Source organism: Budorcas taxicolor, chromosome 9 (genome assembly GCF_023091745.1).
Source record: "Budorcas taxicolor isolate Tak-1 chromosome 9, Takin1.1, whole genome shotgun sequence".
Taxonomy (NCBI): domain Eukaryota; kingdom Metazoa; phylum Chordata; class Mammalia; order Artiodactyla; family Bovidae; genus Budorcas; species Budorcas taxicolor.
The window spans coordinates 13,640,259-13,784,437 of NC_068918.1; the positions used below are offsets into that span (position 1 = coordinate 13,640,259).

General features: G+C 38.6%; 1 protein-coding gene across 1 annotated transcript; it reads right to left on the minus strand.

The window, feature by feature from the left end:
* Positions 1-1,630: 1,630 nt before the first annotated feature.
* IBTK (inhibitor of Bruton tyrosine kinase) lies at positions 1,631-82,249 on the minus strand. Its single transcript, XM_052645753.1, has 28 exons — positions 81,929-82,249; positions 75,464-75,560; positions 72,172-72,296; positions 68,171-68,281; positions 66,391-66,561; positions 64,495-64,612; positions 64,225-64,405; positions 61,969-62,092; positions 59,862-60,039; positions 56,934-57,108; positions 55,071-55,670; positions 54,012-54,098; positions 53,109-53,191; positions 52,990-53,027; positions 52,471-52,567; positions 43,657-43,758; positions 41,047-41,164; positions 38,219-38,279; positions 30,601-30,722; positions 29,145-29,257; positions 27,105-27,253; positions 24,541-24,704; positions 23,374-23,466; positions 22,671-22,814; positions 12,977-13,126; positions 3,053-3,124; positions 2,531-2,660; positions 1,631-1,810 (listed from the first exon to the last, which is right to left on the minus strand). Exons 1-28 carry the CDS (start codon positions 82,247-82,249, stop codon positions 1,679-1,681), a joined length of 4,056 nt encoding a protein of 1,351 aa, XP_052501713.1. The 3' UTR covers positions 1,631-1,678.
* Positions 82,250-144,179: the final 61,930 nt, after the last annotated feature.

Below are 144,179 nucleotides of genomic sequence, written 5' to 3' on the forward strand. Positions count from 1 at the left end.
ACGAATCAGTTCATAGCAGTGCTTACCTTTCATTTCAACAGCAAAAGAACTCTTCCCACTCCCGCCAAATGAAGTTTTATAGAATACTCTACCATATAAAACAGGTCATAAAGTGCACTTACCCTCAATGAGGTTGGTAAAGACCTAAAACTCCACAGACTTGGTCAGCCCCTGCCCCTCCTTCATATCCCATCCACTAAAGGCTCTTAGGGTGCTTCCCAGGCAGCATGAAGCACGCCAGGAAAATCATCACTTTATGGAATCTTTAAAGAGGCCACAATGCATGGAAGAATCAGAGGTTCAAATGCGGTAAAATTATTTCAGAAAATCTCTTTACAGCAACATCAATAACACAAAAGTTGTTTTTTCTCAATTTACTCAAACGTATATAATATAAAACTTTTCACAGATGCATTTCAGGAAAACTGCCCTTTCGAGTAGTGGCTACAATACATGATACTAGGAAGAATCACTGGTAATTCCTCCTATAATAGATGTCAGTAGAGTACAAGATATCAAACACACATCAACAGTGAAATAGATCAAGATTATTTTTTATTGCACATTTGCTTACAAATTTGTTGCTTTGGGCGGAGCTAAAAAGCTCAAGTGTTGTTAATTTCAGCCATATTTCATCAACCTAATTACAGCAGTGATTTGCCTGTATGTTCCCCGAGGCTTATTATTTCCCAGAAACATTAACCTTTGCAATTTGTCTAGGCGCCGGAGCAGATTTAACATTTGTTGTTTTAAAATTTTAACCACTCAAAAACAACCCGAACAGCACACTGTAAAGAAAACAATGTTTCTGTCTGTTCATATAATCCAGGCTCAGAAAATCTGATTATGTAACATTGCAAAGGTAACTATAAGCCAAACTTCTTCCACACTATTCAATTCTTCTATGTATAATTAAGCATTTATTTTAGAAAATTTTAACACCTTTAGGAACTGATTCTTTCACAATTAGGCTTTTTATAAGGTCTCCTCTCCCTATCAAAAAACAATCCCCACAATGACTCCTAATTTTATCTTAGACTAACCTGCTCAGAATAGTTTTATTTCCTTTCCACACTACTCCACAGATTAATGTAAAATGGAGAATGTGGTGTTCAAACTGAAATAATATGGCATTCAAACAGCTCAAGCTTTAAAAATCAGGCTAGAACCCAAAGCCTGATGAAAAAAGACACAAGAAAGGAGACATAAAACTACCATAGCAAACAGAAAATTTTGACCATTAACAGATCAGAAGTAATGGCTGATGCTCCTACTTGAAGCTCATCAATGTCACACTAAAAAAAAAAAAAATTTGGCAAAACTCTTCTAAATTATTTATCCCAAATGAAAGTTATTTTTAATCCATCACTCTTATATTTTATACTTCAATCACTCATTTTTTCCTTTTAAGACTATTCAGAAGAAATAGTTCTACTTAAACTTAGGCTAATAAGTTTTTCCTCTCACACATTTTTACATAAAAGTTACTAAAATCACAATTCTGAAGAATTTCTTTTTTAATCATACAAACATTATATACTTAAAATTCAGTAAGGAAATTATATCCTTTCATATTCTATCCAGAATGATCAGTTACTAAATTTGTATGAACTCTTTTTCCACAGCATTTACTGAGCACAATCACAATTTATGAAGCTTGTCTCAACTCCATGGTGGACTAGCATCCATGCTTATTCCACATAGGCACTGCCAGTGGTCCCTGCGGTGTCCTTTCAACAATGACAAACTCATCAGGGTTGCCAAATGCCTCATAGAAAACCAGCAAATCCTGTATTGCGCGCTCCTCAATCTGAAAGGAGGAAGAGAAGGAACCTTGGCTTACTCTTTGAATTACCACTTTCTATGCCTGCAATACAGTGCAATAGGTATCCTGCAAGGAGAAGGGCTGAGGCCTGAGCTAGAATAATCTGATACCCACCTTTCCTTGATTTTAATCTTGAGCAGAAGGAAAAAGAAACTGAAGATAGCTGATGGAATCCATTCATTGCAATCTCTCATCCTGTGAGATACTTCCTGTTATTGTACGGGTTGCCTAGCTCTTTGAGCTCTTTGGGACAACGATGAGTCTTGTCAGTTTCCTAAACCTGGCTCTCTGGTTTTCAGCTAAGTCTATGGAATCTTAGTGTCTCTCAAATAAGTTCTATTCTCCTTAAGTTAGCCTGGCTGGGTGTCTGTGGCTTACAACCTACGAACTCTGACTGATACAGAAGCCAGGTGGAGAGCTAGGTAAGGCCAGTTCTCTACTGGTCAGTTTCAAAAACTAAAACAGTCCAAAGCATCACCAGTGCTAAAAATATTAGCTTTACATAATTTAATTCTAAATGTATTATCCTGAATACCTTCAATTAATACTTGCTGAATGCTTCAGTTTTGTTTTACATTGCATTTATATTTTAATGTGCTAAATAATGCACCTCTGCAAAGCAAATATAATTTTCTTAAGACCTAAGAATGAAATACAGTATCTAGTTCTTACCCTGAATTAAACCCAAAAAGGTATGTTACTTACTTGAATCAAAGCCAAGGGTTTCTCTCGGCTTCTGATAAGAGCTGCTTCCTGCTGTAACTCTTCTTCTACGATAGATGCAAAAGTGACTGGCGCTGCCACAGAAGGAGCGGTCAGTGAAGACAGCCAGGGACTGAGAGAACAGGAATAAAGAGCTTTCAGTCATCTTGCCAAATTTTTGCACATAAAATCTCCCCTGAAATACTCTTTACCAGTATGGCACTGTCTCCTTGTGACCTGTAACATAAGGGGACCTGGAAGCTTCTGCATTCAAACTTAACAGAATGACAAGGTGAGAAAGACAACAAGGAGAATTGATGTTTTATTTGAATAAGTGCTGTAAGGTTTGGAAGCACCAAAAAGTGGAATAGAGCAAAGCAATATAACTGAAAGATGACTCAGATTGTAGAGCAGAGTATTCAGATAATACATTTCTATTTGATACTGTTCTCAATTCTTAGTGTGCTCTCCCAGTGCCAAACCAAGCCTAGCTTTGAGGTCCCAAAGCTGATCGATTAACCTTACTTGGGACTGTCCGGAAGTGGTACATCTGAAACGTGGTTGCCTTCTCGTCCTGGGGAACCATGAGCAGAACACCTGCAAAACAAATGCCGAAACTGGAGGTTAACACTTTCAGTAACGTGAGTAAAGCTCCCTACTAACAGAAACACAGGGGAGGAATTGCAAGGCTCTGACTTGAGACAGATTAATTTATGAAGTCAGACTTACCTTTGAAATTGTAAATAAAACAACAAAAATCTCTAGATAATTATAAAATTCTGTGTATAAAATACCATGGGGGAAGATCTTACAAGGTCTGTTCTTCAGAAACAGTTGCAGATGTAGAAAACAAACTTCATGGTGAGCAGGGGAAATGGGTGGGCGAGGGACACCCTGGGAGACTGGGACTGATATCTACACTACTGTATATAAGAGAGATAACCAAGCAGGACTTACTGTGTAGCACAAGGAGCTTCACTCAATACTTTGTAATGACCTATATGGGAAAAGAATCTAAAAGAGTGGGTGTATGTGCAACTGCTTCACTTTGCTGTATACCTGAACTAACACAACACTGAGTCAACTACACTCCCCAAAAAAGGTCTGTTTCTAATAACATTCATATAGCCAATTTATTATAAAAAACCAAACATTAGGAAATAGACAACTCTATGAAGAATGTTTTACATTAATAACATTTTATGATAAAGTGACAGATTAGCACGAAGCTTCAAAACATATAAAAACATGATAGCAGCCAAAGTCTGTGAGTGACTATAATAGATAGTATAAATACTGTGAGCAACAAAAATACAGAAAATGCTTTGATACCCCAGAGATTATAGACAGGACAGAAATTTGTTTTATTCAAGTACAGATGACATGCAATGCTAATTACTGCTTACTGCTGTTCAGCAAACTGATTCAGTTATACATATCTATACATTTCGTTTTTTAAAAACATTGTTTTCCATTATGGTTTTTCATAGGACACTGAATAGTTTTCTGTACTATACAGCAGGCCCTTGTTATCCATTTTATACATAATAGCTTAGACCTGCTAACCCCAACCTCCCACACCATCCTTCCCCCACCCCCCTTCTCCTTGGGAACCACAAGTTTGTTCTCTATGTCTGAGAGTCTGTTTCTGTTTCGTGGATAGGTTTGTTTCTGCCACAGTTTGGATTCCACATATAAATGACACCATATGATATTTCTCCTCTGTCTGATTTACTTTATGATAGTCTCTGGGTGCATCCATGTTGCCACAAATGGCATTATTTCCTTCTTTTTTATGGCCGAGTAGAACTCGGTTGCATCAATGTACCTCATCTTCTTTACCCTTTCCCCTGTGATGGACATTTAGGTTGCTTCCATGTCTCGGCTCTTGTGAATAGTGCTGCTAGGAGCATAGGGGCGGCATGTATTTTTTTGAATTACAGTTTTGTTCAGATATATGCCCAGGAGTGGGGTTGCTGTGGTAATTCTACTTTTAGTTTACTGAGGAACCTCGATACAGTGGCCACACCAACTTACACTCCCACCAAAAGTGTAGGAGGATTTCCTTTATTCCACACCCTCTCCAGCATTTGTTGTTTGTAGGCCTTTTAACGACGCCCATTCTGGCTGGTATGAGGCGGCATCTCATTATAGTTTTTATTTGTAGTTCTCTAATGATCAGCAGTACTGAGCATCCTTCTGTGTGCCTACTGGCCATCTGTATGTCTTGCCCATTTTTATCTTGTTGAGTTTTATGAGTTGTTTACATATTTTGGAAATTAAGCCCTTGTCAGTTGCATAGTTTGCAAATATTTTCTCCCATTTCATAGGTGATCTTTTCATTTTGTTTATGGTTTCCTTTGCTGTGCACGAGGTTTATTTTTGTTTTTATTTCTACTGCTTTGGGAGACTGACCTAAGAAAACATTGGTATGTTTATGTCAGAGAATGTCTTGCCTAAGTTCTCTTCTAGGAGTTTTATGGTATAATATCTTATATTCAAGTCTTTAAGTCATTTTGAGTTTATTTTTGTGTATTTTTGTATATGGTGAGAGGGTGTGTTCTAACTTCACTGATTCACATGTGGCGGATAGAACAGAAATTTAAAACACACTAAGAACTCACAAACTAGATGAGGAACCAAGATATAAAATGACATAACAGAGAAGAATTTAAGAAAACAAACTTAAAGGTCTACTGACTGTAAAGACTAAAACAACCAAATAGATTTGGTCATCTGAGAAGGCCTCACAGAGAAGACAATAAAAAGAGTATAGAATGAGGGAGGTAAGAAGCATTCCTGTAAGGAGAAAAATGAACAAAGGAACTCTGAGAGAGCCCTAGTTGTGGAATTTTATGCTTAGAAAGATACCTAGAAATTACTTAGATTAATCGATTGCCCTCTTTCAGCAATAAGCACATTTAGGTCTAGATGGGCTTTACAACAGGAAGAGCAAGAATAAATGGGGCCTAAAATACTGACTTTCTGATTCATTTATGCACATTTATTGGGTATATGTCAGTACTATGGTACTGAAAATCAGGTTATAACCCAGTTCTCTTCACTCTGGTAAAACATTTTTTTAAAGGTATTTAAGTAATGATAAAGCAATGTGAGAGTAGATAATTGCTATTTATATCAATATGTACCAAGTACTATGGATTCACGGGAGAAATTACGTAATATGGAGAAGGGTATATACACTACTGGCTTCACTAAGGAAATGACGTTAAAGCTGAGAAGAGTGGCACCGAGATGGGGCTTGATTATACAAATACAGGGAACAGTTCAAGACTGTTGGCTTAAGTAAAGACAGGTTGTTCTCTTCAATGAACTGAATGACTGGGTTAAGAGATTAAGAGGGAAATAAAGTTAAAATGAAACAGGAGGGTCAGAGTACAAATGCACTAAAAATTAAAATGTTTAAACCTGATGTGTGTGTGGGCAAACAAATTTACTGAGTCTATTTTCATATACATTATCTCACTTAATCTTTCTAATACTCTGAAGAAATCACCTATTGTTCCTATTACATTGATTAGGAAACTATTAAAAATACTCAAAGAATATTTAATAATTTGCCTGATTAAGCAAGCTGGGTAAATGGTAAAGACAGAACTCAAATCCAGGATTTTTCACTCAAAATACAGAGTATTTTCCATACACTGTAGCACAGTCCATTACAAGGATCTTCTAATTCTTTAAGGACTGGTTCAAATATCACCTTTTCTCTCTGTGAACAGAACTGAATATAAGGACTAAAGTATCTTGTATAGGTCTTGTTAAAGCCAAGCAATCAGAACTTACTTAACATTATATAATTTATAAAGTACTATCATGTGAATTACCTGATATAATCCTTGTAACAAACCCATATGACAGGCATTACTGTTCTCATTTCAGAAAGGTTCACAGTGGACTGCTGTAAGAATTATACCCAACTCAAATCTGTTTTGTAAGATGTTAGAATTATTTTCATTAATGATTTTCCAATGGATAACGTCATTAGTTATAAATTTACTCAAACATCTTTATCAAAATTTCATCTTAGAATGAAGTAAAATTGCTAAATAGAGCTATGACTAAACAAATACAAAGAGAGTATAAGCTTTCCAATAATAAATAACCGCATTATTAAGCCTCAGGTATTTGTAGCATAGAAACAGACATCCCAACAGATAATCTTATAAAATTTAGCCTTCTGGAAATAAAAGCAACATAAAAGGGCTGGCTAAAATCTTTCAAAGATTTTTGTTCAAAGTGAAGAACATTAATCTTGCCAAATTTAGACTTCAAGAGAAAAACTTACTTTTTGCTCACATGGTTGACAATTATTAAAAATAACTTTGTATTATCACAATTACAAAGATTTTATATAAAATTAGAGCTGATATAATGATTTTATCTCACATGTAGTTTTCCTTACTAAGTAGAAATGCAAGATCACATTTTCTGCCTAGAAGCACATAAGGGGGTATTTAAGTGAAAGGAAAATGAAGAAAACACATTAAAATGAAAAAGAACACGGAAGTAACAATAAACAAACAAAAAGTGCATAAACCTCTCTTTTCACATCAGTAAGTAACTTTGCCATTCTTTTATTAGCTCCCTAGCCTGGGGGTGGGGGATGATCACATTTTCTACAATTAAGACAAGAATGTATTATTTGTGGAATGTCCTGAGATGAGCCCTCCACCCCTGCCACTGAGTCCCTAAAGTATTCCTGTCTTCTTGTGCTAATTCCCACTATTTCCTCTGTTTATACTGCCCTTTCTCCTCTCTTCTTTTGAAAATCCTATAGATATATGGCCGTTTGATCATTATGTTACGTTAATATAAATAATCATTTAAATATATAGCCATAAATATAATGATCAAAAGTTAATTGAGATCAAAAGTTCAATTTGAGATTGAACAGGAAAAGTGTTTATGAACTACTGTTCAAACTTTTCCTCTTCAACAAAGTTTTTCTGGACAGCTCTAGCCCATGGTGATTTTCCCTTCTCTGAACCACTCATACAGCATATAGTCATATATTGCTGTGTGACTTCTTTAACACTGTTATATCACACTGTATTTTTGTTCTGTCAGTTAACTTCCATGTATGCATATTTAGACTTACCAGCCAGATTTCAAACATATTTCAGGCTGGGTCTGTGTATGATATTTTTATATATACACCAAGAGACGCCAGCAGAATACGTATATCAAGTGTCCCATAATCTGGTGAATTAATAAATATTCTACTTTATCTGTTATATTTTATTATTTCCTTAAATACAGCTCTTTTATAGTAACATATTTTCTATGATGAAATTAAAAATGAAATCAAAGCTGTTTTCTTTCTCAGTGACCAGAAGACAAAATACTATTTAAAACATTAACTTCCACTTGCCAAACACCCAAGCTATGGATAGCAAGATACTATATCATACACTCCTCTAACTAAAATGTCTAAAGCACTATAACATCACACACCACTTTTCACAATTAATAGCCTGATGTTATAGCACACCCTAGTGATCAATTATGAAACCACACATCCTTAATATTTTAAAAGATAAACAGAGAAAATTAGAAAATGTTTAAAATACATTCAATACTTAAAATGTAAAAATGTTACAAAACAATCTTAACATTCACACCTTGACATTTATACATCCAAGGCAAACAATATAGCTCATTACATTAAAAACAAATACTACTTGAAATAAGAGCTACAGCTTTGTTTCATTGATTCTTCCCCTCATTCACCAGATGCTCACTGTAGGAAACATTCTAATCAGTGACAAGCAAAGGTCAGTCTTCCTTGCTCTCACTGAACATACAGCTGAACACAGACATTAAAAAAGACTAGTATTTGAAAACACTGGGCTTCCCTGGTAGCTCATAAAGAATTCGCCTGCCAATACAGGAAACATAAGAGACACAGTTCCATCCCTGGCTCAGGAAGATCCCCTAGAAGAGGAAATGGCAACCCACTCCAATATTCTCGCCTGGGAAATCCCATGGACACAGGAGCCTGGTGGGCTACAATCCATGGAGTCACAAGAGTCGGACACGACTTAGTGACTAAACAACAATTCAAAACCAGTTAACAAAGAATCACACCAACAGTAAGTTTACAGTAGTTCCCATGTTATCCACAGGAATACATTCCTAGTGCCCTAGTGGATGCCTGAAACTGCGGATGGTACTGAACCTTATGCACACGATTGTTTTTCCCTATACATACATACCTATGGTAAAGTTTAATTTCTGAATTAGGCAAAGTAAGAAACTTACAACAATAAAAAAACAATTATATAACAATATAGTGTAATAAAAATTATGTGAATGTGGTCTCTGGCTCTTTCAAAATATCTTATAGAAACATAATGCCTTTTATTTCTATGTTCTAAAGTATGATAGCAAAACTAGCATAAATTTTTCCTTCTTCATAATTTCATGGGTAGAAGATTCATTTATAACATAATCTTAGCATCCTAAAGATACAATTAGTTTTTTCCCCCTCTCATTAGCTTGAGAACTTTCCACTTTTTTTTTTTTTTTTCACTTGAAGCTTTCATTTAAATGGCTTCTCTTTGGCATATTTGCATTGTCAGCATCACTACTCCTGTGCTTTGGGGCTGTTATTAAGTAAAGATTACTTGAACATAAGCATCGTGAAACCCTAACAACTGATCTGATAACTGAGACAGCTACTGAATGACTAACGGGCAGGGTACACTGGACAAAGGGACAATTCATGTCCTAGGTAAAATGGTAAAATGGATCAGGTAAAACGGTCAGGATGGGGAGAGGTTTCATCACACTACTCAGAACAGTGCAGAATTTAAAACTAAAAATATTGTTTATTTCTGAAATTTTCCATTTAATATTTTCACACTACAGCTCACAGCAAGTAACCAAAACCATGTAAAGGAAAACCACAGACAAGGGGATACTACTCAAACTGTGGTAAGTGTGATAAGCGAGAAGAGCTATGAAGGTATGTAACAGGAAACTGACCCAGTAAGAGAAGTCAGGCTTCTTCAAAGAATTTGACTGAACAGAGACTGGAAGAAGCAAGTCAACAATTCAAAAGGCAGTAAAGTGGGAAGTAGTAACTGGCATTTGAGAAACTACAAGGTCAAGGCTAAAATACAGAGATCATGTTAAAAGCTAAAGAGGTTGACAGGAGCTAGACTGTATCAAGCCTTGAAGGCCATATAAGATTTCTAGCTTTTATCCTACGAGGTAAGATGTGCATTTAAAAATACATAAACACTAGCCAGATATGCTATAGAGAAGGATAAAAGGCTATGGCAAGACTTGTTAGCAGTTTTACTCCGACGGCCCGGGTAAAAGATTAAAGTAGTCTAAATGGGGGTGGCGGCAGTGGAGATAGTTTAATACACACATGGGTATAATACTGAAGAGACATAACTGACAGGCTGGATACTGCTGAGGAAGACGGTCATGTAAAGCTTGCGAATGACACTTGCTGAGGAAACCGAGAATAGACTGGGTTTGTGTTTTGCCTGTATTTTTGCTTTTACGAGAAGGCTATGAGGAAAATGTTCACCTTGGTTTGTGACGTAAGAGTTTAAGGTATTTCTGAACATTCAAATAGGATGGCAGCATCAGAGAAGGCAGATGGAGCCCTAAGTCTGAAGCGCAGATGACGGATGTGGACAGGCAATGTGAGTCTTTCATGTGTAGCTGATAACAGAGCAGTGAGACTCACGCAACAACACAGAACATGAGCGAAATGAGGAGACAACCTATACGTGAGCTTCAAGGATGATGAGTCGTATAAGAAGCCCACGGTGCTGGCAATATGGAGGCTACTTCTGAATTTAGCCTGAACGGTTTCAGTTTAGTTGTGGGATTGGAAGCCAAAATAAAAAGAAGGAAGTGGGCAATGACAGCTCTTTTGAGAAATCTGGCTGTGAAGGAAGCAGGGAATTGGGAACAACAGGACAATTCTAGAAGGAAGTGAGGAGGCTGAGTGAGGGATTGACTTCCCTCGCCGACCCCCACCCCCTGCCACTCCACATGTGAGACACCTGTGCATATTCAAAACCAAATGGGAAGAATCTACTTAAAAGGAAAACACTGAACATCCATAAGAAAAAGAGAGACAGTTAATAATTTAAGCCTTCATTAGTGGAACTGGGTTAAGATACAAGTACAGGTATAAATCAAACCCACGTCTCTAATGTCTCTCGCACTAGCAGGCAGATTCTTTACCGCTGAGCCACCAGGGAAGCCCATAATGGCTTATTTAGAAGATCCCGACTGAAATAAACGGGCTTCCCTGGTGGCTCAGCGGTGAAGAATCTGCCTGCCAATGCAAGAGACATGGACTCAATCCCTGGGTCGGGAAGATCCTCTGGAGGAGAGCATGGCAATCCATTCCAGTATTCTTGCCTGGAGAATCCCATGGACAGAGAAGCCTGGCAGACTACATACAGTCCATGGGGCTGCAAGAGTTGCGAGACAGCAAAAGAGACACAGATGTATAGAATAGTCTTTTGGACTCTGTGGGAAAGGGAGAGGGTGGGATGATTTGGGAGAATGGCATTGAAACATGTATAATATCATATAAGAAATGAATCGCCAGTCCAGGTTGGATGCGGGATACAGCATGCTCGGGGCTGGTGCACTGAGATGACCCAGAGGGATGGTACGGGGAGGGAGGTGGGAGGGGGGTTCAGGATGAGGAACACGTGTATACCTGTGGTGGATTCATGTTGATGTATGGCAAAACCAATACAATATTGTAAAGCAATTAACCTCCAATTAAAATAAATTTATATTAAAAAAAAATAAAAGCAGTTACTCAGCCATAAAAAAAAAAGTCAGACATGCTTTAGGAACCGAACAACAGTGAAAATAAATACTATACAATTAAAACATGAGAAATAAATTGAGTATCGAGGCTGATAAACTTCCTCTTCACAATGTGTTGTCACTTTGGTGTAAGGCTGGTCTTCTGTATGAGCAGGGGCCTGTTAATTTTGTTCACCATACTAATCTACTATAATGTCTAATACACATCAGCTAATATTTGTTAATATTAAGACATCTTACATCACACCCAATTTGTATTTATGAGCCTGTCACAATAGCTTTAATATTCTCCCCTAATCATAGGTAAACATTATATAAAAAGGTGTATCTATTTTACACATTAGAGTTCGATTTAAGATTTTTGTTTTAAAATAACATTACACTGCCAAAAATATTTGAAAAGTCAGAGACAGATCACGACTTCTTTAGATCCTTTCTAATCTGGTTTTCTGTACTATAAGTAAAAGGCTCAAAACTACAGTCATAAATATACATATCTGTAACAAGAAAGCTAGTTATAAAAACAACAAAACTATGTTTAAACAGTTCATCTAAACCTGCACTTTGCAGTGTTGTTAGAAGACTCTGACACTCCTCAGGAGCTGCTCACAGGACAGGGAAGGTGCCAGTAAAGTAGTATGGTTCTAGACTCCTCTCTTCGCTCCAGCAGAGTTATATTACCTGTTTGATATGTTATAAATGGATGAAAGATTTGATTTTTAAAAAGTAGAGGGGGTGGGGATCTGACAGTGAAAAACTGCTTAATCGTTATGAAAAACAAAATTATTAATCTGGTCACAACTAATATTTTTAATTACATTTTTATTTTGTCTAAAACATTCTAGGGAGTATAATATATAGGAGATGTCATATTAGCAGAAATACAGGAAAAAAGAAAACTCCATTTAGTCAACCTACTTGAAACCGTTTTTCCTTCCAACTTTGACCTATCTAATGCCCCAAGAATGTTTGTTCCCTTTAGAACAATAATTAGAAGAGAATTTAATCATGGTGGGGAAACTTTTTAAAAATACCACTTTTAATCTATGTTTAGGTTTTCATGTAGGCATTTATAATATGAAACATCTTTTCAAAATACATTGGACTTTGACAACCAGTATCACAAACAGCTAGAGAAAAAGATGGAAATACCTAAACAGGCTGAAAAAACCTTGGATGCATCTCAAAATGTATGCTAAGTGAAAGAGATTTTTTAAAAAGCATGTGCTGAATGATTCCACTAATATAATAAAACAACAGAATATAAAAGTTAATCCATAATGACAGAATCAGGTTAGAGCTGCAAGAAGACAGGGTGGGGAAGGACTGTAAAGGGGCACAGAGAAACTTCTGAGAATGGTGATTAATAGTCACCAACCCGAAGAGCTGGTGATAATGGTTTCACGAAGGTATATATATGGCAAACTTCAAATTGTATACTTTAAATATATATAGTTTACTGTAAGCCAACTATCAAAATATATCTTAAAAATAAACACGTTAATTTTGAATGTAAAAAGAATGTATAAAAACTTGCCTCATAAATTTTTAAAGATTATTTCAGAACATAGAACCACTATAAGAATATTTCAAGGTAGGAAAATTTATTACCTTACAACTTTTGGAGACTGGGAGCTTTCAATCCCTTTAAAACAAACTTTTTTGACATGATCTCCTGAGCTCTGGCCAATAACAGATTTCTTTTCTTCTACTGAGAAATCCCGGAATGACTTGGATGAAACTGAATATTGAGAAGATGCCCTGTAGAAAGACAACAAAGATCATGGAAAAATACTCATTTTTCTTAAAAGGCTGTTGCTGGAAGTGACAAAGGGACAATGAAGTGAATATATACCAAAAATTTTAGTGATATAATTACAGTTTTCAAAGTGATGTTGGATTTTTGCTGTCAATTACAGACTAATCAAAACTGTGATAAGAAAAAACAATCAATGGGGATCATGGGTGATAGCCCAGATACTGAAACTAGCAATGCTTTTAAAAACAGCATTATAACTATGCCTCAGGTAACAACAAAAAATATGGTTAGAATAAATAAGTAAGCTCAGCAGAGGAAAAGTGTCTATGAAAAAGAAGAAAACAGAAATTCAAAGACTTTAATATTCAACACCAAATTTACTGGAGGGGTGAAACAGCAAGATTGGAAAAGTCTAAAGTTGAAGATAAATGTTTTCAATCTTTTCTTCTGATTAAAACAGTTTTATTGATTTAAGTCAGCCATGGTGGCTTATGGTAATATTAAATGTAACCGGACACCCAGAAGGATAGGAGATAGGGCAGATAAAAATATCTAAAGAAACGATGGCCATCTCCAAATCCGGTAAAATCCATAACGTGAAAGACTCAAGAATTTTAGCCAACCCCAAAGAAGAAAAACGTAAAAAAGAACATACTTATACACATAGTAGGCAAACTGCTAAAAACCAGAGAGCAAAAAAGAAATCTTTAAAGCAGCCACAGAAACCCAACACAGTATGAACACACCTGACTCATTTACCAGAAATGAAAGTCAAAGAGAGATGTCTTTAATGTGATGGCGGGGAGGGGGCGGGGGAGGAAGGTCCCCCCACTTAATTACATTAAAAAAGCATTAACCAAGCTAAGCCATAATGGATACCTGACCCAAAGGACCATAAACACTGGTTGTTTTAAGCTACTGTTTAAGGTAACTGGTTACAAAGCAATAGATAATACAAGATAACAATTTCAAAGGACAATAAAGAAATATAACTATGCAAATAAATTTGACAATTTATAAGAAATGGACATACCTTACTCAAAGATAACAAAAAATAAAATAGAATATCTGTATAAACCTGTATCTAAAAAACTGAATTAATCCCACCAGCTTTTTATTGTAGAAACTAACAAATTGATTCTAAAATTTCTATGAGAATACAAAAACCTAGATTAGCCAACGCTATCTTAAGAAACAAATACAAAACCAGAAAAAGATAAAACAAGTTACTGTAATCAAGACAGTGTGGTATTGACATAATTATTAACAGATCAATGGAACAGATTAGAGAACTCAGTAACAGACCCTCATGTGATAGTTACTTTACTTTCAATAATGGAATTGCTAAAAAGCAAACAAGTGGGAAAAGTGTTTTTTATAGAAGAAAATAAAAAGACCTTTATTTCACACCATACCCCCCAAATTATTTCAAGATGAATTACACACCTAATGTAAAAGCTAAGTGTCCTGGAAGAAAATTGAATTACAGACTTAACGTAAAAGCTGAATGTCCCAAAAGAAAACAAATTATCTTCTTGACTTGGTGGCAAGCAAAGGTTTCTTTGGACATAACCAGAAATGACCATCAAATCAAGGAAAAATAAAAAATATCTGTAAAACATACATTTGACAAATAACTTTTTTTCTGGACAAGCCAAATCTAAGATTTATATAAATGTGGTCGAAATTAAAAATAGAAAAAATAAATCTGAATAAAAAACAAAATCAGAGAAACTGCACTATCTGATTTTAATATTTATAAAAAGTTATCATCAACAAGTCAGTCTATATGGGCATAAACACATGCATGTAAGTCATATGGAACTGAGTAGAGTCCAGAATTAGACCCACACATACATGGTCAACTAAGTTCTACCAAAACTGCCAAGTGATAAAATAGAGCAAGGGCAATCTTTTCAGTAAGTTCTGTTGGAACAACTAGATATCTGCATGAGGAAATAAACAAAAACCTTGCCCTGTACCTTACCCACATACAAAGAGACACTTAATCACAAAAGCTAAACTAAGGAAACATCTACATCAAAACAAAAAATGTTTGTAACCTTAGTCAAAGACATGGAGATACCAATACCATCTCCTTCCTTATAAAGGTTGCTATGTGGATTGAATGTTAACTTATGGTAAAATATTTAACAGTACCTGATACAAAGAAATGCTATGTAAGTCTGTTACTATCCACATTTTCATGGCATTTAACAAAATTTGCTTAAAGAAAAAAAGACAATGAGAACACAAATTCTGATATGAAGAAATATAGTCAATTAATAGGCATAATATCTTTCCTTCCTAAAGCCTGACTTAGAAAAAAATCCAGAAATGTAACTTTTTCACTATTAATCCTAAGCATCATTTTCAGAATCCTTAATAAGTCAATATTATAAATAACAATATAAAAAATTTCCTAGTCAGATATTAATTTCATCTATTTTATTTCCTCAGAAAACAAAGTGAATACAAATGCTAACCAGTTAATTGCTCCCAAAACTAAATTCATACTTTGAAGAAATCATAAAATCCACACCAGATTAAATTCATAAACTATTTGGGGTTCCCCATAAAAGATTAGGAAAGCCTTCTAAAATCCTATTATCTTATCTGAATTCAGGGACTCAGTTCAGTCACTCAGTCATGTCCGACTCTTTGCAACCCCATGGACTGTAGCACGCCAGGCTTCGCTGTCCATCACCAACTACCGGAGCTTACTCAAACTCATGTTTATTGAGTCAGTGATATCATCCAACCATCTCATCCTCTGTCGTTCCCTTCTCCTCCTACCTTCAGTCCTTCCCAGCATCAGGGTATTTTCAAATGAGTCAGTTCTTCACATCAGGTGGCCAAAGTACTGGAGTTTCAGCTTCAACATCAGTCTTTCCAATGACTATTCAAGACTGATTTCCTTTAGGATGGACTGGCTGGATCTCCTTGCTGTCCAAGGGACTCAAGAGTCTTCTCCAACACCACACTTCGAAAGCATCAATTCTTCAGCACTCAGCTTTCTTTATGAACTCCAACTCTCACATCCATACATGACCACTGGAAAAACCATAGCTCTGACTAGACAGATCTGAGTCGGCAAAGTAATGTCTCTGCTTTTTAATATGCTGTCTAGGTTGGTCATAGCTTTTCTTCCAAGGAGCAAGCATCTTTTAATTTCATGGCTGCAGTGACCACCTGCAGTGATTTTGGAGCCCAAGAAAATCAAGTCTCTGTTTCCATTGTTTCCCCATGAAGGGATGGGACCAGATGCCATGATTTAGTTTTCTAAATGTTGAGTTTTAAGCCAGCTTTTTCACTCTCCTCTTTCACTTTCAAGAGGCTCTTCCATTCCTCTTCACTTTCTGCCATAAGGGTGGTATCATCTGTGTATCTGAGGTTATTGATATTTCTCCCAGCAATCTTGATTCCAGCTTGTGATTCATCCAGCCTGGCATTTGGCATGATGTACTCTGCATAGAAGTTAAATAAGCAGGGTGACAATATATAGCCTTGACATACTCCTTTCCCAATTTGGAACCAGTCTGTTGTTCCATGTCCGGTTCTAAATGTTGCTTCTTGACCTGCGTACAGATTTCTCAGGAGGCACGTCAGGTGGTCTGGTATTCCCATCTCTTTCAGAATTTTCCACAGTTTGTTGTGATCTACACAAAGGCTTTGGCATAGTCAATAAAGCAGAAGTAGATGTTTTTCTGGAACTCTCTTGCTTTTTGATGATCCAACGGATATTGGCAATTTGATCTCTGGTTCCTCTGCCTTTTCTAAATCCATCTTGAACATCTGGAAGTTCATGGTTCACGTACTTTTGATGCCTGGCTTGGAGAATTTTGAGCATTACTTTGCTAGCAGGTGAAATGACTGCAATTATGTGGTAGTTTGAACATTCTTTGGCATTGCCTTTCTTTGGGATTGGAATGAAAACTGAACTTTTCCTGTACTGTAGCCACGGCTGAATTTTCCAAATTTCCTGGCATATTGAGTGCAACACTTTCACAGCATCATCTTTTAGGATTTGAAATAGCTGAACTGGAATTCCATCACCTCCACTAGCTTTGTTCATAGTGATGCTTCCTAAGGCCCACTTGACTTCGCATTCCAGGATGTCTGGCTCTAGGTGAGTGATCACACCATCGTGGTTATCTGGGTCATGAAGATCTTTTTTCTATAGTTCCTCTGTGTATTCTTGCCACCTCTTCTTGTATCTTCTGCTTCTCTTAGGCCCATACCATATCTGTCCTTTATTATGCTCATCTTTGCATGAAACATTCTTATCTGAATAACTGATATATATCTGATAACTAATATATATCTGATTCTGGCCTAACCACCAAAACACTTTTATATGCATCATTTTATGTAATCTTTACAACAATACTCCTTTACATATTTTCATCACATCTTAAATTTAAAAGAGCACAACCAAAGCTGAGGCATTTGAATGACCCTCAGATCACCAGAGATAAGCAGAACTGGGATCCAACCCCAGTTCTTAATGATCACAAAATTCATGCTTTGTCATCTTAGTCTAACACTGGCTTCAATAAGAATCAAAATAATACTCCTTATAAAGTGCCAAAGATGGAAGGAAAATGATGATTCACACTTTTGTTATTATGAGCTAATAAGCATCTATTCATAATAAAATCAGCTGAAACCTTCTATCAAATTTCTACCTGCTCAATAATTAAATACAACTGCCTCACATAAGGTTTTTCTAAGGAAAAAACTCACTAATAACTAACTCAATACATGCTAAAGAAATCAATCATGTGAACATATTACAAATAAAGTTACATTTTATTTATAAACTAATGGTTAATATTTATACTATACAATGCTTAAGGTGCTGTTCTAAATGTGTTTCATTAACTCTGTTTACTCTTCACAATATCCTTGTGAAATAGGTCCTGTTTTTAGCCTATTTATGAACAAGAAAACAGAGAAAGATTAAATAATTGATCTGACAGAGAAAGACTGAAAAGTCAGATTAAACACTTAATCTGAATTCACACTGCTACTAGGCAATAGATCCACATTTTAAAGTTTAGGCAAGGTTGACTCCTGATTTCCAGGCTTAATCACTATACTACTATGTTCACAGAAAGTCATTCACCCTATGCAAAATTCTTAAATCATATGAGAGAGATTTTCTTTACAGATTTATCAGAAATATGATCTACCAAGGCATTCACATTAAAGATATTTCTTCCAAAGGAACTTACCTGACTTTGACTTTATCAGAAAATTTTCTTCAAAGCACATACATCGGCAGAACATTAAAAAATTAAACACAAAGAACCACACCCCATTTCCTTACCAACTCTCTTTTCCTCCCCAAAATACACATACCTGAAAGTTTCTACTGGCAAACAACACAACTATGCTATAAAGTACTTTGTATTATTAGTCACTGGGAACACTGTTGGCAAACACTCTGCCAAAAAAATCTGATGAATGTCTTTTGTAAGTAATTTATGTCTCTAGATACAGAAACTTCACAATCATCTGTATAAAAACCACAAGATGTCAGATTCACCTTAGTGGTAATTTGCAAACTTCCAGATGTGGTAAATAGTGTACACCCTAAAAAAAATTATTTCTTTCATAGCTATTTTATGATAACATCTCCTTAAGAATAAATGTAGGTAACAATGCTTACTTACAAGATATCTTATATTCACGTTTATTAATCATGCATAGTGGTTACTTATAAAATGTCTTATGCAGACTTCTTTAAATGAATTCTATTATTCTTTCCACTGATCATGCCATAATTTGAAACAGTGTCTGATGTCTGATTTCCCACAATTTTACTTTCCTAACTCAAAGGCTCTGGCTCTTTTCCATTTTAGCAGCCAGAGAAACTTAAGAAGCATTTGCAGGCATTTGTAGCCACATAAAAAATTAATCCACATTTTTTTCTCAACTAAGGAAGCTCTAAAAATTGTGCTTTTAATGACCAAAATTTCTAGCTAAAAAGTTAAGCAACTGAACTTAGTTTATAGGTTAGCTCAAAATGGAATTTGGAAGAAGTTACATTCATACAGCCAGGCCACAAAGATCATGCATTCTTCCACTCAAGATGGCTGGTGAGAAATGTAGTTTTATTTCTCCAAGTAAAATAAAGGATAATGAAAAGTGATCAACTCCCATATGCACTTGGTGTTTTCACAACAGACTTAAAAGTCAACTGGTTAGAATTTCACTGTAACGCAAAAACCAGTTATTTTTCATATTTAACACTGTCACACCTAACTGCACGCAGCAGGAGTACTGTTACATACTGGAAGTCGTCACACAGACTAGGTGCATGAATGGGTGCACAAACTAAGTAAATTCCCTACCACAAGCAGTAGACTTAAGGGCTAATCTGTGATTTGCTAATGAACTGCACATTAAGCTTATTATTAAGAAGTTGTTGTTTAGTTGCTAACTTGTGTCTGACTCTTTTACAACCCCATGGACTGTATGTAGCCTGCCAAGCTCCTCTGTTCTTGGGATCTCCCAGGCAAGAATATGGGAGTGGGTTGCAATTTCCTCCTCCAGGGGATTTTCCCAACCCAAGGGTCAAAAACCACACCTCCTATATTGGAGGTGGATTCTTTACTGCTGAGTTACCAGAAAAGCCCGTTACTAAGATTAAAAAAAAGAATAAAAACATCCTTTAATAATTAAGAAAAATCACATTAGATGATTCATCAGGAGATGAAGACGTTCCTTTGAGAAGTAGTTGAAAAAATCACTATAGCAATGAATATATTCCATATATACAATCTGTAAATCAAATCAAATTAAAATGCTAATTTCATACTAATTTTCTACTTTTTTCAAAGCTGAGCAAATTTTAAATTCTACCAACTTTATTTAGATCAACATTTACAAGAGATATCCTCAGAAAAACAAAGACCAACATTTACAAGAGATACCCTCAGAAAAACAAATCTATTCCTTTTTTTTCTAATATGATTTCTAGAGAAAATAGTAAGGAAGAAAGTATCAAATAGTATACAAGTTGTTCCTAGACTTGGATTGGGGTTTTCACAATTAATAAAAGAGCCCACCAAGTAGCCCTTATAATGTATCAAAAAAGAACCCCACATCAAGGCACTTCACTATGGAATTTAAGAACACCAGAGATAAAAGGGGGGAAGGGGGGAAAGAAACTGGTAACATATTAAGAGTTAGGAATTGGAATGGCATTAGACTTCCCAACAGAAATAAAAAAAAGGAACTCTACGAATGATTTCCAACTCAGAATTCTGTTCCCATCTATCAGTCAAAGGTGGCGAGAATAAAAACATTTTCAAAGTTGTAAGAGCTCCAAAAATGTACATCCTATACACTCTTTATCAGAAAACTACTGGTTTTGATGTGGAGTTTGCTACCTCAAATCAAAGAGTAAGCCAAGAAATCAAACTACACAGCCTCTAAGAAACTGGGGATCAAACACTGGAAAGAAGCAAAGGAAATCCCCAGGATGACAATTAAGAGAAGTCTCAATTGAGATCATGGTATTATTAAACATACCTGAAAAAGGCCTAGTTCAGACCAGAGAACTCAAGAGTTCTAAATGAAACTGTTTCCAATAAAAAACAAAAGTCATAAGTAATCTGGGATGTTTTCCAGTAAGGGAATTAGTTATTCCAGGGAAAAATAAAAGCGTAAAAAGGAACTAAATCATACGATGGTTCTGTTGTGAACCTTAACCAGTCAAAAGAGAATTTCTTTATTGGGGTTGGAATAAACTCTGGTGTTTGAAATAGATTCTCAAATAAGAGTTGGATAAAGTCTATTAGTTGGATTTCCCAACTTGAGTGATCATTGTTTTGTTCCCCCTGTTCATTTACTTTTTGTTTTTTAATAAGGAAACTGGTTGATGACACGGCTAAAATTGTATTTACTAAGCCCAAAGCTTCCTCGGGCTTCCTAGGTGGCACTAGTTGTAAAGAACCTGCCTGCCAATGCAGGAAACATAAGAGACACAGGTTTGATCCCTGGGTTGGGAAGATCCCCTGCAAAGAGAATGGCAACCCACTCCAGTATTCTTGCCTGGAGAATCCCACGGCCAGAGGAGCCTGGTGGGCTTTGGTCCGTGGGGTGGCAGAATCAGATATGACTGACATGACAGCAGAAAGCTTCCTCATGTGCTTAGTTAACTGGCTCAAACTGCAATATGTTTAGTATCTTGAGAACTAATTTAAGAAGTTTTTTTTGGTCTTTTCCATACTTTTGTTTAGGAAAAACATTAACTCTATTTTAACAGCTACTCCATAAACCTAATAGAGGCAGTGATCAAATTACTTTTGTATATTGGCTTATCAGAAACTAGAACGTGCCTTGCATGTAGAAGCTACACAACAAATACCAATGAATTGAAACATTCTACTAAACCCATTCCCTCGAGTTTTACTCTTTTCTTTTTCACTTGGGTTTTCTCATGTCTTCTTTTTTCTGTGATCAAGTTTTAGATTTACTAGTGGTTCTGACATTTAGTCTTCCCGATGACAATCAAAATAAAATGACTTGCCACTCTCTTCAAAATAATTTGCATTTTAATTGGGAAAAAATATTCCTTCTTACAAATAGGAAAAAGGTGGCATTAGAAGCAATGAAAGGATCTCCCCACGCCCCCTCCTCCCCAATTAAGAATAATCTTTAGTACCCTCTTCTATGCTTGGGACAGCAACAGGGTTTTTTCCTGCCCTTCATATTTCCATGTATTTTTCCTCTAAAATTGGTTTCCACATATTCTATTAGTGGACTTCCCTGGTGGTATGGAGGCTATCAATCCAGGGGACATAGATTCAATCCCTGGTCCAGGAAGATTCCACATGCCACCGAGCAGCTGGGCCCAAGCACCACAACCACTGAGCCCACACGCCACAACCAGAGAACGCCCAAGCATACTGATGAGGACCCAGTGCAGCCAAAAATAAATAAAATTTTTTAAAGTCTATTATGACATTAGTTACCAAAAAAGGAGGATGCAAGGGAAGCAGGAAGTACAATCTATTTTACATATCTCAAAATTGCCATCTGAACTCTTTGGAAATGATTCCTATTAATGCTGCATTTATGGTTAAATTCTAATGGAGAAAACTATATAACATATTGTTAACTAAATAGCCCTGCTTAAAAGTGACAATGACAAGCTATGATAACATGATACATACAGGGAATGTGCAAAGAAATTAGGGTGCTAGAAGAGATTTATCAAACTTCTCCATGATATATATTATTTTTATAAAACAATGAAAAAATAATGCTCTCAAATTACTTTAGCAATAAACATTAAAATACCAAGAATAAATTTTATCTACACATATAAAAAAATTTGAAAATCATGATATACTTGTCAAAACAAACAAAAACATAAAGCATTTCCCAAGGTCTGATTCAAAACATAAAAGCAAAGGGGGAACAAAATATTTGAAAAAACAGGAGGGGAAAAAAAAAAACACAAAAACCAAAGCCAAGAACCACCTTAAAAGCTAATGTACAAAGCTTATTTTAATAAAAATTAGAGCATACCATGCATTCGCTGGCTTGGGGCTTTTTGAAGGAGCACTTAAAGCTGTTTCCATGTTATTCATTCCTGAATTATTATCTTTGGTAGTCATTGCAATCATTTTTCGTTGCTTCTGAGAAAGTTTAACTCCATGAGAAATCATTTTTCTAGAAATTAAATTAAACCAATCAGTTTTACTGCTTCTGAGAAAGTTTAATTCCATAAAAACTACTTTTGCTAGAAATTTCTGCTTAAGAATACAAGTAATTATATTGCTTTGTGTTTATTTGTTGACATTTTACTATTACTAGATCAACATGACCACAAGTTTCAACAGTGACCATATATATATGTGTGTGTGTGTGTGTATATATATATATAATCAGTTTATACTACCAAGGATAAAGTAATAGCTACAATGAGCCCTTGTAATAGTGTGCATCACACTTGTATCAGAAATAGCCTATACTGATTATTTTAGAGGCCAATTCCTGGCATATAATATTGTATTCCACAAGAGCTAGACTATCAACCCAACTCAATCTTTAGCACATACTTAAGAAATAATGTTATGGAGGCTAAATTACCTATTTAGGAAAGAGCTTAGAACTAACTTTAACATCAAATGCAGAAAAATAACAGGAAAGATCCAGTAGGTCTTTCTAATTCTTTAGGGCAAAACTATAATACAACATGTTCTTTCCTTTTTATGATTTTGTAACCAACCCCAAGCTTGTCTTTGGTGTAGTTCCACACTTTTGTCTGCTTTCTTCAATTTGCATGATGGTTCTGAGATCCATGACAGGAGGGCTGACAGGACTAAAAGACATATAAAAGTTACTTTACAACCCATTCGTTACTTTATACCCAAATATTACTGAAACTGTAAATTATATATAACATCATTAATGAGAGGACAATTTAGGTCCATTTTGTCAGCTGTAGTCAACTTCAAAAAGGAGAAATGAAAGCTACTTTTATATATACATACATAAGTAACAATTAAAATGTATCAAAGTCAAATGTTAAGTGATACATTTTAATAAAGCAGTCTAACATTAATGATTAGAAGATGCTTCCAAGTGTTCCCACAAGTATGTTTACTTAGGCAAAAAAATTTGTAACTACTTTCTGACTATCTTTAGATCATGAACCATCATAAACCAGGACATCATAATCTTTATTCCAACTGTGCAATAGAGCATATTTCAAAATATTTACACAAATGTTCCAGATGATAGTATAACTAGTAAGGCAATTAACAGTTTTAAGCCTATAATAAACCATACTAGGTAATAAAGATGAAGAACAACCTCAATAAGCATTTTGAAAGAATACTGTATTTTAATTATATTTACTCCTTCAGTTTTAAAAACTGGATTTTCTAAATAAAAGAAAATTATGGATAGAATATATAGGTAAGTTAAAACTACAGTATAACATTAAATGAGTATCTTCTGACAATAACTGTGAATAACAACGCATTTTATGAGATCTTAAATACCCTTTAATGTGCTAAAGAAAAGATAAAGTAAGCCTATAAAAGACAAAATGGTCTTCCTGAGTGGGTGTTTTTACTAATATACACTATTCATTAGAAAAAAAATGGTGGTATCAAGGCACTGTGTGCATATGTGTTTGCTATGGAGGATTTACTAGTATTCATTAATGACACCACAAAGGCAACTATATTTTGTCTGGAAAAAGAGCCTATTTTAGCTGATTAGTAATTTGTATGCACTTTAGCTGGTAATTTGTATGCAGTTAGATAATTTTCTCTATATTAGAAATTTATATTAATATTTTTAAATGTGCTCCATAAAATTTTCATTTGACTAAAAATGAATGATATTTTGCTGACAAGTACAGTACAGAACAAAATAAAAATCCTACCTGAAAGAGCCAGAAACCCAACTGGAAGAGCTTGTAGTATCAATTCTGTTACTGGGAATGGGCTGTGGAGCAGTTATTTTAAGTACTGGTGATTTTTCCCATGGTTTTAAATCTTCCCTAAAATATGCAGGAGGTGTACCATTAACATATGATTTAATTTTCCCCTGGAGGTAAAAAAAAAAAAAAATTTTTAAATTGAGTAATAGCAGGCACCCCTAGCATAGCAGTTTACACACAGTTGGTACTCAGTAAATACTGGTTAAACTATATTAAAGAATAAAATTTTATGACAGTAATCATCTAGCACTTTTAATTCACTTCTTCTATAGGTTAGTATCTTGATCAGTTTTCAAATCCTCAGTGGCTATAACCTAATTACTGGAAGCTTTGGGAATAATTTTTAGGGAAATAAATCTGCATATGAAATCCCTATTTACATGAGCATTAAAGAAAAATGTTAATAAATATAAGTGGTTCAAATAAGATATGAAGCAGTAACCAGAATTAATGTCCATGATTTGAAGATGAAAAAAAATTAAAGTTTTGTATAAATGTCACACAATTTACTCTGAATATACTTAAAGGACTCTGAATAAAATGAAAGCCAAACAATACTGTCACTTCAAAAGGGATGCTAAAACTATTGCTATTAAAAGAGGTCAAGGAAGTTACTGAAATAGTTATTTCCATTGCCAGGATAGATTCTTCTACTACTGCTAGAAAGGCACTTCAACCTTCATTTAAACCTCAACTGTCTTCCAGACCAACCTTAGCGTCATATGAATTGCCCCCAAACTTCTACTCTACATAAAAAAATTTAATAAAAATTTGTTTTGTATCAATGCTTGAGGCCTAGAAGACTCTTAATAAAGGGTACATTTTCTGAGGTCTCACAAATTTCTAGATATTCTAATATGTTTTGTGAATGCACAGAGGTTAAAAAAAAATATCTGGTAAGTTAGATGTTTTAATTCCCTACAGATTAACAACTATGGAGTAAAATGTTAAGAGATGTCTAAAATATGGCCTCCCAGAGTTGGCCAGACTAGGAGTTCAGCAGCGTGGTGTCAATTATGCTAGACTGGAAGAGCTCTAATCCTAGGGCTTCCCTGTGGCTCAGCTGGTAAAGAACATGCCTGCACTGTGGGAGACCTGGGTTCGAGGCCTGGGTTGGGAAAATCTCCTGAAGAAGGGAAAGGCTACCCACTCCAGTATTCTGGCCTGGAGAATTCCATGGACTCTGTAGTCCATGGGGTCGCAAAGAGTCGGACACAACTGAGTGACTCTATTTCAGATTGCATTGTTCTTAAATACCATGGAGAAAAGATACTAAACAGATATTGCAATTCAGCTCATTTTCAAAATCACTTTCCCTAGTTTTTACTACTACTGCTACTACTACTAAGTCGCTTCAGTCGTGTCCGACTCTGTGCGACCCCACAGACGGCAGCCCACCAGGCTCCCCTGTCCCTGGGATTCTCCAGACAAGAACACTGGAGTGGGTTGGCATTTCCTTCTCCAGTTTTCCTTTAAAATTGGAGGAAGTTACAGTTCAGTACACACAGGCAAAATCGTATCTGACTCTTTGTGACCCCATGGACTGTAGCCCACCAGGCTCCTCTGTCCATGGAATTCTCTAGGCAAGAATACTGGAGTAGGTTGCCATTGCCTTCTCCATCCTTAGTTTTTAGCTGGTGTTAACTGACATTCCACAAAATAAATTTTAAGTAATCCAGCCATGAATATAGGTGGTGCTACTGGTAAGGAATCTGCAGGAGACACAAGAGACATGGGTTCAATTCCTGCATCAGGAAGATGTCTGGAGTAGGAAATGGCAACCCACTCCAGTATTCTTACCTGGAAAATTCCATGAACAAAGGAGCCTGGTGGGCTACAGTCTATGGGGTTGCAAAGAGTCAGACACGACTGAGCAACTACACATACATGTATATTTCAACTGCCTATACAGTATTGTTATACTTTACATCAATATATTTAATGTAGAAAGATTAGAAATATAACATCATAAAGAGCTCAACACTGTCATTAAGAGGAAAACATTAGGCAAATTTGAGAAAATTAATACTATAGGTATTATGTCACTAATTATATATATATATATCTAATAAACCAGTTAGAGGAGTGTTTTAGAGTAAAACACTTGTTAAAAAAAGCCCAGTAAAAAAAGCTAGGTTCTTAGTAGCTCAGCTGGTAAAGAATCTGCCAGCAATGCAGGAGACCTCAGTTCAATTCCTGGGTCAGGAAGATCTCCTGGAGAAGGGATAGGTTACCCACTCCAGTATTCTTGGGCTTCCCTGGTGGCTCAGCTGGTAAAGAATATGCCTGCAATGTGGGAGATCTGGGTTCAATCCCTGGGTTGGAAGATCCTCTGGAGAAGGGAACAGTTACCCACTCCAATATTCTGGCCTGCAGAATTCCATGGACTATATAGTAGAGTCGGATACAACTGAGCGACTTTCACTTTAGAGCAAAAACAATGAAAGACTAAACTGTCTCTAGATTAGAACTTGAACAAAACAGTGCCTTAAAAAACAAAGACAAACCTCAGACTTATCTGAATGAAATCCTGTTGTGAAGTCAGGAGACTGCAAATCCCTAGGACTACCCACTCCTGCATAGCTTCCTTCAGAGTCCGATGTCAACAGTTCTGGAAGAGACTCCACAGAATTGGTCTTACCAGACTTTAACAATCCTAAAATGTAAAAAGTTTTTAAACATGTAAACACATATACATTAAACATACATGAATTACATTTAAAGAACCAAGTAATTTAATGAAGTAAAAAAACTGAAATGGAGGTTTTAAAACAAGTTTTATTCATTTCAATTACATATCAATTATAAGGAAGATTGTTATTTGGTATCTAATTTAAGAAGTGACTCAGAATATTTTCCCCCATAAAGATAAAAAAGGAAGACAAAAATAAGTAAACTCTATTCTTTTCATAAGAAAGAGTATATTTACTAGTGGAATGTTCCCAAAAGTCAAATATAAATTAATCTAATAAATAATGTCTTCTAACTTTAAGGATCAACACAAATATTAAGCGTTCACACAACTATCCTTGATGAAATTAGCCTCAAACTCAAAATTTCTTCAAGAATAGTTTCTTTTTTTTGGCCATTAAATTTAACCTTTCAATCATTATTTGCTTTGGCCACAGAAAGAGTAGTATAGCAGGAAGAATACCAAAGGGAAATCAAGAAAAAAATTCTACTTCTGTCTGTTACTACCTGAAATCACGTAAAAGTTTTCTGACCTTGCTTCAAGTTTAAAGGAAGGGGTATAAATTAGTTCATTACTAATGTCTCTTCCAACTCTGAAATGCTATGACTCTAACACATGTGCTAACAATAACATCGTTTAAAACAAACCAAATGTCTGCTTTGTCCATAAACCTTTAGGTATTTGGAAAATCACTAGTTCCATGATTGTCTATCCATTTAAATATCTTCCCATCAATGTACCTATGTTTCCTTCTAAGGATGTGAGGTAATTCATGTAACATAGAGAATGAAAAATCACAGAATTTTAAATTTGAAAAGGTCCTAAAATAGGAATCAAGATATGTAGTAAATGAGAAATACCTTTATATTAGCTATCTTTTAAAATATCTTTTATATTACCTAAAACAGTTATTCTTCGCATTACTTATTAAACATGTCAAATACCTCATTTGTACTTAAGTTGTTTATATAAAGCTGACTGACTATGAAAGAAAATACTGTGGATAGAAATTGCACCAGTTTGTCTTACTGCTATAGATACACCTACTATTCCTTGAAGCCATATTGTAGTGTCATTATTTGTTTACACTTCAAATTTTTATCTAAAGAAACTTAAAATTTAGGTAGCTTAATTTAGATCTAATCAGATGAATCTAGAATATAGGGTAGTCTATACCACCATTGGCCTCAACTTCTGAAAATAGAACAAAACGCTGTGAGGGGGTGCTACTCTAGTTTAAAAACACTATAAAAACATTAATAAGCAAAGGCAAGGTCAATCTTAGTAAGACATTAGATTTTCTTTTACATTAAAACAAAAAAGGCTACAAAAACATTTTTGGACAAGTAGGGAAAATTGAGTGTAGACTGTAACACTAGATAGTATTATTAATTAATGTCTTCCAAAGTCTGACCCTCTCCAACCTATCTCCTATCTGCAGAGATCTGATATGGCTGAGCCAAGCTGAATTGTATGCATAAGATATGTGCAACCTTTCTAGGCTTGAAACACTGCCCTATTCTCTTACCATGTCAACCTGCCTCTTCTTCTTAACTAACCTCTCGTTACTCTGCAAGAGCCAGCTCAGCTATCACTTTCCTCTAACAGACGTGTCCTCTAACAGATCTTCTCAGACTGCTCTGCATGCCTCTCTTGTGCTCACAGAGCAGGTATCAGAGTACTTAACCACAATACACACCATTTACTGTGGCCTCCCTGAGACAAGGATTATCTGTTTCTGTAGACCCAGCAGATGGCATGCAATAGTATTCAACACATGTTAAATGAATTAGATAAGGAATAGAGTCTTGAAAGATTAGATCAGAAAATACACCCTCAAATAGGTTCCACTCACCTGTAGATGGTGGACTCTGAATAATATCTGAAAGATTATAACCTCCAGAACTATCTGACCGTTTACGTGGCTTCTTTTTCGCTTTTGTTTTCGTCTTCTTGACCATACTTTCCCTAGGAAGGAAGCAAACATAAAAGTCATTTTTTAAAAGTTAAGTTAGAGGTAAAACAGAACAATGAAATTTTGAGCAATGGAATACAGCATCTTCATCAAACAGAAAACACAGAAGAATACACATGCTCTGGAGTCCCATTTATCTACGTGGCCCAGAGTTCCACTAAACTTCAATGTGATCCTATCACACTGTAACTCTAGTATTTCCGTGAAAGTCAGAAACAAGCTGGTATATACGAAAATACTTTGAGAAGTAAAATACTGTATATGTTCACATACAAACTATTATAATCTATGATCTGGAACTAGAAATATTTGGTGATAATAAGGCAGATATTTATAAATATCAAGTATCCCAACAGCTACCATCAAACTCCAGAAAAGAGGTTAAAAAAATTTCTTGGAACCAAGAAGAACTTTTCAGAGGGCAACATAGTTGATTATTATACACTTACAGATATATACACTCATATGTAGTAAATTACTTGAACATCCCAAAATTTTAACAGGTCATTTACCAAGTAAGGGGAAAGTAATTCTATAACCAGCTGATACACTAGCCTGAAACACAGACTGGAAATTCTAAACCTGACTTGTCAAACAGTCAACAGGGAGATTATGTAGAAGCTGGGATATTTTATTGGAGGACTCCCAAATGCCAGGCACTATAGGTCATGTCTCTTGAACTGGTAGGGTTCTCTATACTAACGGATCTAGAGGAATGGCTGATGAATCCCCTTGGTTCACCCTCCCCAGAAGGCACACCTTTTCTATCAAGGGAGGAGAGGCACTTATTTGGTTCAGGAATAGATCAATGCTTTTTGAATAATTCTCAAACAATGCTCTTTTTGAAATCCAACCACATACACTGCTCTTCATAAACACAGTGCCTCTACTTCTTAAGCCTGTCAAGAATTCTGTTCTAAGTCATTATTGCTCAACAACCACTTTCCAACTTCCAGAGCATTAACATCTCCTGACTGCCATTTACTCCGTTCCCGTTCTCTCTACTCTAGCACAATATGCCCTTTTCATTTCTTTACTATGCTCTCTACGGGGTTTGGAAAGGTACTGAAGATAATTGCACTTATTCAACCCAACATATTAAACTGGAAGGCTATATTCCTTTTATGCTTATGCTTAATTTTGTTATATCTGCAAATATTAATTATGCATTCATATCAAGGCTAAGAATGAACATAATACCTATTTTCTATGTTAATTTTGTAAAAATTAAAAAAATTTTCTTTCAGTGCCAATACAAAAGTGCCAACAGTGTCCAAGATTGGAAATGGGGGAAGGAGAAAAGAAACAGAAAAAAAAATCCAAATCTAAAGCTTACGAGTAATTCTGTTCCATATTTACTTCTTCTTTTAAAAAGATATCTCCATCTTCTACATCCAAATAGCTAATATCTGGTCCATCTTGATATGGTGTAATGACTCTTCTCTCCATTGCTGGAATCTATAAGAAAAAAGATGTTACTTTTTTCTTATAAATTCTACAAAATGTGTAGAGGAATGACATCACCTACCTTTCTCTCACCCCTTCAATCTACAACCAGTAAAACAGAGCTCAAGAAAGGTGCTTCTGTCCAACACACTAGGACATCAGAGATTTCCGCACATCTGTACATCTAAAGGTGTAGGTTTGAACACACAGAGGAAGGAGGCAGAACCCCTAAGAGTGGAGTCTATGCCTGTGATCCTGGGCCTCTAACCACGGCAGTTGAGTCCACAGCTTCAGGGAACCGAGAAGCAGCAGGCAAGGTGGTACACACATCTCTAGCCTCCTGAAAGGAGTGGTGGTGCTCACAACCACAGGTTACTGGGTAGCAGCGGCAGTGGGCCCCGGAAGCCAGCCCTCAACCCCCACCTCCCACTGTGGTGGAGCCCAGAAACCTTATACGACAGCAGACACGGTGGAGACGCCTGTGAAACTGTGCCTCCTGCCACTCTCATGCTCCTCCTCCCCCTGTGCAGAGGAGACCGTCACAAAGAACCCCAGACACTGGGGAGGGGCCTGACATCCCAATGATGACAGCAGCTCTGGCTGAAGAAAGGCAGTAAGGATCAGGGAGGCACAGAAGGAATAGTGATGGCACTGAGGCACCCTTCTCACAGAGCCAGTGGGAGCTGCAAAGTGCCAACTAGAAAATGTAATCGGACGCAACTCAAGGAAGAAACCAAAACCTAGTGTTATAATGCCACCTACTGGAAAACAAAAGTAAGGACTCTAACTTCCAACCTATCGTTAACTTCAAATGCACCTGCAGAGGAATAATTCATCAAGCACTATATACAACCACAATAAAACAATATCACAAAAAATAAAATAATTCACCAGAAACCAAACTGAATCACAGAGTGTTTCAATATAACTGAAAGATAATTCAAAATAGCTGCTAACTCAAAGAGCTACAAGAAAAGTCAGAAAGGTGGTTTAATGAGCTCAGGAATAAAATTAATGAACAGAAGAAATACTTTACCAAAAAGATAGAAACTCTAAAAAGAGAACCAAACAAACACTGGAACAGAAGAATCCAACAAATGACATAAAGAATGCATTAGAAAGAAATAGAAGTAGAGTTAATATATGGAAGAAAGAATAACCAGGCTCAAAGACAGAAATCTTGAAATGATACAAGTATAAGAAATAGGAGGAACAAAGTATTAAAAAATGAGGAAATTCCTCAAGACCTCTCTCTTTCAGAAGGGCGACACTAAGGTAATCAGTAACCCAGAAGGAGAAGAGAGGGAGAAGGCCGCAGAGCACCTAATTAAAGAAGTAACAGCTGAGAAAGTCCCACATCTGGGGAAGGAACTGGATAAACAAGCACATGAAATTAAGAGAACACCAAATTACCTCATACAAAATGACCTTCTCCAAGACAGCTAATAAATGATAAAGTTGTTAAGAGTAAATAGCAAAGTTTTTTAAAGGCAGGCAGTGTAAAAAGGATGGTGGCCTATAAAGGAACCTCCACTAGGCTATCAACAGATGTCTCAGCAGAAATTCTACAGGCAAGGAGGGAGTGAAATGACAGTCTCAAAATACTAGAAGATCAACAACTGTGAGCCAAGAATATTCTATCTGGGAAAGATATCATTTAAATATGACAGAGAGATAAGGTTTTCTCCAATGAACAAGCTGAGGGAGTTCATCATTAGACCTCCATAACAAGACATGTTGAAAGCAGTACTTTAATAGAGACAGAAGTAAATAAAACTTTGAGCAAGATGATAAATAGAACCAGGAAACTGTAGAGCATAAAGGTTAAATGGAGAAAAAAAGAAAAAAACTATAAGCCATTGCTGTTTGGTAGCAAACTCACAACATACAAAGGGATAATTTGAGAAAGCAAAAACAAAAAAGAGGATGAGAAAAACTGAACAGGTAAGCAAGGTAACATACTATCAGCAGAAAAAAGACTTTTTCTATGAGACGTTTTTTATAAAGCTCAGGACAACCACAAAACTTTACATTACAGAGCAGAGAGATGAAACATAAAAAAAGAAAACACTGAGAAAAAGACCAAAGAAACCTCCACACCAGAATGAAAATAACACAAGGAAAAAGAAACAACAGAGACGCCAAGCAACCAAAAAGCAAAACACAAAATTTCAGGACTAAGGCCTCATCTATCAATAATCACCCTAAATGTAATGGGTTTAGGGTGTCTTCATGAATCAGAGGACAGAGACTAGGTGAATGCACCAAAAAATAAGACTCAACTATATGCTACCTCCAGCAGACACACCTCAGCTGTAAGGACAAACACAAGCTCGAAGTGAAGAGATGGAATATTATACTCCAAGCAAATGGCAGCAAAAAGGAAGCAGGTATAGCCACCCTCATACCAGACAAAACAGACTTCACGCGGAAAAATGTAACAGACAAAAAATGGTCAGTATCCAGTCATAAAGAGGACAACTCATCAAGAAGACACTGAAGTTACTAACGCATGTGTACCTAAGAACTACAAAATATATAAAACAACTATTAACCAACCCAAAGGGAGAGAAATGACAGCAACAAATAATTGTAGGGAGTATTTACCACCCACTTACATCAAGAGATGGTCTCCCCTGTGGCTCAGCTGGTAAAGAATCTGGCTGCAATGTGGGAGACCTAGGTTCGATCCCTGGGTTGGGAAGATCTCCTGGAGAAAGGAAAGGCTACCAACTCTAGTTATTCTGGCGTGGAGAATTTCGTGGACTGTATAGTCCATGGGGTCACAAAGAGCCAGACACATCTGAGCAATCTTCACATACACATCAACAGATAGATCAATCTAGAAGGAGAGTCTACAAGGAAACAGTGGCCTCAACTGAAACATCAGACCCAATGTATTTGACAGATCAGATTTGAACAGAACATTCCATCCAAATGTAGCAGAATATACATTCTTTTCAAATGCGCATGAAACTTAATCAAGTATAAGCTGCATGTTGGGACACAAAAGTCTGAACAGATTTAAGAAACCCCAAATCCTATCAAATATCTTTTCTGATTACAATGGTATAAGAAATTAGAAATCAAGAAAAAGAACAATAGAAAAATTACAAATATGTAAAAAACAACATGCTGCAGAACAATTGGGTTACTGAAGAAATCAAAGGAGAAACAAAATTCTACCTGAAGACAAATGGAAATATGATATAGCAAAATCTATAAACAGCAAAAGCAGTACTAAGGGTTTGTAGCAATAAAGGCTAACCTCAAGAAACAAGAAAAACTTACACCCAGAGGTACTAGAAAAAGAACAAATGAAGACCAAAGGAAATGAAGACCTTCTAGAAAGAAGGAAATATAAATATAAGAAAGGACAATAAAAAAGATACAGTAAGAGTTGATTCTTTGAAAAGATAACAAAATTGACAAATCATTAGCTAGACAAAGAAAAAAGAGAAGGCCTGATAAATAAGAGAAAAAATGATACCAAGAAATGTAAAAGAATATAAGAGAATACAAAAATTGGAAAAGCAAGAAGAAATGGACAAATTCTTAGAATCATAAAACATTCCAAGACTGAATCATGAAGAGACAGAAAATCTGAATTGATAAATCGTGAGTACAGAGATTAAGACAGTAATCCAAAAGCACCTAAAAAACATAGACCCAGGACCAGACTGCTTCACAGGTGAATTCTACAAAATATTCAAAGATTTAATACCTATCCTAAAACTCTTTCAATGAGCTGAAACGGAGGGAATGCTTCCTAACTCCTTTTATAAGGCCAATATCACCCTGATACCAAAACCAGACAAAGACAACAAAGAGAAAGAAAATCACATGCCCTTATCTCTGCTGAACAGATACAAAAATCCTCAATAAAATATTAGCAACCTGAATTGAATTATACATCAAAAGAATTATACAGCATGATCAAGTAGGATTTATACCAGGGATATAAGAATGGTTAACATCCTCAAATCAGTCAATGTGATATACCACATTAACAAAATAATGCATAAAAATCATGAGCTCTTCTCAATAGATGCAGAAAAAGCATTTGACAAAATTCAACACCCATTTAGGATAAAAATTCTCAATAAAGTGAGTATAATATATGAAAAATCCACAACTAAAATACATAATGGCAAAGTATTAAAAGCTATCCTCTAACATCAGGAATAAGACAAGGATGCTGACTCTCACCACTCTTATTCAACACAGTATTAGAAGTGCTAGCCAGAGCAATTAGGCAAGAAAAAATAAGACATCCAAATTGGAAAGAAAGAAGTAAAACTGGCACTATTTGCAGATGACATGATTTTACACATACACAGATACTCTACACATTCCACCAAAAATCTGTTAGAAATAACAAATGAATACAGCAAAGCAAAGGATGCAAAATCAACATACAAAAATCTGTTGCATTTCTATACACTAAGAATAAGCTATCAGAAAAAGAAATTAAGAAAACAATCACATTTACAATCACAACAAAAAGAATAAAACACCTAAGAAAAGATTTAAACAGGAAGATGAAAGATCTGTACGTTGAAAACTCTAAGACACTGTCAGAAGAAATTCAAGAAAGTACAAATGAACGGAAAGATATTCCAGTCTCATGAAATGGAAAAATTACCATATTACCTAAAGCAGTCCAACTCAATAAAATCCCTATTAAAATCTCAAGAATATTTTTCACAAAAAATTCTAAAATTTATATGGAACCAAAATAGATGCTGAATAGTCAAAGCAACACTGATTAAAAAGAACAAAGCTGGAGGTATCATGTGCCCTGATTTCAAACTATATTACAAACCCATAGTAATCAAAACCACATGGTATTGGCAGAAAAATAATACAAAGATAAATAAACACTTGTATATATGGACTATTAATTTACAACAAAGGAACAAATATACAGTGGAGAAAGGACAATCTCCAATAAATAGTGCTAGGAAAACTGGACAGCCACATGCAAAACAAACTAGACCACTATCACACCATAGACAAAAATTAATTCGCAGTGGATTAAAGGCTTTAAGACCTGAAACAATAAGAGTCCTAAAAAAGAAAACATAGGTGGCATGCACTGTCATATGAGTCTCCCAGTATCTTTTTAGATATGTTTTCTCAGTCAAGGAAAACAAAAACATAAACAAAGTGGATTACATCAAACTAGTTTCTACAGAGCAAAGGAAACCATCAATAAAATGAAAGACAACCTACAAATTGGGAAGAGATATTTGCAGATGATATATCAAATAACAACTCATATATATGAATTCAATGATATATTTAACAACAACAAAACTATCTGATGAAAAAATAAACAGGAGTTGAATACATATTTTTTCAAAGAAGACATATAAATGGCCAACAAGCATATGGAAAGATGTTCAGCATCATTAATTATTAGGGAAATGCAAATCAAGACCACACTGAGATTTCACTGTATACCTATCAGAAAGCTAGGGTCAAAATGACAACACAATATCATATACTGGCAAGGATGTGGAGAAAAGGGAACCCTCACACACTGTTAATGAGACTCTAAATTGGTATAGTCACTAAAGAAGGATGGAGATTCCTAAAAAAATTAAGAACAGATGACCATAACTGGACATGAACAACAAACTGGTTCCAAATAGGAAAAGGAGTACGTCAAGGCTGTATATTGTCACCCTGCTTATTTAACTTATATGCAGAGTACATCATGAGAAATACTGGGCTGGAAGAAGCATAAGCTGGAATCAAGATTGCTGGGAGAAATATCAATAACCTCAGATATGCAAATGACACCACCCTTATGGCAGAAAGTGAAGAGGAACTGAAGAGCCTCTTGATGAAAGTGAAAGAGGAAAGTGAAAAAGTTGGCTTAAAGCTCAACATTCAGAAAACTAAGATCATGGTATCCAGTCCCATCACTTCATGGCAGATAGATGGGGAAACAATGGAAACAGTAGCTGACTTTATTTTTCTGGGCTCCAAAATCACTGCAGATGGTGACTGCAGCCATGAAATTAAAAGATACTTACTCCTTGGAAGGAAAGTTATGACCAACCTAGACAGCATATTCAAAAGCAGAGGCATTACTTTGCCAACAAAGGTCTGTCTAGTCAAGGCTATGGTTTTTCCAGTGGTCGTGTATGGAATCAAGAGTTGGACTATAAAGAAAGCTGAGCCCTGAACAATTGATGCTTTTGAATTGTGGTGTTGGAGAAGACTCTTGAGAGTCCCTTGGACTGCAAGGAGATCCAACCAGTCCATCCTAAAGATCAGTCCTGGGTGTTCACTGGAAGGACTGATGCTGAAGCTGAAACTCCAATACTTTGGCTACCTGATGTGAACAGCTGACTCATTTGGAAAGACCCTGATGCTGGGAAAGATTGAGAGTAGGAGGAAAAGGGGACGACAGAGGATGAGATGGCTGGATGGCATCACCAACTTGATGGACATGGGTTTGGGTGGACTCCGGGAGTTGATGATGGAAAGAGAGGCCTGGTGTGCTGTGGTTCATGGGGCTGCAGAGAGTCAGACCTGACTGACTGACTGAACTGAAGTGAACTGAATTGAACCACATTATAGCCAGGTACTCCACTTCTGGGTATGCATCCAAAGAATACAAAAACACTTATTAGTAAAGATACATGCTCTCCTATATTCACTGCAGCATTATTTACAATAGCCAAGATATAGAAGCAATGCATGTACCCATCAAGGGATGAATAGATAAAGAACCTGTGTTATATGCATTTGCATATATAAATACATACATACACACACAAACATACAATGGAATACTACTCAACCATGAAAAAAGATGAACTCTTGCCATCTGCAACAACATAGATAGACTCTGAGGGTATTATGCTAAGTGAAGTAAGTCAGATGGAGATAGACAAATATTGTATGATTTCACTCATAGATGGAATATGAAACACTAATAAACAAACAAAAACAAAACAAATGAACAAACTAAATCCCAAAATTCCCTTTGTACAGAGAACAGAACAGTGATTATGAGAGGGAAAAGCAGGTGGTGAAACAGGTAAAAGGGATCAACCATATGCTGATAGACAGAAGTTAAATTTTTGGTTGGAAGCAACCTGTAGGGTATACAGAAACAGAAATATAATGCTGTACACAGGAAACTTACACAGTTTTATAAATCAACGTCACCTCAATAAAAATAAATAAAACCATTTAAAGCCCATGTTTTTATAATTTCTGGATCTTTGCTAAATAAAAAATAGCAAAAGACTCTGAAGCTTTCCATAAATTCCATTTATAAAGGAATTTAAATAGAAATTAATTTTATCACTGAACATCTTTAATTTTGATTATCATGTTTACCTGTACAGTGGGTACCTAAGTCTTATGTCCTCATTTTTAAAAGATCATAATGAATCAGAATTCATTAGGAATTTGTTCTACTGAGAAGTTGGGCCAAATATACTGCTTTACTTGATACTGTAACTGAAAAAAAACATAAACCTTACCATTTTCCGGTAAAACACAGAAAGGTCCTTCAAAACACCATCACTTAAAACATCAAGAGATCTAAAAATAAATTATAAAATTCTATCTTAAGACTCAAGTAATTTAATACCTGGTAAGATTTTCAAATATATAGAGACATTTTACATTGTTGAATAAGTAACATTTATTTCTTTTAATATGTCAGCAGCAACAAACTCTTTTGGGAAGTATGTGATTATATATTTCAAATATACAGCAAACATATTAGACAAACACACTGAATAAAACTCAAGCAACTCTTACAAATAATAGAAAAATATTTTCTATCATAATAAAGTATAAATTTTCAACTTTCATTTTCTACAAATTAAAATCCTGAAAGAGTAACAATAATATATAATTATATATTACAATCATATGTAATATATAATTAATTATAGTTAGTATAATTAATTAATTATAATCCTACAAAAGAGTATTATATTGCTAGAACAATGGCCTATCAGGTAGCTGAATTCTATCTAGAATTATCACTGTTCCTAATCATCTAAATGATCTTGAGCAACTCACTTTATCTCTTTTAAGATCTTCATGTATAAAATGACATTTGGACTAGTTCAACTGAATTCAAAGAGACTGCAAGGAATTTTACTGATACTTTGAGGCATCAGTAAAATTTTAAATCAGTTTTCATTCTAAAGTATACTTCAAACATTTTTACAACTAATATGAAAACATGGAGAAGGAAATGGCAAACCCACTCCAGTATTCCTAACTAGAGAATCCATGGACAGAGGAGCCTGGTGGGCTGCAGTCCACGGGATCGCAGAGTCAGACATGACTTAGCAACTAAACAATAATATGGAACAAGCATATCCAAATCTGTACCATTCCAGTTTTTTTAGCATTTGAAGATAATTAACTTGTGATGCTACGTCAATTTGGATGCAGCTCTCCTTTCTTAACATCTATTTGCATATTTATTTACACTTCTGAAAAATACATATTTGACTAGAAATGTTTACATTTATACGAACAAATCTTTATTTTAATGAAACTCATGCGAGTCTACTTATGTAAAACTATTCAACACAGCACATGTGCCACCCTTAATACTTCAGCTGGCAAACTGGATACAACGTAGTAGCTGAAAACAGTGACAGATCGTTTTCCAGCATCGTATTTTAGATATGGTGTTCATTTCACACTGTGGTTGACTGTTATCTCACATATTACATGAGCTTAATTAGGCGATGATGAGAAAAAATTGCTATGATTAGAATTACTAATGTCAGCAAAAATAGATGAATTTATTCTGAAACCTTTGTTCTGCCACTAAAATACCAGAGGCATTTTAAATGACGTTGTCTAACATCCCATACTATTAATTTGTATTTAGAAAGCATTTTTCACCAAGTAACAAAGATTAAACAGCCATAAGAATTTCTTCTAAATAGAACCCTAAATGTCAATTATTAAGAATCTCTTAATGATTTATCTTTATAAAAATGTAGAAAACTTTTATTTCAAACATGTTTTGAAATTAGTTTTATTAAAAATCATCCTGACTTTGAAAAGTTACTTATCAAACAACTGTTACTACTTCTAATTATATAAATCAAGGTTTTTCTTGATTATTTGCAAAAGAAGTTTCATGGGTTTTTTTATCCTCATATGAGGAAATAAAAAATCTACTTTATAAGGTTTTCATGAAAATTATGAGAATCCATACAACACCTCTAGAATGCTGCCTGGCACGTGGTAGTATTATCACCAATATTATGTAACTACTATTATATTACTATTATTAGTTATTATTAATAACTATTGTTATGGCAATAAGTGTTGCCTACTATTACAATTAAAACAAAATACAGAATTATATTGGAGACTGACTTTAAAAATGCAACTGACACCAAAAACTCTAATGTGAAATTTCTGTATTCACCAAAAATTTCTGTATTCATCTTCTCATCACTGACTTTATAGTGAATAAATGTAATAAAATCTTGACCTTACACTAAAAAACAATCTGTAAATTTATTTCATTAAAAAATTCTACTGCTAAAATAGTTGAAAACAATGGGATTAAATTTCTTAAGATTCCTCTAATTCTAAAATGTTCATGACTCCTAAATCATTAGCATCTATCAAATTCTTTTCATCCAGGTAAACATCAATAATGTGAAATATTAGCTTATAACATAGGATATAATATTTAAATTATTTTTTCATGTAATGTGTCATTTTTCATAATAAATATTCCATTACCATCAAAACTTGAACACATGTACCACCTTGCAATAAACCAGACCAACTAAATTTTTCAGGCCATCTGCTGCACACTAAGTTTGACCAAAGAATCAATATGTATTATAGGGAACATCTTAAAAGAAAATAAATACAAAGAGAAAACAGAAATCAACCAGTAACAAATTGTATGCATAAATATATGTGAAGTAATTAAATGCTGACTTAATTAGTATTACTGATAGTTTCCAAAAGCCAGGTAACAACTACATAATTACAAATTAGCTTAAACAAACAAAGAGATATGAATATATATACAAATATACTTGTGATAATATTGTCCCATAACCTTCCAACCAGAATGTAAGCTCCTATAACACTGAGGGCAAGGATACTGCCCGTTTGTTCACTGTAGTACTGTAGCACTGGCTGGCATATATTATGCATCCAAATATTGATGAAATGATTAAATGTCTTACATTTTCACTTTTTCTACAAAGTTAGGATTTATTGTTATTTAGTTTCAAATTACGAACATATTTGCTATCATATATAAATAAGTGCTTTTGCGACAGTCTATATATAATACTCAGCCTACCTTGCTTCAAGTAAAGCTGCCATATTCAGTCCAATAAACTGTAAACAAGAGAGTTTCAACTGTTCAGCATTATACATTGCTGCAAATTCCAGTAGCATAGCAGCATTCTTAAGGGTAACTACAAAGGAAGAAAAGATCCATAAAACAAGATGAAAGGCATTTTAACTACAGCAAATGAAATAATGCTTATTTCTTAACTTGTCAGGTTTGAACATTTAGAAGAAGGAAAACTGAAAGTACTGTCCTGCCAAAAAAATGTTATACTAGGGCAAATATAGAATTTATTTTCCAACCTGATATGCCAAAGTAATTTTAAATGATTCGTTATGAGGAAAAATAAACACACAAAATTTTAAGCAAAAGAAAATAGAAAAGGTGCATTACAGTGTCATCTAAAAGCAAACACATAAAAATCAACAATCTTCCACCTAAATTTTTTGGAATATTTTTAACTTTCACTGATAAACAACAATCCTTTTCATTTACATATCACAGAATATTTATTTCCTCTTCTATAAAACTAAAATGATATACTTATGACTAAGAGAAAGTGAAGGAATCATTCTATAAAATATATTTATGTTAAATCAACTATCAGACTTTACGTGAGTATATATTTACATATATAAACACATACTATATATTTAGAAAATAAGTACATTTAAATATTACTATATTATCATTCATGCCAGTGCACAATCAGGCATATTGCACAAAAGATGCTAGATTTTGTTATAATTCTTGTAACTGCATATATGAAGTGTGTTTTACTGGAGACTGTCCAAGAAGATTCTGCTTACCTAACATTGGCTTCTGAAATCCCCTTTTCTTATTTACTCTGAGCCCCAGACAACAGAGAAACACAACTATTTTCTACACGTGGCTTCCTTCATTTCCTTTCTCTTTCTCTCTTGTAACTCAATCAAAAGTTATATGCAGACAATAATGATCTTTGCCTCACTCTGGACTGACCCATTGCCTCACTCTGGACTGACCCAAAGTCTCAACTAAAGATGAACCCAAAGTCTCCCATTTCACAGAAATAAAAATGCATCATATAAAAACTTTATAAAGAGTTGTTCAGCTGGTTTCAAGGACTGCCCAATAAACAGACACCAAAGTTCTGTTGAATCCTTCTCTTGCTAGATTCTAAGATGATCAAGAAATTCATTAATAGGACCAATTGTGCAGCAGGAGCCAAGAAAAAATATCCAAAGGACGACAGGCAAGTCGACTGAACAACTGAAAATACCCTCAATTTGTATATTTTATGCCTACTGCATGTTGTGTCCTTTAATACAGAGCTGGTCCTCCATACCAGCAAGTTCCACACACAGAGGACCAGCTGTATTCACTGTATTAATACTATACTATTTTACATGAGGGACCTGAGCATCCACAGATTTTGGTATCTGCAGAGGCTCCTAGAGTCAATCCCTTGTGACACTGAGGGACAATTGTATTTCCTTTTTCTGGCTTTTAAGATCATAGCTGTTGCTCTCTTTTTGATAACCAAGAAGAAGATACTCCGCAGAGCTCAAGTGAGTAAATAAGATACCTGAGCTAAGATAAACTATTAGCAAGTACAAATCAGAAAAATCTAACAGGAAATCTTTTCACACTTCCTTAAGAGGCAAAGAAGGAGAACAAGGATAAGATTAGAAAGCCAAGAAACTTTTGTATCAGGCTAAGGAAATTTAACCATTATCTCAGAGGAAGCAGTTAAAAATATATGAACAGGAGACGACACTAACCACATCCTATAGGAAGATTAAAGAAAGAGAAGTCAGAAGGGAGAAAGAGGACTTCAAAGACTACTGTGACACTACACAGAAGGGACGAGTAACAGTGACTCCAACTAGCATAGTGACAGTGAGAATAAAAAGGTGGGAGAATGTGATTAACATAGTTAAGAGACTGATCAGTTTTGACAGCTGCAATTTGGATGTAAGGCACAAAATAATAAAAAAATAACTTTGGCTTTCAAAATTCAGTGTTAGGATGACAGTCCTGCAAATAACTGAAATAATAAGCAGAGAGAGAATTAAGTGCTTCAGAAAAAGAGACACTTTTGATCAAATACATTGATGGGATAGTTACATAAAAATTCCAACAAATACAATTCTCTGGCAGTCCATGGGCTTGGATTCTGTACTTGCACAGCCAAGGACGCAAGTTCATCCCTGATGGGGAAATAAGATCCCATAAGCTGCACAACGTGGCCCCCCCCCCAAAAAAAAAATTCCAGCAAATAACAGGGTAGTTAAGTATAGACTTACAGACCAGGGCAAGTGCAAAGAATTTCCACTTTCAAACTCTCATCCTTCAGATTGCAAAATAATTTCATGCCATCTTTATTATTCAAGTTTTATGATATTTCAAAAAAAATTAACATATTTCAATTATAAGACTTACATGTATTCACATATTAACATCTCTGAAATAAGGATATGCTTACAAATGATGACAAGAAATAATTTTAACTGTCTTGACATTTTTCATGATATAAAAACAGGCCTTTTACTTAAACTGCATCATAAAGTCAATAAAATACCATAAATCCTGAATCAACCTGTGAAAACACTATGATTCTAATTCAAAATTACTCACGTTTTTCAGTTAATGCTACTTCACAAATTTCTTTCAATCGAGATATGAGCAGCTGATCAGCCACCACAAGAACACTACAAACAAAATCCACATTTTGAGATTCTGGAAAAAAAAAAAGTGTCACTCATACTATTCTGTAAACATTATACCTAGGGAAAAAGTCCAAGAAATTAAGATACTACAAAACACTTCAAAAGAGAGTTAAGATGATCAGTTTCTAAATGTTGAAATTGTAAGTGTGATAAACAGTAATAACATCAAAATATTTCTATCTCATAGGTAGAAAACTGTTAAAAAAAAACGAAAAACAAAACACCAAAATGCCCTGGTTTACATTACGATCATAAAATGGGCAACTTGAGTAGATCTCTTTTCGTCCTAAAGGGCTAGAATGCCTGCCTTATTTAAAATCTCCAGTTATTGTTACACAAACTAATAGGGGGGAAAGTCAATTCTCGTCATCAAAGATAATATACAGGTATATGTTAAAACATACACACACATACAGTGAGGGACGGCAGAGGTGAATAAAGCTCTTAGGTTTATTTAAAACGGATCTGGTTATCTAAGAGTACTTGTAAACTATAGAGAAGTTCCTTAATTTAACATAACCTTGGTCCAGTACACTATTAATGACCTTAAGCAATGCCGCTGAGTCACTGCCAGATTAGCAATATAAATAGGAAAAAAAAAAAAAAAAAAAAAAAACCACCACCATAGGAAGAAAAAAATGGTTAAAAAGAAAAAAAGTAGAAAAAATATTAAATGAGAGGTGAAGTCACTGTAAACGGTAGACTAAGGACTACATCAAAAATTCTCCTACCAAAGCAATGAGAATTATTACAAAAAAATGATCAAAAATCAACTCTTTCAGAATTCTAGAAATTAGCTGAAGGCTCACAATAATCAGGGAGCACTGACTCCAAAAACCTGGCTGAATCCTGCTAAGAACAGTGAGCTTTGGGACACCCTGGCTCTTCCTACTTAGATCTTCCTCTCCTGCATTCTCAATAGTAGTCCTGAAAGCCATCACTCCTGCAATCATGAGCTCAAATAAGCAGGTACAGACACTGGAGGTGACAGAACAGTTGTGGGGCAACATTATCAAATAACTGTTATTATTTAACCAATCTGGCAGTTTCCTGGAAACCCCACTAGTAGGGGTTTATTTGCCATGACTCAAAGCTTACCCAGTGTGAACAGCCTCAGAAAAGGGTATTTATTAAAAACAAATAGCAATTGTTTAACACTGAAGCTGTCCAAGACGATGATAAGGGGCAGAGCAAACAAGAGGCAGGTCAAAACTTAAAAAGAATAGCTCAGGGAAAAGATGCTATTAAAACTGAATGTTTGTGTCCCCTGAAAATTCACATGGTGCAGTCATAAGGGTAGGGCCCTGATCTGACAAGATTAGTCTCTTTCTATGAGATCTATCCATATTTCCCCAACAAGCTGTTCCATGTGCGTATGCTCTCTCACTCTTTCTCCATACACACTCACACACAAGTGCTGAGGAAAAGCCAAGTAAGGACATAACAAGAGGCTTGTTACACAACACAACAAGTAAGGACATAATAGCAAGGTTATACACATAACCTGTGTATAAGATAGGAAGAGAACCCTGCCAGACCTTGGTCTGAGACTTCTAACCTCCAGAACTATGAATAATAAATTTCAGTCTGTCATTTTGTTATAGCAGTCTAAGCTGACTAATACAAGTGTCCATAAGGGGCTTTGAAAAGTTTAAACATGTTCCTGTGAATCTAGAAGGCCACACAAACGTGGAGGACTGTGGACATGCCCAGAAAACACTTCGGAAGGCCCCAAACTCTTACCTCTGGCTGAACTTCAGATTCTGCAAAAGCAGGAAATAAAAGCTAAGGCAGAATTGTAGGCTGCCTGCCTAAGAGTTGAAGCCATGCCACAACACACACAAAGAACTCCTAGGCACAGGCTGGGAAATTTACTGGTTCAGACATTTAAGGAAAATTCTGTCTATTATCTGAATAAGCAGAGACCTCAGTGGTCACATATGACAAAGAATATCAATCTGACAGAATTAGCTTCAAAAAGTCACTAAATAGGAAAAAATAAATAAAATAAATAACCCCTGGAGAAGAAAGAGAATCTGATTTCAAGAGTTGCTACAGTATGGGAATTCCCTGATGGCTCGGTGGTTAGTGCAATTGCACTGCCAAGCCCTGGTCAGCGAACTAAGATCCAGCAACTATGAAAGATGAAAAGAGAAACGTCAAGTGTGGCCTATAAGCAAAAAAAGAAAAAAAAAGTCAAGAGAATGTTCCTAAGAATGCCAAGATCTTGAACTATTATAAAGAGTTTAAATCAATTATTTTAAATATGTCCAAAAACAAATTTTAAAAATCGCATCTAAAAATTTAAAAGAAAGTATGAGAATAACATCTCAAGAAATGAAGATTTAAAAAAAAAGAAATGAAGATTATCAATAAAGACAGAAACTATAGGTTAACTGAGATGATCCAATATGAAGAACAAAAAGAAAGAAAAAAGAATAAAAACAAACTGAGTATAAGGGATTTATGGAATACTATAAAAAGATACACAGGGGACTCACAGAAGCAAATAAGAAAGGACATAATATTTGAAGAAATAATGGAACTGGAAGATAGGAATTGATATATACATACTTATATATAAAATGGATACCTAATAAGGACCTCCTATTAATACAGGGAACTTTACTCAATACTCTGTAATGGGCTACATGGGAAAAGAATCTAAAAAAGGGTGGATACATGTGTATGTATAACTGATGCAAACTAATACAACACTGTAAATCAAGTATATTCCAATAATTAAACAAATAAATGCTATAGTGGTATATAAAAATAAAGTCAGTGGTAATCTGGAAAAGAAGAAATAATATCAGAGGGGGAGAAAACTAAGAGTGAAGAAAATCCGAATGCAAAATTAAGCAGTAAATGACAGCCAAGACAGGTGTAGCTCAGTCACCATGCCGTGCCTAACTCTTTGCAATCCCAGGCGTTGTAGCACACCAGGCTTTCCTGTACTTCACCATCTCCCAGAGTCTGATCAAGCTCATGTCCCCTGGGTTGGTGATGCCATCCATCCATTTCATCCTCTGTAGTAGTTTTTAACTTTTAATCCCATAACCTCATCTTGCCCCTCCCCTTTCCCTGCCCAAGAGTTGAAGAGTTCCCTTCCAAGAAAGGGAACAACCCAAAAAACCATCAACCAATGAATGGATAAAGGAGATGTGGTGTTTACATTTATGTATACATACATGTATCTGTGTGTGACATACAGTGTAATACTACTTGGCCATAAAAAAGAATGAAATTCTGTCATTTTCAATAATGAACCTAGAGGGTATTACGTTTAATGCTGCTGCTGCTAAGTCTCTTCAGTCGTGTCCGACTCTGTGCGACCCCATAGACGGCAGCCCACCAGGCTCCCCCGTCCCTGCGATTCTCCAAGCAAGAACACTGGAGTGGGCTGCCATTTCCTTCTCCAATGTATGAAAGTGAAAAGTGAAAGTTAAGTCGCTTAGTCATGTCTGACTCTTAGCGATCCCATGGACTGTAGCCTACCAGGCTCCTCTGTCCATGGGATTTGTCAGGCAAGAGTACTGGAGTAGGTTGCCATTGCCTTCTCAGATGCTTAATGAAATAAGTCAGAGAGACAAATACTTCACGTTATCACTTGTATGTGGAATCATGGAATTTAAATTTAAACACAAATGTATATAAAAAGATAAAAACAGATAAAGAGAACAAAGCAGTAGTAGTTACCACTGGGGAGAGGGAAAGGGGAGGGGCAAGATAAGGTTATGGGATTAAGAGTTAAAAACTACTATGTATAAAATGAGAAGGCAACAGGATATATTGTATAGTACAGAAAAATAAAGACATTGTTTTTTTACCAACTTTACATGTATACTATCATGTAAGAATTGAATCGCCAGTCTATGTCTGACGCAGGATACAGCATGCTTGGGGCTGGTGCATGGGGATGACCCACAGAGATGTTATGGGGAGGGAGGTGGGAGGGGGGTTCATGTTTGGGAACACATGTAAGAATTAAAGATTTTAAAATTAAAAAAAAAAAAAAAAAAACTTTACATGAAGCATAATCAATAAAAATATTGAGCCACAATGCTGTACACCTGAAACTAATATTGTAAATCAACCATACATCAATTAAAAGAAATACAGAAAAAAGTGTGATTGTTATAATTACATTAGGGCTTCCCTGGTGACTCATATGATAAAGAATCTGCCTGCAATGCAGAAGACCTGGGTTTGATCCCTGGGTTGGGAAGATCTCCTGGAGAAGGGAATGGCAACCCACTCTAGTATTCTTGCCTGGAGAATCCCACGGACAGAGGAGCCTGGTGGGCTACAGTCCATGGAGTTGGAAAGTCAGACATGACTGAGCCACTAACACTTCCAGTTCCATGATTGCATTACATGTAAGCCTCACTGTAACAACAAAGAAAAAGCTACATTAGATACATTGGAGCACCTATATAAAGTGAAGTCACTCAGTCGTGTCCAACTCTTTGTGACCCCATGGACTGTAGCCTACCAGGTTCCTCTAGTCCATGGGATTTTCCAGGCAATAGTACTGGAGTGTATTGCCATTTCCTTCTCCAGGGGATCTTCCCCACCCCGGGATTGAACCCGGGTCTCCTGCATTATAGACAGACGCTTTACTGTCTGAGCCACCAGGGAAGTCCTATATAAAGAAAATATTAAAAGCTGAAGGCAGAAACGGACATGAATACAATAAAAGAAAGGACCTTGGGCATCCCTGGTGGTCCAGTGGTTAAGAATATGCCTCCCAACGCACGGAACACAGGTTTGATCCTTGGTCTGGTAAGGTCCCACATGCTGCAGGGCAGCTAAGCCCATGTACCGGAACTACTGAACCTACACTCGAGAGCCCACAAGCCACAACTGCTGACCCCAGGCTCAGAGAGCCTGTGCTCTGCAACAAGAAGGGCCACTGTAATGAGGGGCCCACGGCCTGCAACTAGAGTAACCCCCACTCACCGCAACTGCAGAAAGCCCATGTGCAGCAACAAAGACCCAGCACAGCCAAAATAAATAATAAATAAATAAATAAACATTTTTACAATAGTAGAGGACTTCAATACTCCATATTCAACATGAATAAATAACCCAGACAAAATTAATACAGAAACAGCAGATATGACCAACACGATAGACCAAATCACCCTAACAGACATATATATAACACTCCATCCAATAGCAGCAAAACAGACATTCTTCTCAGGTGTACACAGAACACCCTGCAGGAGAGACCATGTGCAGACCCGCAAAACAATTTAAGACTGTAATCATATTAACTATCATCTCCAACTACAAGGGCATAAAATTAGAAAAATAGGAAAAAAACTGGAAAATTCACAAATGGTCTTGAATAATCAGGAAGTCAAAAAAGAAAGAGAAAGCAAAGAAAATACCTTGAGTCAAAGGAAAATGGGAAACACAACATATCAAAATTTAAAGGACTAAAGAATTTCTAAGAAAGATGGTTATACTGATAAATGCCCTAAAAAAAGATCTCAAAAGAACAACCTTTGAAGGTTTTTACACAACAAAGAACTATAAAAAGAAGAACAAAGCCCAAACTTGGCAGAAGGAAGGAAATACTGAAGATTAAGCAGAAACCAATGACTCAGACACTAGAAAAGCAAGAGAAAAGACCAACAAAGAGTTGTTTATTTGAAAAGAGAAAATTAACACACCTTTAAGTAGACTAAGAAAAACAAAACTCAAAATTGTAAATGAAAGAGGAAACATTACCATTGATATCACAGAAATATAAAGGATCATAAGAAACTATTATGGATAATTATATGCTAATGAACTGGACAACCTAGAAGAAATGGATCAGTTTCTAGAAACATGAAACATACCAAAACTGAATAATAAAATAGAAAATCTGAACAGACTAATAACAGAATAAGGAGAATGAATCAGCAGTCAAAAAGTTCCAAAACAGAATGCTTCATCAGTGAATTCTACCAAATATTTAAAGAAAAATTAACACAAATCCTTCTTAAATTAATCCCAAAAACCAAAGAGGGGGGAACACTTGCAAACTCACTTTATGAGGCCAACCTTATCCTGCTACCAAAGACAGACAAGTTAACTACAAGGAAATTACAGAACAATATCCCTGATGAATGTGTATATAAAAACCCTCAATAAAGTACCAATAAACATAATTAAACAGCACATTAAAAGGACCATACACCATGATCAACCTTGTGATGCACGGATAGTTCAAAATGTGCAAATCAATAAAGATGATACACAACATTAACAGAACAGAGGTTAAAAATCATATGATCATCTCAATAGTTGCAGAAAACGCACATGACAAAATTCAACATCAGTTCAGTTGCTCAATCGTGTCTGATTCTTTGCAAGTCAACATACATTCATAATAAAAACTGTCAACAAATTAGAAATGCAACAGGTTTTTGTATATTTGTTTTTAACCCTGTAAATTTATCCACTTATTATTTCTAATAGTATTTTGGTGGCATCTTTTACTATTAGAAATAATAAATGAATAAAGTTGCAGGGTAAAAAAATCAATATACAAAAACCTGTTGCATTTCTATACACTAACATTGAGCTAAGAGAAAGAGAAATTAAGAAACCAATCCACTTTACAATCACATCAAAAAGAATAAAAGACTTAGGAATAAATTTAACCAAGGAAATGAAAGATCTGCATACTGAAAACTACAAAACACGGAAAAAACAAATTAAAGAATATACAAATAAATGGAAAGATATTTCATGTTCACGGGCTAGAAGAACTGATATTGTTAAAATGTCCATTCTACCCAAAGCAATCTACATATTCAATGAAATCCTATAAAAGTTCCAATGGTACCTTTCATGGAAACAGAAAAAGTAATCCTAAAATTCACATGGAACCATAGAAGACCATAAGTGGCCAAAGCAACATTGAAAAAGTTCAACAGAACTGGAGTTGTCATATTTTCTGATTTCAAAGTCCTATTACAAAGCTAGAGGAAGCAATACAGGAACACCCTGGCATAAAAAGAGACATGCAGACCAATGAGACAAAACAGGCCAGAAATAAACTTTCATGTATACAGCCAATTACCCTCTAACAAGAATGTCAAAAATACAAAACAGGGACAGACAGTCTCTTCAGTTAAGGATATGATAAAAACTAATATCCACATGCAAAATAATGAAACTGGACAAAAATCAACTCAAAATGGATTAAAGCTTTAAATCTAAGACCTGAAACCAAAAACTCCTAGAAGAAGAAGCAGGAAAAGCTCCTAGACACTGGCCTTGGCAATGATTTTTTAGATGTGACAACAAAACCACATGTAACACAAGCGAAAATAAACAAGCAGTGTTCCATGAAACCAAAAATCACACCAAAGAGTCAACAGAAAAGGCAACCTTGGAATGGGAGAAAATAACTGCAAAGCATGAGAGATCAATGTCCAAAACATATAAGGAACTCATATAAATTCAATAGCCAAAAGAAAAACTACAGACTTAGAAGACAAACTTCTGGTTACCAAAAGGGAAAGACTGGGGTGAAGGATAAATTGGGAGTTTGGGACTGACATATACATACTACTATATTCAAAATAGATAACCAACAAGGACCTACTGTATAGCACAGGGAATCTTGCTCAATATTCTGTAATAACCTAAATGGGAAAAGAATTTGAAAAAAGGATGCATGTATATGCATAATTGATTCAGTTTGCTGTATACCTGACACTAATACAACATTATAAATCAATAATAGTCCAATGTAAAATAAAAACTTTATTTTTAATGGGCAAAAGATCTTAGACATTTGTCCACGGAAGACATACAAATGGCCAACAGGTAAATGAAAAGGTGCTCAATGTCACTGTTTATCAGAGAGATGCAAATCAAAACCACAAGGACATGTCACCTTATACCTGTTAGGAAGGCTATTCTAAAAAAAAAAAAAACAAGATAACAAGTGAAGATGTGGAAAAAAGGTTACTCTTGTGCCCTGTTGAGAGGAGTGTAAACTGGTAAAGCCACTATGCAAAGAGTATGGAGGTTCCTCAAAAATTAAAACTAGAATTATCATACAATATAGTAATCCCAATCTTGAGTATTTAGCTAAAGGAACTGAAATCTGGATTTTGAAGATACATCTGCATTCCCATGTTCACTGCAATATTATTCACAATAGTTAAACTACAGAAATACCTAAATGTCCATCAACAAACTGATTAAGAAAGTGTGGTATATATAGAAAACAGAACACACAGTGTATCACTCCTATGACTAAAGACACCTGGTAAATAAAACACGGGTGTATTCCTGATAAAGTATATAAATACATCCTCTTTATAAATTTTGGTTCAATTATTAGTCTATTTATTTTACTTCAGACACATTCATATGAGGGGAAAAACAGACAAGAAAGAACTTTTGTAGACTATCTATCAACACTACACTCCCTGTTGTCAATTTTTCATCTCAATCATGTAAGTAGCTGGGTATGAAAATGTTAAATCTAATCTCAACCACTATTAATAATTCTTATAGAGTTCATTTCCACATAGGTAATGAAAATTTTCTATTCCATTCCTTCACTGTTAGTAATCATCTGTATAGCTTATTCTAAATTTAAGCCTTTGTTGATTAATTCAATAAAAGCAGAAAATAAGATTTGTGTACTTTTATCATTTTTAAACTGTATCTTAAATATCTAAAATGTCCTAACTTTTATTAATACCTTTTATCACAATAGCTTCATCAGTATAGAGGTAGTCCAAAATAACTCTCAGTATGTCAGAATGTATTGGCATTTCCAGAGCTGCACAACTGGAAGCCTAAATATAAGTAAAACAATTAATTGTCAACTACAAAATAACACTACAATCTGACTGAGGTGATCAGTATGAAAAACTTTTAACAGGAATCACATCAAATGCAAAAGAATATAATGTTAAAACACAAAGCTAAGATGAGATACATTTAATTTTAAAATGCCTTGTAACATGAAAAAGAATCAAGAAAATCTAAGAAAAAAGAAACAAACTGGTATTCCAAATATAACTCCAAATAATAATGGAGAATTCATTTAAGTAATTATTTTGCAACAACTTTAATTTCAAAACAATGCTATTTTCCAGCCAGTTTAAGCATAAAGTCAGTAACTGAGTTAAAAATATTAAAAAATTTCTTTAGTATATAATTTCCCAAAAATATAAAGCATAATTAGCAGCCTATGTGGTTTCTACTTAAATCTTACCTCAATCCATGAGCTACTCAGCATACTATGAAAATATTCTGAAAGAAAAAGAAATTCAATCAAGAATAGGAATCAATACCAAAACAAATAAATCTGCAACCAACAAAAAGTAAACCTACCAAGTCTAGCACAGAGAACGCATTTATGACAAGGAAATTCCTTTCCATCCACTGATTTCATGGTCACATCACATAAAAATGAACTGGAAAAAAAAAAGTTTAACTGAAGCAAAAGCAATTTTAGGATTTGTCTTAACTTTTGATTTTTTTTTATATGGCACCTAATTAAAGGTGGCATATAACAAACAACTTGAGGGAATACATACAAATAAAATATTTTATCTCCTTCCACTTTATGGAAAAAAATAAGGCCTTACAACAAAATATAGTATTTGTAAAAGGAACTGTGTACAGATAAATATTCAAGAAAGTCTTCCTTCTAATTTTCCTTTTTCAATACAGCCCAGGTGCTAATTAATATGACATTAAGCGGCATCACAGTCAAAGGTCATTAATTCACTTATTTGTACAACCTATTCCGTGCTAAGCACAGTCTATATACAACCAGGTTTTTCTCTAAAATTTTCTACCTACAAGAGACAAATACCTAAAAATAAAAACTTTAATAATAAACATATTTAGAATAATATATTATGGAAAAAAAATTATACTAAAGGAAATAATCTTCATAATGATGAAGAGAAGAGGCATAATTATTTTGGTTTCTGGGTTAACATCATTACCTATTTATAAAAAAAATACAAAATTTAGGGAAATTTTAAAAAATTCTTCATTAGAGAGTAATCAGGAAAAAAAAATGAACTCTATCTTACTGAGCAGTTAACATTTTATCCATTTGCCTCAACAATTCTCCAACATTTCCAGGCATGAAAAAGATTAATAAAGGTAAGAGGGTATCCACATACACATTTTGCTGCATACATGTATAAATAAAGAAAGCTCTATTTCCAGTTAGGTCCCCAAATCTAGAGATGAAAAGTTTATCTTCATTTCCTAACTTACCATTTTTTCTGAGTTAGCTTTGGTTTACTACCAGTTTTCTTGGCAATGATACTAATTTCTTCATTTTCATATCTGACTCCATCTAACCTATCAAGGATAAAAAGTAACAATTGGTGACTATATTCCCCTACCAAAATAACAAAAATCCAACAAATAAGCCCAGATCTAAACATGATTATATAATCTGTATCACCTAGAAGAGTATCTCAGCAAACCCCTACTCTGTGATAAGGAAGTCATACAGTCTCCTTCAATTTTACTTAATATTTAGAATGTGTTAAACATCATTACTGACAAAAAAACAAGTGAAAGCTACGACACAAAATGCTTCATGGTTTCAATTAGAAAACATGATAAACTCTCCTCCCTTGGCTCCTGCCCCACAACTAAGGTTATACTGCCAAAGGCAACATAAATACCTTAAAAATAGAGAATTCCAAAAAATCTGGTTTGTTAAGATGACAAATATTGTCAGGCACTGTACACATGCTTTATGACCAAACTACACCAGTAACATAAGGTAAATATTATCCCTCTCATTTTATCTACTGAGAAACTGAGGTTCAAGAAGTAAGAAATTTGCCCTAGCTAGTTACAGTGGAGCTAAGAGACACATATAGGTCTAACTCCAAAGACAGTACTCTTTCCAGAATACCACACTGCCTGCCACTCCAGATCCCTGTTACAGAGACACCATGAGAGTTCAAATCCACGAACAGCCTTCCTATCCTTTAGTGTTTTAATCCAGGGAATCCTAGAGATAGCTTTAGCAGAAAACAGAGAAACAGGTCCCTGAAAAGAAAGAAACAGATCCAAACAGAAAGGGGAGGGGGAGAGAAAAGGAGAGAGAAAGGGAAAGTGAGGGAAAGAGAAAAGAGAAGGAAGATGAGGAGGGGATGGAGGAGGCCGGGGAGGGGAAGAGAAGGACCAAGATCAGCAGCAGGAACAAAGCCAAGTAAAGCTGAGTACGGGAAAAAAAAAAACAAAAAAAAAAACAGCAGAATTTCTAAAAGGAAGATATAATGAGGTGCATGAAGAGATACTGAGGAGGAGTCATACCTACTACTTAAATTACTGAAACCAAATTTCTTTGCGACATTTTGCAACAATTTTACAGGATCATCTTCCCCAACACTTTTTACTTTTTTGGAAGATTTGGATTTACTCTTCTGCTTTTCACTAATTGTATGAGCTTGATTACTTTTATAAACTTCAAATGCTGACTTCTGATTATCTTCATGGGAACTCATTTTATTCGAATGACAATTTGGAGTGCCTGGATATCCTTCTGGTTTTCTGTTTAAATTTAGTCTTGGTTTGAAGCCATGAGTTAAAAAGTCGCAAGTATCTGTGTATATAAACTGCAAAAGGTGTTCAAACAGGTCAGGATGAACCTTTTCTACCACAAAGAGATGGCAACCTGCAGAATCTTCATCTTTCCGGTAAACATCTGTGAAATCTAATGCGGTACCATCCGAAAGAAACAATTTCTGGAAAAAGTCAGAACGCACTGCCAAAATATATTTATGTGCAGGGAAGAGTCTACTGCCAACTTGAAATGTCACATCATGGATGTTGTCCATTTCATCCGTTTCCCTCAACAGCTTGCCAAACTCCTCAAAAAAGGATGAGGAGGACACAGTTGGAATTTCATAAAGGCTAGAAATGAAACAAAAATTATTTTCACTTTCAAAATAATGAAAAAAAAGAAAACACAAAAAACCAAGAGCATCCCTAGGCAATTCTCCTAAAGTATAATTTCTTTTTTACTTAGAAAATCTTTCACTTGACATTTCCAATAAGAATATTGCATTTGACATTTCCAATAAGAATACTGCATCTTATTCCAATAAGAATAAGACATTTCCAAAAGAATAAATAATTTTAGATAACCCTTTAAATATTTTCTATTCCTTTATGTATTTCCCCTAAACTAACATGGCAAGAATTAAGTTTTCCTTTGAAAGGAGAGTTTTCTGTTTCTATAGGGAAACACTAGAACATAAATTGGAATGACTTCTCGAGAAATTTTTTAAATGTATTTTTTAAAGTATTACTGAAAACATTCAAAAAGAGTTCAGTACAGTGTTCAACCTTTTCCTGTTTTATATTCTTTCATGTCACAAGTGGAGAATATATATAAAACAGCAAATAAATACTTTAGGTCGCAGACCCCAGAATAAGTTAGAAACTCAAGGAAATAAAGATAAATATACACACACACATCAGTCCATACCCCTGGCTCTTTCAGTACTGTAAGCATGCAATCATGCCTTCCCAATCTACATTTCACTCTTCTCGGCAGGGTGACTGACTCCCCTGGTCTGCCTGGGACTGAGCAGTTTCCCAGGAGAGGAAACTTTCAGTGCTCAAGATGGGACAGACCTGGGCAAACCAGGAGGAATAATAATCCTGTCTCTAGGACTTTTCACCCTCTTTAGTAAGACCCTTGATATTTATCTTAAACCTGTCATCTCTGTAGTATTGTGACAGAAGATTTGCACTGAGATTCACAGTGCCCTCCAGATGACTCTGCACTACCTCTTCTATCATTTCCCACTGTACTCAATGGTCAGAAATTTTTTTAAACTATGTAACAAATATTTATATTTCTCAAAATCTGAGAACCTACAGGACATCACGAAGTACCATAAGACATCAATAAATTCTGTGTGCATGTGTACATATCACCTTCAATATTTTCAATAAATATCCATTTACAAGCTAAAACACTCATAATTTCCAATATAATAAATTCTACCTTTGAGTTAACCTAGTAATAGGATTATATGTCTGAAGTCTCTACAAGACTTGACAACAGCTATTCAATTAAATTTGTACCAGGAACTATTGAAAACAAAAGAAAACTCAATGACTCTTCCTTCTAAAAATGAAATTTAATATAGACAAGTGTACATTTACCTTGTTTTAGGATCTGACTGCAAGACTGCAAAGTTGCATCCACTTGGATCTGTGCTGACACTAACAGCTCTATGGGCAAAAGTAAGTTTCTCAAGTCGAATTCTTTCATATACACTATTTATATCAGAGACACAAGACACATCTGGTGAGGAATTATGAAGGTTTGATAAAATCTCTGCTAAAAAGAAAAAAATAAACTTTCATTAATCAAGGCTTTATTGAAACTTAAAATGATTTAGGAGTAAATGGAATAGAAAACAATTAGGAGAATAGGGAAATCTTTTGTCTGTGTTAAGTCTTTTTGAAGAACTACATCTCTCTCTTCAACATAATTTACACCCTATATATATTATTTGTCTGATAGGAAATTTTGGTGGGTCAATTCTCAATTATTCATAATTTTTTTTTATTTTCTTTTTTCAATTACTCATGATTTTGTCCTCCACACTGCAAGCAAAGTTGTCTAAAAGGCAAATACGATGTTTATACTACCTTTACAAATTTCTCTGCTTCCATTAAAAATGTCATTTGCTTCCTCCCTTCTTCTCCCCCTTCCATTTATTCAGCACATATCTGACTGGCCACATGTGCTACGGTGACATAGTGCTTTTCAGTGTAGCCCTAGTAATACTGTGGTGAACAAGATAGCACGCCTCTACGATCGTGGAGTATACAATCAAGCCGAGAAGACAGACGCTAAACAAACGAGTTTCTCAGCACAAGTCAGATCAAGGATATGAAAGAAAAATATGGCATGTGCATGCAAGCAAATGTTTCTGCCTGTAGTATGAAAAAGGTTTAAAGTAAATAAAGACAAAGAGATCACTGACAAAACTAAGAGTCCAGAAAAAGAATGAACACTGTAAGACTGAGGTTGTAGCAATGAAACTAGAGAAAGCAGAGATTTCAAAAATATTTGAGATGGAAGTGACAAAACTTGCTGACCAATCAGCTGTAGAGGGTGAGGGAAAACGGGGTGTGAAAGATAGCCATTTACTTAAAAACACTGAAAAGCAGACACATAAGCATGAGAACGTGGATTCAGCTTTAGACCACTAATTATGACGAAGACATGATTCTAAGGGCTCCAACACAAGCCAAAATGCCTCTGGTTACTCTCAATGTCACTCTCTTTTACTCACAGGGATTTACTAATCTTCCTGACACTCAGTTATTCCAATTTCCATGTTCTTAAAAAACTTATGTGTAAATTAGTATCTGTCTCCATGAACTGCAAATATTTCTAAATGTATCTATTGCCCCTACAAACTCATGGCTGTCTGAGAACAGGGGCCCATCTTACATATTTTTGTATCATTAAAACCTAGCCCTATATCTAGCACATAGTAAATATACCGTAAATGTTTATAGACGTATATAATCTATAAAGAAATAAAATACTACAAATCAATAAATATCCAAAAATCATTCCTTTGTGGCTTTATAATTTTGAAGAATATGTTTATAATTTCCTGAGTAATTATAAATGTTCTTTATATATCTTTTAGCATATAATAACTGATTTGTTCATTCAATAGATGACTTAATGAGGGAAGGAAATATGCTGAATGCTAATGATTACAAATTAACCTTGATTTCACTGTGAGGATATAATGACTATATATCATGGTTCTTGCCATCTTATAATATGATAGGAGACCAACATTAGAAAAATTAATCACAAAGATAAATACATAAAAACAAGTAAAAATAAGCTATAAGATAAAAATACAAAGAGAACATTAAAAGTTAAACAGGGTAACCAAGTTTAAATAATCGATGAAAACATCTCTGATGAAGCATAAATTAAGCTGAGATGTGAAAATCAGAAAAGGCCCTGGGACCAACCACAACTGGACAAGACTGAATACCTGAAGGTCAGAGTGTCTGGAGAGTGGTAATGAGAGGGAAGGAACTCAAGAATTCAGAGATGCAGACAAGGGTTAGAGCAGGAGCCTTGTAGGCCGTGTTCAAGAAGTGAGGAAACCATCAAAAAGTTTTTAAACACAGGTATAATGGGTATAAAAGCTCACTCTGGTAAGAGAATAAAGAGAAACAGAGTTGAAAAAAGGAAATGTTTTTTGCAGTGACCATTTGATGTGACTTGGGCTAGGGTGGAAGCAATGAGATATGAAGAGGTCAATGAATTCTAGATTTTCTGGAAGAAAAAAAAAAATCAACAGATTACTAACTATGGATGAAAGAAAAACGCTGCTACTAGAGTTAAAAAAAAAAACAATGTTAAGCAATCCACAAGTTTGTAAATTCATAGTCAGAAAATCAAAAATGAACTATATAATGAATAACTCCTATTTTCCATGCTAGCATCTTAAAGTTTTCCTTTATATTCATCAAGGAATGAATAAAACTTGCCTCAAATTATTCAGTAATTATTTAATAAAGCAACCTGTACTTTTAAAATTCTCAATGAATATAAAAACCTTATTCTTCCTGTAATCTTCCTCTAAATCCTAAACTACCTTATAAAAGTTTCATTTTATATATTCAAAAAACAAAACAAAAAAACCCCAAAACACCCCAAAGCATAAGCCATTCAATTCTCAATCTGGGGAGAAGGGGATAAAAAGGAATTTGGAAGATTGTTCAAATCCACCTGCAAAGTTTTTTGTTTTTAATTTTATACTGCTCTGTCCCTAGAGCCAAGGCTGGAGATTAGCAATACTCGGTTACTGATGGGAATGTAAACCACGATTTCAGGGCATACTGACAGATAGACGTTTGAGAATTTAGGATTTAAGTGGATTGAATTCCCTTTGTTTACCTGCACACAGACAAACCAAAATCAAAAGAAGAGAGATAGAGGTAAAATCTAGTGACATTTGTCAGTTAAACCTAATAATAAGTAAGTACAAAATTAAACATTAGCTAGAAGGTACTTTTACATGCTATTTACATATATGAACTAACCTTTCTTTTCAGAACTCTTTCTTTTTTCTTCAAACCATTTCCCTCTAAATCCCTCTCCATCTCGTGTGACAAAAAGAATTTCATTTCTACTTAAAGCAATATCAGAAATGAAGACTTGGCGTGGATAGGCCCATCGACACTGCTTCATAGAACTGTTGAGAGATCTCCAGCAAAATACCTAAGATAAAACCAAATTACAGTGGAATAGAAAGCAATATAGCAGCTGAACAACCAAAAAATGAAATCAACAGATCTTATCTCAAAAACTAAGAGCTCTCAGTATGTTTCAATGTTCATTTTTCCATAGTAAAAAAATATATAAAAGCCATGATGGTGTATCTTTCAGAAAATACATCAAGCAAACATGAAGCATTAAAAATGCTTCAAAGACACTTCTCTTAAGAAGTAATGTTCAGTGTTACTCATTTGGAGCAAACATATGCTACAATGTTTAGCATACAATGTTTAGCATACAATATGCTAAAGAAAAGCAAATTCTTAATGCCAAACCTTGTATGTCAGACTTAAGAGTAATATTTACAAGAATGAAAACCACCCTGCAAAAATCCAAACTTTACTCTCGAGGGGAATAAAAAATATGTCTGCATAACTCAAGTAAAACAAAATCTCAGAGACAGAACAGTCATCATAGACTTCAGGTGCTTTCACGTGGTTCTGCCAGCCTTAGCGCTCCCGAGAAACGGCCAAGGGGCTGTTGCTCAAGGACTGAAAATGACAAGAGGCCAGATGCTGGGCTTTCCAGTCTATCTAGAGCAGCAAGCCTTTTTTTCATCTACATCACAGACAGGCATTCCAAGCACGATTTCATTTGAAAAATTAATACTACTGATCTTGAAAAGCTCAATCTCCTCATAATTAAGAATCTTAAAGCACAGAATGGTATCTGCCAAGGTCACTCAAGTTACGTACACAAAATATAGACTGTACTGATCAGCTGTTACCATCAGAACTTGTCTTGTCATTTTTAAAGTTATTAATTTTACAGGAAGTAAGTATCCACATGAATAAACAAGCTAGATCTCTATTTATATACATGAATTATATCCCAAAGTCAAACGTTTTTAATATTCAACTTTTTAAATGTAATTCTATGCCTCTGCTTCCTTCTTTTAGTACAAATTAGATCTCTAATTCTTAAAGATAGTTCCCTCAAATAAAATGATCAATCACAGAAGATGTATACCTACAATGTACCAGTAGGTAGAGGTTTATGATTAATTCTTCAGTTTCTAAAATGTCAATTTTTATAGCAATTTATAATACCTCAATACACTTATTGTATGTTTTTATCTTATAAACAAAAAGCAGATACCAATCTGTTTTTCCAGTCACAGTGTAAAACTTATTCAGTGTTTCTAATGTATAATACATATTTTTAATTGACAATTTTATCAAGGAAATGAAAATTACAACTCTAATTACTTAAATGAAAAGAAACAAGAGAGGATTTTTTTTTGGCTGCAACAGCTGGCATGCAGAATCTTAGTTCCCTGACCAGGGATCAAACCTATGCTCCCAGCACTGGGAGTGTTGAGTCTTTACCACTTGACTGCCAGGGAAGTCTCAGAGATTCTTTATATAGTGATCCAGAAATACATTATATTTTCTATATGACAGTTATAATCTCTGTATATATAATATTTTGTGTACATTTAAGATCAAATTTGAGAGATAATTTCCAATTATATATTTTTAATACTGCCAGCTTAGTTTTTTACTTTTTTAAAAGAGTAGTTATATACCTCATATCTATATAATTTAATATCATTTTTGAATACTTAGTGTATATATCAAATAACTCATCAAATCCCTTACTTCTATTTTAAACACAATAAATGAAATTTTAAACTACAGTTTAACAACGCAGTACTATGCAACATGAAATGTCATACTTTCTTTGAAATACCAATTAGTATTTCAAGCCAATTAGTATTGGACATCAAAAACAAGTAGGGACAAAAACAAGTAGGGAAGCAAAAGTCAGTAGGAATCCACTATCATAGCAACACAGTTTTACATTATCAGGTCCTCTACAGCTGTCAACTGAGAACAAGATTACTTAGCTTTTGCATAAATATATACTCACCCTTCCAGCTCCATCCATTGCAAGAATGCAAATTTTTTGACCCCCATTTTCTTTCAAATGTTCAGGATCAACTTTGTATTCCATATGCCCCCCAGAAACAAGAACCTTTTTCAAGTTTAGTTGTCTGAATGAAAAAAAAAAATTCTAGATTAATATGTTTGCTATAATATACCAGCTCAATTTTAAATAAATTACTATTCAAACAATAATTTAGGGTGATTGCCGTGAAAGATAAAGTAAGGTGATTTGACCACTGGTATCCTTAGTCCCTCCTTTTATGAGTTTCCCCTACACAATGACCATTTCTTTCTATGGCAAGTTTCTACCTACTCAGACATACATGCTATGTACCTAAAACCCCATGTGCTAACATATACATTCTCCCCAGATTAAGTAACTGGTAAGGCGAAAAAGCTCCTATATATTATCTGCATTCTTAATAGAAAAAATTTAAACAAAACAGAAATCCTTTCAAAACAAAACAGAAATCCTTATTTCAAATACGGACAACTTTAGATACAGCTACTATAAAAATAATTAGTATTGCTAATAACCCATCCACTAGTCAATTCATTACACATTTCATCATATCTACACGTGATGCCTATGGCACTGTGTGAAATCTGCCTGCTACTACTCCAGTGACTGTTCTCTCTTTCAGGTATTTTTAAATGTTTAAAAATATTTTATTTTAACATTTTAACTTATATTTTTATATTTTATTTAAAAAATAAAAATAAAAAATTTAAAATATTTTTTAATGTTTTTCTTTTCCAAATTACTACACTGTAACAAAAGAATTTTCTTAGGCAAAACTTGGATGTAACATATTTATGTAACTTAATGTTGTCAGGGTAAGTTTTATGAATGCAAAGCAACAACAAATTCTTACATTCCATAGATCATCTCATGCTCAGAAAGAAATCTACATAACTCAGTTCTAAGAAACATGTTTGATCACATTTTCATATTTTTATAACTGAAATATGACCTTACAATTGGTAACTTTCCAACTGTTACACACAGAAGATAAGTTGTGTATATTAACAGTTGACATCTTCTGTTCATAATGGTATCTGTTCACAAAGTTACCATCTCACTGACACTAGCAAAAGCACATTCTGTTGCATTTCAGTTCAAATCCCTGATTACTTTAAAAGTTGGTTGGCTACTCTCTAGAATTCCTACACATGCCTATTCCCACTAACTGAGCTACTGTACCTGTTCAAAGATCGATTTCTCTACTTGTATGTGTTACTACACTTATAATGAAATATGTAAACCAACAAAATAGTAGTCTGAGAACACTTTCTATAAAGGCATAATACTTTAAAATGATGCAACAAATATGACAAGCAAAAAATTACTGTCAAATCAGATATAGACTAACCAACTATATTAAATACTGAAAAATGAAAAATACAGGATTCTGCCCTTAACTTACTTCATAATAGTTTTTAAGCACTTGCTCCTAAGGTAATTCAAAATGAAGTAACAGATAACACATTACAAATATGGTTTATGCACAAAAGACAGAACTCCAGCTGACTCATCTATACTTAAACCTTAAGTTTTATAATTCCCTGCTTTAACTGACTTTTTGATTAGACAGCAGACTACTTGTTTACCACATGCTACTATGACGACAGAGGATGAGATGGCTGGATGGCATCACTAACTCTATGGATGTGAGTCTGAGTGAACTCTGGGAGTTGGTGATGGACAGGGAGGCCTGGTGTGCTGCGATTCATGGGGTAGCAAAGAGTTGGACACGACTGAGTGACTGAACTGACTATAATATGTTATTATCAGATAAAAACTGGCTATATGAAAATATACCAATTAGGTATAAATACTTGGACTGAATAGAGGGTACAGAATATGATTAACAATGTTTTTAAATTAATGTGTAATGTATACAGGCTATACATGAACCAAAGATGATTGTGTCACAAACCAAGAATTATGATTAATCTAGTTCTGTGCACCCGAAGCATAAAAAAGGGAAACTTACAGGTCATGTTTAACCATATGTTATCTTAATTCAGAAATACTCTTTACAACCCTACAAAGAACTTTTACATATATTTACTGAACATTTGCCAAAAGATTATCATCTTAGGCAAAGACTCTTGACTTTCCTACCATTCAATGTTCCCATTTGACACTTCAGAGAATAACATAAAGCTGAAACTCAGATATTTGCTGAAAGAGTTGAATTATTAAGGTATGTTTCTTTCACAGAAATATACATACTTAGAAGCCAGCTTCTTGCACTGATAGTCTGCAAGTAAGTAAATGTCTCCCTTTGTGGTGACACAGACAGTAGCCCCATCACTAGCAGCAACCAAAGACAGAGTGATGTCCTTATGATGAAGGGCAGAGACTTGACGAGGAGCAGTTACACACTTTTCCCCATTGGGATCTAGTAAATAACCTAAAAAATTACATAAACAAACAAATCACAAAATACCCATTTTAAGAACACAATTTATTTTTCAGATATTGTCATCCTGGATTTCTTACCCAGTTGTCCACCATTTAGTCCCATAGTGTAAACAGCTTCTCTAGTCCACAGCACGGTATGAAACCTGCCAGCTGCTACTCCAATGATTGTCCTTCCTTTCAGATACTTTGCCTGCATCTGTTCAAAAGACAAGTACGGCTTCAGTTTATTATGTGTCTATAACTAACAGAATTTTGCAAAAGATCCAGCAGACCAGGGTAGCAAATACAGGGCATACTTGCTGCCAGTAACCCCTTCAAGTGCTAACGACAGTCATCACCAATAGATCTCAGCACTAATACTGACTTCAAGTCCTCTCAGAACATAAGACATTTGATGTAGCCACCTTAAGTCAGCAGTTTTAACATATAAAAAACTTTATACAAACCAAATCATTAAACTTTTGTTAACAAGCAATATAAACAACAGGCATTCTGGTTCTTATTAGAAAACATGGTACTTTTACATTTGATATATCCTGAGTCTCTAAACAGTAACACTGCTGACAATTTGAATCAGATGATTGTTGTGGGGGACTGTGTCATAGAAGGTTCAGCAGCATCCTTGGCCTCTGTCCACCAGATGTCAATACCACTATCCCCACCCCTACCCCCAGCTGTAACAACTAAAACTGTCTCTAGACACTGGCAAATGACTCTGGGGCACAAATCTGCCCTCACTTAAGAACACTGGATATGTCTGTAACAAGCCAGAGCTCCAAGATAGCCACACAAAGAGAATGAAAATGTGAGTAAAAGCTACCATTCCTAAAGAAGTCTACAATATGATTAAATATCTACAAATTCCACAGTTGATTGAGGAAAATGGCTTCTAAGAAGTACCACAGATCGGAAACTACCTCTAATTATCTTGGAGTAATTACTATTGATTCACTAGCCATCCAGAATGCAAAAGCATTGGATTTTAAAGCTTTATTAATAAAAAAAAATGTATATCTAATAATCATTTTAAATCCAGAGAATTAAATCAGTGAAGAATTTTAATACCAGAAATGCAAAATTTTATGAGTTGAAAACACATGTGTTATAGATGATTCTGCTGCTGCTGCTAAGTCGCTTCAGTCGTGGCCGACTCCATGAGACCCCATAGACGGCAGCCCACCAGGCTCCTCTGTCCCTGGGATTCTCCAGGCAAGAATACTGGAGTGGGTTGCCATTTCCTTCTCCAATGTATGCATGCATGCTAAGTCGTTTTAGTCGTGTTGGACTCCGTGCAACCCTATGGACAGCAGCCCACCAGGCTCCTCTGTCCAGGGGATTCTCCAGGCAAGAGTACTGGAGTGGGTTGGCATTTCCTTATCCAGCAGATGATTCTGGTAATATATTAATTTAAAGCACCAGTCCTGGCCTGTGTACTAGTTCCCTGAAGGTGAGGGAAGGCCACCTTCTGCTGGTAGTGGTACAGCAGAAAAATGGACAATGGAACACAAAACAGTGGCTTTCTGGCTTGCATTCCCTCGAATAGACTTGCCAGGTGAGAATGCTGTGCAGAGACAGACTGACCATGAAGCCAGAAAGCGTAAGCTTCTGGGGACCTCATTTGCATGGCCTCTTTTCTACTTATAAAAAATTTGTGTATTTTTTTAAGGAGGGCCTCAAAATTAAGCTTCAAACCCCAAATATCTGGATCCCCCTCTGCTTGTGACCACTTGTAAGTTGAATCAAAGGCAGTTTGCTGCCTAATATCCCAAGTGCTTTCTTTCCTTCTCACTCCAAACAAATTTTAATTTGTACTATGCTCAGTTCCTCCTGTGAAAAATAAAATATATACCACTGAAGAAACACACACCACTGACTATAGGTAAAATAAGTTGCTCTTATCAACACCTTCTATCTTTCTGTCCATATAGGTTTTATGGCAATGGTCACATTATTGTTTAAAAAAGAGAAGTTTACCTGTCTGGGTATATTACAACTGGAAGGCGGAGGAATGAGTCCTAATTGATGAAAAATATTTAGACCAAATGTATAAACACATCCATCTTCAGTTAATACAACAGTGTGATCCTTAGCAGCTGCTACTTGAGAACAATTATGACCACTCAGTCCTTCCACAAGCCTAGGGACCTACAAAATAAAATTAACTTTAGTATATTACATTAACCATTTATATAAAATATACAAATAGAATCTGAGGATATTACATCCCAAATGACATGACTGCTATATGGCTGTATCATTCATAGGCAAACTCTACAATTCAACAAGGAGGGGGATGAATTTACTAGGACACAGACATTGCTTTATAAATAAAATACAAAATCCCAGTAAAACATTTTAATAAAACAATTGGATTTGATAAATGATTTTGAGCCCTTATCATATATCATACACCAAGTGCAAATTTGTTTGGTCTGAACAAAGGGCACTCTTTAACCGAAGTATTCACTGGTGGAGTGAAGCAATAAATAAAAATACAGGAATCAACACAGCCCTTCAATGATTACCAAACAATATTATATTCCTTTAAAGTCATCTGTTCTGGGTTCAAATCTTAATCCAGCCATTTACCAGCTGCTGCTGCTACTGCTAAATTGCTTCAGTCGTGTCCGACTCTGTGTGACCCCATAGGCGGCAGCCCAGCAGGCTCCCCCATCCCTGGGATTCTCCAGGCAAGAACATTGGAATGGGTTGCCATTGCCTTCTCCAATGCATGAAAATGAAAAGTGAAAGTGAAGTCGCTCAGTCATGTCCGACTCTTAGCGACCCCATGGACTGAAGCCTATCAGGCTCCTCCATCCACGGGACTTTCCAGGCAAGAGTGCTGGAGTGGGGTGCCATTGCCTTCTCTGCATTTATCAGCTATTTGATCTCAAAAAAATCTCTTAACTTCTCTCATTTTCTTCATCTAAATGCAAAATAATAACAGTATTTTGGATGATAATAAGATCAATATAAGGAGTAAATGAGTTGGTAAGCGCAAAACAACCATCTCTGGCTCAGAGTAAACAACTGATAAATGAGTACTATTATTACTACTGTCATTATGTATAAAATGAGGATAATAAGGCTATAACTTCACAAGGCTGTTTAAGGCTTAAATCAAGGTAACAATACTAAATGGAAAGCATAAACAATGCCTAGCACATAATATACCATTCAAATAATAGAAGCAATTATCATAGCTTGCTCTCCTTTTTAAAGACCTCTTAATTGATGAATATGCCAAAAGTCCCCTCAAAAAAAAAAAAAAACTTAAAAATAAACTAGTAAGGTATTTTCCTGAATGTAATGATTATTAGGTTTTCCCAATTAGCTGACTCAATTTTGTGATTATATAATTATAATTTTTGTGAAAATATTGGCTCAATTTTTAGACCACAAATACCTTAATGAGAAGTTTAAAATGAATAAATCCTGGACTACAACAGGAAAAATGGTTTACAATTAGTAAATTCCTTTTAAAATCTCAACTATGGAAATATTTTAAAGCTTATTTTTATATACTATATCTCCTGACTCAATACTTGCTATAAGAAAAAATTTTTTGATGCTTTAGAATTTTATGTGTTTAAATCTTTATTTTAAACACAATATGCCAGGAAAGTAACTGATCTTTTAAAATCAATTATCAGTTGGTATACTATTTTCTCCTTTCAGTTAGTTAAAAAAAAAAAATTTAGTGAAGTGAAGCTTCCAATCTACCAAATTTTACCAAAGTTATTATTTCAATTACCAAGCATGTCTGTTCATCTCCATGGCCTAATCGTCCTCCAGGACCATGACCACAGGTGTAAACCTGCCCTTTCTGAGACAGAAACACTGAGTGAAATTTACAAAGCACCACCTACAGGAAAACAAGAGAATATCATTAAATGTCTGTATAAAATATCCTTTATTTTATAAAAAGAAATAACAGAATATTACTAATTGTTTAAGCTAGATAATGGGTACATCAGAATTCATTATACTATTCTCTCTACTTCATACATGTTTAAAATTTTCTGAAATAAAAATTTTAAATATATACTGGTCTATTTTAAAACTATGTCTAAAAACACCAACAGATGGGAAAAAATAAATTTAGAAGGAATTAAGCACATGTAACCCAGAAGAGACTAAACAAAGGAAAATACAAAAAGTAACCAATTGTTTTCCAATTTCATAAAATCCCACACAACAAGAAGTGAACAGAACTAAATACGAAGTATAAAGATTACCAGATAGTGATATACTACTAAAGAAAATAGTAGAAATGCTGTAAGAATATTTTTTCAATATCACCTATACAGAGGGAGTGGTGGGTAAACAGTATGTCCTTTTTATATCTCTGAAATGTTTCAGTTCAGTTCAGTTGCTCAGTCGTGTCCGACTCTTTGCAACCCCATGAATTGCAGCACGCCAGGCCTCCCTGTCTATCACCAACTCCTGGAGTTCACTCAGACTCACGTCCATCGAGTCAGTGATGCCATCCAGCCATCTCATCCTCTGTCGTCCCCTTCTCCTCCTGCCCCCACAATCCCTCCAAGCATCAGAGTCTTTTCCAATATGTCAACTCTTCACATGAGGTGGCCAAAGTACTGGAGTTTCAGCTTCAGCATCATATCATTACAAGGCTTTAAATAATTTATACTGATTTTCAAGCTTTTTTCAAGGCATCATCAGTACACTCATTTTACCTAAATACTATTTAAAAATCCTTTTATCTTTAAAAAATTTGCATTTGTATTTCTTATGCTATCCATAAATATTTCTAACTTAGTACACTAAAAAAGGATTAAGAAATTTAAAAATCCTAGAATTGTTTATAAGAATATTATAAGCTGAACTGCAAGTGCTATTTACACATATCCTTAACCACTTGGCAAGTTCTGTAAATACTTTTTTATAGAACTTGTTTTTTATAGAAGAAAGTTTATCAAAGATCTAGGTCTTTGATTAAAGAAATAAAGTCATTTATTTAGCTATACCACAAACATCTAGAAAGTCTAAAAATAAAACAAAAAACTGTATTCAAATTTGTAATACAAAGTTAAAATCTGTAAAGGAAATATTATTTTATGAAACTGAAATAATACATTTTGTTCAATCCTATATTCAACATTAGAGCACCTCTGTAATTTCCAACTTCGGCTTCCTTGGTGACTCAGTGGCAAAGAATCTGCCTGCCAATGCAGGGTTCAATCCCCGGGTAAGAAAGTGCCCCTGGAGAAGGAAACGACAACCCACTCCAATATTCTTGTATGGCAAATCCTATGGACAGAGAGGAACCTGGCGGGCTATGGTCAACAGGGTCTCAAAAGAGTCAGACACGGCTTAATAACTAACAACAACATCAAACAACCAATGCCAGAGTATAAGACCTTCAACTTTAAAACCTCTGAATTTTTTAAAGAGGCAACTGATCAAGGATTTTCATCTTAATTATCAGGAATACATAATGCTAATAACAATAATCTCTGTCCCACGGCAGTCAATTCATCTGGCACGACAGAATCAGCTGTTTTTCAGTGAGTAATGCAGAGGTCTACATAACCAGGCATTCAGTAAGTAGTGCCAAACACTTGTTTCCTTTTTTCTTACTAATTTACACTACTTTCCTCTCAAACCTATCCATAGTGTTTGTGTTTCAACCCTTATTTTGTGGTTAAAAAAAATCCTTTGCATCCTTAATTTCTTCACAAAATACTTAAGTGTCCTTGTCTTAACTGAAATATAGCTTTGTTTTCATGTACACTGTTTCATCCTTAACCCTACCAAGTGGAATATGCTCAATTCTTCTATATTCTTCTACGTATCTTAGAATCAGAAGGTACAGTCAGCCAGCCCATTTCCTGATGCCTCCATGACTCCTTCACATTCGTGTAAAAATCTCTGCTCCTGAAAAATCTTACCTCACCAAATCTGACTGTATCTTGTACCAAGTCAGAAAAGGAAAACAGGAGCCTTTCTAAGTGCCTCAACTCTGATCAATCATTCGTGGCTGCTGACAGGTGAATTCTGAGGACTTGCTCCAATTCACTTTAAAACAGAGAGGCAGGGAAGAAGACAGTGGGACTGAAGGAGGAGGGCAGAGGAAGTGTGTGCTGTGATTGAGCCACAGTATCTACCAAAAGCTTTCAAGTAGGTGAGAAAGAACAGCTAGCCCTGCTCTGACAGTTTCCCTCACGTTCTCTAGAGACTCTGACCCCAGGCTTAAGACTCTAGTCTGTCCCAAGTCCTTTCAGCATCCTCCATTCCTTCCCAGTCTTTGTATTAACAGATGGCTAGCCAGAATCAGGACACCTGATCTGAAGAATTGAGCATATTCCACTTGGTAGGGTTAAAGGATGAAACAGTATACACAAAAACACAGCTCACTTCAGTTAAGACAAGGACACTGAGTACTTTGTGAAGAAATTAAGGATGTAAAGGATTTTTTTTTTAACCACAAAATAAGGGTTGAAATACAAACACTATGGATAGGTTTGAGAGGAAGGAAAGCGGTATTTGGCACTATTTACTGAGTGCCTGGTTATGTAGACAGCCCCATTACCCCTGATACCTCCATTGCTCCTTCACATTTGCGTAAAAATCTCTGCTCCTGAAAAAACCTCCCCTCACCCAATCGACTGTATCTTGTACCAAGTCAGAAAAGGAAAACAGGTGCCTTTCTAAGCTTTCAGGACACTACTCAACTCTCTACTTCTTTCGTCACTCTTTATTCTCATGTGGGCTCCTATTCTTGCCCTCTCAAATTTTAATATTCTCCAGGGTTTAACTATTACGTTTTTTAAATTGCTAGTCATGATACATTAGTGACTTCTGGTGTGAAAAACAGTGTCCTGCTGCTGCTGCTGCTGCTAAGTCACTTCAGTTGTGTCCGACTCTGTGCGACCCCAGAGACGGCAGCCCACCAGGCTGCCCCGTCCCTGGGGCCCTAAATATGGTGGCTGTATAATTTATCATCCAATAATTGGGGGAATAAAAAGGGATGACAGTTATGATTACATCAAGGGGAAAACACGAAGAAAAGGACTCAGCAGACATACTCTGAGTGTTATTTTCGGATTTAGAAAATGAGATTTATAGCTTTAAAAATTATTAAGTAGAGGTTGTTTAGGAGTGGCAAAATTAACACTTCAGTTAAACTTAAAAACTTTGAAGACTATCCAGAGTACAACTGAAATGAAGCTCAAGAGGAAGAAACGCTGAGGCTAGATATGTATTGTACACACAGAGACACACACATACAGAGCATTACAGAAAAAGATGAGCAGGTCAATAGTACCAAAATCCACTGAAGAGGGAGATAACCAGAATTATGAGATAAGGACAAAGGCAAAACCTTTACAATTATCAATTAAAACTTTACAGTTACTTATATTTAACAACTCAGGTTCACTTACCTAAAACTAATAACAAATTGAGTTTCAACAACAAATTCACTTGAGAAACAATTTGAAGAACTCTAAATGGAAAAAAAAGCTAGAAAACCCAACAGAAGTTCTACCTTTAAAAAACTACTACCTGTACAATGCCTTCTAACTTCTAATGCCCCGTATACAAACGTGAATGTGTTAGCCACTCAGTCGTGTCCAACTCTTTGTAACCCCGTGGACTGTAGCCCACCAGGCACCTCTGTCCATGGAATTCTCCAGGCAAGAATAATGCACAAACATCTCATAGTTTTATGATACTTTACACAGTCTAATTATGATTAAGACTAACAAAATCTTAGAAGAATTAGTAAAATACCTGCTTGATATAAATCCCACTCCTGGAGAACAGATCCACCAACTCTGGATGATGTTTGCTATTCTGGCTTCCATGACCCAGGGTGAAATTTGTATTATCTCCCCAAGTGTAGACATCTGTAGGATCTAAAATGAAAATTAGTTTTTATATTCTATCACATTTTAAACAAGTATCAGTGTTGTTTAATTACACACTGAACTGATCAATTTACTTCAAATATGACTCTTTACCAAAACCAAACTACCGTATTTAGAAAGATACTACCAAAATTTTATTTTATATTATCCATCTATTAATTTAGTATAACACTCTAGAAACAGAAATCAGAGGATCCAAAACAGCACAGGCCTGTCTCAACGAAGGCAATTTAACATGTTGAACCCTTGTTTCTTTAGCAGCTAAGATTTAACTGCCAAATGAGTAAAATGCCACCTGCCATATTCACTTAGCTCTCAGGAAAATACTACATATAACTATTTAAATGTAGATGTCATTAAAGTGGTTCATATATACAGGTTCTAAATGAAGCACATGGTATTAGTTTCTATTATTACATAAAGATTATTTTCGAATAGTTTGCTCTTGATAGATGCAAAATCACACTAGGAATTAGGGCAACAAAAATGAAAATGGGATAAAAATCACAGCTAATTATGATATAAATCTTCATCTTTTATTTTGGAACGCTTATCAAGTTCTTGAATGGAACAATAACTATAACTTGCAATACAGTGTCCAAAACAGAAATAAAATGAAGAACATGTCCTCACCTAGATTGCTCATTAGTTAAAATGCAAATTAACTAGTGTCCCCATTTACATCTCTTCTTCTTTTCGATCAATTTACATTCACAAAGCTCACAGGGCACAAAAATTGAAAAGATAAGTGCCACTACAAGAACGAACATGTGGACAGAGGAACCACTTCCTTTCCCTTTGACCTTAAATGCTGTCCTTTCTCAACGCACATCAATCACTTTACAGTAGCTACAATTCCAGCTGCCTTTGTTTGTTGTTCAGTCAGAATCATGATCGACTTCTTTGTGACCCCATGGACTGCAGCACACCAGGCTTCCCTGTCCTTCTCTATCTCCTGGAGCTTGCTCAAACTCATGTCCATCGAGTCAGTGACGCCATCCAACCATCTCATCCTGTCGTCCCCTTCTCCTCATGCCTTCAATCTTTGCCAGCAGCAAAGTCTTTTCTAATGAGTCAGTCAACTCCTCGCATCAGGAAGCCAAAGTTCTGGAACTTCAGTTTCAGCATCAGTCCTTCCAATGAATGTTCAGAACTGACTTCCTTTAGGATGGACAGGTTTGATCTCCTAGCAGTCCAAAGGGCTCTCAAGAGTCTTCTCCAACATCACAGTTCAAAAGCATCAATTCTTCGGCACTCAGCTTTCTTTATAGGCCAACTCTCACATCCAAACATGACTATTGGAAAAACCATAGCACTGACTAGACGGACCTTTGCTGGCAAAGTAATGTCTCTGCTTTTTAATACACTCTCTAGATTGGTCATAGCTTTTCTTCCAAGGAGCAAGCGTCTTTTCATTTCATGGCCGCAGTCACCATCTGCAGTGACTTTGGACCCTAAGAAAATAAAAGTCTGTCACTGTTTCCATTGTTTCCCCATTTTTTTTGCCATGAAGTGATGGGACCGGATGTCATGATCTTAGCTTTGTGAATGTTGAGTTTTAAGCCAACATTTGCACTCTCCTCTTTCACTTTCATCAAGAGGCTATTTAGTTCTTCTTCACTTTCTGCCCTAAGGGTGGTGTCACCTGTGTATCTGAGGTTATTGATATCTCTCTGCAATCTTGATTCCAACTTGTGCTTCATCCAGCCTGGTATTTCACATGATGTACTCTGCACAGAAGTTAAATAAGCAAGGTGACACTATACAGCCTTGATATACTCCTTTCCCAATTTGGAACCAGTTCATTGTTCCATGTACAGCTCTTACTGTTGCTTCTTGACCTGCATACAGATTTCTCAGGAGGAAGGTAACATGGTCTGGTGTTCCGATCTCTTTCAGAATTTCCCAGTTTGTCGTCATTCACACAGCCAAAAGCTTTAGCGTAGTCAATGAAACAGAAGTAGATGTTCTTCTGGAATTGTCTTGCCTTTTCTATGATCCAATGGACATTGGCAATTTGATCTCTGGTTCCTCTGCCTTTTCTAAATTCAGCTTGAACATCTGAAAGTTCACATACTGTTGAAGTCTGGCTTGGAGAATTTTGAGCCTGACTTTGCTAGCATGTTAGATGAGTGCAACTGTGTGGTAGTTTGCACATTCTTTGGCATTGCCTTTCTTTGGGACTGCAGTGAAAATTGACCTGTGGCCACTGCTGAGTTTTCCAAATTTGCTTGAGTGCAGCAGTTTAACAGCATCATCTTTTAAATTTGAAGTAGCTCAGCTGGAATTCCATCACTTCCACTAGGCTTTGTTTGTAGTGATGCTTCCTAAGGCCCACTTGACTCTGCATTCCAAGATGTCTAGCTCTAGGTGAGTGATCATACCATCATGATTATCTGGGTCATGAAGATCTTTTTGTATAGTTCATTTGTGTATTCTTGCCACCTCTTCTTAATGTCTTCTGCTTCTATTAAGGCCGTACCATTTCTGTCCTTTATTGTGCCCATCTTTGCATGAAATGTTCCCTTGGTATCTCTAATTTTCTTGAAGAGATCTCTAGTCTTTCCCATTCTATCGTTTTCCTCTATTTCTTTGCATTGATCACTGAGGAAGGCTTTCCTATCTCTCCTTGCTATCCCTTGTAACTCTGCATTCAGATGGGTATATTTTTCCTTTTCTCCTTTGACTTTTGCGTCTCTTCTTTTCTCAGCTATTTGTAAAGCCTCCTCAGACAACCATTTTGCCTTTTTGCATTTCTTTTTCTTGGGGATGGTTTTGATCACCGCCTCTTGTACAATGTTACAAACCTCCATCTACAGTTTTTCAGGCACTCTGTCTATCAGATCTAATTCCTTGAATCTGTGTAATTATAAGGGGTTTGACTTAGGTGATACCTGAATGACCTAGTGGTTTTCCCTACTTTCTTCAAGACTGTGTTTTTACTCTTAGACACATAAATGTAGATTGAAATTAAAAAGTATAAAATAAACCTAAGTGTTCTGAAAGAAAATCAAAGTTATCAACCTATATATATTAGAGTAAAAGTCTTTGCAGATATCCACACACAAATTTTCTCAGGTATTTTTATAACAATAAAATTCTTTAAAATTTTCTAAACTTTACTTTAATGGAATATATTTATGGAGTTTTCTTACCAGTATTTTTGAATACTACATGAGTTGGTCTATCCTTCATTACAAGATCCAAAGCTGACAAGCCTTCTTTATCTTGAATATACAGATTAACACCATGCTAAAAGAGGAAAAAATGTGCGTATAGATACAGACATACATGCATATATTTTTAATTACTTATCTATAATCAGTAACATTTATATTTATCAAGTCAGATGATCAAACTATAAAGAACATCAAAAATAACACCTAATAACAATTATCTCCTATGCTCATAAACATTTATTTCTCACACAGAAGAAAACTAAGATAAGTCAAATATCCAGTTCTTGGTAGAATAAAGAAGAACCATAAAATGTAAAGAAGCAACATTTAAAACCAAAATGAAACAAAAGTCTAAATGAACTAGATATGAAAGTTTTCCATGGCCACCCAAGTCAGTTACCTAGAGGCCCTAACTCTGAGAGCGTGTGTGTATGTACATACAGTTTTGTTTTGCTTTTTTTTTTGGTATTTAAAAAACCAAATTCTACATCCAGATAAGGGGTGTAAAGATTTCAACACAATGGCAAACAATAGTTTCTACTTTTTGTATGTTTATTTTTTCAGATTTACTGTACATAATGTGATCACCTATGCTCCATCTTTTTTACTTAAATTCTGTTATATCTACTATTGATATGAAGACAGTCATATTTTTTATTTCTATTTGTGTGATTTATATCTTTCCACTTAAAATTTTCTACGTGCAATTTCAGAGCATTGTCTCATCACTTACAGTTAGACTGTGTCTTCAAAGTCACTACTGAGGGCACAGGTTCAATGCCTGGTTGGGGAACTAAGATTCCATAAGAAGTGTGGTGTGGCCATAAATAAATGTGAGACTGTGCATTTGTGTGTTTTAAGAATGAATTTTAATCTATAGTTTTATATCTCCAGAATTTAAACATGAAATAGAACATTTTCCATCCTGTTTATTTAAGGCAGTTAGTATACCCGATCCTTAGTACATACTTACTGTCTTTTAAAATATAATGGGAGGAGAGAAGTACAATGTCAATTCATATTACTTTTACGTTACAGCTTTTTAAATACAAAAGGTACTCCTTTTCAAAAATAACAGTATTTGTTGACAGTTTAATAAGGCATTCAACAATTACTTTTTAATCTAAGTTTCTTTTTGCTAAGATTTATTACTTATTTTGGGCTGTGCTAGGGCTTCATTGCTGTGCTCAGGCTCTCTCTAGCTGCAGGGAGGAGGGGCTGCTCTGCCGCGGTGCCCGTGCTTCTCTTCTCCCGTGGCGGCTTCTCCGGCTGCCCCGGCTGCCCGGCAGGGACTCGAGGTGCACGGCCTTCAGCAGTTGCGGCTCGCAGGCTCCGCAGTAGTGACGCATGGCTCAGTCGCTCCGTGGCACACGAGGTATTCTCAGAGCAGGGATCATAGCCATGACCTCTGCACTGGCGGGTGGGTTCTTAACCACTTAACACAGGGAAGCCCTCAACAACTATACTTTAACTGATGTGAGTGATCACTGCCTATCCTCACACACTGGAGTTATAGGCTGAGATGGAACCATGAAATTTTTAAACTTTAACCAGAATATGTCAGAACACTGTTTTGGGTTACTTAAGAAAGGGACTCTCCTCTTATCTTGTAACAATGAATTTTAATAAACTAAAATTAATTCTTTACCACGGAGCCACCAGGGAAACCCAGTCCATGGCATTGCAAAAGAGACAGACAAGACTTAGCAACTAAACAGCAATACCAATTCTAACTTCATTGTGTTCTAGACAGTAACGACATCTGATTTCACAAGGATTGTCAATGAACAAAAACTACTCAAGGTAGTGAGCTGACAAATAAAACAAAATTCAGAAGTGATCTTTTAATAAGATCTTAATAAATTTAAAAACGTATGTTGCCTATTTTCTAAGTTAGATATAATAAATCCACATAGAAAGACCTGATTTTGACCTTTATAAGCATAAAAAGGGCTGATTCCAGGGCAGTGTTCCAAGTTATGAATTTGACAAACAGGATCCCAGAAACTTAGATCCCTGCACATTTTACTTTACCAGTTTTATAAACTCATCCTAAACTTTACTGGATCCTATTTGCATCTTCTTAAATAGCCCCAAATGCATAAAGGACTAGGAACTTGTTTTGCCTTTGGAGTTCCCTATGTATGGTGGTCTCTGATATTTTTTAATATGCTCACTTTAAACTCTAAAGGTAGAGGACCAGTGTGTAGTCTATCTCATTCATTTAAAGATCAACTCTTTACATATTCCCCAAAGAGGAGATAAATTCACCAGCTTACTAAATAGCATCTAAGCATAACAAAAAAAAAAGCAAAAAAGGATTCTTTTTTTTTCATTACAATATCTCTAGCACTGAGATCACTGCCTAATACACATCAGGCACTAAAGAAAAACTTCTGTTCCAAATACTTTACAAATAGGTTATCATTTAGTCCACGCACTCTTATGATTCAGCTAGTTCTTCCATAAGAAGTTTCTGCTGAGGGTTTTCATCTTTGGCAACTGGGAACTGACAGTATAGGTGTATTTTTATTGTACAATTTTAGCACTTAATTTAAAAATTTCATACTATAAAGTTGTTATCAAATGTAATTAATTTAAAACGTGTTTTTCTGTATAGGCTCTTCCTGGTCATCCATAACACCTTAAATGCCAGAGTTGTCAGCAGGAGCGAAATTGACAGCAAACACCTCTATCATTGCAGCCCCTCCAATTAAAGAGTTAAAAGGGGAAAAGAAAGAAATCTGGGCTAAACAAATGCAGATGGATTACAGCAACATGGGAGTACTGAGTGGAAGAAAGACGTTTCTATGGGATATTTTATCAGTGGGAAGCATCCACGTTGGATGTCTATCACTGATCAGAAGGACGCTTGATGAAAATCAGACAGCCAAGCCAAGAGCAAGGTGGCCCAAGGCACAATGTCCTGGCCTCTCCTGGCCAAGGCAGCAAGAATGACTGAGGATTTCTAAAGGTAAATGCAAGCCAAAGGGAGGGAAGGTCCAAAATTCATACCAGAACCTATTTCAAACTGAAGACCCAAATCCTCACACCTGAATGGCAAACCCTAGGACACCAGAAAGCCAAAGTACGTTCTCAGGCTTGAAAGGGTCAGCGGTCACCCAGTTTCCAGCAGAAACTACAGGGAGAGGGCAAAGCAGAGCTGACGGATACTGTAGTGCTTACTAACCCAACTCTTCCTATAAGAGGTTATAACAAGGGAATTAAACTGATACCCAACAGTTTTAGATATAACAGGAATTAACAGTACTATTAATACTTAAGAAAAGTTTTTCTTCACTGAAATTCCCTGGGGAAGAAAAAATGAGGACGGTACCATCATTATACTTTCTTTTATAGTTGAAACTGAGGTTCAAGATTCAGTAACTCATCCAAGATGACTTGGTAAGTGGTAGACCTAGAGAGTTTAGCTCCAAAAAGGATATTTTGCTATTAATATATACTGAAAATTATCTTGATCAGTAAATGTTACTATCTAAGGACCACGACCCAGATAATCACGATGGTGTGATCACTCATATAGAGCCAGACATCCTGGACTGTGAAGTCAAGTGGGCCTTAGAAAGCATCACTACGAACAAAGCTAGTGGAGGTGATGGAATTCCAGTTGAGCTGTTTCAAATCCTGAAAGATGATGCTGTGAAAGTGCTGCACTCAATATGCCAGCAAATTTGGAAAACTCAGCAGTGGCCACAGGACTGGAAAAGGTCAGTTTTCATTCCAATCCCAAAGAAAGGCAATGCCAAAGAATGCTCAAACTATCGCACAATTGCACTCATCTCACACGCTAGTAAAGTAATGCTCAAAATTCTCCAAGCCAGGCTTCAGCAATACGTGAACCGTGAACTTCCAAATGTTCAAGCTGGTTTTAGAAAAGGCAAAGGAACCAGAGATCAAATTGCCAACATCTGCTGGATCACCGAAAAAGCAAGAGAGTTCCAGAAAAACATCTATTTCTGCTTTATTGACTATGCCAAAGCCTTTGACTGTGTGGATCACAGCAAACTGTGGAAAATTCTGAAAGAGATGGGAATACCAGACCACCTGACCTGCCTCTTGAGAAATCTGTATGCAGGTCAGGAAGCAACAGTTAGAACTGGACATGGAACAACAGACTGGTTCCAAATAGGAAAAGGAGTACGTCAAGGCTGTATATTGTCACCCTGCTTATTTAACTTATATGCACAGTACATCATGAGAAACGCTGGGCTGGAAGAAACACAAGCTAGAATCAAGACTGCCGGGAGAAATATCAATAACCTCAGATATGCAGATGACATCACCCTTATGGCAAAAAGTGAAGAGGAACTAAAAAGTCTCTTGATGAAAGTGAAAGAGGAGAATGAAAAAGTTGGCTTAAAGCTCAACATTCAGAAAACGAAGATCATGGCATCTGGTCCCATCTCTCCATGGGAAATAGATGAGGAAACAGTGGAAACAGTGTCAGACTTTATTTTTCTGGGCTCCAAAATCACTGCAGATGGTGAACGCAGCCATGAAATTAAAAGACGCTTACTCCTTGGAAGGAAAGTTATGACCAACCTAGAGAGCATATTCAAAAGCAGAGACATTACTTTGCTGACTAAGGTCCATCTAGTCAAGGCTATGGTTTTTCCAATGGTCATGTATGGATGTGAGAGTTGGACTGTGAAGAAAGCTGAGCACTGAAGAACTGATGCTTTTGAACTGTGGTGTTGGAGAAGACTCTTGAGAGTCCCTTGGACTGCAAGGAGATCCAACCAGTCCATTCTGAAGGAGATCAGCCCTGGGATTTCTTTGGAGGGAATGATGCTAAAGCTGAAGCTCCAGTACTTTGGCCACCTCATGCAAAGAGCTGACTCACTGGAAAAGATTCTGATGCTGGGAGGGATTGGGGGCAGGAGAAGGGGACGACAGAGGATGAGATGGCGGATAGCATCACTGACTCAATGGATGCAAGTCTGAGTGAACTCCAGGAGTTGGTGATGGACAGGGAGGCCTGGCGTGCTGCGATTCAAGGGGTCGCAAAGAGTCACACACGACTGAGCGACTGAACTGATCTGAAAGATCACTATGCAAACAATTGTTTTCAAGTCAAAAACAGAATATAAGCTCCTTAATGTCTTACAATGTGACCGCAAGTTCCTTGAGGACAGGAACTTTGTTCTGCTTTATTCTTCTCTGGTCCTCCACAAACACGACTGAATGCCTGTACAAAAACAAACTGTGCAATTTAAAACTCATGATTTCTGACAGTTTTTAACCTGCGTTTATTAATGAAACAATACCAGGGTATATCGCAAAACATTATTTGTCTAACCAGTACAACAAGCCTAGATTTAATCTACTTCATGGGAAATTTAAAATAAACTGATTCTGGGAAATCTCACGGACAGAGGAGCCTGGCGGGCTATAGTCCATGGAATTGCAATGAGTCGGACACTACTGAGCAACTAACACTTTTCGGGCTTCCCAGGTGGTGCTAGTGGTAAAGAACCTATCTGCCAATGCAGGAGAGTCCCTGGGTTGGGAAGATTCCCTGGAGGAGGAAATGGCAACCCGCTCCAGTATTCTTGCCTGGAGAATTCCATGGACAAAGGAGCCTGGTATGCTACAGCCCACAGGGTTGCAAAGAGTCGGACATGACTGAAGCGCCCTAGCACGCATGCAAAACTGATTCTGATTATTTTTTTAAACAACTATAAAAACTCTGCCTTTTCATACTGTTTATGGACAGCAAGGAGGTCAAACCACTCAATCCTAAAGGAAATCAACCCTGACTAACCAATGGAAGGCCTGAAGCTGAAGCCCCAATACTTTGGCCACCTGATGTGAAGAGCCAACTCACTGGAAAAGACCCTGAGGCTGGGAAAGACTGAGGGCAGGAGGAGGAGGCTGCAGGGAACAAGATGGTTAGACAGCATCACTGACTCAATGGACATGAATTTGAGCAAACTCCGGGAGATACTGAAGGGCAGAGAAGCCCGGTGTGCTGAAGTCCACGAGGTCACAAAGAGTTAGACACGACTCAGTGACTGAGCAAAATAACAATAAAAACTTAATCCCTAGCCAAACAAGAAATGAACACACTACTCAAATCAGAGTCCTTATATGATTTCAATAACTAGCACCCTTTTAAAGTAGCTAATAATATAGTTATAGAAAAGGAAACCATACTTCTTAAAAATACTGAAAGATATATAGTACTGTGTAAGTGACAAAATGTCTGGGATTTACTTTAAAATAACACGGGGTGGAGAAAGTCAGTGGAGACATATTAAATATGTAACACAAAATTGGCCAATAGTTTACAATCTAAAAATGGTTACAATAGTAAAAGATATCAAGTTCTTATCAACGACAAGAACGCCAATCTCTTCGTGGAGATTAAGAAAAACACATGCCAGACCAAAAAGTTTTAAAAAAACAGATGACACTTACCTTCAGTAGAGACCAAACACAATCAATATGTCCATAAAAAATGCTTCTATGCAAAGCTGTCCATCCTGACTCCTTGTCTTTCACCAAGGGATCCACTCCTTTCTCAATAAGCCAATCTAACACTCCTTTTTTTCCACAGGAGGCAACAAGGTGGAGGGCATTCCGGCCAAAGGCATCCTTGATGGTTGCAGCATTGTAACAATGACTGGAGAGAAAGGCCTTAATCTGGTTTTCACTCCCCTTTGTTACCACAGAAAGGACATCCAAGGCATGCGTCAGGGAGCGACACTTTGATGTGCAGTCAGGGATGGAAGAATTCATCCTAATTGTTTTTATGCAGCTTCCTTCTTCAGAATAGTCAGATAATTTAAAAAAATGAAAAAGCCAGGCCACAGAGCTGCTATTCAGAAAGACTGATAGAGAATAAATGGCCTGCTTAGGGTTATAATTTAAATCTTCCTGGCAACAGTATAAAACTATATAGATTTGTACAATGTATTTTGGCATTTAAATCAAAAAATTATAAATAACTCTATAAAGTTTATATCAAATACAAGTTCTTTCTTTAAAAAAGGAAACTTTCCACAGTTTATAAATTATTCCTGGAGTCAAGCACCAAGGGGGAGTGAGGAGGGGAACTCCCCCTCCACACTGTGTGATCCTTTTAAATATCCATAATTGCAAGGGTGACCTGTAAGAGAAGGAGAAACAAAGTGAAAGCTACAGGACCTCTCTCTCACTCAAGCATTTCACAATACAATCATCCCCTGTGTAAGCGCCTCTGACTCCCACCTTCAAAAGCGAGCAACGGCTGGCTCTGGCTTCAGTCGCTCGGCCTCCCCTGTGATCCTCTCCGTATGGAATTTGTGGCGAAGCTGAGAGCTTCGCTGACAAAAGCTCGGCCTCCTCTCCCAGTTTTGATGAGGGAGGTGAGTTCTGCTTGACTATAAGCCTGTCTGAAAGGTGGCTCCATCCACCCCCACCGAGAAAACTGAGGAGGAAAGGAAGTGGGTCCACCTGGCAGCCACCTTCCAGCTTGTTTGCCTGGATTCTTCAACGTCACCATACAGATGACTGGAAGGGTCTCTCACATCCGAGGTATGTCTAAACTCTGACTTCACTCAAACTTTACCTCAGGATCCAGGCATTATGGGTAGGTATGTATATGGGGAGTGATGAAGTTAATTCATTTAATCAGGCCCTGCGTGTATCACAAACCCAAGCCTACGTCAGTCCACAGTTACAGATACACTCATCCAGGAAACCTAACACCAATCAATCCTCCAACTCTGCTTTGGTGCGCTCACCTCCCAGTACAAAATAGGACCTGCACGCCTCAGTAGGAAATCCCCAACCTCCTAGTCAAGCACACCCTGTTTCAGAGTTGCCTCTTCCAACATTCTGCAAAATTCTCTCTCTGTTGCCCAAAATCCCCTGGAAGCCTGCCTCACTGCTAGTGAGAACTGAACTCCCCGCAATCCATGGATTGTTTTCCCTTCAATAAAGAACGGCAAAGTTGTTACCAATATTTTTAAATTTTGTCATCCGACAGGAGAGAGAGAGAGTGTGTGAGTGAGAGAGATGAGGAAGGGAAGAAAGGACAGAAAGGAAGAGAGAGGCATTACTTTGTGCTATTCCTGCGTTTTAGGAGATTTCAAGCCCTGAAACTGCAGTCACCTGTCCCTACTTCATATGTAACTTTGAAAGAAATGAATTTTGAGGTCATCTTGATATTGTTTTTAGGTGGCCACAGTTTTGCATTATCTGCTCTGTTACAGTTGCCAAAAAAAAAAAAAAAAAAATTAACCAGGTTGTTAAAAAAAAAAAACTTTTCACTAATAGAAGAAATTTTCACATACTGAGATATGGAGAGGTCATTCTTGCTTATACATGATTTGGCTTTAAATTTATGCTAACTAAAAACAGCCTGTCTTATGGCCTGTCAAACACACTGTACATCTGCTTTTACCATTAAAGAAGAGTGTGGCTCACCATCCAGTAACACAAAGCTTGAGTCACAACCCACTACAGTAACACACTGACCGTACGTCCTGAGGAAAATTTAGGATGGGAAAAACAGGATGAAGCATTCTACACTGGGGATCTACAGGCTCCACGATAGGTAAGACAACCAGATTCTCGCACCTCCCCACACAGAGAAAAACACTACAATCATTTACTTGAGATATCTGTCATTTGTGATTAGCAGTACTTTTACCAACATGTATGCTTGACTGTATGTATTTCCCAGCAAAAAAAAAAAGAAAGAAAAATCATGTTTATACTGACTCCTCCCAAGTTACTGAGATGTTGTTTCCTGGGCTACAGTCTGCAGTTGAGTTGGAATAAAACCCTCATTTATTCTTACTATGGGTCACTGGTTATTTGCATCGACATCACCTTCACACCCATAGTATTCTGTATCTGTATCAGTCATCCTCTCAGCGTTTTTCCAGTCTCATGTTTAAGGTTAACTTCTGTGTGTTACTCTGGAATCCGCCTCTTTTCTTCCAGAACCTTCATTACTTCTCTCTTGTATTTCTACACTCTAACCAGTTATACCTCCACAAGCTATAAACACACTTAAATCTACTGTCTTTATAGGAATCCTACTTGAAAACTTTACCCCTTAAAACTGAATGATCAGGCTTCCTCAGTGGTCCAGTGGGTAAGAACCTGCCTGCCAACACAGAGGACATGGGTTTAACTCCTGCCCCAGGAAGATCCCACAAGCCTCAAAGCAACTAAGCCAGTGCGCCACAGCTCCTGGGCCTGCACTCGGAAGCCCTCCAGCAGACACAGCTACTGGAGCCCACGTGCCCTAAAGAGCAGTCCCCGCCTGCTGCAACTAGAGAAGGCCCTCGTGCGCCAATGAAGACCCAGAGCAGCCAATTAAACAAAATTTTAAATCATTATCACCAGCACCTCCACCACCACAATAACCAACACTCTTATCATTTAGTATTTACTAAGTGCCGGGCACCGTGCTAACATTGTTTTTTCTGCCTGGAAGGTTCTTCATCACAGAGGGAGATGTTAATAAAACACCAGGTATTGGAACTTTCCTGGTGGTCTAGTGGTTAAGACTCCATGCTCCCAATTCAGGGGGCCGAGGTTCAAGCTCTGGTCAAGAAACTTGATCTTGTAACTGAAGACCCTGCATGCCACAACAAAAAGATCCTCCGTGCCCTAACTAGAACCCAGTGCTGGTTCTAAATAAATAAGTATTTTTAAAAATATGCCAAACAAGTATCAAAACAACTGGATAGCTGTCTAGGGGGAAAAAGTCTATAAACACTTATTTCATACCTTACACCAATATAAATTCCAGATGGGTCAAACATAAAATATAACACCATAAAAATACTAGATGAAAAACAAAGAGACTCTTTTTTATAATCTCAAAGCACAAAAAGTCTCTCTAAATGTGACTTAAAATCCAAAAGTTATAAAACTCCAATACATTCCATCAGTTTAAAACATACATAAAAAACTTTAAAGACAAAAAAGGAGAAAATTTTTCCTTTAATATATCATCTATACAAAATAGTAAGAGACCAACAGAATAAAAGTCAAAGAATGTGACCAACTTTCTCACACAAAAAGGGAGGTGGGGTGGATTTAAATGGATTTTTAAAAAGAAACTCATCTCATTCAAAATAAATGTAAATTAAAACTACAATGAGACACTAATTTTATCAGAAAGACAAAGATCAAAAAGGTTGATATCACCATGTATGGACAAGGGTGTGGAGAAATAGTACTTGGTGAGTGAACACCAGCACAGTTATTATAGACAGCAATTCAGCAATATCTGCCAGAATGTAAAACGCACGCTCCTTCTGACTCAAGCAATTTTACTCCTAAGAGTTTATCCTGTAAAAGTATATCTATGTGTGAAACAGCGTAAGTACAAGAACAGTCACTGCATCGATGCATGAAAACCTTCATAGTTAAGATAGCTACGGTGTGTCCACGCAAAAGAGTGCTCATGTATCCAAAAAAGGCAGCTACATGTTTTCTAATATGAAATAGCCTGCAAGATAAACTGTAACATGTTTCTAAGACTAGATGCATGTGTGATGCCACTTATGAGAAAATGTATATGTAAGCACATGTTTACGCTTAAATACGCATGAAAGATGTTTAGAAGAACATACAAGAAAATGGTTAAGAGTGGTTGCTTCAGGGAAGAGCACATGGCTGGAGACAGAAATGCAAGGCAGACTTACTTTTTACTACAAACCTCTTTTGAATGCTTTAACAAGTGCATGTACACATTTTAAAATAAACATACATCTTAAAAACACACATAAATGCTAATGTGTTGATTAGAGAGGCCACAGGCAAGTCAAGAAACCTCAACCATCACACATGAGCCTCTAGTCTTTTTCAAATATGCTAATGTTTCTTGCTTTGCTCTTTCAGATCTGGAGAAACAAAATATTATTTGTCAACCACCTGATGGAGAAGGAAATGGCAACCTACTCCAGTGTTCTTGCCTGGAGAATCCCAGGGACGGGGGAGCCTGGTGGGCCGCCGTCTACGGTGTCTCACAGAGTCGGACGCGACTGAAGCGACACAGCAGCAGCAGCAGCAGCAGCAGCAGCAGCAGCAGCAGCAGCAGCAGCAGCAGCAGCAGCAGCCACTTGATAAACTACTTATCTTCAGTTTCTTCACTGTTACAAAACTAAACACCAATATACTAGAAATTTTATATCTAGAGTGGACTACTTCACATTAAGCATTTCTCCATCACCTTCTATTTATCATCTCCTGATTATCTTCTCCTGTCAGTATTTTTGTCTTCCGGATTTTAAATGAGTAGTCAATCCATCTATAATGCCTAGATTTTAAAGCTTTTATAGGAGAAATTCTACATAAATTACCTTTTCCAAGGTATCAAATTAAGTTCCCAAAATACTTTTTTCATTTTATTTTAAATATGTAGTCAGCCTTTCATATCTGCAAGTTTCACATCTGTTAACCGAACCAAGCTTGGATTCAAAGTATTTAAAAATTCCACAAAGTTCCAAAAACAAAAGCTTAATTTTGCCTCACGCTGACCAACTATATTTACATAGCATTTTCAACTACAGTTGACCCTTGAACAACACACTGACCCTCTCATTGCCAGCTTTCCCTATGCTGCTGCTGCTAAGTTGCTTCAGTCATGTCCGACTCTGTGTGACCCCATAGACAGCAGCCCACCAGGCTCCCCCGTCCCTGGGATTCTCCAGGCAAGAACACTGGAGTGGGTTGCCATTGCCTTTTCCAATGCAGGAAAGTGAAAAGTGAAAGTGAAGTTGCTCAGTCATGTCTAACTCTTTAGCGACCCCATGGACCGCAGCCTACCAGGCTCCTCCATCCATGGGATTTTCCAGGCAAGAGTGCTGGAGTGGGGTGCCACCCCATGCTAGGTTCCTCCTATTCACAGTTCCACATCTGCAATTTCAACCAAAGGCAGATCTTGGTAGTACTGCAGTACACATTTATTAACAAAAATCCAAGTATAAGTCGACCTATGCACTCCAAATCCATGTTGTTCAAGGTTTAACCATATTTACATAGCATTGGCATTGTATTTCGATATTGGAAGTAATCTAAAGACGATTCAAAGTATACTTGTATGCAGATATTAAGTCATTTTACATACAGGACCTAAGCATCTGTGGATTCTGGTATACCACTGGGGTCCTAGAACCAATACCTGACTGATACCAAGAGGCTTCTGTATTTATATGAAGGACAGAGGAAAAACAGTTATATGACTATTTAAAGGGACATAAGTGAGTTTACATGTATGTACAGGGAAAACTTCTGTGCAGCAGACATAAACATTCCAAATCCATATTTTCCACTCACATTTCAAATCACACTCAGTCAGAAATTCTAAACCTAGTTGGTCCCTAACTATTATGGTTTCCCCATTTGGAAATGACAGCACAGAACTAGCAAACTCCTAGTTCTTTCTAGATCCAATTCTGTTTCCCCTAGACTACATGTAAACCAGCTAACACAGCGTTCGGCAGTTAGTAGACATGAAGACAAAGTACCAAAGCCTCAAGTAGTTTAAAATGTTAAACTGGAAAACATGATAGGTGGCAAAATAGTCACAAGTACTTAATTCCTTTGAGGCTCTAAAATTTTGTGTTTTCAGTGTCTTCCTAATACCTGAAAAGAACCACTTACATCAATCACTCAAACCCTACATGCAATAATTAGGGTACAAGAGAAAAGAATTCCCTGATTTGTTATGATACATAATTCCAGCACTTAATGGGAAAAGAGAATATTAAATCTAAATAAAAGTGACACTATACAATATGTAACGGGAGGCACATACAGAGTACTATGACCATAAATATGGAAATGACTAAGAGCTAGTGCTTCTCTCAATCCTACATATTTGAATTCAAATATAGCAATGCCAGCTGTTACCAATTATGTAACTACAAAGTACAATAATCTCTCCAAGCCTTCATTTCTTCACCTGAAAACAGAGACAATGCCACCCACCTCACAGAGTTTCTATAATGATAAATGAAGCTGCTCAGCATGGTATCTGCCACCAAATGTATATTCCACAAATAGTAGTTTTTATTACTACCATTTCTTCAGTAACAAAAAGACAACTTTTATCCCAGAGCTCATGTTTGGCCTTGCAATATCTCTGTCACTGGTTTCCGAGCACTCTCCTCCAAGGAAACCACACATACCAAGGTTACCAATGACATACGAATTGCCAAATATTACTTGGGGATAATGTTACTTGACGTCCCTGCTGTTGAATCATTACCACCACATTCATATCTCCAAGGAGTACTGAAAGGACAGGGAACCACTGAAGCATTTACGCACAGGCTCTCTCTCCTGCCACTTCTTCCAAAGGCATTTTCCCTTCCCCTGACATTCAAATGCTGGGCTTCTCTCAGTGTTCCACTGAGTCTTCCTTTCCTAATTCATACTCTCCTTGGATAGTTTCAATCTCTTCCTGCCACTTTAACCTATGTGCTCATAATCCTCAAACCTGTCCCCTGCCCTCATGTTTCCCCTAAATTCCTGGCCCAATGCCTAGTGTTAACCCAGGTCTCCCGCACTGCAGGCAGACGCTTTAACCTCTGAGCCACCAGGGAAGTCCAAGCTATTTCTATAACACTATGCTGCCTCCTCAGTGCATCTACAGGTCACAAGATACTGCAAAAACAAAAATACGTAGAGCCTAAGGGCTTCCCTGGTGGCTCAGATGGTAAAGAATCTGCCCACAATGCAGGAGACCCAGGTTCAATCCCTAGGTTGGGAAGATCCCCTGGAGAAGGGAATGGCTACACACTCCAGTATTCTTGCCTAAGAAATCCCATGGACAGAGGAGCCTAGGGAGGGCTACAGTCGTGGGATTGCAGAGTTAGACACAACTAAGCAACTGACAGTTTTCACTGTTACTCTTGATAATTCGAAAAATTCTGTTCTCAATATTCATTGATAATACTTGAGTGAAAATACAGCTCATTTAACAACTGTATTGACTGAACAAGATTTATTATCTAGTACACAGTCTACCATCAGCGGGTCACAGTTCAGTATGGGGGAATGAACTGCTTAGTAGAAGGGAATGAATTTAAGCAAGTTCTAAAAAAAAATCATGATTAAAAATCTATGGTAAAGATATAACAAGTGACTCATAGCAATGTAGAGTCAATAGGAGCGATAGAGAGATTTCCCAAAGGATATGTATAAACGAAGACTTAAGATGAGCACGTGTCAGCCTGGGTTTAATGGGCATTTGAGGCAGAAGTAAGAGTAAATATAAAAGCACTAAAATCACCTTTGGTCCATTCTGAAGATTCCAAGAAATTCAGAAAACAGAAATGCATAATGCCTAATATATATATATATACTGGATGCACTAGATTATAGACAGTCTTACGTGCCTTTCTTTAGGGATAAAGAAAGTGAGCAATCAAAAACATATTTAGGACCCTGAGTTGATTAGACATGGTGATAACTTCTAGGTTTCTGGCTTGGGCAGCCAGGAAGAAAAATAGAGGGTAAATACTTTAGAAATCAGAGAAAACAAACTTAAAACAAAAGGAACAAACAGAAATTAAAGGTGAAAATTTGTTTTATATGTGATGAAGTGTTGATGAGAAATTGCGTGGAGGAGTATACCTAGCTACAGGCAATTGTTAACCTTAAAGACTGGTTCACTATAACAGTGCCAGTCACTAGAGGTTGAGCCCTCAACAATGGCTCATAATCCTATGTATACACTTGGTTAAAAGTTCAGTTATATTCCTAAAACACAAATCTGATCATGCTAGTCTCTGAAATATTTAAAACCAAAATGAAACAATATATTTCATGCGTTAATAGCCTTGCGACCTCAGAAAGAGGATGCCAGTTAGACTTGGCGATTACGTAAAGTTCAGACTGTGAATTCAGAACACCGAGCTAGTAACTCAGATACACCACTAATTAAATTATAAATTACCCTGGGCACATCACCCATCGCCTAAGCTTCAGCTCTCTCCTGTAAAAAGGGAATAACTATCTCCTGAGTTGTTCTGAAAAATCAATGAGACAATTCATGCACATGTAAGTACCCAAGAAATGTTATGAAGGAAAAAGGAACATAGTGTTATATAGATCAGAAAATGGAGTAACTATATTAAAGTCCCTTCTACTTGGAACGTTTTTACTCAAACCTTTACAAGGCTGCCAACTTGTCCATGGCTTACAAGCGTTATGTCTACCATCTTTTGAACTTTCATATGGACAAGCATAGTGCTTTACATAAATGAACTAACTTAATCCTCTTTCCAGCCTGTATTGCCCTGTATATATTATTATCTTTTACTTTACAAAGAGGAAATTGATGTAAAAGCTTGATGTAAATTGATGTAAAATCACACAGATAGAAAACAGTGTGAATTCTACCTATTCTCTCTACCCAAATTGCTCTTTCAAAATGCAGTTAGGAAATCTTCAATAAGAACTAGAATGCTGCTGCTGCTGCTAAGTCGCTTCAGTCGTGTCCAACTCTGTGTGACCCCATAGATGGCAGCCCACCAGGCTCCCCCATCCCTGGGATTCTCCAGGCAAGAACACTGGAGTGGGCTGCCATTTCCTTCTCCAAAGCATGAAAGTGAAAAGGGAAAGTGAAAAGGGAAAGTGAAGTCGCTCAGTCGTGTCCGACTCTTAGCGACCCCATGGACTGCAGCCTACCAGACTCCTCCATCCATGGGATTTTCCAGGCAACAGTACTGGAGTGGGGTGCCATCGCCTTCTCGGAAGAACTAGAATAGTGTGCCAGAAAAGAGCTACACTTACTTGTAGTCATAAGAATTGGGCTCCTACTATGGATGTGGTTTTAACAAGTCCTTGTATTACTAAGAACTTAAGTTTTCTAAACTGTGTCAAACTTGGGATGCCACCAACCAGTCTCAAAAGAATGTCTGCTAGCAGCTGGTGACCACAACCTTACTTTTTAAAGGCCTCCTCTTATATTTTTAGACAATGAATTTGCTTTAAATCATATGTTAACAAGATAAGAAAACACATGTGCAGAGACCAATAGCACTCGTTATCCATATGTTAATACCACATCAAGAGTTAAAACCTACCTAGATAAAATGAGACAAATGGCTAGAAGTCTCTCCAAAGCACCAGGGCCATACTGGGTTTCTGACTTACTCTCCTGAAAAGAAATGTGACCAATTTTGTCTATTAACATTCACACTGTCACTTGTCCAACTACTTCTAACTGGGTCTGTGACACCTACATCAATCATACTGGGCTAACAGGACAAAGAAAATGTGTATGACCATGCCAAATAGCTCCATTTCTCCGGACAGGGTAACCCAAGCTCCGACTCTGTCTATACCAGGATCAAAACTGCTACCAAACGTAACCTGGTTCTTACTCCTGCTTGGGCCTCTGGTTACAAAATATTCTTTTGTTGATATTTGGCCCCTGACTTTTCCAATCTAGATTATTAAATTTTTCTCTTCCAAACTGTAACTGTTTTGCATCAAGATGATGGTGATGGAGAGATACCAGCCACTCCTCGAAACAGATCCTGCCAAAATAACAGCAGAAGTCACCCTGGGTTCCTTGGTGAGACAGAACAAGAGCTCTGTGACCCCAACTAGGTAGAGTGTATGAGCTCCTTGTCAGTCTAAACAAGCTAGAGAAGACAGACCTTTGCTCTTAACCCTCCCAATAAAGATTTCTTGGGGTTCATATCTCTCAGGGGGGCTTTGGGGCAGACATTACTTTGTCAATAAAGGTCCATTTAGTCAAGGCTATGGTTTTTCCAGTGGTCATGTATGGATATGAGAGTTGGACTATAAAGAAAGCTGAGTGCCAAAGAATTGATGCTTTTGAACTTTGGTGTTGGAGAAGACACTTGAGAGTCCCTTGGACTGCAAGGAGATCCAACCAGTCCATCCTAAAGGAGATGAGTCCTGGGTGTTCATTGGAAGGACTGACGCTGAAGCTGAAACTCCAATACTTTGGCCACCTGATGCGAAGAGCTGACTCATTTGAAAAGACCCTGGTGCTGGGAAAGACTGAGGGCAGGAGGAGAAGGGGACAACAAAGGATAAGATGGTTTGGATGGCATCACTGACTCAATGGACATGGGTTTGGGTGAACTCCGGGAGTTGGTGATGGACAGGGAGGCCTGGCATGCTGTGGTTCATGGGGTCGCAGAGTCGGACACGACTGAGCGACTGAATTGAGCTGAACAGTTTCTCCCCTGTGGACAGAAACTCCATAAATACCAGAAACTCCATAAAAGCAGGACAATGGAAGAGTCTGGGCCCTGCCCAGATAAGAAATAAAAGACCACTTATTCCTCATTCTTGAAGTCAAGGAGACCTTTCGGTCTACACATGAAAGGCTCCTCAGAGGTCAAAAAGGGAGGAGGCATCACCTCACAGTAAGTGATGTCAACTACCCATAAGCCTCTGCACTAGAATCCATCTTGGCTAAGAGATGAGCAGGCACACATGGGAAGTTTCTAAGCTATACTAAATACAGACTCAGAAGCAGGCAAATCAAAATGACTGGCAAAATGAAACCCGGAAGGCCTAAAAAGTAATTCAAACTACCATGAGGGCACAACTCTTTTCTGCCTAATAAATATATGTTTCACTTGGAAAAAAAAAAAAAAAAAATTGGATTCCTACCATCTAAAACCCTGTTCAAGTAGCTTAATCTCCCTAATCCAAATTTCTTCATCTGTAAAATGATAACAACTTGCCTTATGAGTGGAGACCTTGCCTACAAAGATTTTAAGTTCCTGAAGGGAGGGAAGGGAATGCCATACTAACTTATATTTCTCACAAAATTATAATATGTATTCAACCAGTAGATTTTTTTTTGAAGAGCTCTCTAAAATCAAAATATCTTCCCTAAAGACTTGTATCTATGTTAACTGTTACAAAGCTACAAATTATAGTGACTTATAATCAAAGAATATTTAAAATTTTAAATTCCTTCTATAAGCCCTGAAAATATTTCACCTAATTTTAAAACATCAAGACTTACTACTTTAGGAAATAATTTACCTTTATCAATACTGTATTTCATTCTAATGTTTTCTCAATTATTCTCTGGGTACAAGAGAAAAAATTCAACATTGTATTAGCACAAAACCCAGTTTCACAATTGAACAATTCCCCAAATTTAAGGGGGCAAGCACATCTCTGGAGGTGGCAAAGAATTACCACCCTATTAATGATAATAATGGGTCCCTCCAGTGGTTAAGATTCTGTGCTCCACTGCAAGGGGTACAGGTTTTATCCCTGGTCCTAGTTGGGGAACTAAGATCCCACATGACACAGGACATGACCAAAAGATTAAAAATAGTAATAATAAGCTAACTTGGAAATCATTTATAAAAATTAACCAAGTAACACTGAGCTCCTTATGTAATATGGTCTATTGAACTTTATGGTCTTGAAGCATAATGTACAATTTAGCATACTGAAAGCCGTGGACACAAGTTTTTAAAAAAATTTTTTAAATAATAGAAGAGCCACTTTTTAAAATTCCTTGAAATAAGGTGCTTTGACTAAATATCTGTACTTTCTGCAAGGATCTATACTATAATTCTTTTTAGAAAGCAGCTCTTTCTGCCCTGTATCAGTTTCTAAAATCCATAAAAATCAAGGAATTCAAATTAGAACGGGCAGGGACTTCCCAGTGGCTAGGACGCTAGGCTCCCAGCGCAGGGAGTCCAGGTTTCATCCCTGGTCAGGGAGCTAGATTCCAGATGCCCCAACTAAGACCAGGTGCAGCCAAATAAACACAAATTAAAAAGTTAAAAAAAGGGGGGGGGGGGCAGTGAAAAGATCAAGGATCTATGGCAGGATATGAATTTGGACATCACGGGCATAGAAACACTGGTTCTTTTATCATTTCTGATAAATTTCGACTTTCAAACTCCCTACCTTCCATGCATGGGGGGGAAAAAAAAAAGGTGTCACATCAGTTTCTACTTCCTGACCTGTCTGGTGAACACCCTTTACGTTTTATTACCTACGCTGGAAATACGGAATCACGGAGATCCTGGATTACTTATTTCGCTGCTGAACTAAAACTTTATTTTTGTTTTTAGAAATCCGCAACATGCTACAAGAACAGAAGGCCTCTATCCTGTCTCCTCCATCCCCCAAGAAAAGAACGGGTCCCTTTCACAGAACAGTCGATTCACTCTGCACTTCATCGTTAGCATCCCCAGAGTGAACCAAAACTTCTGTGACGCGACGAAGGGGCTGAGGGATACGGGCGCCTCGAGGAATGGCTTCACATTCACGCTCGAGGGGCAGTGACAGGACACAACCACCAGAAACGAGCAGCGCGACGTCGCTGGAAGGCGTGGCAGGAGAACCGCTAAGTAGCGCGCTGCCCGCACACATCATTCATTAGCTCGGGGAGGAGGCGGGGAGGTGGCCGCTGGGACCCGGGCCACACGGCCGGCCTCGCGCCGCCTCGCGCGGAGCCCGGCGGCCTCGGCGCCGCCGAGTCCCCTGCCCGCTGTCCCCCGCACCCTGCGGGAAGATCACACCGTCCCGTCGCCTCTGCCCGGCTCCATACGGCCGGGCGCGGCCGAAGCCTCCCTCACCAGTCGCTAGATGAAAATACGCCAGTGGTCTCCGCGGGGTGGGCGCGCGGCAGCGCAGGGACTCATCCTCAGTGAAAGCAGCAGGAGAAAGCGAAGGGCGCCAGTGGAGGCGGGTCCCCAGGCCCGGGTCAGCTCTGAAGGCGGCTGCAGCTACAGCCGCGTCTACAGGCGCCTGGAAGGGGGGTGGGAGGTGGGTCTGGGAGGAGAGGCCGGCGCGGGCGGGACCTAGGAATAAGACGGGCGCTGATTGGTTGGGGCTCTTGTATGCCTCTTGAGGATTGGCTAGTGTCTGCTCAGAAGGCCTCGCGTGGCAGCGCCGAAACTGTGGCCTTGCCCTGGCGCCCTAAAGGAACTTGACCCCGCCGGCCTTGGGACTGCCAGCGCTGGCGGGTGGGGGTGTGCAGAGGGGGACGGCGGGGTTGGGGAAGGCCGCGGTCGGGGACTCTTAAACCAACGGGGGTGGTGGAAATGTCCGCCTCGCGTCAGCTGTCGCCCAAGGAGAAATCCTGTTCGCCCCCACAGCCGGAGACTTGGCAGTTCACGATAAACCCTGGTGGAGAGACTGAACTTGGGGAACCTGGACGGATCCCTTGGTCATCACGCAACAGAAACCAAAGGCGTAGGCATCTGGCACCTGAGTTTCCTCCCCGACGCCCTACCAGTGGGGTCACTGAAAAGCTCAGGGCGCGGTCTGGCAGAGAGACAGCATCGCCCTTCCCACACCCAGATGATCCGGGGGCGGGGGGGTCACTCCCTGGGTCAGAAGGCGTCACGGACTTCTTAGATCATGGCTGTGCGGGTCCAGCCGCCGACCCGGCGCCCGCCAGTCACTCTGCCTGACGCCAGGCTGGCTCTATCCTTTTTGCCCCCCTTTAACTCCGCACGGAAGGAGTTTTTTGAAACAGTCGTGTGAAAAATGAGGGAGGAAAAGCAAGCAGCCAATAATCGATACTAGGGTAGCGAAAAAGAAACGCCCTGCCTGGGAATGCCTAATACTGTAGGGCCCGGTCAATGTTTGTTCGGGGAGGGCTGGGTGACTCAGAACAAACAACTCAAAGGCAGGAGGTAGCTGTGCGGCTCTGCCACGTGGTCAGTTATACAAGCCATTTAATCTCTCTCATCTGTAAAACGACAGAGTTGGACTAAATGTCTGCTTTGGGACGGCCCATTCAGCTGAACTCATTCAGGAGCCTGCCTTGTGGAAGCCTAAAGACACCCAGCTGGTTAGTGAAGAGCATAACTAGCTGTGTTTTGTCTCTTTGCCCCTTATTCTAGGTGCCCTTCTTTGACAGGTAACAAAAACTAATTTATAATGTAAACATTGAAGTGATTTTGAAAATAAGCTATGTTTGATGACTTTTATATTCACGCACAAAGAAGCTAGCAATGGCAAGCAAAATAATGTAAATAAATGCACTGACCAAAAATCAAATATTTTATCAGTCTCTGAGCAAATTAATTGGCTTTTTGGAAGCCTCCATTTCCTCATTTGTAAAATAGGAGCAACAATGCAATTACCATTGTGAAAATGTAATTCTATAGAGACATATTGCACTTAGCAGAGTGCCTGAAACACAATAACCCTTCCTAAATGGTAGATGTTACTTTTTATAAGTAAGTATTTCCTTAGCAGTGGAATTATTCTAGTTCCCTAGCAATTATTCCATTTATTTTAACAATAGCCACTGTTAGGCACTTGTAAACAATAGGGATCCAATTAGTGAACAAAACACTTACATAGACCCAGATAATCCCACACATAAGAACTCTTTGCAACTTGTACAAAAACTGCAAATAATACTGTGAATAAATTGAAGCTTCCAAAGAAGTGACACTTGAACTAAGATTGGAAGAATGAGTAGATGATAATAAGATGAAGCAGGAAAAAAAGAACACTGCAAGCCAAAGGATGTGAGATTGCTCCCCATTTCCCTGGAAGATTAGATGTCTTCAAAGATATACTGGTAATTTGCAGGATGGAATACTGCAATGATTAGGAAATAGTACAAATAAAGGAAAATGAAGTGAAAAACGCATTGGAGATGAGGTTAGTGAAGGAAGAGATCAAAATTAGCCATTAAAAAAAATTCTCTTTGTGCTGACATAGAGAAGAGAGAGCTATACCAGTAGCAACTATTATCTGTGTGGTGGGTTATTGGTGACTTTTAATTTCTATCATTTTGAATTTGTCATTTTTATTTGCAATAAACTTACTTCATTAAGTTAAAAAAAAAATGGAAGTTTAGAAAAATAGTTGACTGGAATCTCCAAAGTAGGCATAGGAAATTCCCTGGTGGTCCAGTGGTTAGGATTCTGTGCTTTCTCTGCCAAGGGCCTAGTTTCAACTCCTAGTGAGAGAACTAAGAACCCAGATCCCTTATGGTATGGCCAAAAAATAAACAATTTTTTTAAATTAGGCTTAAAGCAAGAAATCTAAGGATGGCTTTAGAAGATTACAGTGATTTAGAGGCAGAGAAGTAGGAAAATAGTCCAGGCATCAGGAATAGAGCTTGAAATGAGGCCAAGACAGAGCATCACAGAGATGTTTGAACCACACCATTTCCAATAAACTCCATAAATGCCACTTCTCCCATGTTAATTAATTGTGCTATCCTTCATAATCAGAATGCATTGTGCTACCATTGTAGTTGTACAGAGACAAGGAATACAGTACTCCCCCTACTTCAGCTGGTGACAGAGAAAAAGAATATCAGAATTTGTATGGTTGCGATGAACCAAAACCCAGACCTGCTCAAGTTTTGCAAGAGTGGTTACCACTACTGGAAGATCAGCAATGCAGCTGGCCTACAGATGATGAGAACTTTATTGTTTGACCTGATTTTCTTCTACTCCAAACTGCCTTCCAGGTAAGAACGCTTGGCTCGAAGCAGCTTTCTGACACCCACCTCGGCTTTGCCACTAGGGAAGATAGCACTGAGCCCTCTGCCTCAAGCACAAAAATCTCAGGGCCCCTGATGTACCCTGATATTGTCTCAGATTAGGTGAAGCGTAAGGGCATCATGACTGACAGCCTTTATTAGAGTTCTATAGTGGCTCAGTGGTAAAGAATCCACCTACCAATGCAGGAGACATGGGTTCAGTCCCTGAACCTGGAAGAGGCCTTGGAGAAGCAAATGACAATACACTCCAGTATTCCTGCCTGGGAAATTCCATGGACAGAGAAAACTGGGCTGGCTGTAGTCCAGGGGGTCGCAAAGAGCCAGACATGACTTAGCAACTAAACAACAAATAATTGAAGCAGAATGACAAGTAGTTTCCCAGAAGAAGACAGGGTACAATGGCAGATAAAATTAGATAACTCTTCATTGGAAGGACTGATGCTAAAGCTGAAACTCCAATACTTTGGCCACCTGATGCGAAGAGCTGACTCATTTGAAAGACCCTGATCCTGGGAAAGATTGAAGGCAGGAGGAGAAGGGGACGACAGAGGATGAGATGGTTGGATGGCATCACCGACTCAACGGACATGAGTTTGAGTAAACTCCAGGAGTTGGTGATGGACAGAGAGGCCTGGTGTGCTGCAGTTCATGGGGTCACAAACAGTTGGACATGACAGAGCGACCGAACTGAACTGAGGGTATTTCTATACTATTAGATCCAGGGGTTATGGTCTCTGCTGCGTCCTCCCAATGGGAAAATTATCCTTCTAATTCTCACTTAGAGGAGGCAACCTCCTCACAAATCTGTGGTGCCTTCCCTGATGCCCTTTCCTAATAGTTTTCCTCTCTTCTCTACTCGTTCTATAGCTTATTCATATTACTGTGTCACATTGGGTTGTTTTAGATTTATTAGCTTTATATGTGGGTGCAGTACAAGTAACGGTCCTGAAGGCAAACTGTCTGAATATAAAAATTTACTTCTATTATTACCAGCTTCTGAAGGAGATCAACCCTGGGATTTCTTTGGAAGGAATGATGCTAAAGCTGAAGCTCCAGTACTTTGGCCACCTCATGCGAAGAGTTGACTCATTGGAAAAGACTCTGATGCTGGGAGGGATTGGGGGCAGGAGGAGAAGGGGACGACCGAGGATGAGATGGCTAGATGGCATCACGGACTCAATGGACGTGAGTCTGAGTGAACTCCAGGGGATGGTGATGGACAGGGAAGCCTGGCGTGCTGCGATTCATGGGGTTGCAAAGAGTCGGACACAACTGAGAGACTGAACTGAACTGAACTTGAGACCTGAGGCAAATTACACAACCACTCTAGGCCTCAGTTTCCTCACCTCTGATGGGCTTAACAGTACCTCCTTCATAAAGGCCTTATGAAGTTTAATGACTTCATATATATCTCAGTACTGCTATTAGTGGGCCTAACAAACCTTGATATCCCTGAAATCTTCTGGATGAATATATTTGCATGAGCGAGTTTGAGAGGTGGGATTGGGAGACCCAAGAAATGACCCACAAGATGGCAGTGTTTGAATATAACTTTAGAAATATATAAGCTTGAAAGCAGAGTTCACCAATAAACCCAAAAATTCAAGGCAAATACTGGAGAAATTCAAGACCATTTCAAACCCTACATGAGGCAACAAAAATTGTGAGAAATCAAATCTATGGATTTGTCAAGCTTAGCATTCTTTTATAATCAGGATAAACTCTATTTCCCCTTTACTACGAGAATTTGTAGTGCTCGTTTCTCAGCCCACCTGAGATTTGCTTGTGTTCCTTCTTTGCCTAATTATGTGATTAAATCAGATTATCACCACTGCTTCTTTAAGAAGAGGGAGTGGGAGGAGGAGGAAGAGGAGGAGAGGCGACTAGGGAGGAGGAGAAGAAAAGCAGGTTGGATTTAAAATGTCAGGCTGGGCACATACTGCATGCCACAAATCTCTAGACCTGGCAGGAAAAGCATCTTTAAAACTGAATTTTAAAATTCACAAATGAGTGCATTGGAAAATAAGAACATTGGCTCCTGATGGTCCAGAACTTAGGAGGAGTCTCTGAAAGATGGAGAGGAGGCTGGATTGGAGAGTAGAAAGTAGTAACAGCCCCGAAACAACAATAGAGGACTGCTGCAAAAGACAACAGCAGGGCCGAAAGTGTTCCACATCCAGGGTGGCTGTCAGGAGCAGAAAGGAATTCATACTAAGCCACAAAGTGATTAACTGGACTATCACGGCAGGAGCAGATAAGCTAACTGAAATCTTCTTTAGCCTCCCTCTTCAATGAGCACAGCTGGGATATTTGCCTCCAGGTAGAATATAGGACCTTCAGTTTAAAAGACAGGACAGTGGCCATGCGGAAGGTGAAACCTGGATTAATCAGGAAACTCTTATACCTCAACACTAGCTACTAGCTCTTCCTGTTCAGCAGCATGACCCGTCCCTTCCTCATACCCCTAAAGCAAGACAGGTATTCAGGTGTGGCTATAGGTCCTATTCCTCCCCACAACAGACATAGCCTCCTCCACAAACAATATTGTTCTAATCTCTTTTGTGTGCAGATGAGCACAAAACTAAGAATCATCAAATATTTAAGGAAAACTAACATTGTGAGAAATATACATTTACAGATCGAAAGAAGCTCAGCAGAACCTAGGCAGAATAAATTCAAAGATAGCTATGCCCAGAAACATCATAGTCCAATAGCTGAAAACCAAAGATGAAGAGAAAGCACTCCGAGAAAGATGTAGTATTATATAAAAGGAAGAATGACTTGAATCACCATGGATTTCACATCATAAACCATGAAGATGATGTGTGTGTGTCCTAAGTCACTTCAGTTGTGTTCCACTCTTTGTGACCCTATGGACTGTAGCCTGACCAGCTCCTCTGTCCATGGAATTTCCCAGGCAGGAATACTGGAGTGGGTTACCATTCCCTTCTCCAGGAGATCTTTCCAACCCAGGGATCGAACCAGCATCTCTCCTGTCTCCTGCATTGGCAGGCAGCTTCTTTACCACAGCGCCACCTATGAAAAGGACAGTAGGTCAGTATCTTTAAACAGCAGAAGAAAGAAAACTGTTAACCCAGACATTGTCCCTCAGTAATGAAGGCAAGAGTTGACTCATTGGAAAAGACTCTGATGCTGGGAGGGATTGGGGGCAGGAGGAGAAGGGGACGACAGAGGATGAGATGGCTGGATGGCATCACGCACTCGATGGACGTGAGTCTGAGTGAACTCCAGGAGATGGTGAGGGACAGGGAGGCCTGGCGTGCTGTGATTCATGTGGTCGCAAAGAGTCGGACACAACTGAGCGACTGAACTGAACTGAACTGAATGAAGGCAAATGAAGATATTTTTAGAGAAACAAAAAGTAAGAGAAGTAACTGTCATCAGAACTGGCCCACAAGAGATGCTAAAGCTCTTCAATGGGAATGCTGCCAGTCAGAAACTCAAAATTTAGGAAGGAAGGAAATACAGTCAACTCTCAGTTTTCACAGATTCCGTATTTGTGAATGCACCAGTGGGCTAAAATTTATGTGTGACCCCTAAATCAGTACTCAGAGCTTTTCCAGTCATTCAGGGATACACACATTCAGGGACTCAGGGCAGCGGAAACTCTGAGTCACCTATTGCAGGTGTTCTCAGCACGTTCAAGATGGGATCAGACGAGACAAAGCTCTGCCTTCCTGTTTTAACTCTCAGGATGCAAACAGGTGTCTTTATACACTGCCATGTTTTTTGCATTCTTGTGCTTTTTATGGATGATTTTGCTCGTTAAAGTGCCCCCCCAAAATGGAGTGCTGAAGTGTTCCTAAGCCCAAGAAATCTGTAAAGTTGCTTTGAGCAGAAAATACATGTGTTAGATCAGCTTTGTTCAAGAATGAGTTATCATGGCCATCAGTTTAATGTTAAAAAAAAATCAGTTCAATCTTGTTTATCATTTCCTTGGCTGTGCAAAAACTTTTTAAGTTTCATTAGGTCCTATTTGTTTATTTTTGTTTTTATTTCCATTACTCCAAGAGGTGTCAAAGAAGCTCTTGTCGTGATTTATGTGAAAGAGTGTACTGCCTAAGTTTTCCTCTGAGAGTTTTGTAGTTTGGGGCCTTATATTTAAGTCTTTAATCCATTTTGTGTTTATTTTGGGGTATGGTCTTCAGAAGTGTTCTAGTTTCATACTTTTACACATAGCTGTCCAGTTTTCCCAGCACCACTTATTGAAGAGGCTGTCTTTTCTCCATTGTATATTCTTGCCTCCTTTGTCAAAGATGCAGTGCCCATAGGTTTTTGGGTTTATTGCTGGACTTTATATCTTGTTCGATTGGTCTGTATTTCTGTTTTTGTGTCTTGGTGTCTTGATATTGTCTTGATGACTGTAGCTTTGTTGTACAGTCTTAAGTCAGAAAGGTTGATTCTTCCTGCTCCATTTTTCTTTGTCAAGATTGCATTGGCTATTCAGGGTTTTTGTTTGTTTGTTTGTTTCCATACAAATTGTGATTTTGTTGTTGTTGTTGTTGTTCTAGTTCCATGAAAAATACCATTGGTAGTTTGATAGGGATTGCGCTGAATCTGTATATTGCTTTGGGTAGTATAGTCATTTTCACAATATTGATTCTTCCGAATGGGAGAAAATAATTGCAAATGAAACAACTGACAAAGGATTAATCTCCAAAATATATAAGTAGCTCATATGGTTCAATATCAGAAAAACAAACAGCCCAATTAAAAAATGGGCGGAACATCTAAACAGATATTTCTCCAAAGAAGACATATAGATGGCCAATAAGGAGATAAAGAGATGCTCAAAATCACTAATTATTAGAGAAATGCAAATCAAAACTACAGTGAGGTATCACCTCACACCAGTCAGAATGGCCATCATAAAAAAATTTACAAACAATAAATGCTGAAGAGGATGTGGAGAAAAGAGAACTCTCTTAGGAATGTAAATTGATACAGCAACTATGGAGAACAGTACGGAGATCCCTTAAAAAAACTAGTTATAAAACTACAACATGACCCAGAAATCCCACTACTGGGCATATACCCTGAGAAAACTATAGTTGAAAAAGACACATGTACCTGCAATGTTCATAGCAGCACTATTTACAATAGCTAGGACATGGAAACAACCTAGATGTCCATCAACAGATGAATGGATAAAGATGTGTGGAACATATATACTGAGCAGAATATTACTCAGCTCATATAAAAAAAGGAATCTGCTTGTAATGCAAGAGACCTGGATTTGATCACTGGGTTGGAAAGATCCCCTGGAGAAGGAAATGGCAACCCACTCCAGTATTCTTGCCTGGAGAATCCCATGGACAGAGGAGACTGGTGGGCCACAGTCCATGGGGTCGCAAAGAGTCAGATACAACTCAGTAACTAAACAGCAACAACAAAAATAAAAATACAACATATCATTTGTATGATGCAGCTAAAGTAGTGCTCATATACAGAAATTTATAACTTTTAATACTTACGTTAGTAAAGAAGAGCGACCAAAAATCAATCACCTAGAGAACAGACTTCTGGACACAGCAGGGGAAGGAGAGGATGGGACAAATTGAGAGAGTAGCATTGAAACATATGCATTTCCATGTGTGAAACAGATAGCTAGGGGGAAGTTGCTGTGTAACCCAGGGAGCTCAAGCTGGTGCTCTATAACAATCTATAGGGTGCCACAGGGTGGGGAGTGGGAAGGAGGTTCAAGAGGGAGGGGACATGTGTATACTTATGGCTGATTCACGTTATATGGCAAAAACCAACAACAATGTAAAGCAATTATCCTCCAATTAAAAATTTTTTAAAAAAAATCAGTCACCTATGGTTCCACATTTAGAAGCTAGAAAAAGAAAAGCAATGTGAATTCAAAGTGAGGAAAGGGAAGAAAATAATAATAACATCAGAATTCAATGAAATTGAACAGAGAAAAAAGTAAAGAAAAGTAGCAAGCTGAAAACTACTCTTTGAAAAGATTAGCAAAATTGACCAACTCCTACCTAGAGTTAGTTGTCCAGAAAAAAGTAAAATTTGAGAACTGACAAGAATTTCAAAGGCTTGAAATTATACCCTACTTGGAAAGCTAACTAGTTAGCAGGGATGCTGGCACACTTAATGGGATTCCTGGGCCAGAGATAAGACTTTGTTGTTCATGGCACAGCAAATGGAATGAGCTTTCTGTCTGCATCACTTCCTTTTGAAACAGCAGGGAAGGAAGCAGAGCACAACCTTTCAAACAATGAGACAGTGAACTTCCCGGCGGTACAGTGGGTAAGAATCCAGCTGCCAGTGCAGGCGACGTGGGTTTGATCCCTGGTCCAAGAAGATGGACCAAGGATCCACGGTCCATCTTCTTGGACCAGGGATCAAACCCACATTTGATCACATGCCACGGAGCAACTAAGCTCGTGTGCCGCAACTACTGAGCCCATCTCTAGAGCCCCAAAGCTGCAGCTACTGAAGCCCATGCGCCTAGAGCCTGTGCTCCCCAACAGGAGAAGCCACAGCAAGGTGAAGCCCGTGCACTGCAGCTAGACGGTAGCCCCTGCTTGCTGTAACTACAGAAAACCTGTGTGCAGCAGTGAAGACCCAGGACAACAACAACAACAACAAAAAAATGAGAAAGCCACAGGACATGGTAAAAACTAGTTAGAACCAACTAGATCCAAGATAGTGGAAGATCTGACTTTCGATGGACCTTGAACCTCAATATGTACTCATTGTAATATATTAGCATAAGCGAAGTGACATACCCACCATGATGGGCTTCCTAGGTGGCGCTAGTGGTAAAGAACCCTCCTGCCAACGCAGGAGACATAAGAGATGCAGGTTCGATCCCTGGGCTGGGAAGATCCCCTGAAAGAGGGCATGGCAATCCGCTCCAGTATTCTTGCTTGGAGAAGTCCATGGACAGAGGAGCCTGGTGGGCTACAGTACATGAGGTTGCAAAGTGTTGGACACAACTGAGTGACTAAGCTCAGTATACAGCACATTTCTATAGGCTGGGTAATTTCATAGGCTAATGAGTAGGATTGTAAACTGTGCTGTCACTGAAGTGATTTAGCAGCAGCAGCCTGGAGCATTCTTGAGCTCCTTTGCAGAATTCAAGCTCCCTCCAGCCTTCAACCACAGATCAACTGGAACCTAAGGAATGACAAAGGCTGACCTTTTCTGATCCTCCTGACTGCTTCAGTCAACCAAACTTGGACTCTCTTAACCGCTGCCCCAGTTCTATGCTGAATTCTCGTCTGCTCAAGCCCCTTCAGGAATATGAATATGCCATCCCAGTCCCTTCATTGAATATACATGTACCCTTGGCAATTTTGCTATTTAGGGAGACAGTGCTTTGGGGGAAATCCCTGGTATTCTCCTTACTTGCTGCAAGTACTGAATCCTTCTTTCTCCCACTCTTTGGCTTGCTTGAGTCTTTTGACTCAATATCCACCAAGACGTAAACCTAGTTTTCAGGTGACAGAGACCCATGGGTAATTGTCTCTCAATAAGGACCCCAATTACCAGTATCAGGAATGAAAGTAAAGTCATCATTCTAGATCCTACAGACATTAGAAGGAAAAATAAGAAAACATTATAAACAACATTAGGTTAGGGGGTCTGCCTTTGAGGAATTAGGGATAGATATTGTCTGGGAAAGGGTACAAGAAAACTTTCCAAGTTGGTAAAAAAAAAAATATTTTGTATCTTTACAGGGGTGTGGATTACAAAACTGTATGCATTGTCAAGACAACAGATATGCACTTAAAATTTGTGCATTTCATTGCTTAAAAGTTACCTCAAGAGGAAAAAAAAATAGTAAACAATATGAACTTTAGCAATGTTTTATGCCAACATATTTAAGTGTAAATTAATGCCTGCTATTTACTATGTATCAAGAAATATAATTTGGAGAAAAAGATGAATGATGACATGTGATAAGGGAAGTATATTAAAAATGTTTACTGTAGTTCACAGTAAAACTCCTCCAAATTTGTTGCATGTTTAAAGTTTTCAAAATAAAAAGAGGAAAACTGACTTAAAAATTGTATAACTCAGGGGCTTCCCTGGTGGTGTAGGTGGTTAAGAGTTTACCTAGCAACACTGGGGACACAGGTCCCATCCCCGATCTGGGAAGACCCCACATGCTGCGGAGCAACTAAGCTCACGCACCACAACTGCTGAGCCAGAGCTCTAGCGCCCACGAGCAGTACCCGTGACGCCCGAGTGTCCTAGAGCCTGTCCTCTGCGGCAAGAGAAGCCCCTGCAGTGAGAAGGCCATGCACTGCGACGAAGAGTAGCCCCTGCTCACCGCAGCTAGAGAAAGCCCGCACGCAGCAACAAAGATCCAGCACGGCCAAAAATGAAGGAATCTTTTAAATAAACAAGTTAGTCTGAATTTTCAAACAAATTGTATAAATCAATTACAATGTATGAACTTGATTTGGATCCTAATTTGAACACGTGAGAGATGCTAAAAATGATGAGACACTAGGGGAAATCTGAACACTGGCTGATTACTTGTTAACTGTTTTTATGCCTGTGTAGGATAAGTTCCCAGATCCCATAGTCACTCACCCTTACTAGTAAGGTGCATGCTATCCAGAATTTTGCTGTCAGCATCTGCGTTTCTTCCCTGAGGGCTTTCTCTGCCTGCTGAAGTCTTGGCCAGCCCTTGGCTGGCTGCAGGTGCTGAGGAATTAATGCTTACCAGAGCAGCTTTCTACCCATGTTTAACTTACAGCCTTCCCTTTTTCGTTACACTTCCTCCTTTTCCCTACTGGGGCTCCTTCTCTCAAACAGACTATTTGCATTCAAGTCTATGGTATATTACGAGTTTCTGGAGGAACCCAGAGTATGACATTGGAATAATGACATTTTAGTTATGTTTTTTCAAAGTTCTTCATTTTTGGAGATACATATTGAAATATTCACAGATAAAATTATAGCTTGGGGATTTGTTTCAAAATAAGTGTTTGTAGGGAGAGCAGGTAGAGATATGAGTGAAAGACATGGCAGAATCACGATATTGTTGAAGTTCATTGATGATCATGGGTATTCATTTTACATTTCTGTCTACTTTGTGTATGTTAGAAATTGTATATGTACATAATTATTGTGTATGTTAAAATCTCTATATGTTTCTAGTTTGTATATGTTAAAATCATATATATATATATAATTACATATACTTTGTATATATTTGAAATTGTACTAATCGTACTAAATGACCAGTAGGAATTAATGATGATAAGGGAGGTCTGTTAGGAACCTTGGGCACAAACTCTGGTCTGGGTTCTATCAAGCAGATCTACCGCCAATGGGTCAGTGGGTCAATGTGAGGAAGACCTTGGTTTAAAAGTGGATCAGGGAAACTACGTGAATATTCAAAGCAACTTGATTTGTAAAAGTTCCAAACCAGAAACAACAATATCTTTCAGTGGGTGAATTGTTCAATAAACTATGGTATATCCCAAGTTATGGTATATCCGTAACTTGGTATACTACTCAACAATGGAAAGGAACTAACTTTTCATTCTTAACTAACACAATAATCTAAATGGATCTGAAGGGCAATGAGCTGAGTGAAAAGAGTGAAAAAAAGTCCACCTTAAAATATCATACATGACTGCGTCTACTTAACATTCTTGAAATGATGAAGACAGATTAATAGTTGCCAGGGGTTAGCAACAGGAAGAAGTAGGTATAATTATGAAAGGATAGCACAAAGAAAATTTCTATGGTGATGGATCAGTTTTGTACCTTGATTCCGGTGATGGTTATATACGAATCTACACATTTGCACAGGCCGGTACACACAGACACATTCACACATATACACATAAATGAATTCACACATAAAAGTGATAAAATCTGAATAAGGGCCATGGATGGTACCACCTGAGCTTCCTTATTTGGTTTGTGCTATAGTTATATAAGGGCTTTCCTGGTAGGTCAGTTAGTAAGAATCCGCCTGCAATGCAGGAGACCCTGGTTCAATTCCTGGGTCAGGAAGATCCCCTGGAGAAGGGTTAGGCTACCCACTCCAGTATTCTTGGACTTCCCTGGTGGCTAGACGGTGAAAAGTCTATACATTTGCACAGACCTGTGCACAGGTCTATAGTTACATAAGGGTTTTTTCTGGTAGCTCAGCTAGTAAAGAATCCTCCTGCAATGAGAGAGACCTGGGTTCTATCCCTGGGTTAGGAAGATCCCCTGGAGGGCGGCATGGCAACCCACTCCAGTGTTCTTGCCTGGAGATCCCTATGGACAGAGGAGCCTGGTGGGCTACAGTCCATGGGGCCATAGAGTCAGACATGACTGAGTGACTAAGCACAGCACAGCATAGTTCCATAAAATGTAATTATTTGCGGGGGGAGGGGAGGACTGGGTGAAGGGTATAAGGGACTTCCCTGAGCTATTTTTGCAGCTTCCTGGGAATCTATAATCACTGCAAAATAAAAAATTAATATATTTTCTAAAAAGTGAAGAAATGGAAATGAAGTTTAAAAAGAAAGAGCATTCAGATTTCAAAGGTAATTAGGGTGAAGGTCCTAGAACTTGAGTTGCATATTCAGTGTTGACAGTGCAAAAGAACAAGCTTCCTTTCCTCTGTCCAGAAGCAAGAGAGAGAGATACAGTCTTCACTGGATAACCCACAGGCCCTGTAGCCTATAAACCCGATTATAAAAGTTCTCTCAGAAATTATAAGTTGCCCAACATCTTAATACATTCCTTATAGGCTTAAACTAGACAATGCAGGCTCTGTTGTTTGCACTTTTGAATGCTGGCTGGTTCTTATTCTGAGGGTTTCAATTGCATATCTTAATTATCTGAGAGATTTAAAAGGGTGATCAACAAAGCCTAAAGTATATCTCTATCCACTGAAACCACTGAGAAATTGATATCAGGCTAGAATGTAATAAGGTTACGCAATATCCCTCAAGAATTTCTTTGTTTTCAGCCTGAATGTAGCTGCTTGGTTACCTCTAGATGCAGAGAGAACTGGAACTTGTAATAGTCGGTGGCCCTCCCTTTCTGAGGTTTTTTGTTATTCTGAAATCCCAAAGAAACCAGAATTCTGGCATGTCTTCCGTGTCCAGAATGTGGGTTTTTCTTCTATAGCTCACTCACGCTACGCAGCACAGCCCTCCCTAAACCCTCTGAGTGACCCCATCCTGGTTCTCAGATGGAAGGAAGACTAAGCCTCGGAAAACTTCCTGCTTTTGTGCTCAGTTGCTCAGTTGCTCAGTTGTGTCTGACTCTTTGCAACCTCATGGACTGTAGCCCATCAGGCTCCTCCATCCATGGGAATCTCCAGGCAAGAATACTGGAGTGGGTTACCACTTCCTACTCTAGGGGATCTTCCAGACCCAGGGATCAAACCCACATCTGTTGCATTGGCAGGTGGATTCTTAAACACTAGCACCACCTGGGAAGCTCCTTCCTGCCTTTAAGCACAACGTTAAGTGAGGGCTCTGAAAGGGGGATACTAAAGGCAGCTGCACAATTGCCCTCTACTGTGAGCAGAGCAGGAGTGGACAAGAAGACCAGCATAGGACCAGAGGAGAAAGCAAGAGAACAGACTGAAACACACTGTTCAGAAAAACGAAGTAAGACTAAGAGAAATTATCTTGGCCTAAGTTAAAGGAGGAGGAAGAAGACAGCCAGGATCTTAAGGACATCATTTCCCCTATAACCCTTATGACTGCTTTGCCTCCAATGTGTATGTGGATTTGGCTCCTTGCTGGTGTTGGCAATTTGCTCCTAATTTGCTCAGCTTTTAACGTGAAGAAATTAACTTAACGAAGTTCACAAGAGCAGAACCACGTGAACAACTTCGTTTGAATAGAAGCTTTCTTTGGTCCCAAACAGGAAAGGTCATTGTTAGTGTACTTCTGTTTCCTGATCCCAGTTTTAGGTTTGTGGATAAAATGCAGCTGAATAAGCACTTCCTAAAAATTTACATCATTGCCCAATGGACCTGCCCCCAAATGGACAGAGAGGTACATGTTACAACTTGTATAGCAATTTCTTCTTCACGGATTTGTTCTTTTTAAGTCTTCTGAAACTGCCACCATTAGATACTTAGATTTTTGACCAAAGACAAAAACAAAGCAAAACATAGTGAATAGTATCGTAGTCATGGTACCTCTAGACCAGCTGAGGCCCTCCATTCATTATCATCATCATTGCCTACTTTCTTTGGTGTTTTCCAGTTTGGAAGTTACTTTAACATCCGTTGTCTCCGATTATGATTTTGCTTCTCAGCAATAAATCCTGAGAAAGAAGTAGGGACTTACAATCAAAAGTTTTATAATAAAAAAAGATGATGCTCTAAGGGGTTAAGTGACTTGCTCAAGGTCACAGAGCCAGTAAAAGATTCCTCATCCATCACATCAGAAACAGACTAAGCCTGCTGCCCCCTGTCATGCTATCGGGTTACGTGAGAGAAAAGGGAGCCCTGGGGAATTTCCTCTAATCACCCCACATTAGCTGAACTGCACAGATTGCCTTCTACTTCCTCTCAAATCCCATTGCACTTGCCATCTGTAAAATTCACCTGAGCTCGTTCTCGCATTTTTGCCTTGTCTTGCTTTTTAAGAGTTGAATAAGTGAATGGGTGAGTGGTGTGTGTGTGTGTGCGTGTGTGTGTGTGTGTGTGTTTTCCTGCTTAGTCGCTCCAGTCACATCTGACTCTTTTCGACCCCATGGACTGTAGACCTCCAGGCTACACTGTCTGTGGGATTTCCCAGGCAAGAATACTGGAGTGGGTTGCCATGCCCTCCTCCAGGGGATCCTCCTGACCCAGGGATTGAACCTGCGCCTTTTATGTCCCCTGCCGAGGCAGGTGGGTTCTTTACCACTAGGGCCACCTGGGAAGCCCCTGTGGGTATGTTAACACCATTATTAAATATAGCACAAAGACTAGAAACAGGAACCTAGACTTCTGTATTCTCACAAAATTTAATGCTGCAATACTTATAAATAGTTTTTATTTGACTTTAATTAAATTAGATAATAGCATGAGAAATATGGACTTTGGCCCTAAGAAGACAGAGAAAAGGAAAATTTTAGTGGAGGAAGACCAGATATTTTTAAGCCTATGGAGTCTACACTCATTTATCATTCTTTCTTGAATATTTTCATTTAAGAAAATGTTTTTCATTTCTTTCATTCTTAGATTTTTTTTAGTATTTATTTATTTGGTTGTGTCGGGTCTTAGCTGTAGCACTTGGGGATCTTTCGACCAGCATCTCCAGCATTGCAAGTCAGATTCTCAACCAATGGACCACCAAGGAAGTCCCTTGCCATGACTTTTAATTCCCTGAATTCTTGGGGCACATGCCTGCGCCAAACTCAGTGGTAATCCTGGGTCAACCTACACCTCAGCCTTCTTCACTCCTTACCTTAGTTATGCTGGAGACAAGATAACAAGTAACAGGAAGATGAACACACACTTATGTAAATAATGAAGGGTATCTGAACTGAGAAGACCAAAGGTAAAACTGCCTTCCAACGTGGCTTCATCTTAGAGCTCAAGTGATGTGAGCAACACCAAGCTTCTCTTTGTCATTTCATGTTGCCTTCCTTGGGGCTGGCTTTGTTCTCAGGCCAGGCACCGCTCCATCACCTTCTGGTGTGCAGCAGTGCTCCTGAGAATTCTGATGTCATGCTTGTTCCTGCTCCTTGGTATGTGACCTATTTTATCCCACTTGTACATGTTCAGTTGTTCAGTCATGTCCGATTCTTTGTGACTCCACAAACTGCAGCCCACCAGGATCCTCTGTCCATGGGATTCTCCTGGCAAGAATACTGGAGTGGGTTGCCATTTCCTACTCTTGGGGAATCTTCCTGACCCAGGGATCAGACCCAGGGATCAAACCCTTGTCTCTTGTGTCTCCTTTATCAGCAGACAGATTCTTTACTACTGTGCCACCTGAAAAGCCATTGGAAGCCTTAGGGTTCTAAAATTTTGAAATAATCTTTTTTTTCCCCCATCATATCCAGCAGGGAAAAAACAAATATGTGTCCCAGCATTCATGATAAAAGTCCTAGGTTGTGTGCCCACTACTGAGCCAGTCACTCTGGCCAGGTAATTCAGATAAACTGATGATCTTCAATTCTGTTCTGTGTTCCCATATTGGTGCTGGAAAGGGAATTAGTTTCCCTAAAATCTCATGGATCCCAACTAGAAATCAGTAGCTACTAGAAAGAGGGAAATACACACTAAAGAAGTGGAGGTGTCCTCCACTACCCTTTATCTTGACTGAAGCATGGTACTAGAAGAAATTAAACAATTATGTGTAATTCACAAATGAAACTGTGTGATCTCTAATGTCTGCTGGATTCTCATTGCATTATTCTCCCTCCTTCACAATTCACTCTCTACTGAGCACTTCTCCTTGGCTTATTGATCAAGTATCTTTCTTCAAAAACCAAACAAAACTCACCCCAACTAACGGCACTGAACTATTACCTTGTTTATCTGCTCTCACAGCCAAACATTTGAAGTCTTCACACAGTGGAAACCATAATAAACTGAGACAAAAGTAAGGTCCCTGCAATACACAAGACACCAATCATCACCGTCCTCCAGCTAATGAGAGTGACGGCTACCTCCTTACAATGTTCCCTCTAGTCTGCCCTCCTGATATGATTTATTGAGATACCCAGAGCATAGAATTGCCCTCACTTTTTGGTAGTGAGTAAACCCCTCATTTCCTACACTCTCCCCGCAATTACCCAATTAATCCAATAAAGCTCAAATCCAATAAATAGTTTCCTTCTAACACGCTCTTATGCAAACACCCCTTGGTTCCTCGTGGTGAGCATTCACATTCCTTTGCAGTGAGTAATACAACCAACTTGTTCAACTAAACATATGTACCTGGTGGTCTTTGGCTGGAGGGTGTTGGCAGCCCTTACTATATCCATTGATGTATTCACTGAAATCCATTAAGTACCTTTCGTTTCTCTCCTGAATTACTCCAGCAGCCACACACACACACACACACACACACAAAGATTTTCCTTGTTTCCAGTCTTATTTCCTCTAATCTATATCCCAGAGTCCTTTCCAGGGTGACCTTTCTGAAATTCAGATCTAATGATGTCACTTCCACGATAAAGTCTAAGTATTGGAGCCTAGCCTGTGACACCCTCCTTGCAATCACACCTCCTAACTTATTAGTCACGCCCTCTCCAACTCCAATTCCACGCACCAGTCATGATGAATTTGCTTGTAACTCTTTCAAAGCCCTTTTCTGAACTCTGGCGTGATCTTTGGACCGCTTGTGATGCCTAGAAATCCTCATCTAGCTCATTTTTATTTGTTCTCCAGCATTTTCTTTGGTTTCAAGACATGGCTGAAACATTTTGTCCTCTGAGAAGCCTTCCTGAATCCCTCTGGGAGTCATTGGTTTGTGTTTACTTTTCTCATATCACGTGTCATGCTGTACCGTATTGACTCATCTGTTTTTCTCTGAGGTTGCCAACTTCTCGAGGACCATGACCTTGTCTTATTCATCCTGATACCCTCCCATGAGACATCATACCCAGGCTCTTCTGCAATGTTTGGAAATGGAAGTGGGGAGTGGGGTTAGGATACTCAGGGAGTGAGAACAAACTGCTTTGTGGATGGAGCCTAGAGATGACAAATGTTTTGCAGTTTATGGGACGATCCAGCCCAAGAATTATCTCAGAGATTTATCTCCCCCAGGGACTTCCCTGGCAGTCCAGTGGTTAAGACTCCGAGTGCCTACTGCAGGGGCCCAGGTTCAATCCCTAGTCAGGGAACTAGATCCTCTGACTAAAGATCCTGCGTGCCATAACCAAGACCCAGTGCAGCCAAATAAATAAATAAAAAGATCTTTCTCTCCCCAAATGCCAATAGCATCTCCACTAAGAAACAGCCCAGATTCTATTCTACACCTATATTCAACAAGTATCTTTTGGTTGAAGTGAAGCAAAGTGAAGTGAAGTGAAGTTGCTCAGTCATGTCCAACTCTTTGCGACCCCATGGACTGTAGCCTCCCAGGCTCCTCCATCCATGGGATTTTCCAGGCAAGAGTGTTAGTTGAAGAAATGACTAAATAAACACTAATGAATAAGTACAACAACATAAGCATGAAAGAATAAATCAAGAGGGAGAAGGTCAGGGAGCACTGTATTGGAGATGCAAGTGTACCCCCCAGGGGAGAAATCGATTGGCAAATTCATGCTTTGACAACTTAATTTTTTCTCCTGGTCATATTTGCTGTCCCTTTCCCCAGGGATTGTGAGTGCAAGGTGCAAACTGGATTGAAAGAACTAATTCGAGTGAAAAGATTCATACGAAGATATCTGTGTGGGGAGATAAACCCAGGCTGTCTAGAAGGTGCTGGTGCTCAGTTGCTCAGTTGTGTCCCACTCTTTGCAACCCCATGGACTGTAGCCCACCAGGCTCCTCTGTCTGTGGAATTTTCCAGGCAAAAATACTGGAGTGGGTTGGTATTTCCTTCTCCAGGGGATCTTACTGACCCAGGGATCGAACCTGCGTCTTCTGCATTGCCAGGCAGATTCTTTACCACTGAGCCACCTGGGAAGCCCCTATCTAGATTGTGGTGGTGGTGGTGGCGGGGCGGGGGGGGGGGGGGGGGGTGGGGTGTCATTTTTGTAAGGCTTCTCAGAACATTCGGCCTCTAATATTTACCTCATCTTTTTCAAGACAAGATGTTTTAATTCTGATTTGAACTTTATATTCAACCATTTAACCTAAGGCCCATTACTTGCAGCTTATCGTTGCTGCAAATTAAAATCCGCAGGGAGCAGACATGCACTGTGGTTTTATTTGCCACTGTAAGTACTGTGTGACTCACATCCTCCCTTGAGGGGAATCTCAGCTAGGTAAAACTTTTCCAGGGCTCAACTTTTTCTGGAATAACTTTGTCATTAAAGACACAGGTACTGAATCAAAAGCTAATTAAATAAAAACTGTCAATAATTTAATCTGGGATTCTAGACCCCTTTAGTGAATAAATGATTGGTACCCAGTGTCTTTTATGCAAGGATGCCAACTGCTTCCGGGTCCCAGTGCAATTGTTTCTAGTTTTGAAGGCAGTGTTTTAAACTCTCTCTGTTTACATACCGAATGACCTAAAAATGATTTCGAGGTAATACCAATCCATAAATGATTAACTGATGATCAGGATCTAACCTGAACTTCAAAAAATAAAAGGCATTCTTAAAAACCTTTAAAAAAACTTTTATTCACATTTTTTATGGAAAAACTTTTCTAAACTTCTAAGTTCACTGGAGGAAATCATAGTTAAATCTTCTCATAAGGATGACCATGAAGGACTTCTGTTCATTTAAATCATTATAAAGCCCACACTCCAAAGGTTTGATTTTTTCATTTACGGGTGGTAAAATGAAATATTGCTGTAAAAGAGAGACAAGTGAGGGACTTCCTTGGTGGTCCAGTGGCTAAGACTCCACCACCTCCCAACGCATGCAGGGGGTCCTGGGTTTGATCCCTGCTCTGGGAACTAGATCCCACATTCTGCAACTAAAGATCCCGAGCACCACAGCTAAGAGTCGGTGTAGCCAAATAAAAAAATTAAAAATATATATGTTTAAGAAAAACAGAGAGAAAGAGACAAGGGAATTGTGGAGCTATTAATATAGGAGAGAGCTACAATCAATTGAGAAGATCAGAATAAACTTCTAAATTGAGTTATTTGTAAACGAATTGAAGGATGAATAGGCTTCAGGGGAGCATCAGAAAACAATCTCTTATTTCCATGATTGCCAATGTAGGAAAAAATTATGAAAGATGTTGAAATGGACCAAAAAGATCTGGGTGACACCAATGGGAAACTAGGTGAATTAGCTCATATTACTGGGCCCCTGGGCCTTTCAGTGTCTATGAGCTGCTTTACAGCACTGTAATTTGCACACAGATAGCAAGGCCTCAGAGAGCTCCTGTTCCCAGACAGGTGGATCCATTTGCGGAATGTCTAGCTCCCCAGCATTGCATACGGTCAGTGTAGGCACCTCATGTAGACTCCTGGTGCCCAAGTCCTCAGGCCCACGTTGTCAGCAGCATTTATACTGCCTCACACCGAGGTCTCTTCCAGCAGAGACTGATGTCTAAAGCAGGCTTGGATGGCTTTCCCAGTGGAGCCCATAATATCGGTCCTTCCTTCTCAGTTCCTGCCCACACATCTGCCTCACTCCTGTCCCCAACACACAGGAATCACCCTGTCCCTGCCTTTTTTAAAAAAACGTAGCTAAATTTTCTCTTAAGACAATATAACCATAGACACTGGGTTCTAGTCTAGTGCCGTGAAGATACAAATATCTGTTTATGTTTCTCCCTGTCCATCCATCACCTTCTCTTTACTTGTAGTTTTAATCACTGAGTTCATGTCTGTCTCTTTGCCACCCCATGGACTGTGGCCTGCCACATTCCTTTGTTCACAGGATTTCCAGGCAAGAATATTAGAGTGAGTTGCCATTTTCTTCTCCAGGGAATCTTCCTGACGCAAGGATCAAATGCGCGTCTCCTGCATTGGCAGGCGGATTCTTTACCAACGAGCCACCGGGGACCTGAAGCATAAAATTCCCTCTGTGGATGAGAACTATAACATCGGGTCATGGGTCCCTGAGAGCTCTCAAAGTAGGAAGCTGTCTCATAAGATGAAATGTCCTCTTATTTCCTAATTATGTCTATCATTTCAGTTCAGTTGCTCAGTTGTGTCTGACTCTTTGCGACCCCATGAATTTCAGCATGCCAGGCCTCCCTGTCCATCACCAACTCCCGGAGTTCACCCAAACCCACGTCCATCGAGTCGGTGATGCCATCCAGCCATCTCATCCTCTGTTGTCCCCTTCTCCTCCTGCTCCCAATTCCTCTCATCATCAGAGTCTTTTCCAATGAGTCAACTCTTCACATGAGGTGGCCAAAATACTGGAGTTTCAGCTTCAGCATCATTCCTTCCAAAGAACACCCAGGACTGATCTCCTTTAGGATGGACTGGTTGGATCTCCTTGCAGTCCAAGGGACTTTCAAGAGTCTTCTCCAACACCACAGTTCAAAAGCATCAATTCTTTGGTGCTCAGCTTTCTTCACAGTCCAGCTCTCACATCCATACATGACTACTGGAAAAACCATAGCCTTGACTAGATGGACATCTGTTGGCAAAGTAATGTCTGTGCTTTTCAATATGCTATATAGATTGGTCATAACTTTCCTTCCAAGGAGTAAGCGTCTTTTAATTTCATGGCTGCAGTCACCATCTGCAGTGATTTGGGAGCCCCCAAAAATAAAGTCTGCCACCGTTTCCACTGTTTCCCCATCTATTTCCCATGAAGTGATGGGACCGGATGCCATGATCTTCATTTTCTGAATGTTGAGCTTTAAGCCAACTTCTTCACTCTCCTCTTTCACTTTCATCAAGAGGTTCTTTAGTTCCTCTTCACTTTCTGCCATAAGAGTGGTGTCATCTGCATATCTGAGGTTATTGACATTTCTCCCGGCAATCTTGATTCCAGCTTGTGGTTCTTCCAGTTCAGTGTTTCTCATTATGTACTCTGCATATGTTAAATAAGCAGGGTGACAATATACAGCCTTGACGTACTCCTTATCCTATTTGGAACCAGTCTGTTGTTCCATGTCCAGTTCTAACTGTTGCTTCCTGACCTGCATACAGATTTCTCAAGAGGCAGGTCAGGTGGTCTGGTATTCCCATCTCTTTCAGAATTTTCCACAGTTTGCTGTGATCCACACAGTCAAAGGCTTTGGCATAGTCAATAAAGCAGAAATAGATATTTTTCTGGAACTCTCTTGCTTTTTCGATGATCCAGTGGATGTTGGCAATTTGATCTCTGGTTCCTCTGCCTTTTCTAAAACCAGCTTGAACATCAGGAAGTTCATGGTTCACGTATTGCTGAAGCCTGGCTTGGAGAATTTTGAGCATTACTTTCCTAGCGTGTGAGATGAGTCAATTCCATCACCTCCACTAGCTTTGTTCATAGTGATGCTTTCTAAGGCCCACTTGACTTCACATTCCAGGATGTCTGGCTCTAGGTGAGTGATGTCTATAAAACCCAGGATATTTTAATAAGAAACCTAGCTATTCTAGAAATACATTTTTGGAATCACAGACATGCTTAATAGGACTTCCTTGGTGGTCCACCTGATAAGACTGCCTGCCAACACGGGTTTGATTCCTGGTCCAGGAAGATCCCACGTGCCGCTGGGCAACTAAGCCCGTGCACCACAACTACTGAGCCTGAGAGCTCTAAAGCCTGTGTTCTGCAACAAGAGAAGCAAGTACAATAGGAAGCCCTCACACCACAACTAGAGTAGCCCCCGCTCACTGTAACTAGAGAAAGTCTATGCACAGGAATGAAGGCCCATCAAAGCCAAAAACAAACAAACAAATAAATAAATAGTCAACCATTACTATCCCTGGAAGTCAAATAGGCTTTAGGCAGCATCACTACAAACAAAGCTAGTGGAGGTGACATAACTCCAGTTGAGCTCTTTCAAATCCTGAAAGATGATGCTGTAAAAGTGCTGCACTCAATATGCCAGCAAATCTGGAAAACTCAGCAGTGGCCACAGGACTGGAAAAGGTCAGTTTTCATTCCAATCCCAAAGAAAGGCAACGCTAAAGAATGTTCAAACTACCGCACAATTGCACTCATATCACATGCTAGCAAAGCGATGCTCAAAATTCTCCAAGCCAGGCTTCAACAGTACATGAACTGTGAACTTCCAGATGTTCAAGTTGGATTTACAAAAGGCAGAGGAACCAGAGATCACTGCCAACATCCACTGGATCATCGGAAAAGCAAGAGAGTTCCTGAAAAACATCTGCTTCTGCTTTATTGACTATGCCAAAGACTTTGACTGTGTGGATCACAACAAACTGTGGAAAATTCTGAAAGAGATGGGGATACCAGACCACCTGACGTGCCTTCTGAGAAATCTGTATGCAGGTCAGGAAGCAACAGTTAGAACTGGACATGGAACAACAGACTGGTTCCAAATCGGGAAAGGAGTACATCAAGGCTGTATACTGTCACCCTGATTATTTAACTTCTATGCAGAGTACATCATGAGAAATGCAGGGCTGGATGAAGCACAAGCTGGAATCAATATTGTGGAGAGAAATATCAATAACCTCAGATATGCAGATACCACTACCCTTATGGCAGAAAGCAAAGAAGAACTAAAGAACCTCTTGATGAAAGTGAAAGAGGAGAGTGAAAAAGTTGGCTTAAAACTCAATATTCAAAAAATTAAGATCAAGGCATCTGGTCCCATCACTTCATGTGAAATAGATGGGGAAGGAACAGAAACAGTGACAAACTTTATTTTTGTGGGGGCTCCAAAATCACTGCAGATGGTGACCACAGCTAAGAAATTAAACGATGCTTACTCCTTGGAAGAGAAGTTATGAGCAACCTAGACAGTGTATTAAAAAGCAGAGACATTACTTTGCTGACAAAGATCCATCTCATCAAAGCTATGGTTTTTCCAGTAGTCATATATGGATGTGAGAGTTGGACCATAAAGAAAGCTAAGCACCGAAGAATTGATGCTTTTGAACTATGGTGTTGGAGAAGACTCTTGAGAGTCCCTTGGACTGCAAGGAGATCCAACCAGTCCATCCTAAAGGAAATCAGTCCTGAATATTCACTGGAAGGACTGATGCTGAAGCTGAAACTCCAGTACTTTGGCCACCTGATGCAAAGAACTGACTCATTTGAAAAGACCCTGATGCTGAGAAAGACTGAAGGCAGGAGGAGAAGAGGGTGACAGAGGATGAGATGGTTGGATGGTATCATCGATTCAACGGACATGAGTTTGAGTAAACTCCAGGAGTTGGTGATGGACAGGGAAGCCTGGCATGCTGCACTCCGTGGGGTTGCAAAGAGTCGGACACGACTGAGTGACTGAACTGAACTGATCCCTGGTGGCTCAGATGGTAAAGAATCTGCTTGCCTTGTGGCAGATCCAGGTTTGATCCCTGGGTCGGTAAGATCCCCTGGAGAAGGGCATGGCAACCCACTCAAGTATTCTTGTGTGGAGAATCCCATGGACAGAGAAGCCTGGTAAGCGACAGTCCACGGGGTTGCAAACAGTCAGACATGACTGAGCAACTAACATAACTTGTTTCTAGTTTTATGAAACTGGAACAGCCTTACAGTTGCTGCCAGTCCTAAGTTCATTGTAATGAGAATGGCTCTAGTTCCTGGTTAAACCAGCTCACTCTCTTCAGTAGACATCTTCTACTACTGCAGGCAAGAATTTGTTTTAGGTGCTATTTTTTTTTCATTAATAAAAGTATGTGGCAGAAACAGATCAGAGCCCCTGTACTGTGTTCCAAACAGCTTTCCGTGATGAGTGGGATCTGAAAAAAGTTACTTTGCGGGGAGGGCATGAAGCCCACAGCTTAGCATCTATGTCTCCTCTAGTCACATATTCTTGAGAAGGGTGACACAGAGAGAGAGAGATTCCTAGAGGAGCATCTTACTACTGAGTCTCATGATTTTACTTTTTTTTCAGACCTTTGGCTGGCCCCATCGGCCTATGAGATCTTAGTTCCCTGACCAGGGATTGAACCCACACCCTCTGCATTGACAGGCGGCGTCTTAACCACTGAACCATCGGGGAAGTCCCTCATGATTCTACTTTTAAGAGCAGCATAAAATAGTGTCTAATAAGTTACCAGAAAGTTCAAGCACTAAGAGAAACCAGAAGGACATAGGAGGAAGGCTTTTTTAGTATATGCCCGGGAAAACTGAGTTAATGCCCACAGAGAGAAGAGAAAGAGATGCCAACAAAGACTAGTATTAGCTTAATTGAATCTCCATATGTGATTTGATTAAGACTTCTGAAGCGGGGGTGGCGGGGGCGGAGGATGGGGAGGTATATTTAGGGTTGTAAGATAGTGCATTCATCACAACTTTGCATGCCATGTTCTGGTTATATAATTATGAAATAATTAAACTGCCCTCATAAAATTATATGAACATTAAATGATTACATTTTAGAAATGAAGCCCTTGATCCTGCTCAGTTTCTAACCCGTAATAAACTTGGCACCACTGGAGGGAGTTGGAAGGGAGACAAAAAGTGAGCATGGCTTGGCATTCTTCCACCAAAATTCCTGCTGTGGAAGGTTGGCCCTTTCAAAGAACACCAGATACCAAACTGGTATTTAATTTAAAACTCTTTAACAACAACTTGCCCAACAACCACTTCAATTTCACCGCATGTCAATTCTAACTAGCAATTATGAGACTGCTGCTAATGCCATCAACAAAATGGGAAAGTTTGAATTAGGGGAGTAGAGGGATTCTGAAACCACAGTGATCAAGAGCCCAGCATCCTGTTTCTGAAAAAGCAAATTCTACAGTAGTTTAGCCAAAATTCAGAACAGAGGTTTTGAGTCCTTTTTAACTGAAAACTGCTTTAGACAGGTGTACCTCATTTAGTTACTTTCTAATTAACATGGCAAAATGATAGTAAAATCCATGTTCTAAAAGCCTCTATCCTGAAACATTCATTTTTGTCATATTCATTTTCACAGTTAACAGTACCTCAATGAAGAAAAGATTAAGTGGGAGGTGGGAGGGAGGTTCAAGAGAGAAGGTACTTATGTATAAACTCTGGCTGATTCATGTTGATGTATGGCAGAAGCCAACACAACATTGTCAAGCAATTATCCTCCAATTAAAAATAAATGAATAAAAAAAGAAAAGATTAAGACCAAAGATGTCCTTTTGTAAATGTCAGGGAACCATGAGAGGAAGACCGAACTTCCTTAAGAAGAAATGCCCCGATGATGGGATATTTGGGGAAATTAGGGATCTTGACTGCGATTCAACAGATACGTATCTCAGCAGACATTCTATGAGGGCTGAGTCATCCATTCAAGTACTCCTATTCAAAACATTTTAGACTTGCCTAGCTTGTCTTAAATTTCCGTTTACATTCGTGTTTGTCAGTGTATCCATAAGGTCAAGACAGAAAGAAAGCAAGCACAACAGGAAGAGGGCCTGAGAAACACATCTGAGGTCTCTGAGGTCAGCATGGTAAGGACCAATCTCTGTCAGCTGCTGGGAAGCACGTGTTGACTGACACATGCTGATTTGATCAGCTTCTCAGTGCTGGTACCAGAGGAGAGCCCTCTGAGAAAGCCAGAAGTACTTTGGGTCAAGATAGAATTCTATCTTGGAAGAAGATAGAATTAGAAGTGGAAGAAGCCCACAAAGCCAAGCCCTCCTCAATTCCAAATGCGAGATCAGTCTTCAAAAGGGCATGCTGATCCTTGGAAACACAAATAAATTAGACCATAGTTTCTGATTTGGCTTCATTTTTTCTAATTTTTACTTTCTATATATGTGTGTGTGTGTGGAGGGGTTGTTTATTGATTTTTAACTTTGCTAGTGGGGGCCAGCTTTTCAAACTCTGGTCTTGTCTGCGTAAAAGCATATCTTTTTCATAAATATAACTGATTAAACCTTTGGACACATTCACATAGTTAGCATTTAAGAACAATAGGTTTAAGTGAGAAGAGTTGGAAGAGAGCATCTTTGTATTTTCAGTGGGATGATCATTGCTGTTTTCTTAGATTATTAACATTTTTCTCTTCTCAGCAGAATCTGTTTTGCAATCAGAAGTGGACTGGCAAGAAAGTTCAAAGTTAAAACAGCAGTGCAGCAGCAATTCTTCTGGATTTCCAGCGTTTTTCTGGCTCTCCACTAAGCCGATTAAAACTTTCTCAGTGACAAAAAGGGCCCCCATGATTGGATATCCCCATAGGAGGTAAATCAAAACTAGAATCAGGCCTGGAGATTCTAAAAATCAGACCCTAATACTAATAGTAGCAATTGTTTTCTAGGTTCATTTAAACAGTCCCTCAATGAAATGTGTATTAGTTGCTCAGTCGTATCTGACTCTTTGCCACTCCATGGACTGTAGCCCTCCAGGCTTCTGCTGCTGCTGCTGCTGCTAAGTCGCTTCAGTCGTGTCCGACTCTGTGCGACCCCAGAGACGGCAGCCCACCGGGCTCCCCCACCCCTGGGATTAGGCAAGAACACTGGAGTGGGTTGCCATTTCCTTCTCCAGATCTTTTAAACATCTGTGCCACTAGATGGCGCTATATAGACACCTTTATTTTCACTTTTCCCATCTCAACGAAATCGGAAGGAGGCAAAATATTAAGTAAGGGAATCCATTCAGTCCTTGAAATTGCTATCGTTTATTAATTTAACGAAATCGTTAAATTATAAGCCTAAACACCTTGTAACCAAGTTGCCAACACTTTAATTCTCTAACAGCAAGTACAGTTCCATTGATGAGAGATTGGCTCAAAAGCAGCTTTAGATGTGGCAGCTAGGAAACTGAATAATAAGAAGGTCAGAAAATTGATAATACGTGAGAGGGCATATAGGAAAAAGAACTACATTTACAAGGAATTGTCTAATCTTGACTTCTCTTTGGTTTCCATTAAAACTCCCAGTGCCTCAGAAGACAGTCAGTGTAATGTTCCATCAGTAGAGCTGTAATTTATTCTTTTGTTAGACCGTGAGGATTGGAGACGAAAAGGCCCATGCTAGCTAGCAGGAGACACAGGAAGAGATTATATATGCAAATCATTCCATTGCTCTCTACCAAGAGAAGGTTTGTCTTGTAATATTTCTTTTAAGTCGCACAGAGAAATCTTTGGTTGTTTGCCAAAAAGCAGAACTGGGAGGTTAAAAAGAAGGGGAAGAAAGAAAGAGACAATTTGAAAGGAGCATGCAAAGCTGTGATGAACAGTCAGAAGATGTGTGATAACTGCAGTGTCTGTGATTTCTTTCTTTTTATTTTTTAGGAGCTGAGAATGGAGAGGATCTGGGGGGTGGGTGAGGAATGCAAAGCAGTTTGGAGAAGCACGGTTAAGTGTGTTCAGACCTGGGGAATTGAGGACACCTGGTCAGATACAGACCAAAAGTAACCTGGGAGACTAGACTGGCAGTGGGCAGGCATAACCCAGGTCACCTGCCTTCCTAATCAAGGATGGCTACCTCCTGATCCCCCTTCCCAGGAGCAGACAGCCGCATTGCACAGAGTGGAGGTGCCAGATGCTGCTTCTTTGCCCGAAAAAGACAAGTGGAAACTGAGACAGAATTTTAAAGACATCAAAGAGCCTGAGTGAATTATGGCATCCCTGGAGCTGGCCGCGCTAATGGTCCAGTAAGGTCAGGCAGGATGAAGAGGAAGGAGCCGAAGACTGGTAGGGATGGGAGTAGGGGGTGATAGAGAGCTGGTTTGAATGAGCTTTCTTCTTCCTCTAGCGTAGAGTCAGTAAACTTGGTTTTCTTTGTACTTGAGCTTACAAACACTGGCTGCTCTCTGAAAAGGTCACCCTGCTATTCAGGCAGAATTTGTGACTCTCAGCAGCTGGGAATACCTTGGAACCAAAGAGAACTTATTAGGAGAGAAAAAAAAAAAAAAAAAAAAAACAACCCGAACTCAATCGCTAAGCCAAAATATGGGGGAAAAGATTAACCTCTAAAGGTTTTTTTTTCTTTAATTACAACAACACCACAACATTTCTCTTTGATTCATAACCTTAATAAATTCTGCTTATCATTTGCAATAATTCTAAGTTATTCTAAAGACACTTTTTTATTGTTAGAAAAGAGTTTCATGTTAGTCTAAATTACTTTAGGAAAGAGATGCCCTATTCCACCACTAGAAGTTATGGAAAAATCCATAGGAGGACATGTTTTATTTGCCCTAATGAAGAAAGACCCTAACAAAGGATTGCTGAATTTTGGAGACGGGGGAGCTGTGTTTATTATACCCACAATAAAATGTTAGGCTGCTACATCAGAAAAGCCTTGGTTCATTTATTTTGACACAAGCATTTGAAATAATTTAGTTTCCTTGGTAAATGGTCTGTAGAGCTCTTGGCAGTGTTGTTAGCTAAAATATTATTAATGTGAATTCACTCAACACATCTCATATTTTTGCTGAGAAGTGAGATGTGAACATTGCATTTTATGGGAACACAAACTGGATGAGGGGAGCAGAGAGAGACACAGGGATGAACAAAGAGTGGGGTTGAGTTTATGAAGTTCTGCCCCCACTGGCTCAGCGGGGAAGAATCTGCCTGATGCAGGAGCTGCAGGAGATGAAGGTTCGATCCCTGGGTCAGGAAGACCCCTGGAGGAGGGCATGGAAAACCATCCCAGTATTCTTGCCTGGAGAGTCCCATGGACAGAGGAGCCTAAATGGCTACAGTCCATGGGGTCACAAAGAGTCGAATAGGACTGAACTGACTTAGCACTCACAGGGCAGGAGCAACAGGAAAAAAGCAATCAGGAAACTTAGATTTTGCTATCAGTTATTCAGATTCAGCTTAAAAAATAAACTCTGTGGTTAATAAACGTACTGGGGATGGTTTCACCTGAACTGTGGGCACATTGCTGGGATTTTCCCAAGCATAATTCAGCGTCATCTGGTTCCCACGTGCTAAATTCATTCCCTTCACAAATGTTCCCTGTGTCCTCGTTCATCTAGCATTTCATTAAGTTTATGCTCATCATCAAATTCTAACGTGACGATGCTCCCAGCCCTACCCCAGGCTGCATCAGGGGGCCCTATTCTGTGGCTAGGAGGTTGGTTGACCAGTTATCCCAGTTTGTCCAGGCCTGAGCAGCTTCATAGGATGCAGGATTTTCAGTGCCTAAATGGGGACAGCAGCAGATAAACTGGAAAAACTGGTCACCCCAGCACTGCTCCCCCCACCCTCCGGAGTAAACTTCCAATAGAGCTCTTATAAACAGACTACCATTTTGATTTTATGTCTCTCTCTGGCTCAGAGGATAAAGCATCTGCCTACAACATGGGAGACCCAGGTTCGAATCCTGGGTTGGAAAGATCCCATGGAGAAGGGAATGGCAAGCCACTCCAGTACTCATGCCTGGAAAATTCCATGGATGGAGGAGCCTGGGGAGCTACAGTCCATGGGATTGCAAAGCGCTGCACACGACTGAGTAACAACCTCACTTTCTCTCTAGACTGAGTTTCTTGTCTCTCTGAATCCCCAGCATCTAGCAGAGGGCCTACTATTTCACCGACATGGATGTTTGTTGCACACTTAAACGAATGGAGAGACGTAAGGAGAGAATGACAACAGTTTTCCTTCTTTCTTTCCCCATGAAGGGGAGAAACTTATCCTGTCTGCGTTGCAGTCCTATTATAGACATGCTCATGCTCAGTCACGTCTGACTCTTTGTGGCCCCATGGACTGTAGCCCACCAGGTTCCTCTGTCCAGGGGATTTTCCAGGCAAGAACACTGGAGTGGGTTGCCATTCCCGTCTCCAGGGGATCTTCCCAACCCAGGGATCAAACCCAGGTCTTCTGCGTGGCCGGTGGACTCTTAACCGCTGAACCACCTGGAAGGGAAACCCTTACAGAAGGTTTTCAGAGAAAGGAGGCCATCAGAAGAAGGCAGAGTTTCAACTGAAGCCCAGAAATTCCTGGATAACTTGGGCACTCTCTTCATAAGGAAGTGGTCCAAGGAGACACCCTGAGCTGCCCATTCTCTCCCCTTTATGGGCAGCTCAAGCATTTTCTCTTTTAAAATGAACTCTTTTACCCTCTGGCTTTCCATTCTGGGGCTTTTATAGCATTTATTTGTCTCCTCTACTACTCCGAAAGTGTGTCTGTGTGCTAAGTTGCTTCAGTCGTGCCTGACTCTTTGCGACCCTATGGACTGTAGCCCTCCAGGTTCCTCTGTCCCTGGGATTCTCCAGGCTTGAATACTGGAGTGTGTTGCCATGCCCTCCTCCAAGAGATCTTCCCAACCCAGAGATCAAACACACATCTCATGTCTCCTTCATTGGCAGGCAGGTTCTTTACTACTATCGCCAGCTGGGAGGCTCTGAGGGCACTTTTTAAAAATTGAGGTACAGTTAATTGACAATTTTGTGTCCATTTCAAGTGTACAGCAAAGTGATTCAGTTACATGTGTGTGCGTATACATATGTGTGTATATATATATGTATATATATACTTTTTCAGATTCTTTTCCATTACAGGTTATTACAAGATATTGAGTATAGTTCCCTGCGCTGTACAACAGGTCCTTGTTGTTTACCTATTTCATACATAGTAGCGCATATGTGTTAATCCCAAACTCCTAATTTATTGCTCTAAGGGCATCTTGAATTGTCTGTCTCTTATTTGTTCATGGATCACCAGAAGCTATCATTGTATCTGGTCCATAGTAGGTGAGCAATAAAGGAACAAAAGAAAATGTTGAAAATACAGAGGAATTCATTCACAAGCATTTCATCAGACTGATATAGACATCAGGGGTGCTGAATTTAATGAGAAGAGGCTCATAATAAGAACACAGACTTAGTAAGCACTCTGTATTATTTTATTTAATCCTCACAACAAACTTCATGAAGTTTGAATCATCCCATGAAGGAGGAAATGAAAGGTCAGAGAGATGAAGTAATTGCCCAAAGTCCCAGAGTTCACAAGAGGCACAGTCCAAGCTGGTTTCACATTCCATTTCATCTCACCGGCTTTTATCTGGGGACAGAGGTTTTTGATGTGGACAAAGAAAGCAGGAGTTTGAAAAACTACCTCCAGTATGTATTAGTGATGAAGGATGGGGGTGGACAGGACATGCTGAGAAGAACATACATTATGACTGAAAGAATTTGTGGGGACTTCCCTGGTGGTCCAGTGGCTCAGACTCCACACTCCCAAGGCAGTGGGTACAGGTTCGATCCCTGGTCAGGGAATTAGATCCCACATACTACAACTAAGAGTTTGCATGCTGAAACTAAGACCCAGTGTAACCAAATAAATAAACAAATATTGAAAAAAAGAAAAAAAGAATTTGTGGAACCAACCAGCTCCAAAGCTCCCTTTAGATGAGATATTAAACATGACTTTCTCAAAGTTCTCATAAAGATATACATTCTTTATTTCTATAAGAAAAACTTTTGAAAAGTGAAGAAAACATCTTGCCTTGCTAGTCTCTAGAATAATCTGGAAGTTTTACCCATTTCAAAAACAATATTCAATTATATTTAGAGCCTTTTAAAATATCCACGAAAGTTTTCTCTGACAATGCAATCATTATGTTCCAAGGTTGTAAAAATAGTCCTGTCCTGTATTCTCAGTCATGTCCGACTCTTTGCAACCCCATGGACTGTAGCCTGCCAGGCTCCCCTGTCCATGGAATTTTCCAGGCAAGAATACTGGAGTGGGCTTCCATTTCCGTTTCCATTTTAAAAAGTATTAACCTTCTAATATATTTGATAATCACATACTGATACATACTGTATTAAGTATAATAAGAAAAAAAAGTTTTTCTTAATGTTTAATATCCACTTTTGACACTTTGACTTTTGGGATGAGATAATGTAAATCAAAGATAGCTATCAATTTAATTAAAACTGAGTTTTCTAATATTGAGATTAGCTGACAGTGATATCAAAGGCATAGCTGGTTAATTTACATTGATATTGGGACAAGAAAAATTTTTATAAACAACATTTATACCTCTGGATTTTCAGAGATCTTCAATATGGAAAGGGAACGAGATCAAAAGATAATGGAAAGCACATTGGTTCTAACAGAAAGAACTAATCTGAAAAGAACGGAAGGTAGAGAGACCCAATTAACTCCAGCTGTGCCAAACCACATGAGACGGAACCAGTGTTAACTCTCACCTTTGCTTAGATTTATGCGACTTTCCTCTGCGCTGACTTGTTTTGCTGCTAGCCCAGTTAATACATTCATTTAACCTAAATGTGTTCCCTCCATATTCACACAGCAGTTATCAGTGAGGTAAGGAAGTGGCCAGTGCAGCTTTCCAACAACCAGGCAGATTTTTGTGGCAGCTTCCTGTCAATTTCAAGCTCAGCTGTACCAAAGGGCTTCGGGTCCCCTCTACCCCTCCCACCTGGGACCTCACCTCCACCACTTCACAGTGGACACAGAATAGGAAGAGAAATCTCTGATCCTTTTCAGATCTATTTTAGGCACATGGATCAATACATACTGAACACCAACTTTAAGAAGCCACAGAGACCTTTACCTTCTTTTATATTTTTCCAATATTGATCATTCTTTATTTCCTATATTCAGGGAAAGTATGGGACAGGTAGAAGGCTGCAAGAAAAGTGGTCCTGTGGAATTCACAGAAAACAAAAATAGAGACTTTCCTGGTAGTCCAGTGGTTAAGACTCCATGCTTTCAATGCAGGGGGGTGTGGGTTTGATCTTTGGTTGGGGAACTAAGATCCCACATGTTGTGTGGCACACCAAAAAATAAAAAATAATGAAAGAAAGGGACTTCCCTGGCTATCCAGTGGGTAAGACTCTACACTTCCACTGTGGGGGAGCATGTGTTTGATCCCCAGTTGGGGAACTAGATTCCACATGCCACACAGTAAGCCAAAAAAACAAGCCCCTAGATGGTGATGCATCGTGAAAATGCACAGTAGGCATGAATAGTATTGGTATCTAGAATTGAGGGCATGGCTATGATCTGAAGATCCTTAGGGAACTATAACTGTGCTGAATGTGCTCTAGTAAAATTATGAGAGAAGCAAATTTAAGAGATAATAATAGCTAAGATGTATTGAGTAGTTTCTATGTATCAGACATTTTCTTACAGGCGTTATTTTATTTAATTTTCACAATCCCATCCTGAGGGAGGTACTACCATTATCCCTATTTTACAGATAAAGACGTGAGGCACAGAAAGGTAAATTGTCTAGCATCACACACTTAGTAAATGGTAGAGCACTTATACTCAGGGTTGCTGCTGCTAAGTCACTTCAGTCGTGTCTGACTGTGTGCGACCCCAGAGACGGCAGCCCACCAGGCTCCCCCGTCCCTGGGATTCTCCAGGCAAGTACACTGGAGTGGGTTGCCATTTCCTTCTCCAATCCATGAAAGTGAAAGGTGAAAGTGAAGTCGCTCAGTCGTGTCCAACTCTTAGCGACCCCATGGACTGCAGCCCACCAGGCTCCTCCGTCCATGGGATTCTCCAGGCAAGAGTGCTGGAGCGGGGTGCCATCACCTTACTCAGGGTAGACTGATACAAGAGGCCACGCATCTGTTTAGTCTCTATACAAAGAAGTCTATACAAGATTGAAGGCAGGAGGAGAAGGTGGCGACAGAAGATGAGACGGTTGGATGGCAACACTGATTCAATGGACATAAGTTTGAACAAGCTCCAGGAATTGGTGATGGACAGGGAAGCCTGGTGTGCTGCAGTCCATGGGGTCACAAAGAGTTGGACACGACTGAGTGACTGAACTGAACAAAGAAGTCACATAATCATGATAGACATCTCAGTGAATTAAAAAATGAACTGCAGGGCAGGAATAAGTCCTTGCATATGGTCAAATGATCTTTGACAAAGATATCAAGAACCCTCGATGAGAAACAGTCTCTTCAACAAATGGTGCTGGGAAAACTGGATATCCACATACAAAAGAATGATGTTGAAGCATCATCTTACACCATATGCAAAAATAAATTCAAAATGGATTAAAGACCTAAATGTGATACCCTGGGGACTCCCGAGTGATCTAGTGGTTAAGAATCTGCCTTGCAACACAGGGGATGCAGGTTCAATTCCTAGTCGGGGAACTAAGATCCCACATGCCATGGGGCAGCTGAACCCGTGTACAACAACTAGAGATCCTACCTGCTGTAACTACTGAGCCCACATGCCATAACTAGAGAGTCCGAGTGCTATAATGAAAGATCCCATGTGATGCAACCAAAGTCCGGCCTGCTGCAACTAAGACCTGACAGCCAAATAAATTAAAAAAAAAAAAAAAAATGTATTACCCCAAACTATAAAATCCCCAGAAGAATTTGGGAACATAGGGGAAAGTCTTCCTAAGAATGTATTTGGCAATGATTTCTTGGATGTGATAGCAAAAACACAAGCAACAAAATAAAAAACAGACAAATGGGACTACATCAAACTTTAAAACTCCTGTGCATCAAAGGATACAGTTAAAAAGGCAATCTAGAGAATGGGAGAAAATATTTGCAAATAATACATCTAATAAGGAGTTAATATAAAGAACTCTTATAACTCAATGACAACAATAACAACAAATAACGCTTTAAAAAATAAGCAAAGGACTTGAAGAGACATTTTTACAAAGATAATATACAAATGACCAACAAGCATATAAAAGAGGCTCAATATCACTAATCATTAGAGAAATGCAAATCAAAACTACAATGAAACACCACCTCACACATATTAGGATGGCTACAACTGAAAAAACAGAAAGTGTTGGTGAAGATATGCAGAGATTGGAACACCTGTGCACAGTTGGTGGGACTGTAGAATGGTGCAGCTGGAAAACAGTAGTGGTTCCTTAAAACATTTATCATAGAACTATCATATTCTCCAGCAATCTAGGTACAGAGCCAAAAGAATTCCAAAAGAATTGAAAGCAGGGTCTCAAAGAGAAGTTTGCACATCCATGTACGTAACAGCTCTGTTTACAATAGCCAAGAAGTAGAAGCAACACTAACATCCACTGACGGATGAACAGATAAAATGTGGCATACACATGCAATTGAATATTATTTAGTCTTAAAAAGGAAAGAAATCTTGTCACTAGAAATCTTGTCACAAGAAGTGCTACAGCATGGGTGAATCCTGAAGACATTATGTGACGTGAAATAAGCCAGTCACATAATGACAAATACTGTATGACTCCACTTAGAGTGGTCAAATTCATAGAAATAGAAAGGAGAAAGGTGGTTACCAGGCAATATTTGGGGATGGGGTGGTGGTGGTGGATCTGGCAGTTGTCTAATAGATACAGAGTTTCTGCTTTTTAGGATGAGATGTTCTGGAAATCTGTTGCACAGCAATGTAAATATAGTTGATATGACTAAACGGTACAGTTAAAAATGGTTAAGGTGGTGAATTTTATGAGATATATATACCACAATCAAACAAGCAAACACACTGGAGACACTGGCTAGCTGAAAGGCGCATATCGACACTTTTCTTCTATGATTTCTAAGATCTATTCCTGCTCTGATGTTCTTTTGCAATATCCCAAATTGTGCACGGTGATTCCTTATCTCTTTGCAGAACCTGTTTCTAAAGTCATCAGTGTCCACAATCTCCAGTCCTATCCTGTAGTCCTGTAGTACTATTTAGAGTCTCAATTCTTCTGAGTCCATCATCTAACAGCTTTGCAAATAATGAGGCTCAGATTTATCAGATAAACCAATCATGTTAACATACCATCTCACTAAAACAGTACCCAGTCCCTTAAGCTGGAGATATACAGATTGACTATGCCAAAGCCTTTGACTGTGTGGATCACAACAAACTGTGGAAAATTCTGAAAGAGATGGAAATACCAGACCACCTGACCTGCCTCTTGAGAAATCTGAAGGCAGGTCAGGAAGCAACAGCTACAACTGGACATGGAACAACAGACAGGTTCCAAATAGGAAAAGGAGTACATCAAGGCTGTATATTGTCACCCTGCTTATTTACCTTATATGCAGAGTACATTATGAGAAATGCTGGGCTGGATGAAGCACAAGCTGGAATCAAGGTTGCAGAGAGAAATATCAATAACCTCAGGTATGCAGATGACACCACCCTTATGGCAGAAAGAACTGCCATAAGGGGGAAGAAAAACTAAAGAGCCTCTTGATGAAGGTGAAAGAGAAGAGTGAAAAAGTTGGCTTAAAGCTCAACATTCAGAAAACGAAGATCATGGCAGCTGGGCCCATCACTTCATGGCAAATATATGGGGAAACAGTGGAAACAGTGTCAGAGTTTATTTTTTGGGGGGCTCCAAAATCACTGCAGATGGTGACTGCAGCCAAGAAATTAAAAGATGCTTACTCCTTGGAAGGAAAGTTATGACCAACCTAGATAGCATATTAAAAAGCGGAGACATTACTTTGCCAACAAAGGTCCGTCTAGTCAAGGCTATGGTTTTTCCAGTGGTCATGTATGGATGTGAGAGTTGGACTATAAAGAAAGCTGAGTGCTGAAGAATTGATGTTTTTGAACTGTGGTATTGGAGAAGACTCTTGAGAGTCCATTGGACTGCAAGGAGATTCAACCAGTCTATCCTAAAGGAGATCAGTCCTGAGTGTTCATTGGAAGGACTGATGTTGAAGCTGAAACTCCAATACTTTGGCCATCTGATGTGAAGAACTGACTCATTTGAAAAGACCGTGATGCTGGGAAAGATTGAAGGTGAGAGGAGAAGGGGACAGCAGAGGATGAGATGGTTTGGATGGCATCACTGACTCGATGGACATGGATTTGGGCAAACTCTAGGAGTTGGTGATGGACAGGGAAGCATGGCGTGCTGCAGTCCTTGGGGTTGCAAAGAGTTGGACATGACTGAGCGACTGAGCTGTACTGAACTGAATACAGATGTATCCATCAGGATACCCTCAGAAAATCAAACTATATCTGAGAAAGAAATGTCCCATTGAAGGAAATTTTTTCTTAGGAAGCAGGGGCAGGAAGGAAGAGTGTTTTGCCTCTCAAATAACTGGGTGGCTTTTCAGTCCACCAAGAAGAACATTAGGCCAGGGAAGAAACAGTGTGCCTGGAAGAGAAAACAATACCTGGGGATTTGGGGAAGATGGCAAAGACAAGGGATGGTTCTAGGAGAGCTGAAAAGAGAGTCTGGTTGTTGGTCAATTAATTTAGGCTACATTAATAGTCAGCGCTGACTGGATTACATTACCTTCTTTCTTCACAGATGCCAGGTCATCGCTTTTGGAGCTAGGTTTTTCCCTCCTATCTTTGCATGCCCAGGACATCGCACCAAATGAGACTGTCATGCCGGAATGTATTACAAGGGAGCAGCAGAAGAATGAGGAAGATAGTAAGGAGGCTAGAAGACCCAGTGTGGAGGGCACATTCCTCCCTGTCCAAGATGAGAAAGATGAGAATGATCTAACAGAGAGAAACAAGTGATGATCACTAGCAAAGATCTCTCCCTTATTAATAGCAAAGAGAGATTTTCTCTCCCCAGGTTCCACAGGCAACCGTATCTTTTGTTCATTGGCTTCCAAGAAGGTGATAAATGGATAGATTACAGCCAGAGAAATGGAGTAAGGCCTTCTAGACAGAAGAGATGAGAATCCTACAGGCTCAAAGCCAAGAGGGAACGAAATCAGTGTGTTATTTCGGCAAAGGCTCTGCTAGTCTTTAAAGTTCTTGCTTTTGTGTTAAAGTAAGATCAACCATCAGTCTCTTTCTGCTATTTTGCATAATGCAAAGTCGTATCATTCGACGATAGACTTTCTGTTCTGCTTTTTTTCCTTATTTCTCTTCAGATCACAAGGTTGCATATTCTTAGCATAATAAATGGATATACATGCACATATGTGGAGACCATTTTTCATTTATGAACAAATGAAATGGGTTCCAGAAGTTCACATGTGGAACTTTAGTCAGTTGATTGGAACCTGGAATGACTGTATATATAAAAATGTTAGAATTTAATGTTTTTAAAATTATGCTCCCATGAGGCCTTGGTGTCCCACAAGGAACTCCTACAGAAAAATATAAGAGTAATAGTCTTTCTCCAGTTTTCAGGGTATTGTAATTATTGTGTATTGCTTTCTTGACTTTAAAGGGTTTCCTCCATATATTCTCTCTCAATAATACAGGAACATTTGAAAGCTTACTGTGAGATAAGTGTTTTGAATACATCATCTTATTTAATCTTCACAAGGATCTTATTTTATAGATGGAAAAACCCAAATGACTAATTTCCTTCCAGGCTACTCCAATAAGTGAAAGAGTTAGGTTAGTGAATTTAAAAGAAAGAAAGAAAAAGAAAGTGAAGTCGTTCAGTCGTGTCCGACTCTTTGCGACCCGACGGGCTGTAGCCTACCAGGCTCCTCTGTCCATGGGATTTTCCAGGCAATAGTCCTGGAGTGGATTGCCATTTCCTTCTCCAGGGGATCTTCCCAACCCAGGGATCGAACCCGGGTCTCCCACATTGAAGGCAGATGCTTTGCCATCTGAGCCGCCAGGGAAGTCCACCTGGATTTAAACCTGACCACAAATATTTTCACATTTCTCCCATTGAGAGGTAGGTCATCTTCCCTGGAAACTGGGCTGGCCTTCGTAGCTCACTTGTAAGAAACAGAATCCATGGAAGTGACACTGTGTAACTTCTGAGGCTAGGTCAGAACAGGTCATGCAGCTTCTGCCTGGCTCTTTTGTGATGCTTGTTTTGGTAGAAGCTAACTGGCATGGAAGAAATCTGGCCATCCTGAGACCTCTATGCAAGAGAGGCCACACACAGGCCCTCTGGTCGTCAGCTCAACACTCAGTGAACCATTTACTTTTCCAGCACGTAGAGAGGGTATGGAGAAAAAGGAACCCTCCTACACTGTTGGTGGGAATGTACTGGGTTGGCCAGAAATTTCATTTAGGTTTTCTATAATGTCTTATGGAGAAACCCGGATGAACTTCCTGGCCAACCCAATAAATTGGTGCAGCCACTGTAAAGAACAGTATGAAGGTGACTTAAAATACTAAAAATTAGTTACCATATGACCCTGCAATCTCACTCCTAGACATATATAAGGAAAAGACAAAAACTCTATTTCAAAAAGATATATGCACCCCAGCGTTCATAACAAAACTATTTACAATAGCCAAGACATGGAAGCAACCTAAGTGTCCGCTGACAGATAAATGGATAAAGAAGATGTGAGATATATATATATATATATATATATATATATATATACACAATGAAATATTACTCAGCCATAAAAAGAATGAAATAGTGCCATTTTCAGCAACATGGATAGACCAAAGACAGAGAAAGACAAATATCATATATCACTTATATGTAGAATCTTAAAAAATGATACAAATGAACTTTACAAAACAGAAATAAACTCATAGACTCAAAAGACATAGAAAACAAACTTATGGTTACCAAAGGGGATGTGGGGAGGATCAGAGATAAATTAGGAGTTTGGAATTTATATATACACATTTGTTGTTGTTTAGTTGTTAAGCCGTGTCCAACTCTTCTGAGACCCCACGGATTGTGTAGCCGGCTAGGCTCCTCTGTCTGTGGGATTTCCTAGGCAAGAATACTTGAGTGGGTTGCCATTTCTTTCTCCAAAATATACACACTACTAACATAACACAGATAACCAACAAGGGCCTACTGATACTCAACATCTTATAATAACCTATAATGGAAATCTGAAAAACAATATACGTATATATACACATATATGGCTGAATCACTTTGCTGTATACTTGAAACTAACACAACATTGTATATTCACTATACTTCAGTAAAAACATAACTTTCCAGCACAGCCAAACCTTTAGTTACCTGCATCCCAAGATTGACTGCAAATATATGAGACTCTGAGTGAGAACTACTGGCTGCTAGGTAAGAGTTGGGGTGACTCTTACGCAGAATCAATAACCAGAACAGCCAGTAGTAGAACCCAGGTCTGCTGGACCCTAACACTCATCTTAAGCTATACATCTCACTACATTCCTTAAATGTGTGATACTGTTATTACTTTTCCACAAGGAAATCAAGTATGAAATTCAATGTCGTATATACTCACCGTCCCTAACAAACCAGAAGATCACTACTTTACAAGTTAACAGTCAAGCTCTCATTCACTCAACCAACTTTTACTGAATGCCTACTATATGCCAGGCAGTGTAAAAACTGCTGTAGATACAAAAATAAATTAAGTATGAGCCTCATCCTCTCGTCCATGATGTGCATGCTAAGTCACCTCAGTCATGTCCGACTCTTTGTGACCCTAGGGACTGTAGTCTGCCAGGCTCCTCTGTCCATGGGATTCTCCAGGCAAGAACAGTGGAGTGAGTTGCCATGCTCCCTTCAGGGACTCTTCTCGACCCAGGGATCGAATCCACACCTCTTACGTCTCCTACATCGGCAAGTGGTTTTTGTCTTGTTTATTTTTAAAGCTACCTGGAAGCCCTATCAATGGTGGGGAGTGGGGCTAGAAAATGGGAAAAGATGCACATATACCAAACAACAAACTAAGAAGACTTCCTTAATGGAGGAAAGCACAAATGAGATGCTGCATGAGCAGTCTAGAAGTTGAGTTTTGGAGGTGACTGGAGGGGGGCGGGGAGGAGAACAGAGAAGGGAAAGACCCCCTGGTCCAGTTCATCTACTAACCTCGAGTTCTTGCTCCAAGATTCCTTGAGCTCTGACCAGTCAGAGAAAGATGGTCTGCTGGAAAAGCAGTCCCGGAGGGATGTTGAGCTTGAGATAGTCCAGAGGTAAATATCAGGTGCATTTCAGTCAGGAACAGTTTCTGATTTAAAGATTGCCTACATTCAGTCTACCAGGCATTGACTTTGGATAAAGACATTTTCTCTCTCTCTTTCTCCTATAAAAGAGTCATAATGGTTCTAACTCCCAAACTGATTGTTGTTTCAAAGTAATCACTATGGAGAATCCTGATTTCCCTACTAGGAAAAAAATAAAAAAGCAAGTTTCAGGGAAGGAAATTATCATTATTCCATAGTATAGGTCTACATATTGAGTATAAGGAAAACATCTATTTTTGTTCAAGCAGTGAGCGCTGCTCAAGGGAGCTATTTTTAACACATTGTATCTCTTGCTTAATGAGGTAAGCTTTTCTCATAAAATTGTCTTGTTCACGTAGCCTCCCACAACTAGTGACTGTCCTATTTATTTAGTTAACAAGTTAGTAATTTTTGTGACTGTTTTTACTTTCTTACTTGAAAAAAAAAAATCTGCCCAGCCTCCTTCTGTTTTGGAAAGTCTTTGGGGAACTGTTGGGGCTGCTGATGGTATGATTTTACCTGGCTTATTAGGAGCAAGCCTCTGACTTAGGCTGACCAATAAGAGTATTGTATTCTCCTCAAACACTGTGATTCGTCCAGGCTGGGCACGTGATCCAAGCTGAGCTGGAGGTCTTTCAGGGATCCACATGGATGGTCAGGGAGAGAGCCTTATTTATTTGTTTGAGGTCGTGAGCCATAGGATTATGTAAATCTGATTCTGTCAATCTTCTCTATTACATAGACACAACCAGCCTGCAAATTTAAAGCCAACACTTCCCTGCCTTCTGGGGGCGGGGGGTGGAATTGGTAAATTAATGATTCCTGGAAACTTAAGTATTTGGTTCTATGCTGAGAGTCACCAGTCCTTGAACTTTTAGGTTAAGTCATTCCCCCCACTCCCCCACCCCCCCGACCCGCACCCCTCCTCCCCTCCCCTCCCCCCTCCCCCATCCCCCCTTCCCCTACCCCTACCCCTGGCTTAAGCTAGAAATTCAGTTGGGTTTCTGTCACTTCCAACTGAGAGATGTGGCTAATCAAATTTGTCCTTGTATATAGTTCTCTTTTGGGGATCCTGGACCCAATTTCAAGGGGAGGGGCTGGGAGACTTCCCACACAACACAAGGTAATTCTTATATACCAGCTGGTGGGCTGAGAATTCAACACAATTCTAGTATCTATTTACCTGGAGGCAGCACCAGATTCCACAGGGCAAGGGTTCTGTCCTACCAGACTTCCCCGACCCCCATACGACCCCCCCCACGCCAAAAAGGAAAACCTCAGACACAGACACAGGCACTGCAGATGCCAGTCACAAGCTCAGGCTGATGCTGGTGTTTCTGACTGACTAGCCATAGGTCACTGGAGGAGGCGATGGCACCCCACTCCAGTGCTCTTGCCTGGAAAATCCCATGGACAGAGGAGCCTGGTGGGCTGCAGTCCATGGGGTTGCCAAGAGTCCGACACGACTGAGTGACTTCACTTTCACTTTTCACTTTCATGCGCTGGAGAAGGAAATGGCAACCCACTCCAGTGTTCTTGCCTGGAGAATCCCAGGGATGGCGGAGCCTGCTGGGCTGCCATCTATGGGGTCACACAGAGTTGGACACAACTCAAGTGACTTAGCAGCAGCAGCCATAGATCACAGGTTCCTAAGACTTCCCCCGTCAGGTTCAAGTAATTTGCTAGAGCGGCTCATAGAACTCAGAGGAACATTTTACTTAATAGATTACCAGTTTATTATAAAAGGATACAACCCAGGAAGAGCCAGGCGGAAGAGATGCAGAAGAGTGTGCTAAGTCGCTTTCAGATCAGGTCAGTCGCTCAATTGTGTCCGACTCTTTGCGACCCCATGAATGGCAGCACGCCAGGCCTCCCTGTCCATCACCAACGCCCGGAGTTCACTCAGACTCGCGTTCATCGAGTCCGTGGTGCCATCCAGCCATTTCATCCTCGGTCGTCCCCTTTCCCTCCTGCCCTCAATCCCTCCCAGCATCAGAGTCTTTTCCAATGAGTCAACTCTATGCATGAGGTGGCCAAAGTACTGGAGTTTCAGCTTTAGCATCATTCCTTCCAAAGAAATCCCAGGGCTGATCTCCTTCAGAATGGACTGGTTGAATCTTCTTGCAGTCCAAGGGACTCTCAAGAGTTTTCTCCAACGCCACAGTTCAAAAGCATCGATTCTTCAGTGCTCAGCCTTCTTCACAGTCCAACTCTCACATCCATACATGACTATTGAAAAACCATAGCCTTGACTAGACGGACCTTAGTTGGCAAAGTAATGTCTTTGCTTTTGAATATGCTATCTAAGTTGGTCATACCTTTTCTTCCAAGGAGCAGGCGTCTTTTAATTTCATGGCTGCAATCACCATCTGCAATGATTTTGGAGCCCAAAAAAATAAAGTCTGACACTGTTTCCACTGATTCTCCATCTATTTCCCATGGAGTGATGGGACCGGGTGCCATGATCTTCGTTTTCTGAATGTTGAGCTTTAAGCCAACTTTTTCACTCTCCTCTTTCACTTTCATCAAGAGGCTTTTTAGTTCCTCTTCACTTTCTGCCATAAGGGTGGTGTCATCTGCATATCTGAGGTTACTGATATTTCTCCCAGCAATCTTGATTCCTGCTTGTGTTTCTTCCAGTCCAGCATTTCTCATGATGTATTCTGCATATAAGTTAAATAAGCAGGGTGACAATATACAGCCTTGATGTACTCCTTATCCTATTTGGAACCAGTCTGTTGTTCCATGTCCAGTTCTTACTGTTGCTTCCTGGCCTGCATACAGATTTCTCAAGAGGCAGGTTAGGTGGTCTGGTATTCCCATCTCTTTCAGAATTTTCCACAGTTTATTGTGATCCACACAGTCAAAGGCTTTGGCATAGTCAAGAAAGCAGAAATAGATATTTTTCTGGAACTCTCTTGCTTTTTCCATGATCTAGCAGATGTTGGCAATTTGATCTCTGGTTCCTCTGCCTTTTCTAAAACCAGCTTGAACATCAGGGAGTTCATGGTTCACGTATTGCTAAAGCCTGGCTTGGAGAATTTTGAGCATTACTTTACTAGCATGTGAGATGAATGCAATTGTGTGGTAGTTTGAGCATTCTTTGGCATTGCCTTTCTTTGGGATTGGAATGAAAACTGACCTTTTCCAGTCCTGTGGCCACTGCTGAGTTTTCCAAATTTGCTGGCATATTGAGTGCAGCACTTTCACAGCATCATCTTTGAGGATTTGAAATAGCTCTACTGGAATTCCATCACCTCCACTAGCTTTGTTGGTAGTGATGCTTTCTAAGGCTCACTTGACTTCACATTCCAAGATGTCTGGCTCTACATGAGTGATCACACCATTGTGATTATCCGGGTCGTGAAGATCCTTTTCATACAGTTCTGTGTATTCTTGCCATCTCTTAATATCTTCTGCTTCTGTTAGGTCCATACCATTTCTGTCCTTTATCGAGCCCATCTTTGCATGAAATGTTCCCTTGGTATCTCTCATTTTCTTGAAGAGATCTCTAGTCTTTCCCATTCTGTTGTTTTCCTCTATTTCTTTGCATTGATCACTGAAGAAGGCTCTCTTATCTCTTCTTGCTATTCTTTGGAACTCTGCATTCAGATGCTTATATCTTTCCTTTTCTCGTTGGCTTTTCGCTTCTCTTCTTTTCACAGCTATTTGTAAGGCTTCCCCAGACAGCCATTTTGCTTTTTTGCATTTGTTTTCCATGGGGACGGTCTTGATCCCTGTCTCCTGTACACGAACCTCATTCCATAGTTCATCAGGCACTCTATCTATCAGATCTAGGCCCTTAAATCTATTTCTCACTTCCACTGTATAATCATAAGGGATTTGATTTAGGTCATACCTGAATGGTCTAGCGGTTTTCCTTGCTTTCTTCAATTTAAGTCTGAATTTGGTAATAAGGAGTTCATGGTCTGAGCCACAGTCAGCTCCTGGCCTTGTTTTTGTTGACTGTATAGAGCTTCTCCATCTTTAGCTGCAGAGAATATAATCAATCTGATTTCGGTGTTGACTATATGGTGATGTCCATGTGTAGAGTCTTCTCTTGTGTTGTTGGAAGAGGGTGTTTGCTATGACCAGTGCATTATCTTGGCAAAACTCTATTAGTCTTTGCCCTGCTTCATTCCGCATTCCAAGGCCAAATTTGCCTGTTACTCCAGGTGTTTCTTGACTTCCTACTTTTGCATTCCAGTCCCCTATAATGAAAAGGACATCTTTTTTGGGTGTTAGTTCTAAAAGGTCTTGTAGGTCTGCATAGAACCGTTCAACTTAAGCTTCTTCAGCGTTACTGGTTGGGGCATAGACTTGGATAACTGTGCTATTGAATGGTTTGCCTTGGAAATGAACAGAGATCATTCTGTCGTTTTTGAGATTGCATCCAAGTACTGCATTTCAGACTCTTTTGTTGACCATGATGGCTACTCCATTTCTTCTGAGGGATTCCTGCCCACAGTAGTAGATATAATGGTCATCTGAGTTAAATTCACCCATTCCAGTCCATTTTAGTTTGCTGATTCCTAGAATGTCGATGTTCACTCTTGCCATCTCCTGTTTGACCACTTTCAATTTGCCTTGATTCATGGACCTGACATTCCAGGTTCCTATGCAATATTGCTCTTTACAGCATCAGACCTTGCTTCTATCACCAGTCACATCCAGCTAGGTATTGTTTTTGCTTTGGCTCCATCCCTGCATTCTTTCTGGAGTTATTTCTCCACTGATTTCCAGTAGCATATTGGGCACCTACTGACCTGGGGAGTTCCTCTTTCAGTATCCTATCATTTTGTCTTTTCATACTGTTCATGGGGTTCTCAAGGCAAGAATACTGAAGCTGTTTGCCATTCCCTTCTCCAGTGGACCACGTTCTGTCAGACCTCTCCATCATGACCCACCCGTCTTGGGTTGCCCTGCGGGCATGGCTTAGTTTCATTGAGTTAGACAAGGCTGTGGTCCAGTGTGATTAGATTGACTAGATTTCTGTGAGTATGGTTTCAGTGTGTCTGCCCTCTGATGCCCTCTTGCAACACCTACCATCTTACTTGGGTTTGTCTTACCTTGGGAATGGGGTATCTTTTCACAGCTGCTTCAGCAAAGCACAGCCACTGCTCCTTACCTTGGATGAGGGGTATCTCCTCCTGCCACCCTTCCTGACCTTCAACATGGGATGGCTCCTCTAGGCCCTCCTGCACCCGGGCAGCCACCACTCCTTAGGTGTGGGGTTGCTCCTCCTGGTCACCACCCTGGCTTGTCGTGTCCAACTCTTTGTGACCCCAAGGACTGTAGCCTGCCAGGCCCCTTTGTCCATGGGATTCTCCAGGCAAGAATACTGGAGTGGGTTGCCATGCCCTCCTCCAGGGGATCTTCCCAACCCAGGGATCAAACTGGAGTCTCTTAAGTCTCCTGTATTGGCAGGTGGGTTCTTAGCCACTAGGGCTTCCCTGAGAGCTCAGTTGGTAAAGAGTCTGCCTGCAATTCAGGAGACCCCGGTTTGATTCCTGGATCAGGAAGACCATGGAGAAGGGATAGGCTACCCACTCCAGTATTCCTGGGCCTCCCTGGTGGCTCAGCTGGTAAAGAATCTGCCTGCAATGCAGAAGCCCTGGGTTGGATCGCTGGGTTGGGAACATCCTCTGGAGAAGGGAAAGTCTACCCACTCCAGAATTCTGGCCTGAAGAAGGCCATGGACTGTATAGTCTGTCGGGTCGCAAAGATTCAGACACAGTTGAGCGGCTTTCACTTTTTGTTACCACTAGCGCCACCTGGAAAGCTCAGTGCAAGGAGCAAGTACAGGGATAGGGCACCGGGCTTCCGGGGCCCTGTCAGAAGCACATTCTTCCAGCACTGCTATGTGTTTGCTCACCAATCCAGAAGCTCTCCAAACCCTGTCCTCCTGGATTTTTTATGGAGTCTTTCTCACACAGGAAGTTCTGACTAAATCACTGGCCACTGCCAATTGATTCAAACTCCACGAAGTGGGCCTAAAAGTTCCTATCCTCTAATCATGCTGTTGGTTCTCCTGGCAACCAGCCCCTGACCTAAGGTGCTTTCCAAAAGTCGCCTCATTTTCACAACAAAAGACACCTTAATGACTTTCAACACTTAGGATGGAGGACTTGGGGAACTGGAAACCACGAACTATGGATGAAGACCAAATATAATGGAAAATACATTTCAGTCATCTGAATGACCAAATATCTATTTCTTAGCAATCACAATATCACAGATTCAGAACTCTGGAAACAGCTTTGACCATCCATGCTTTATACCATCTCACTGTCCTCCCTCTAAACTCCCTGGCACACTCATACATCGTGTTAGGTGCAAAGATGCTGAACACAGACAAAACTGGGCTTTCAGCTCTCCCATGTACAAGCTGTATGTCTTTGAGCAAATCAGTGGTTTCCTCAAATTTTCTCTCTCTGTAAAATAGAGATTTTTAAAAATTTTAGTCTGAAATAGAGATATTTAAGCATGCATCTTCCGCATTTAGTTTGAGGTGAATCATTTAAAGCACTCAGCTCAGGACCTCTTTTGCAGGCTATCCCAGACAGAAAGAAAAAAAAAATGTGAAGGGGAGCTTGGGCAACATATATTGGGTTAGCCAAAAATTTCCTTTGGGTTTTGCCATGCCATCCATGGAAAAATCCAGATGCAATTTTTGGCCAACCCAATACATCCAAGGGTACCTCTCTCTTTCACTTCTCAGGTCATGTCAAAGTTAACTTTACAGAGGCCAGTATTCTGTGCTTATGCATGTCATGTCACTCCCTGACTCCACAATAAACCCTGAAGACTTGCCGGTCAGA

What these genes read in the sequence shown, in the direction of transcription:
- IBTK (XM_052645753.1), bottom strand. Translation starts at nt 82,249, where the DNA reads ATGAATTCTTCCATCCCTGACTGCACATCAAAGTGTCGCTCCCTGACG. An exon ending in TTCAGTAATTTAAGTAGTAG is followed by an intron (nt 54,099 to 55,070) that starts GTATGACTCCTC and finishes TATCCTTGATAG; the next exon opens with GTTAGATGGAGTCAGATATG. An exon ending in ACACCAAAGACAAGCTTGGG is followed by an intron (nt 22,815 to 23,373) that starts GTTGGTTACAAA and finishes TTTAATTTCTAG; the next exon opens with AAAAATGATTTCTCATGGAG.